Consider the following 131,204-nt stretch of genomic DNA (forward strand, 5'->3'; position numbering starts at 1 on the left):
AGGGAAAATAGTTGCAAAAGAGAGCTCAAGTATCTCAAATTTTAGTGCGCAAATGAAACACCAGGGGATCTGATTGAGGCCAATTCTGATTCAGTAGGTCTGGAATAGGACTTGAGGCTTTGCATTTCTAACTAGATGTTGCTGAAACTGCTGGTCCAGGCACCACTCTTTAAGTAGCAAGGTTCTAGGAATTATTTAAATTGTGTGCATGAGGAATTTGGGGATGAAGAGGGGTGGCGAATAATAATGGAAAGTACTTGGGAGTTCAATGGCTGGAAGTTGTGAATATTAAACAAACTAGAAGATATGAATTATAGTTTCTAGACACCTAATTAACCATTCTTTAATTAGTAAATTAGTTCACAATAGGCATTACATTTTTCACTTTCAAAACGTACTGCTTATGATAAAGATCTGGCTCATTTCTCACTGGTAGTAATGGTTATTGTTCGGTGCTATGCTTTTGTTTCTTTCAAATATCTGTTCTCTGTATTTCATAGTACAAAATTATGTACCCCAACTCAAATGTGTAATGATCAATAACCATATAACACAAAAATCTTTTGTTCAATAGTATACTTGTTATAGACCTAAAATTTCTCTAGCAGGTGGGCTTCTTATGAAAGTTTCATTGGGCCCTCACCAGTGTGGCTCAGTTGGTTGGAGCATTGTGCTGTAACCGAAAGGTCATCAGTTGGATTCCTGGTCAGGGTATATACCTATATTGCGGGTTTGGTCCCCAGTTTGGGAGGCAACCAATTGATGTTTCTCTCACATCAATGTTTCTCTCTCTCCCGTCCTATCTCTCCAAAAGCAATGAAAAAAATTTGTCCTCAGGTGAGGGGGGGAAAGTTTCATTGATTTACAATGTTAAAGGCAAATTTTTTAAGTCTAGAAAATATAAGACAATCTAATAGTAAAATTGCATTAATTTTCTGGGATGGCCAGCAAGAACAGTACTCACTGTTAAGTTTATGTGGAGAAAGAGTGAGTAAAATAGGAGAAACAATGGTGTCTTTTATTTACTTACTGTTCACATCCTTTCCAATTTTTATTGATGTGCAAGTAGTCTTTGTACATTTCAGATATCAATCCCTTGCCAGTTGTAGACATTATAAATATCTTCTTCCAGTCTTCACCTATCTCTTAACTTTGTCCATGGTGATTTCTTTGGCTGGAAGTCCTTAATTGATCTTATAAAACCAAAATTAAGAATATTGATCTTAATTGCTTGTGCTTTTGCGATCTTAAGAAGTTTTTCTCTACCCCTAACTCACAAATTTTTTTCTGCATTTTCTACAATATTTTAGTTTTATCTTTCATGTCAAAGTCCATTGTACTTCAAATTTGCACATGGCAGGAGATAGGAAGGCAGCTCAATTTTTTTATTTAACTAAGTCAGTTTTCAGCAAATTATCTTATGAATTGGGGGTTAGCAAGCCTTTTCTGTAAAGAGCCAGACAGTAAATATTTTAGGCATTGGGGGATGTGCTCTGTTGCAATTACTCAGCTCTGTCATTGTAGTATGAAGGCAGTCACAGACAATGTGTAAACAAAAGAGAATGATTGTGTTCCACATATCATGGAATATTATTCTTCTTTTAATTTTTAAATAATAGAGTTTAGTTTTAGTGCAGTTTTAGGTTCACAGCAAAATTAAGCAGAAAGTACAGAGTTCCCATATAGTCCCTGCCCCCGCACAGGTACAGCCTTCTTTGCTATCAACATCCCCGACCAGAGTGGTACAATTGTTACAACTGATGAATCTACACTGACACATTATCACCCAAAGTCCATACTCTACATTAGGGTTCACTCTTGTTGTTGTGCAGTCTATGGGTTTTGACAAATGTAATGACATGTATCCCTCAGCATAGTTTCATACAGAATAGTGTCACTACCTCCCATAGACTGAATATTTGTGTTCTCACAAAATTCATATGTTAAATCCTAACACCCAATGTGATGGTCTTTGGGAGTGGAGTCTTTGGGAGATAATTAGGTGGAGCCCTCATGAATGGCATTAGTGTTGCAATAAAAGAGGTCCCTTGCCCTCTTCCACTATGTAAGAACACGGCCAAAAGCTGTCTATGAACCAGAAAGCAAGCTCTCACCAAGTAACAACTCTGCTCGTGCTTTGATCTTGGACTTCCTGGCCTCTAGAACTCTGAAAAATAAATTTCTGTTGCTTATAAGCCAACCTGTTTGTGGTATTTTGTTATAGCAGCCCAAAAGAATTAAGACACTGCCCTAACAATCCTTTGAGTATTGCCTACTCCCTCTTTCCCCTCCATAATCCTTAACAACTATTTACCTTTTTACTGTCTCCATGGTTTTGCCCTTCACAAAATATCATATAGTTGAAATTACACGGTAACTTCAGAAGACTTTTCAGATTAGCTTATTTCACTTTGTTATATGCATTGAAGCTTACTCCATGTCTTTTCATTACTGGATAGTTCATCTCTTTTTAGCAATAACTAATATTTTGTAATCTGAATGTACCAGTTTATTTCTCCATTCACCTACTGAATGACATCTTGGTTGCTTCTGAGTTTTGGCAATTATGAATAAAGCTGCTATACACGTGCATGTGCAGTTTTTTGCATGGACTTAAGTTTTCAATTCATTTGCATAAATACCAAGGAGCACAATTGCTGGATTGTATAGTAAGAGCATAGTTTTCTAAAAAACTGCCAGAGTCTCTTACAAAGTGGCTATATCATTTTACGTTCCCATAAGAAACAAATGAGAGTTCATTTCGCTCCACATTCTCATCAGCATTTGGTGTTGTTAGTGTTTTGGGTTTTGGCCACTCTCCTAGATGCACAGCATTATCACACTGTTGATTTATTTGCAATTCCCTAATGCCACATAATGTTGAGCCAATCCCCTAATCCCATGTAATGTTGAGCCAATTCCCTAATGCAACGTAATGTTGAGCACCTTTTCATATGCTTATTTTACATCTGCATATCATCTTTAGTGAGGTGTCTATTTAGGTTTTGGGCCATTTTTTCATCAGGTAGTTTGTGTTCCTCTTGTTGACTTTGAAGAATTCTTTGCATGTTTTGTGTGTTTATCAGATATGTCTTCTGCAAATAGTTTTTCCTAGTCTGTGGCTTGGCCTCTCGTTCCCTTGATGATAACTTTTGTGGAGTTTTGTAGTTCTTGTTGTTGACATTTTGCTTGATTTTTTTTAATTTTTAAGTATATTGTATTGATTATGCTGTTACAGGTGTCCCAATATTTTTCCCCTTTGCTCCCCTCCATCCAGTAACCCCTTTCCCTCCAGCAATCCCACCCCCTTAGGTCATGTCCATGGGTTGTGCATGTAAGTTCTTTGGCTTCACCGTTTCCTATATTATTCTTAACCTCCCTCTGTCTATCTTGTACAAACCATAATTATGTTCCTTGATCCCTGCACCACTTCCCCATTTCTCCCTTTTCCCCCTTCCAGCTGATAACCTTCCAAATGATCCCCATACCTATGATTCTGCTCCGATTCTGGTTGTTTGCTTAGTTTGTTTTTGTTTTATTTTGTAAATAGTTGTGAGCGTATTGCCATTTTAATGTTCATGGTTTTGATCTTCTTCTTTTTCTTAAAAAAGTCCCCTTAACATTTCATATAATAATGGCTTGGTGATAGTGAACTCCCTTAGCTTTACTTTGTCTTGGAAGCCCTTTATCTGCCCTTCCATTTGAACTGATAGTTTTGCTGGATAGAGTAATCTTGGTTATAGATCCTTGCTTTTCATCACTTGGAATACTTCTTACCAGTCCCTTCTTGCCTGCAAAGTTTCTTCTGAGAAATCAGCTGATAGTCTTATAGGAATCCCTGTGTAGGTAACTCTCTTCTTTTCTCTTGCTGCCTTTAAGATTCTGTCTTTATCTTGAACCTTGGCATTTTAATTATGATGTGTCTTGGTGTGGTCCTCTTTGGGTCTAGCTTGTTTGGGACTCTTTGTGCTTCCTGGACTTTTATGTCTATTCCCTTCACCAAATTAGGAAAGTTTTCCTTAATTATTTTTTCACATAAACTTTCAATTTCTTGCTCTTGCTCTTCTCCTTCTGGCACCCCTACGATTCAGATGTTGGCATGTTTAAAGTTGTTCCAGAGGTTCCTAAGCCTCTCATGATTTTTTTCAATTCTTTTTTCCTTCTGTACTGTTTGACTATTTATTTCTTCCTCATGTTCCAAATTGTTGATTTGAACCCTGGCTTCCTTCCTTTCACTATTGGTTTTGTGTGTATTTTCCTTTATTTCACTTAGTATAGCCTTCACTTCTTCCCTTACATATTTGCTATACTCAATCATGTCTGTCAAGTCTGTATTATTATCACCAGTGTTTTGAATTCTATGTCTGTTAGGATGGCTATCTCCTCATTGCTTAGTTCTCCAACTGGAACCTTGATCTGCTCCCTCTTTTGGGCCATACTTGTTGTCTCAACTTGACAGCCTGTGTTTGCCTCTGTGTCTTAGGTAGAGCTGTCACACCTGTTACATTGTAAGGGGCGGAGCTTTAGGTATTCATCAGTGTGGGGTGACCTGTTTCACCACTTAGTGGTGCTGTATGTAGAGGGGGGTGGTCTGAGAAGGAACAATGCCACTAGCCCCTTTTCCAGGACTTCTTCCACTTTCTGTATGGGACTGGCGCCCCTCTAGCTGTTGTCCTGGTTGTGGTTCCCAGAGTGGGTTTGTTTGCGGATGTTCTAGGACCAAGGGGGCCTCTAAACAAATGGACTCTGCTGAGAGACCAGTAGTTTCTTCCTCTGCTCCAACCCCCACTGGTTTTCACAGTCAGAAGCAATGAAGCTTTATTTTCCCCAGTGCTGGAATGGTGAGCTGCGCGGTCTGGTCTGGGGCTGGGATCACTCTGAAGGTGTCCCTCCTGATTTTTATGTGTGACTGCACTTTCTATCAGCTGGCCACTGCTTTGCCACCACAGCCTCCACCTCCACCGCCACCACCACCACCACCACTGCCACACCACATCCTCTCCACCTCTGCTCCACCGCTCCTACCTGTCTGAATGAGTATTACCTTTTTATATCTCTGTTAGTTGAATTTCCATGCAGTTTGACTCTCAGGTAGTCCTGGTTTTTAGTTTTGAGGCAGTTGTATTCCTTCTTATGGTTGTGGAGTGAGGCAAAGCATGTCTACCTCTGCCTGTGTCTTGGCTGGAATTCCTGAAGCTTTTCACTTAATGAAATTAACCAAATTTTGTTTTCACTGATTGTATGTTTGGTATTGCTTCTAAAAGATCACCAAAGCCAAGATCATCTAGATTTTCTTCTGTGTTGCCTTTTACTAGTTTTAATTTTTAATTTCATATATACATCAATGATCAATTTAGAGTTAAGTTTTTGTGATGAGTGTACGGTCTATATGTTTTGTTTTGGTTTTTTTGCATGTGGATATCCAGTTGCTCCAGCATCATTTGTCCTTCATCAAAAAGACTGATTGACTATATTTACATGAGCCTATTTCTGGTATTTCTATTCTGTTCCTATGATCTATTTCTTCTTTCATCAACACCACACTTTCTTGATTTATAATTTTACAGGAAGCCTTGAAGTTGGCTAGTGCTAGTTTTCCAACTTTGTCCTTTTTCTACATTGCGTCGGCTATTTTGGGTCTTTTGCCTCTCCATGGAAAGTGTAGAATGAGTTTATCAATATCCACAAAATATATCACTGGGATTTTGATTGGGACTGTTTTGAATCAAGTTGGGAAGAACTGACATCTTAACAATACTGAGTTTTTAAATCCATTAATATGGGATATTTCTCCAACTAATTTAGGTCTTTTCTTTCATTAGAGTTTTGTAGTTTTCTTCATATAGATCTTGTCATGTGATTTTCTGAATTCAATTTTTGAGGTTAAAAAAATCATCTAGAGTTTTTAATGACTGTTACATTGAATTTATAGATTATTTTGAAGGGAATTGAATCTTTACTATGCTAAGTTGCCCCCATTCATGAATATATTACCTCTGCAATTATTCACATCTTTTATGTCTTGTAATAGAATTTTTGAAAGTTTCTTTGGGAAGGTCTTGCACATTCTAACTTAGGATAATTGCTGGATAATTTCTGATTTTTGTTTCTAATTTCTGTTATCTTTTCTAGAAGATTATTAATATAGAGAAGCTTAGAGAGTTGTTATATTGATCTTACATTCAACAAGCTTACTGAATTCTTAGTTTTGAAAATTTGTTAATAGTATTAGGTTTTCTATGTGGATCATATCAATTAACAATCATTTTATCTTTTTTTCCTAATCCATCACTTCTTTATTATATATATTAATTTAATTTGAAGATGGCATGCTGGGACAAAAATATTAAAATTCAATATTTGATTTTTCAAAGCTTTGTAAAAGTGATAGAATAACATCTAAATTGTTTAAAGAAAATGTGGCATCAACAAAATCAAAATTTACCTAAAAATAATCATAACAGACAACTCATATCCTTAGAGAACTATTTTGACAGCTATAAACTCTTTTCCTTAAGATTTTTCTCTTAACTAATGTGGTCAAAAAAGAGGCGGCCAGTCTGAATCCTGAGCCTTTTGGATACTTCCTTATTTGTAGCCCCAACAAAGGGATTTAACTGTTCCTGGTTTAGCTCTGGGACATGCAGCCTCCACAAACTACTTGCATCACATTCACCTTGTGTGCATGATAAAAATGAAGATTCCTGGCCTCACCCTAGGACTTGAAAAATAAAAAGTCTCTTCTTTTATTATGTGGACATCAACAATTTTAACATGAGCCCTCCCCCTTACGATTCTTATGTCTACAAGCTTGAGAATCATTACATCAGGGGGAGAGAGCAATAAACCTGACCTCTAGACAAATGGACATCACCAGTAAAAGTCTAGTCTCCATCTCCTCCTTGTTCCCCAATCTGGAAGCCTGGGAGAAGAAATGGGAGTCTTCTATTCTCCTTTCCTGTCTTTCTTGTTTTTTAATTCTCACCCTAGGATATGCTTATTGATTTGAGAGAGTAAGAGAGAGAAAGAGAAACATTGATGTGAGAGAAACATTGATCAGTTGCCTCCCATATGCACCCCAACCAGGGACTGAACTTGCAACCTAGGTAGTATGTGTCCTGACTGGGAATCAAACCCGCAACAACCTTTTGGTGCACAGGATGACGCTCCAACCAACTGAACTACCCAGCCAGGTCTCTCCATTCCTTCTTACAAAAACCTTGACATTCTCTATGGCACACATACATAAGAGAAAAAGGTCCATAATTTATCTGCCTACCAAAAAAAAAGACATTGCACAGGTTTGGGGACAGTTCTAAAAAGTTAGTACAGTTTCTTTCAGGAAATAGTAGATATTCTCTCATGGACATTGTAAGAACGGCGTTGCTCAGATAACCATGAGGAGGCAGTGAGAAGAGAAAAGAAGTTTATTTGAGGGAATTAGCAAGTGGGGAGGAAGCTGTGCTGTGAATGGCCTGACTCCGGGCTCCTAGGGAAGGACAGGGCTGTTTTATAGGGGCAAGAAAAAGAAACTATTGAATTCAGTCGTTATCTTGCAGCTGTGAGTCTAGGGCTCATCAAGGCCAAATGGAGCTCGGGTTGATGCACCCCACTATCATGGGAAACTCCCAGACAGCTGCAGGCCGGCAGGGAGAGTGGGGGGATGGCATGGGAACTAAGGCTGTCAGACATCATTACTGAAAGGTAGGCTCTGAAATTTATCAGGGACTCACTCCTGATAAAAAATGCTTAATAAGAAAGCTTGAGGATTAGGAGAGAGACATGAAGGTGCCAAGTCACCAGCTTTAATTCCACAGCAGGAACATGATTTCAGGGCAAATCAAAAGGCCAGGCCCAACACTGGGTGAGTGGTTTTATGTTTCCACTGAAGTATTTTTGCTAGTCCAAAAATCTCACAAGGAGTAAAAAAATGTATTTACCAGATAATAAATACAATTTTAAATTTCACATTGCATTTTAGTAAATTCTAAAAATGACCATGATAAAATATTAGAACTAAGGAAAAAAACTGACCCAGAGGTTTACATTTTTTCACTTCTAAAAAGCCAAAGGCACTACAAACATAGCTTATATTTGTTGTAAAGCCTCACTTTTCAACACCTGGAGTCCTCATTAAGGTCATGATTAAATAATAAGATTTTAGTGTCTCAAGCATATTTCACTTAGCCCTAAGACAAAAATAAAATTTAACAAATTGGTTTTTTAAAAAAAAGTCTGCTTTGAGAAAATCTTTATTGCACATCATTGAATTCACTTCTATTTGAACAAACAGCACACAAAACAAAGATTCATGCTATGAAAATCCCTGAAACTTGTTATGTGCATTTTGCAAGGATAGAAACTTTGTTTTTGCATCTTTTAAAGGTACATTTCCCACTCACATTTAAATTTTGAGGATAATTGTTTTATAAAGTATTCTCAATGTGAGTTATGAAACCCCTCCACACGAAACCCCAGTTCCTGACACTAAAATGCTACTCTTTTCTAGGAGACTGAATGAGCCTACGAAGGGACAGTACATCGCAGTGTTCACAAGGCCATGTGAGTATGATTCCAAACATGCATTTCATATGTGCTTTAATTTTCATATAAGATACTTGTCCAACTTTTTTACTTTAACACTGAAGGAGAAAACTTATACATGAATACTAAAAAACCTGGTCTTCTTCAGTACTAAAAGCAATATATACGAGTTGTCCTTCACAACCAAATATTGAATTGTTAGCTGGTAATGGTTGTTTCTTATTGTTGCCTGCTCTTAAAAGGCAATGATTACTGGATACACAGCTGCCATCCCATCTCTCTCGTCAAGAGTGGCCCAGTCCAGGGCTAGTGAGTTCTCTGAAGGCACTGTCAGACCGGGCATTGTTTTCCACTGACAACACAATCAGCACAGCCTGAATTGCTGTAAGAAAGGGGTTAAGAGCTAGAGGAAAGAGTGGCACAGAAAACACTTTCTAAAGCTACGGCAAATTAAAGAACAAGAAACCAATAGCTTCCCTAATCAAAGTTAGGTTTTCGAAAAAACAAAACAAAAAACTCAACATAAAGCTGAAAGACATTAAATATTGCTTTTAAAATTATTAACCTAATGAGTTAACAAATTATACCTATCAATTTGCTCAAAATAATAGTCTTCAAATATACTCCACCAGATCTTAAAATATACATATAGTCTCCCAACTCAGCTACACATCATATTCTCCTCTAGAGCACAGAGAAGTCTGAGAGCTACTTTTTACAGCAGCAGAATATAGACATCGGAGGATCGTCGTCTAATCTGTATTTTCCAGAGTTGGGTAGATCTTTGCACTCTGATATAAATGTACGAAGTTTGGTCTCTGGGAAGCCATCTCGTTGGTAATGCTGTACAGAAGAATAAAAATAGCTCTCATTAATAAACCCCTTGGAAAGAGCTTTATTCCAAATTTAAAATAGATCATTTTGCAAGGGAGGGGATCTTTCTGACCAGATCGGTTAGTCACTTCCAAGTATTTTCAGAGGGATGTAGCCTCTAGAGCCGCTCCGATTCGGCTAAGGTAAAGTGGGTCTGGATTCTGCAGCACCCTCCTGACCTCTCCTTTGTGGGTCTGGTTCAACCCCAAATAAGCATGTTGAAATCTCAGTGGGTCTGAGCACTGCTTCCAGGAAGAACCCAGCCAGTCCTGTTCCAAGGCTGATGACCTCTGTCACCACTCCACCCTGCAGCCATGACTTTCAGGCCAGTGTGTAGCAGGCACCTTAGATGGCAACCTGGCCCAGGCCATAGGAAGCCCAGCTAACGGAGATTAACAATGGTGCTGTTGGTGGCTGAGGGATGGGTGTACCTAGCCTTCCTTGTAAGACCTCAGCAGTCCTGAATGCTCCTAAGCTAGTCTAGGTGTCTGGGCCAATATCTGAATGCTGTAAGGAATCTTCCCAGTCTGCACACCCTTGTGGAGTCTCTCTTCCAGACAGACAGGCTTGTTTAAGGGCCTCATATTTATATCAGTTTGGGGTATAAGGCTTCTAGAATGTGCCCTGGCCAGAAAAGATCAGAAATAACTTAACTTTCCCATTTGGAAGTGCTTTGAGCCCATGAAAAGCAGTTAACAACTAAATTACGACTCTCAGACTTGTGTCATGGAGAGCTGTCAAGTCATATAACCCTTAGTGACACTGGATGTCACCTTTAAATAACGTATAGTTCTCTGCACACAGAGTGGAAAGTAGTAAATCTTTAGAGCATCATGGGGAAGAATCTGGACAGGTACAACTACATTCTTTCCCAGTCACGTTGGTGACTCTAAGCACAAATCTGCCAAGAAAGTACTGAGGACAGTCAGTTCCTGAAATCTGATTCAGTAAGAATGAAGTCATAGCCCAGGCTTCATGAGCAAGGTACTTCATAATCCATCAACTCCTGATGGCCTTCCCTTCACCCCTGGACCATTCATACATCATCATACCCAGAAAGAAAAGTCCCCAAGTGAAAGTGTCTATACCAATAGTGTACCTCACAGCAGAAAGTTATTAAAAATTTAAACATATATGGATATTTTCTTTGCTTTCCACATTTCAAGAGGCTTAAACTGATTTTTAAAATATCCCTTGTGAGTGATCATATAAATCATAACAGCTTTTCAAGTCAAGTTTCCAGCTGGAGAGAGGACCAGGCAGGGCCTAATGAAGAGTAACAGTTGCAACACATTCTAAAAGAAGAGGTCAATTTTTCTGTGTGAAAACTGGGTTGTAAAAGTTCCTCACCCCAAATTTTGGCTTTTTGAAATGCTATCTGCTTTACTCACCCAATACCTACTGATTCTTATAAATCTAATAAAAGGTTAGAAAGCTTGTACAAAAAAGCATAATTAACTGAACATAAAACTTTCAACATCCTAGAAATTCTATCTCCTTCTTCTCTGTTTTTCTGTATCTAAAATTGAAGTTGTTCTTCTCCGCCCTGAAGAAATTAACATTCCATCAATTCCCCTCCCCCATGGGTACTATATTTTATTGTCACTCTGCAAGGTCTAGAAAAATGCTGCCATTTATGGCTACTGATGAACATACCTTAATTGTTTCATAGGTATCAGTGATGAGTGCAATGAAAAGACTTAAAATCATATATATAAAGAGGCTGATGAACGTGTAGAGGTAAACTCTGCTAAACAGCCAGACCAAGTAACTTTTTTGCTGCATTCCTGCAAATGTGGCAAACATGTCATCTCCATTTATCAGAGAAAAAAGGCACTCGGAGACCATGTTCAGAGAACGGAACTGAAAAAAAGAAAAGAAAAGTTCACTTTATTCCCCGTTCCTTCCCATGGGAGACTATTCATGCCTTCATATTAGAAGTAATGGGACCAGATATCTCAAGTTACCCTTTCAAACCAATAGCCTGAGATAACTACACAAACTTGCTTGGTGACACACCCAACATGTCCAAGCCTACTATTTTCTTGGGACATGCAGCTGCTTCTTGATGCCCCTGTTAATACGAGCAAGTTGAACTGATGGCAGAAGGAGCTGATCTATGCCCACAGTGCTTTTGTGAGTCAGGCCTTATCCTTCCCTTTACCTTCACAGAAAAAGGCCCCCGAAAGGCCTCTTCAGAGAAACCCAGGTCCCAACCATACATGATCATACTTCTCGTTTTAAAGTTCATGCCACTTAAGATAATGGCATTATAGTCAAGATTATAATTCTGATAACAAATATTCAAATATTATACAAGTTTCTCCCTGTACTACTTTTTAAATAAAATCAGATTTCTAGACACCTTACCTAAATAGCTTACTCTAATACATATTAATGAATCAAATTGACTAAACATTACTTCTCTGGTGATAAAAAGAACTTAATTATTTGACACATTCCATAAAAGAAACTGAGGAAGTTGAGCGAATCAATTATTCTCTCAAGTTGGTCACACCCTACCAGTTTATAACCATGGCAATAGATATTACTACCGCCAACATTTTAAGTCTGAGTCACAAAATAAAAAGAGTTCTTTTGAAAGGAGAAAATAAGCTGCTGGCACTGTTCTAAGAGCTTAATGGTACCAAGAAAAAAAAATCATGTGTCAGTACCTTTTCATGGTAAGGCCCCAGCACAATCCATCCGCAGAAGCAATAGCCAAAATAAATCATAGCCGCACAGCAGCAGAACCTCATCACGTTGGGCAGCGCTGCCTGAAGGGTCAGGATAAGGAGCTGGGAAAGTAAGGAAGGTCCTTAGAATCCTTTTCTCCTTCAGCCAAAGCAGTGCAATAAGTTTGAAAGGGAGAAAGACCAAACAGCACAGAGAGCCATGAAATTCCTTACATTGTACTTTTCAAAGAAACTGAGGTATCGGATGACGCCAAGCCACACAAGCAAGGTGGAGGTCCCAAGGAATATGCTGCAGACATCATAACTTGTTAGACTCTGAAACAGAGTGGGAACAAGTGATCAGAAATTCATCTGAGCAAGAACTATTTATTGGGTAGCTACAAGCCAGGCACTGTTCTAGGGGCTGAGGACCAAAAAATGAAAAGACAACTTTCCTACCCACATGAAGCTTGCAGTTTAATGGGGGAGGAGGGGAGGTGACAGCAATAAATTAATAAGCAGTTGATACAGTGTGGTGAGTGTGGAGGAGAAAGTTCAGGAGAGGGGATAAGGAATGGGTAGGGGGTTGCATTTTAAGTAGGGTGATCAGGGAAGAGCTCACTGAAAAGGTGGCGCTTGCACAAAGACCTGAAGGGAAAAAGGGAGCAAACCCTTTCAAGGGGAAGAGTGTTCCAGGCAAAGAGCCCCAAGGCAGGAGGGCACCTGGCAAGACAGTGAGTCTGGCTGGAGTAAGCAATGAAGTCACTGAGGTAAGGGGGCATGTAGTTAGGGCCCTGTGGGTAATTTAGCAATTTTATGTTCATTCTCAACAGGGGAGGGAGATCTGAAAGCTCGGAACAGGAGTGATGTGATTGAACACTGGCAGTCCTGTTGGCGAGCAGGTTGTTAGAGGAGCAAGGAGGCCGTTGCAATAATGTAAGTGAGAGCTGATGGCGACTTGGTGGAGATGAAGTGATTTTTGAAGGTAGATCAATAGGATTTCCTTTTGGGTTGGGTGTGGGGGAGATGGGATTAATGAGAGAGGAGTCAGGGGTGACTCTATGGCTTTTTTTTTTCTTTCCTACATGTAAAGTTTTTTTGGGGGGTGGGGGAATTTGCTGGCTCATTTATTTATTTATTTTGCTTTCATTTTTTTTTTCCCCACTAAAAATTTTTGTTTGTTTTTCTATTACAGTTGTCTCACCTAATGGCTTTGGTCTTGAGCAGCTGAAGAGAATTGGTATTAACTGAAGTTAGAAATGAGAGGCAGGTTTCGACTGTGGAGGTGGGGACCTTAGGAGTTCTGTTTTAGGTGTGTTAAATTTGAGAAGCCAGAGAGATATCCAAGTGAAGATGGGAGCAGCCAACTGGAAATCTGAGACAAGTTGAGGGAAGAACTCCAAGCTGCAGACACAAATGTGGAAACCATTGGCAGATAGATACTATTTAAAAACATGGAACAGAATGGGATCACCAGGACAGAGGCAGAATATAAAAGACGACCAAGCACCTCGTCCTGAGGCACTGCCACTTTAATAGGTTGGAAAGATGAGCGGAAACAGCAAAGGAAAGTCAGAAGACCCCCCCCCCCACACACACCCCATGGCCTCATAAGGAGGAAAACCAGGTAAGTGATGATCCAGCAAAAAAGTGCATCAGCAAACAGGGAGTGTTTGAGGTGTTTAAAACTGCTAATAGGTCAAAAGGGGGATAAATAGTTGCTTATTGGGCTTAGTAACGTGGGAGTTCCTTGGAAAGAACACTTTCTGTGGAGGGACAGGGCAGCCCAATTGGAATGGACATAAGAGAGAATGGGAGAGCAGAATCAGCAAGAAAATAAACTACTCTTTTGAGGTCTTTTGCTATATAAAGGGGAGCTGAAAATGGGGAAGAAACTGAAGGGAGAAATATTGATATTTTGTCTTTTTAGAAAGGAGAAAAAACATGCCGATGGGAATGATGGGTAGAGTGGGAAATTGACAACACACAAGGAGTGGAGGAAGCATAGTGGGAACTATGCCCTCGAGTAAGCAAGCGGGGACAGCCTGTGTTAGGCATAATATATCCACAATAACAGAAGAGAAAAAGAATGTATAGGTTCTGTTGCCGGTAGGTAGATAAATGAAGTGGGAGCTTGTGGAATTTCTGTTTTTTCCTATTGTTCTTGTGAAACAGGAAATGAGGCCATCAGCTGAGAGTGGGGATGAGGCAGGGGCATTAGATATTTTAGAAGCGAAGAAAACATATGAAGTTATAAGACAAGGGTATTAAATGGTCTAGAAAAATGTGCAAAGAGCTCATTGAGGTTAATGATAGTTGAGGTTGGTAAAAATAAAGATTTGCTGCAAATCTTCCCCTATTCCTGCCTCCCTGAAATCATATGCCACAGGGGCAGCTGCTCCATGTTGACCTAAACCTATTCTCTCCTTCTGAGGCACAGGCACCCCTTGCAGTGTGATGCGACGAAATCCTCTCCAGTGGACTGTGAAAGAAATGGCTACCACACTAGAGCCAAGCTGTGTAAGACTGTGGGAGGACTACCTCCAGACCACATCAAGTTTTCCCTTCCACAGGCTTGACCTGTCTGTGAGATGACCCAGCATCAATTGTGCTGTCGGGATGAGCCCATAATGGCTGGCAGAAAAACAAGATGGGAGAAATCTGGGTCCCCGAATGACTGCCTGGAGCTGAGCGACTCATCAACCTGGAAAACCCACCCTGACTATTACATGAGGGAGAAATAAGCTCCTATCTTATCTGAGCCATTGCAGTTGAGGGTTTTTGCCCAGAAATCTGAATTCTAACAGGCTTATGCTCATTTTTAGTTGCAGCTGAGGCTAGCAAAAAAATGAATTTGAACAGAATTAGTTTGAACAATATTAGTTTTTAAATATGATTTTTGCTTTGGAGGAGATAATGGATTTCTAGTCTAGTTTGAGTCCTAACTCAAAATAGAAAACCTCTAGCTCATCAATGAGAAAAATAAGAATATGAAAACATTCTCAATTTGAATGGACAAAGGAAACAACTACAACACTCACAAAATCACAGTTTGGCCTCACTCTGCACCCCCAGACCTACTCTTTTTTGTTGAAGATTATGGCATTTCTTATAAGAACAACAAAAAACACCTCCTACCTTAGTTACCTTAATGTGTTTATGAATTTTGGTATGTGTATGAGTTCACAGGCCCCACCCAGAGTTCAGATACAGTAGGTCTAACTCGGGCATTTTAACCAGGTACCCCAATGATTCTGATGCATACTTTTGTGGATCACACTTTGAAAAACTTGGCCTAAAAAATTTTCTGACTAGATTTAAGAAAATTGCTGCTATCAGTTTCAAGTTTACTCAATACAATGTTTGAAAGAAATCATTTCCTCACATTATGGAAAAATAAAATACAATTAATGCAATCTGATACTAACAATGCTATAAATAGGAAAAAAATTACCTTGGCTTGGATTTCCATTTTCAGAATTGATCCAATGATTGTCAGTAAGTCACTAATAATAATCATAATGTACCATCCATTGACAAATTCCATTCGATCAGAAACAGAAACCTCCTTCTTATAATGGAGGAGGAAAAAATTGACAAATTCCTTTAGGGAAAAGAGAGGGAGCACAGTGAATTTCTTTGTCAATCAAAATGTCTATAACATTCCTAGAAAGCAACAACCCCTACCTGTTGAAGCTGAATTCCTTTCATCACAGATCGAAAGCACAGGATTAACGAAGCCAAGCATATCAGAATAACAAAAGCATCATAGATCATCATGTAATGAGTGTTCCTCTGAACTGGAAGGAAAAGGATTACCTATTTATGAAATGGGACATTCATATGGTAACAGCTACTTCTTTCTTTTCATTTTTAGCCTCACTTATTTTAACTGTTGCATTGCATACCACAGTATAGATGTACAATATGTTAAAGGACGCTCCAATTGTAATCTGTTTTTTCATACTAGAAACAATTCTCCGAGTCCTCTGTGCACAGGTGCCAAGTGGTTCTTTAGGTGAATGAGTAGCTAAAGGTGGAACTGTTGGGTTAACGCATATGTATATTTCTAAAACAAGATCCTAAGAAATTGTTCTCCAAAAGGATCATGCTTCTCAGCATACTTACACATATCTCCACATCTTCTCCACCACTGGATATTAGTAATCTTTAATTTTTGCCAATCCAAAGAGCAAATCTATTATTCCCAGTGACATCTTTATCATGTATCTTACCCTTTTGAAGTTTTTTAGTATTTTAATGTCTACGACAAACATCTCTTATTACTCTTTTCTAGAATTTTTGCTGGCTATTCTTGCTTGTTTATTTTTCCACATATTATTTAGAACGAGATTGTCAAATTTCAATAAAAATCGTACTGGTAATTTTTGGGAGGGGACCATGTCAAATTTATAGGTTACTTAAGGAAGAACTGACATACTCATGATGTTGACTCTTATTGTCCAAAAACATGGTGTGCCTTCCCATTGATTCACCTCTACTTTTAGTACACTTTCAAAGAATTTTCAAATTTTATATGGATCCTTCACACTCCTTTTTAGGGTAATTTAAATACTTCAAGTATTCTTTCCACAAAGATAGCAAAGAGAAAAAGCCCTGGTAAATCTTCTTCCTATAAGCATTTAGAAGGTTCAAAGTCCTTTTAAAAATCATCACAACCATCAATCAATGATCTTTAATTAACAGCTTGTGGCCTCTTGTTCTTAAAACAGTTAGCCACCCTGCATATCCTATTAAAATATGCATAGCTAGGTATAAAATGTTTATTAATAACCCACCATGTCCCAGGTCGGTTATTAATAAGATACAATGATGAACAAGATAGACAGCATCCTTATTTTTACAGATGAAGAAACTAAGGCTCAGAAGAGAACTCACACATTATAGTCATTCTCTATCCAAGTCAATAGGCAGACTGAATGCCATTGAGAATTTTGGAGCTGAACTGGAGAAAACTGTCTGGAAAGACTTAATCTCATCTAACTCTGTAAGTAACTTAATGGTATGTTGTGCTGGACTTAATGAGTAGGTCAGGAACTCTTGGGTTCTAGTGAGCAAAAGAATCACTCCAGATACCTAAGATGCTGTTTCCCCGCTCCATGTAACACAGCCAGTGCATCTGGGGAGGGGCCTAGGAATACGCAGGTAGTCATTGCTCATATCATGCCTGGGTAATAATTGCTTTAAGGTTTCCTACAGATCTGCACAAAGTTCAGAAGTAGTAAAATGAGACAGTAAGAGTAAATAAAATTTATTCATTCTAATATTCTTTTTCACTAATAATAGGTAACTTCAAATATATGAGCTCTTGAATCACAACTTTTATTTCAATTACAAATTCTTTTTTTTAATAATTTATTTGTTTATTTATTTATACTTATTTACTTTTAGAGAGAAGGGAAAGGAGAAAGAGAAGGAGAGAAACATAACTTTGTGGTTGCCTCTCACTCGTGCCCCCAACTGGGGACCTGACGTGCAACCTAGTCATGTGCCCTGAGTGGGAATTGAACCAGTGACACTTGGCTCGCTGGCTGATGCTCAATCCACTGAGCCACAGCAGCCAGGGCTTTACAAATTCTTTATTTGAAACACAAGCCTGTTTTGTCATTGGTAAACCTCTAATACTAGTCCACAAACTTTAGGGAAAATGAAAGCATATGAAAGTGCCTGATAGGCTTTCTCGCAAATGATTGTTTCTTGGTTTTCAAGTTTTTCTAAAGTAGATTTAGATATCTGTATAACAATTAGATACCACTTGGCCAATATAAAGTGATGCTTCATTACAGAACTAGTCTTCAGTGTTTTATCAGTAAAGAGCAGTCTAACTTGTTAAACAAAGCACATGAGGACTGAGAGCTCTGCCCACCTCTCTTTACCCGGTTCCACTCATGCTGGCCAGGACTTTGTACTTGAGAGTCTCCAGCATCCCTGCATGAGTGGGTCTGTCTCATCAGTCAGGTCTCACCTAAAATCTACTGCCCTTCTTCACTATGCAATATAAAGGACCTCTCTTCTTGCCATTGCCCCACACCAACCTCGTGCATGTAGAGCCATGGTTCTCAGATGTTAGTGTCACCTGGAGAGCTCATAAAAACAGTTTCTGAATCCGTGTGGAGGGCTAGAGAATGTGGATTTCTAACCAGTTCCCAAGGGAGGCCAAGAAACACTAATGTAGAGTGACAGACGCTGGAGACAGACTGCCTAGGTTTGAAACCTTACTCGGTGTCACCCTGGACAAGTCTGTAACTTCTCTGTGCTTCTGTTTTCTTACCTGAGAAGTGGGGATAATCATGCCTATTTCATTGGGGTTGCTATGAGGATAAAATGAGTTAATGCATACAGAGTGCTTAGAACTCTGTGTAGCATATCAATACATTAGCTATTATGCTTCAATTTTCTTCATATTCTCCTATCTGAAAGTCTTTTCTTCATTCACTTGTTTACTTCCTTGCTTGTCTCACTGCAGTAAAACAGAGTTCCACAAAGTCAGGGGTCTTGTCTATCTGCAAAAATAGGAATACTGCCTGTCTCAAGGATATTTTAAAATATTAAAATGTGAAAAGATACAGGTAGAAGTACTTAGGCATTAAGCATTTAAAAATATTGGTTTGAGTGTAAGTGATTTTTTTTTTTTTTTTTTTGCAGGGGGCAGTGGTGTATTTTTTTTAGTAAGGAGTGAGCCAATGAGGGCATATGGAGAAGGCAGGAAAAGTCATTTTAATTACTTTTATAATAACTTATAGGTTGCCTGAAACATCATATATCTACAACAAATTGATCTACTGGCAGAGAGTTAGGGACTTGGAAATGATACAGCCTTTCACGTGATGCTACACATATCCCTGAGAATCGTAATTTAATGACCATTTTGAAAACTAGTAAAATGTATCATTTACCTGATCCAGATACATGCCAGTCTTTACATTCTCTGATGGAAATGTCGTTATCTAAACTTATTTTAATCCTTCCACTATGGGCTTTGTTGTCAAATATTATCTGCAAAGTAAAGGAAAAGGGTCAAAAACAAACCTACAGTTTCTGAGGCCAAGATACCTCCGTGCATTAATTAGAAAGCAATTCTTTCAATGTAAGAAGAGACTCAAGAGTCCCATCCCTGACCTATTGCTAACTCTGTTCAACCTTGGGAAGTTCACTCTATTTCTCTGTGAAACGAGAAGTTTGAACTGTATTATCTACAGAGACCTTCCAGTCATAAAATTTTATGTTTCTAGGACAATATTCCAGCCCTAGACAATTTCTAAAACAAGAGAACTTCCCCCTCATTCCCATCATTCTACGTACCTCTAGATGTCCTCTTGATATGAGCAAGAGCTGGTACAAAGCTTCCAGTTATAAAATAAATAATCCACAGAGATGTAGTGTACAGCACAGGGAATATACTTAATATTATAACAACTTTACATGGTGACAAATGGTTACTAGACTTCATGTGGTGATCCCATCATAGGGTATGTAAATGTTGAATCACTATATTGTTCACCTGAAACTAATATAATATTGTATGCCAACTATATTTTAATAAAAAAAAAGTTTTTTTAAAGAGCTTGTACAACTGTCCTTTCCTCTACCTCAGCTAGGGGTATGTTTTTAGTGCTGCTGAAATTCTTACTAACACAGAGGTTCATTATTTCTCTTGAAACATTTTAGGTGAAACTTTTTTGTTTTCCTTCTGGACCTAGATTTCCTAGTTACTCTAGAACCATATGTATTACGACGGATGTGGTCCCAGAAAACCAACAGCCATGTGTTGCTTCAAGGACAACTAGTCAGGACCCCAGGCACAGAGCAGGACAGAACCAAACACCTCCCATAGCCCTTCCACTGTTTCCCCTTACAGCTCCCTCCACTTCCCCCATGCAGGGAAAAGAAAGGCAAGACAAGAAAATCAGTCTTTTAAGTACCTTCTCTCTCCAGTCCTTTAAAAAGTCTGTCATTTAAATGAGTTTTATTGCAGCTTTTACATGTGGGGTAATCAGATATCACTTCAGAAATAAGATAGCAAATAACTTAAATGAGTCTGGTCACTTTGTCTCAGCATATTGGATTGTAAGCTTGTTTCCTTGTCAAGCAACCAAGGCCATTGTCAGTATCTGTCCACTTCCATAGCTGCTGGAGGATCCAGCCTCTGATCTCACACAAGGAAGATGCTCAGTATTGTTTGAATGAGTTAGAAATCATTGCCAAGGGGAAACCATGTTTTCTGAAGAGCCTTGGGGTCTTAGAAATAATAGGTACTTACTAAATACCTGTTGAGTGAATACACTTTAAACAAAGAAGAAAAATATAGGATGGCATTGACAACAGATTAAATAGTACAGGGGAAAAGATCAGTGAATTTGAAGGCATAGCAGTAGAAACTATCTAAATGAAATAGAAAAAAAGGAATGAAAAATGAAACAGAAAAGAGAGCATCAGTGAGCTGTGGGACAACTTCAAGTGCCCAGATACACATGTATATCTGAAGAAATTATACTGAGTAAATGTCAACTATAATGAAAACTATAAATTCACAGAACCAAGATGTTCAAACAACTCCAAACACAAGAAACATGAGGAAAACTACACCAATGATCAAATTGTAAAATGAAAGACAAAGATAAAATTTTAAAAGCATCCAGAGTGGGTGAAACACATCCCATACAGAAGAACAAAGATGAAGATGATGGCAAATTTCTCATAGAAAACAACTGAGAGCTAGAAAAGCAACATCTTTAGAGGATGAAAAAACCAACAACCTAGAATTCTATGTCCACTGAAACTACCTTTAAAAAATGAAGGTGAAATACTTTCTTCAGACATATAAAAGCTGAGAGAATTCATCACCAGCAGACCTGAACTATAAGAAATGTTAAAGGAGGTCCTTCAGGCAGAAGAAAAATGATGCCAGTTGAAAACAGAGCTACACAAAAGAATGAAACAAACTGGAAGTCATGACTATATGGGCAAATATAAACACTTTTTTCTTATTATATAAATTGCTTTAAAAGATAATTGACTTTTTAAAGCAAAACTAATAGTTTTTATAACAAATCAGAACAGTAAATTATATAACAATAACAAAAACGTCAAGATTGAAGAAATGGAAATGTATTTTTGTTAAGTTTTTATATTAGTAATATAGTGGTATATCATCTGAATGTAGACTGTAAGAAGTTAAAGATGTGTACTATACACCCTAAAATAATACAACAAAGAGTTATAGCTAATAAGCTAAAAAATGAGATAAAATGAAATCATAAAAATAATTAACCCAAAAGGAGGCAGAGAAAGAGAGAAACCATGTCAAAAACCACATGCAATTTAATTGGTCTAAGCACCATAATTAAGAGAGATTGTAAGGTTGGATTAAAAAACCAAGACTCAACTACATGCTGTCAAATAAGAAACCCACTTTAAATATAAGCCATAAATAGGTTTAAAAGGATGAAGAAAAAAGATATACCATGCTAACATTAATCAAAAGAAAGCTGGAGTGGCTATATTAACATCAGACAAAATAAATTTTAGAACAATGAATATTACCAGGGTTAAAGATGCTATTGCATAATGATAAAAGAGTTCAGTTGAACACAAGAACCCTAGATATTTATACACCTAATAAAGAGCTTCAAAATACATGATGGAAGAATTTATCAAACTACTTTGAATGAATGCTAATGTACTACTTTTACATTATAAATCCAACTGGGCACACCCAGGAAAGGTTTAATAAATAGCTGTTGAATAAACTGAATATAAACTATATACCAGATACTTTGGTAGGTTCTTTGTATATGTTATTCTCAGCCTTGAGAGTAACTTTGTCCAGTTAGTGAGCATTAATTTTGTTTAACAGATGAGAAAACTGAAGTTCAAACCAATCAAGTAATTTGCCTAAAGTTACATAGCTACTAACTGGTGAGCTGGAATTAAAATCTAGGCTTGTCTGACTGCAAAGCCCCTGCATTTTGCCTCAGGTGCATGCTGCCCCAGTTTATGTTTACCTATGACAATGAGGTTGCCCTAATGGCTTTTATTACTAAACTGCCCTAAAGTCTAACACAGTCCTATGAGATGCTTTGTTAAATGCATAATGCACAGGCATAGCCTGGAATGATTCTACAAAAACGGTGAAAATATAGCATCTGCATGTAGCTAATACGTCAGGTTGCTTTCACCACCATTTTGAGTCATTTAAAAGTGGGAACTTGAGTTGAAAAACTTTAGTTTTAGGTAAGAGTTAATAAAGTTTAGTAGTTAATGCATGTAAAAAGCTATTGTTTCAGGAACTGAAGGTACAGCCCATCCTGACTCCAGGAGCCCACAGCAATTCAAACTTTGTGCTCCAGAAGAGACTATAAGCAATCAAGACGGTATCTGAGCCCTTGTGTTCCAGGGAGAGACATCCCACCATCCAAGACACAAAGAAAGAAAATCACCCAGGACACAGGACACAGGATCCAGATAGAAAATTACCACCAGTCAGTGGATGAAAGGATGTTCGGGAAATTGTTGGACAGCAGCTTTTTACCTGATGAACCTCTTTCCTGAATTTCAAATCCCTTACCTACACTTTTTTTCCCTTGAATTCCAAATCCCTTACCTACACTTTCTCCTCCCTATGAAAAGGATGGCTTGAAAGGAAATGTAAGATGGTCTGTTAGGATACATAATCTGCCACCTTCTCAGATCACCAGCCATCTGAATAAAGCACCCATAAAGATTCAATCCTTGTCTCTGCTTATTGGGTCTGGTAGTGACAGGCAGCATGAATGCTGGCTTTTTTGGTTTCAAAAGGCTCTCCAAAGTCAATATTCAGAAATCAATGGCATTTTTATACACCAATAATGAACTATCAGAAAGAAAAACTAAGAAAACAATACCATTTACTATAGCAAAAAAAAAAAAAAAGTATTTAGAAATAAATTTAACCAAGGAAGTAAAAGACCCCTGTACTCAAAAAACTAGGACACTGAAGAGAGAAACCGAGAAAGATACAAATAAGTGAAAGCCTTTACTGTGTTTATGGACTGGAAGAATTAACATCATTAAAATGTCCATGATACCCAAAGCAATCTATAGATTCAATGCAATCACTATAAAAATACCAATGGTATATTTCACAGATCTAGAACAAATATTTCAAAAATTTATATGGAACCAAAGACCCAGAGTAGCCTCAGCAATCCTGAGAAAGAAGAACAAAGTTGGAGGAATCACAGTACCTGATATCAAACTGTACTACAAATCCACTGTAATCAAGATAATTTGGCACTGGCATAAGAACAGACACATAGATCAACAGAACAGAATAGAGACCCCAGAAATAAACCCACATCTCTATAGTCAATTACTATCTGACAAAGGGGGCAGGAGCATACAATGGAGTAAAAACATTCTCTTCAATAAATGGTATTGGGAGAACTGGACGGTACATGCAAAAAATTAAACTAGACTACCAACTTACACCATATTCCAGAATAAACTCAAAATGGATAAAGGACTTAAATATAAGTTGTGATATCATAAAAGTCCTAGCAGAAATCATAGGGAATAAAATTTCATATATCCCATGTAGCAATATTTTTTCCAATGTATCTCCTAGGGCAAGAGAAATAAAGGAAAAAATAAATGGGACTATATCAAATTAAAAACTTCTGCACAGCTAAAGAAAATATCATCAAAATGAAAAGGGAACAAACAGCTAAAGAAATCATCATTAAAATGAAAAGGAAGAACATAATTGCCAACAATACATTGGACAAGGGTTTAATCTCCAAAATATATAAAGAACTCATACAGCTCAATACCAGGAAGACAAATAATCCAATTTAAAAAATGGGCAAAGGACCTAAATAGGCACTTCTCCAAGGAGGACATACAGATGGCTCATAGACATATGAGAAGATGCTCAACGCCACTAGTCATCAGAGAAAAGCAAATTAAAACCACAATGAGATATTACCTCACACCTGCCAAAATGGCCATCGTCAATAAATCAACAAACAACAAGTGCTGGAGAGGATGCAGAGAAAAGGGAACCCTGCTGCACTGTTGTTGGAAATGACTGGTGCAGCCACTGTGGAAAACGATACAGAATTTTCTAAAAGAAAAAAAAAAAACTAAACTAAAAATGGAACTGCCTTTTGACTCAGCGATTTCACTACTGGGAATATACCCAAGAATCCCAAAACATCAATTCAAAAGAACTTATGCACCCCTATGTTCATAGCAGCACTATTTACAATAGCTAAGTGCTGGAAACAACCTAAGTGCCCATCTGTAGATGAGTGGATCAAAAAAACTGTTGTGCATCTACACAATGGAATACTACACAGTAGAAAGAAAGAAGGAATTCCTACCTATTGCAACAGCATGAATAGAAATGGAGACTATTATGCTAACTGAAATAAGCCAATCAGTGAAAGACAAATACCATATGATCTCACTTATAAGAGGAATCTAATGAACATAATAAACTAATGAGCAAAATAGAACCAGAGACACGGAATCAGGGAATAATAGACTGACAGCTATATGAGGGGAGGAGGGAGGAGATAGGAGGGAGGAGGAACTGATTGAAAGAAGGTGAAGGGATTAGTCAAAGAATATATATGAAGGGCCCACGAACATGGACAATGGTGAAGGAACTGATTACAGAAGTGGGGAGGGGCTGGGTGGAGAGGGGGAAATAGGATAACTGTAATAGCATAAACAATAAAATATTTAAAAAGGGATCTCCATTTCACAACTGTTTCACTTATTCATTCAACAAATATTTGAAACACCTACTATATTATTTGAGGGAAGGAAAGATTAATAAAATGGCTTCTGCCTTCAAGGAGCTTTCAATCTAATAGAGTTGATGATAGACACCTAGAAAATCCTAAAATAAATAAGAAGGTGGTAAGACCATATAAAATACAAAAACAAGTAAAAATCTGGGAATTCAAAGCACAGAATGTATTTCTAATTGAAGAATCACATAAGGGTCCATGAAGGAGGCATCAGTTAAGCCCTCGAGACATAAAAATTCTGAAAAGTACTATTTCCCAATTTGAGAGCGAGAGAGAGAGAGAGAGAGAGAGAGAGAGAGAGAGAGAGAGAAGACAAGACAGTGAATAACTCAATTTTTTAAAAAATCAAGTAATATTGAAAACTCCAAACTTGGATAATATTAGGATCAAAATTTGTAGCTAAATTCAAAATAGTTTTCAGCATTAGTGCTTTTTTTAATCAAATGTTATGAATAATTACTACATTTTACTATATTCTGAATGTTTTTTAACCTCAATCTCTCAAAACTCGATTTCTTACAGACCATTCGCTGAGTACTGTGGACACAGCTTTTGATACAGACGACTGCTGAAGTAATTAAAATCAAATTGGTATCATATGAAGGCAAGTTGTATAAAACACTTTCCTGCAAATAACCATACAGCAGTGGGTTACTGACTCTGGGCCTCGTGAGGTGAGAGGCTCACAGGACAGTCATCTTGTGCTCTCTAGAAGGTATTAATAGCTCCATTTACAACAGAATGTGGAGAACTTAGAAGTGATATGGTGGGCTGAGGGGCATAACTCACCAGAGCATTCAGAGGCAGCATAAGGAAGGTACTGTGAGCAATAACTCAAAGGTTACAAACGTTCATTCATGGTGAGGAAACTCGGCAATAACCTTTGACAATGACCTTAAGCACAAAGCCACAGACTGCTAAATGCCCATACTGAACCTTTTGTATTTAAACATCTACCCTGTGCCAGATGCAGGTCTTGGTACTGAAAACACAGAAATAAAGTAGACAGTCCCTGCCCTCATAGAACTTACGCTGAAGTGCAGAAGACAGGTAATTAACAAGAAGTGTGATTATAGCAAAATAGAGCTAGCTGTACCTTATGCACATTCAAGAGGAAACATCCTATATATTTGGTCATGACAATACAAGTACTGTAGATGAAACATAAAATTAGATAGAACTTTTTTTTTTTCACATATAGCTAGATGAAACATTTTTCTCCAGACTGGAGCCAAATTCAGCCAGCCCATACTCACAGTCAGAGTAAAGTCATAACAGTCAGGGAGCTCATGATGACGAATAGTCTGCAGATTAATGGCCTTCAGTTTAAACTTCAGCTCCACAGTTAGGAGTCTAGAAAACAGAGGAGACTGTAGCGTAGTGAAAGCACGCACACACAAACCTAAGTTACATTCCCTGCCTGCTTCCCTCACCTGTGAAAGTCCAGCGTTAAGTTTAGTTTATTTTCTTCTAGTGTTCCAATGTAATAAGATTCATCTGGGTCCACAGAGAAGCATTCTGCCATGGAAAAGGAGAAAACTTAACATAGCAGGCAAAATAAATAAAACTGCATCTTGAAAACATAATACTGTATATATTTAAAACTGGAAATTCTGATTCTAGTATTTTTCTGAATTAAGATTTTAAAGGCTAGACATCTATACTACTTGGTTACAATGATGCATTTGTTTTTAAGACCTATGTGGCTACATTTGTGCAGTGGATGGGAGTGAACTTCCTCCTTTAATTTAAGGCTAAACTTTGAGTCTTTCCTCCTCTCCTTTTTTTTTTCTGTATCCTAAACATAGGTTTGAAGCACTTGCAATGTCAAAGACAAATTTTTCTAAATATAAAGAAACTACTTTTTTAATATTATGTGCTGACTATTTTTCATCAATAAGCACTTTAAAACAAATGAAGATAACATCTTAGAAGGTTTTTACTAATTACTACTATAATCCTTTACTTCACCCCCCCCCCCCCGTGGCTATTGATGAAAGCATTCAAATACTTTTTTTCCTTTATATTACATTCATTGAAGCGATGTTGATTAATAAGATTAATATCTGTTTTTTAACTGAACGAGCTAAGCTAATGTTTCAGGTACAAATTGCAATTAACACTTTGCTAATAAGAATAAGATGTGCCCTTCTAAGTTCTGGTTCTTACTCCTACCCCAACTTACCCCCATAAATACTGAATAGTGGAATGCTATTGAAGGGGGGAGTTTAAATACCTCAAGAATTTGCAAGCATAAACTAAATAGAACAAAAAGCAGAATAGCAGTCAATAGGGGGGAGGGAGAGAAGGGGGATAAGTAAGGGAAGGGTTTAGTCAAAGAACGTGTATAAATGACTCATGGACACGGACAACGGGGAGGGATATGATTGTGGGAGAAGGGGTGGGTTGGGTGAGGAAGAAAAATGGGGGAAAAATGGGACAACTGTAATTGAAAAACCAAAAAATAATAAATAAATAAATAAATAAAAAGAATTTGCAAGCATAAATTTTTATAAGGATAATATCTGCCTATTTTAACTAGCTTCTCCGGCATGAGAGGCAGTGGAATATAGTGGTTAGAAGCCCAGACAGCCTGGGTCAAATTTCAGCTCTGCCTCCTCCCAGCTCCATCTTGAGCAGATCACTTAACTCTCTGAGCCATACTTTAGTCTTCTATAAAACGGAAAGAAGAATAAACCTTACTTTGTTGGAGCTTTTCTTTGTAAGAATCATAAGTTACAGTAAAAGACTTAGAACAGTACCCAACTGATACAATAATCTCTATGTGATTTTCATAATGATCTATTCGCACAGACTAAATCAATGTTTTCAGAGTTGAAATTACTGATTTTAAATAGAAGTTAAGGAATTAAAAATAGAAGTTCTAGCTTATAGAAGAACGTTACCAGTTTCAATTTTTGGGTCAATGTCAAAAGTATCATTTCCAGGAAAGATGTTTCCTTGCTTGTAGAAGTGCTGACAGATAGCCATACCAGACTGATCCATGCCCTTATTCTCGTAAGCATGATTCCCAACTGAGACGTTGCGTAGCTGCAAGTACTTCAACAACACAACAAAAAAAGGAAGCAGAGAATGAGAACGCCAGCCAAGGCAGAAGCGGAGCCTTAGTTCCTGCCCTCCCGGCCGTGCCACTGGCCGGTTCCCACTTCCACTCTGATGTGCTGAGGAAGTGACATGCCGCTGTGCTCCAGGACAGCAGAGGAGCTAAGAGCATTTGAGAAGCAGAGTTCTGAGTTCAACTGTCAATTTTGTCACCTTAGTCATATCACAAGCTTTCTGAGTTTCTGGTCCCTTATCTACAAAATTAAAGGCTTAAACTATATAATCTTCTTCCCTCCTTTAAAGAATTATGTTCAGGAAATGGTTTTTACATCTTAGACTAATATCCTGTAAGGTCAGAGTTTTGCTTTACTGCTGCAATATAGAAAGGGGGATACAATTGTTCCAAGCTAACCAGCGAAAACATTTTTATTGTTAAAAAATCTTTTTAATATTTATCTATGCAAGAGTACATTTAGTCACTTTCATAGCAATATTGCCTTGTCCCAGTGAATCCTTTAACTAAAACAAAATGTTACTTTTGCAAATGGAATAATTTCCACTTAAACCTCTTAATGGATTTCTGTAGATGAAAAACACAAAACTAAGTGTTTCAGAACTTATTTTGAACAATGTCATTTGGCACAATGGAGATACAAAGATAAGGATATGGTACCTATTTCTTAGAATTAATAATTTAGTGGGATAGACATATAAATAATTCTACTAAAAGATGCATGTGTGCCCTGGCTGGTGTGGGTCAGTTGGTTGGACATAGTCTCACAAACCAAAAGGTTACCAGTTCGATTCCCAGTCAGGACACATGCCTGGGTTGCAGGTCTGGTCCCTGGTCAGGGTGCCTACAGAGGCAGCTGATAGGTGTTTCTCTCTCACACTGATGTTTCTCTCTCTCTCCTTCTCCCTCCCTTCCCCTCTCTCTAAAATAAAAAATAAAAAGATTCTATGATCATTGAAGGAAATCATGTACATGAGGGGGGACCCAAAAAACCCAGAATTTGTATTTAAAAAACTGTGTACTTATTCTTACATGTTTAAACTTCAGTCATCTTCAAAGTACTCTCCATCTGATGCAATACACCTACCAAGACATTTTTTTCCACTGCTCAAAACAGTGTTTGAACTCTTCAATTTTGAGGCCTTTGCGTGCTTCTGCCGTTTTTTGTTTCACCTCTTCCACATTGGCAAAATGTTTCTCTTTGAGGAATTTTTTCATGGGAGAAACAAGAAAGGTCACTCGGGGCAAGATCAGATGAATAGGGAGGGTGGGGCACAAGGGTCATGCCATTTTTGGTCAAAAACTGCTGAACATTCAGTGTGGTGTGGGCATGTGCACTCATAAATCACCCATCATGAAATGGGCAAATAAAGACATTGAAAGAGTCTTCAAAAAAATTCACTGAAGCCAAACACAGCCTCTCATAGCAATGCCAGCTGGTACCCTGATACAGATGGGTTTCCAGAACGCTCACCTAGCAGGGGAAGCCTGTACTACAAAGGGCCCACCCTCCAGAAGATAATTCCGGTTTTGGGGGTGTACTCCCTCATAATATGAGCCCATGGAATTGATTCTGAACTGGGCCTTGTCCAGGCAGCATATTACCAAATATGGTGCTTAGCCCTCAGTTCTCAGGGCTTCATGCTTAGTTCCCAGTCCTCATCTAACTTAACTTCTCCATAGTACTTGATGCAGTTGAGTGCTCTCCCCTTCATGGGATACTTTCTTCACTCGACTTCTAGACACAAGCTGCTCCTTCTCAGTCTCCGTACCTGAACCTTCCCCTCTTGCCAGCCTCTACCTCTTGGAGTGCCTTGGATTCAGTCTTCAACCTCTTTATCCACATTCTCTCCATGGTGATCTCAGCCAGTCCCATGATTTACATACCATCTAATACTGGTGACTTCCAAATTTTTATGTTTAACCTTGACCTCTCAACTCAGGTCCATATACGGGGGAGGGGGGGTAGCAATCTACCTATGGAGCCTAAGGTGATTCTTAAACTTAAATAGACAAACAAGAAAAACTGGGTCCTCCTACAATAATTTTCTTCTCAATGAACAACTCCATAAGTCAATCAATTTTCAGGCCAAGCCTTAGGAATGATCCTTTAGTCTTCTCTCATATTCCACTTCCAACCAAAATCATGCATTACTTTCAATTTACATCCCAAATCTGACCACTCCTCATTACCTTCACGGCTATCGCCCTAGTCTGTTCCACGATCATCTCCCACCTGGTTAACCTGGTTTTCCTGCTTCCAAACCAGACTCTTGTCACCCTCTACCTTCGTAAAGAACTCGTAGGATGATTACAAATGTTTCCTTACTGCAGTTACAAAGAGTAAGTGGATTAACACACATAAAACCCTTAGAAAGGTGATACCCAAAGCATGAACCTGTTTGAGACTGTTCTTGGGGTTTCTTCTCCCTGGAAGCTTCTCCACTCTTTTGTCTGCTCTCTGCTCACCTGTGCCGCCTTATCAGAGAAGCCTTCCCTGACCACTTTCCCCTCTTTCACTCTGCCTGCTTCTTTTATTTATATTGTACAGTATACTCATAGCAGATAGACATCCTTATTTACTATCTCTTCCTATTAGAATATGACTTTCTTGACATTGTCTATTTGCTCACTACTGTATTTATGTACCAAAAACAATATCTGATACAGATGCTAAAATTGGCCTTTCCTAATGTGTACTAGAGTGTTGCCCTTATGAAAGCCCTTCCATGGCTTCCTGTCTCACACAGAGTGAACTTCCAGGTTACTTTCCAGGGCATGTAAAGCCTGAGACACTTGGCCCAGTCACACCTTCCTCCTTTCCATTTTCCCTAAACATACTCCATCTTTCCTGGTTTGTAGGGCCTTTGCTGCTGCTACTCCTTCAACTTGAAATATTCCTCCCCAGATGTTAAGTCCTCAGAGAGACCTTTTCTGAACACCATGGACTATTAATGCCTTATGCTACTTTATTTTACTTTGTAGCACTCATTGCTACATGAAATCAAATCATTTTGGTTAAACTTGTTTAAAATCCATCTTCTCCATTAAAATTTAAATTCCACAGGGCAAGAAATTTACCAAGTCCACTGCTCTAACCCCAGTACTTAGAACAGTATGAGGCACAGAGTAGGTGTCAAATTAATAGTGAAATAAAAAAAATTATTATAATGCCATAGTGGCTCTTCATTTACCAGAGTTAATCTATGCAAATAAACCACCAGGATAATGTGCATGATTATGGCATCAATCTTTCTATCAGCATTAAGATTGGGAAAATGAGCCAGAAATCTATGGTACCATAAATAAGCAGCATTATGTCCTACATGTAGGGGGGAATAGGATGATGCTGGAAATATTCCATTTTGAGATTTTTGTTTTCTAGTCAAGGAAATAGTGTATTAAGTCTTTCTTTCTAAAGCCACTCTGAACCAAACCAGTAGTTTTACAAGGAGCGAGGAGCAAGGAGGGTGTAAGAGGTATAAAGTTCATTAAATGAAAAAGAAGGTAAAAGATACTGAGTATAGTAATTTACTTCAAGCACATCATGAGAAGGCAGAGTTCTTTGGAAAAGACAATAATGCTGGGAAAACAGAAGGCAGCAGGAAAAGAGGAAGACCAAATATGAGATGGACCGACTCCATAAAAGAAGCCATAGGCATGAGTTCACAGCAGCTGAGCAGGGCTGTTGAGGACAGGCCATTGTGGACATCACTCATTCACAGGGTCTCCAAGAGCTGCAGCTGACTCAATGGCACATAACGCACACAGGTACCAAGTTGACCAGTGTGCCTGGAATATGGGGTGTGTAATGGGAGGTAAAGCTGAAAAGGCAACCAGAGCTCATGAAGTCAAGTCATACTTACATGGGATCCTGTGGGCCCTCTGAGTGCACTCTATTTGTGAGGCAATCCCTATAGGAATTTCCTGAAGATCTGAAACTTCTCACCACAGAAACTGTGTATCTTAAAGCTTGTGAGGTACTGAAACACAGATCTGCGGCACAGGGCTGGAGGTCCCCGCTAACTTTACAAATTACGCTATGGCCAGACCACCTTGCTGTGCTACTGAGACTCTTTGCAGAGGTGTGAGCACCTGCAAGGGCTGGATGTTCAGGGGCAAGTGGAAGGGCTCTGTCCAGCCAAAGGGCAGCTCTGGAGCCCGAGTCAGGACTCTGGGACAAGAATGTGAGGTGAGACCATGGCTGGAAGGCAGATGACCTGTGGGATTGACTGGTGGGGCTACTAAGTGGCTGTGGCCTGTGAGGCTTTAATCAGGCTGGGCAGCTGTCCCCACTTGCCTCTGCCACTCTGCCTTGAGAGGAGGAGTTTTTCACATAGATCCATGGGTCAGAAGTCCTCCTTTGGGAGACAATATAAAAACACACGAAAGATCCTTATCTGAGTGATGTGGCACCCAAGGTAAAACAGATTAAACCATTGCTTCTTTGTGATCCTTCTGTGATCACCTGATCCTAACATATATAAGGAGCCTTTGAGCTCATTTGTTCACTTACAAAAATCAGAGTGCCCTTTATATACCTCTGTCTTCAAAGAATAAATACATTAAATGCTGTGACACTGAACACTATATAGATGTAGATATAGACATAGATATAGATATATAAATATAGATAGATATGTAATGAATGAGGAGTATTATACAATTAAATCTGTGATTTTTAGGTGAATCCTTTAGAAAACAGCCAAGAAGTGGTAAGTCAGTGGGCGGGGAAGAAAGGAAGACAACCAGAAGTAGTAATTTACAGACTATGCTTAAGCTGCAAGCGTAAATGATTCTAAGACCCTGAGACTTTCATATCTAAGCAACTGGCCAGAAAGAGAAACAAGTCTGGGGAGGAGGTGGGAAGAGACTATGAACCTGCTTTGTACAAAGTGGTTCTCAGGTGCTTGTGAGCTGTCTGGCATGGAGCAGTGTGAGCGACTGTGTAGGAGACACCTCTCCTTGGTGATGGCTACAAGGCTGCAGGGTGGAGGAAATTTTGCAGGAGGACAAACCTTTGAGAATGCTCAAGTTTAAGGGGAAGATGAAAGAAAGGAAACTGTCAAGATGACCCACCAATGGTTGAGGAAAGCCAAGATACGATTTAAAACAAAATAACTAGTGTCTTGACATTCAAATAAGTAAGCAAACATAATAAACATGAAGTGATGTTATAACTAGTGTTGGATCAGAACGAGCCCTAGAGATAGTCTAGTCATAGGACATCTGAGAGCTAAACCCTTCAGGATAACTAATTAGTCATGGAAATATCTCCAAGAACTGAGAAGCCACTGTCCTATCTGTTAGTTCCCCTCAGGGACTATCACCTCAACTCTCAAGATGCTTCCTTACCGCAAACAAAGATCCCTCTTTAATATCAGTCCATATTGTCCCTTTTCAGTGCTCTGGAACCATGTAGAATGACTAACCTCATTAACCACAAAAACTCTAGTTATTCATGATCAAGACATTTTTATCTTAAGCAAAAAATGCCTAAAACTTGCTTCGAAGGTGATGGGCAATTATTTGCCCAAGGTAAATCACCCCAATTAATATTATCTACTTATGTACTAAACTAAGGAATCTACATGCATTTCTATAAAGAATATGGAAATCTGATAAACAGAATGGTTTGAAAGCCAAATAGTATTATATTTCTAAAATTAATTTTAAGTCTACTAATAAAGGTAAAAATGTTTTAGGAAGAATTTAATGAACTGTTTACTTCTCGCCTCTATCCAGCTGTCCCCCCCGCCCCCCCAAAAAAAGCAACTACAAATTTGGTTTAGAGTAGCATTAGAAAAACTTAATAGACTTAAAACAAAAATTTCAATACTATTCCCAGCATTATACTATTTTTTCCTTACAAATTGAATGACATAATTCTGTTTAAAAACTTACGTGTTTACTTCTATTATTGTAGATTTGAGGCCAATTTTTGCAATCAGAATGCTAACCGAAAGCCTTGGGACCATAATTATATATCCTGCCTTAGCAATTTACCATCTCACTCATTGCACAGATTGTCTCTAGATAGGGAAGAGCCTTGATTGCTCTGTAACAGTTATTTGAAGAAAAATTTTGATAATTTTGAGATGTGGTCTGCAAAGTAACCCATACTGACTTCAATAACACTTTCAATGATATCTACAAAATAAGAGATTTAGGATCCTGAGAAACTACAGTGTATAGCAAAAGCAAACTGATTAGAAACTCAGAATAGGAATTTGACTCATCTGTATGAAAAACAAACTTACATTTTTGGCAGTTAATCAATATTGCAATAAGATCATTGTCATGCATGACATAAAAGCCTTACTTATTTTTTAAATGAACTTTCAGATCTTGGTTGCTACATATACTCTGCAAAGTGAATATTCTCATTAAGTGTTTAAGGGCCCTTAAAATTATAAACTCTGAAGACTTAATGACTACTTACAACCAGGGTCATAGTTAATAATTTTAAATCTTTGAGGCTCTCATGGCAAGCCTTAGTTCTGATTCTTTTAATTAAGTCTTTAAAGTTTCTGTCTCTGTGTTACTAACCAAAAACTCTTCTCAATTTCCAATTTTGTCAAGTTTGTTGGAAATATTTTTAAAACAATTTAAAAATGATTTTATACATGTCATTACAGAAATGCTACCCTTCTTCATTTGAATGTCAGTTTCTATTATGTACATTGCTAACTGTTCTTTCTCCCAAGTAAAGAATGCACATACGCACCTGAGAGAGGAAAATCAAGTAAATCCCATTAAAGTATCTGTACATTTCAAAGAAACGCAATGCTTGACTTACCTGGTTCACTGCGAACATGACCTGACTGTAGACATCACGTTGCGTATACACTGCGTATGTGTCATCTGCTTGGTCCACATATTGTTTTAGGAAGAGGTGTTTGAATGCTATAGTGTTATCTTCCTTGAAAGCTACCACCATCTGGTTACTTAGCCCAAAAAATACCAGCTTAAGAGAAAAAAAAGAAAAAGTAAGAGGGTGAAAAAACAACAAAATAAAGGTCTTCATATAATGATCAATTTATCTATTCAATAGTCAGTGTCTAATTAATCCTGAATATGTACAATAGAAACTAACCTTTGGTAGCTGTGAATTAATTTGTCCCTAAAGATAAGGTAGGCTTCTAGATCTAAAGTAAAAGAAAGTGGCTTTGCATCTTTTCAACATTTATTTTCATGTATGATCTCACTTATGACATTGCCCGAACCATCAAAAACTTTAGGAGTTCAGAGAAGTCCTTTATGAGTCCTTCGGGTGTTCAGAGGAGCAAGGTCGTTTTGGCTACAAAATAGGAAGGTTTACTTAAAGAAAGAATGATAGAAACTCTGAAGTATGTGCAGAACTAGGGCAGAGAACACTTGAGGGGCTGAGAAGGTAGCACAGAACTTAGTGCTCTGGGAGGAAGTGAGAAAAAATATTATGGAATAAATGGAGACAGGTGGTGCGGGGACTTGGACAGCAAGTAGAGAGTTTAAAAACAAATTCTGTAAGATATCAAGAAAGTCCTGAAGAAGGTATATAATATAATTTAAGAAATACCTTATATAAGTCCTACAATCAAGTCATATTCCTAGGTCTAATTACCAACACTGGGACAATAAGACCCAAAATAAAAACATCCTTTCAACTCATCTCTAAGTTAAAGTATAGTAATATAACATATCCTTAATATTTGTGCAGGATTGACCCCAGATTTTCACTTGAAACCAGTTGGTCACACACAAAAAGTCTGCTTAACTGCACTGCTGACATAGTAATGTAAACTCTGTCAATCAACCATGTTCAAACCCTTACTTTACTCCAAGTCTCTCTCACCACACATGCTCCTGCGCGTAGTTTAGAACATACACTCTGACTCCAATTCCAGAGTGAGGCAGAGTGCATTTTATATGGGAAAGGGGAAGAACACTGGACACCTATGTGCCATAGTCTATTCCGGAGGCTTCCCTCATCCTAACCCCACAGTATAGTTCCTAATGTCCTATTTTACAAAATGAGTATATAAAGGCTCAGAGAAGTTAAATAATTTTTCCAAGTCGTATTACCAAAAGGTATATAGTTAAAAACTTGAACCCATCTAACAGACTAAACCCAAGCTACACAAAGTAATCTGGTGTCTGACCAGGAAAAATACAGAGTAGACAAATCTTTTCCTCTTTCTTCTCCCCTTGTAAATGTGTGCCCTACACTCCACACACGTCACCTCTCTACAGCTGACTCAACTCCCATTTCAGAAGAGCAGCTTTAAGCTGAAAATGCTTTTTCAATCCCAGTAAGATGACAGTCTGATATTCCAGGGATTTCATATCTATTGAAGTTGACGACCAAAAAGCCTTCAGAGAATTCACAAACATATTTTTACCAATTCATTCAGATACAGGAAGACCTCCCACGTGCCAGTCCTTAGCTAGATACTGAGGGTACAACGAGAAGACAACAGTCCCTGTGGCCTAGAGGCAGATTGGAGGACCCATGGCTGAGACAGAACTGCTATGATTCATAGGCTGAGCCAGGAAGTGGGAAAAGATAGGGTGCCTACCACCTTACACATCTTTCTTTTGCTACCGAGACACAAAGTCTCAAACTTAACAGAAAGACCACTTTCTTCTTCCTGAAAAGAGGGAATCTATCACCAAGTCACCCTTATTTAATTACAAAGTTGTCTTCATGTAATACTTGCTAGATTGCTCAGATATAAATTAAGAAAACATCTCAATTAAGAAACCCTTGGTTCATTTCAAAAACTTACCTAACTTACCTAAACACTTTCCACATGTTTATTATTAACAGGCTTAATATTTTAAACTACCAGCCAGTTTTCCTCCTAGCCACTCTAGGAAACAGAGGAAGACGATTTAGTAATCAAGATCATAAGCCTTAGAGGGAATAAATCTAAGTTTGAATTTCAGTTCTGCTCTTCTAGTTTCCTGACTATGACAGGCTGTTTTACCTCTCTAATCCTCAGTATTCTCATCTGTGAAATGGGAATACCACTATATCTGATTTATTTTAAGAACTGAACATGATGATGTTTAGCCTGAAACACAATGCTCACTTAAATAGAAAATATTCATGTTCAACCATTTGCTTTTAAGGAGAGATAATTACTCTCACCAACAGAAAAACATATCTGCACAAGAGTAAATCACAACCAGTACAAATAATCACAAAATATAAGCTTTTCCAACTTGCCAAATATATACTGAGAATTGAGCATCCATTTTCATGGTGAAATATTAGAGAGAGTGCCCCAGCCTCTGAAGTCTTGATTCAGTCACTGATGCTCACCTGGATAGTCACCATTGCAAGTTTTATAATTTGTATGACAAGTTTCCATGGTTTTCTACCTCGAGCCCAGAATTTCTCACAAGGATTCATGAAAAAGAATTTGAGTTTTCGCCTCATCTGGTCTTCTAATAGAAGCTCCTCAGTGGGAGATGTAGTCTGGTTAGAAGTAGAGCAATTTTCCTCCTGGTGAAAGCTGCAGCTACTTATAACTACCTCGGAAGTCGCCATCTCTAGAGGAAAACAAACAAACAAACAAAACTGTTTCCATTCTGTAAATAAAGACAAGTTTATACTATTTGCTATTGCAGTTGAAGGAGTCTAAACAAAAGCTCTGGTTTCAAATAAGCACCACTGTTTTCAACTGCACTGTAGATGTTAAAGGGACTTGGTTAGAATATTACACGCCATTTTTCTTTTTGTTTCAGTTATTAAATGAACTTTTACCCAGTTGAAATTTGAGGGCTACTACTGCTCTTAGGAAAAAGCTTATATGTACATATACATATATATGGCATGATTGGCTTTCTGTCTCATTCAGTAACAGACAGAGTTAGAGCATGGGTTGAGACCCAAAAGCCCAGGTCAGGGGTTCAGAGCGTAGGAAGACCTTGAAATAAGATGAAAAGTGTTTTTTTATATGTGGATACAGCCACTTTTCTTGGGGAGACTTAAAGATTTATCAGATTATCTTTAAAAAGTTTTAAACAACAAGTCGTGTTTGGTTTTTAATCCTAGTTCTACAAGTTGACACTTTTATGACATGAGGGAAGCCACTCAGCCTGTCTGAAGCTCAGTTTTCTTTTCTGCAAAATGATTATGACAGTAGCTGCCCTCACATGAGTTTTTTGAGCATTAAATGAAAATGCAAATAAAGCCTTTTCACAGGGTCTCACACAAAGCAAACAGCCTCACTTTCCCTACAGCCCCAGCAAACAAAGCATTTTCCTAAACAGCCAACAAGGTTCTTAATATGGCAGTGTGTGTGTCCCAGCAGACTTAGCTGTTCTACAACAGGGAACACAGAAGCTCAATTTAAGAACAAATAACAATCAGCACTTAGGTTGTTTCCAAATCTTAACTATTGTAAGTGCCCATCAGTAAATGAGGGGATCAAAAAAGCTGTGGTACATTTACACAATGCAATACTACACAGCAGAAAGAAGGAATTCCTACCTTTTGCAACAGCATGGATGGGACTGGAGAGTATTATGCTTAGTGAAATAAGCCAGTCAGAGAAAGAAAATACCGTATGATCTCACAATCGAACGAACAAAATAAACTAATGGAAAAATAGAACCAGATGCATGAAAACAGGGAACAGAGTAACAGCTGTAGGGGGGGAGAGAAGAGGGAGGGACTAACTGAAAGAAGGTGAGGGGATTAGTCAAAGAACATATATGAGGACTCATGAATATGGACAATGGTGTGCAGATTGACTACGGAAGTGGAGGGAGGGTAGGGGAGAGGGGGATGAAGGGGGAAAATGGGACATCTGTAATGGCATAAACAATAAGACATCAAAAATTAAAAAGAAAAAAACCCAGATCCCAATCAGCCATGTCACTTGTATTTGCTTTACATTGGAGGCTTTATATTACTGTAGCACATTTTACTTTTCAGAGTACTTCATACCTATTATTTCTTTTGTCCCTTTGAAAAGGATAAGGCTGGTTTTATTGTCTTTATAGTCAGCTTTTCCAAAGTGGCCAAGAAGTCAATCCAGAAACTGGGATCTACCTTGGCTATTTTTCCTCCAACTAATAGTGATATTATGGAAATCTGTTCAAAATAAAATACCCCAAACCACCAGGGAGAGTAGTGTCCTGCCATATGAAAGGCTGGCTCTGATATTTTTCCAACAACATGTACTCAGAAATCAAGAAGGGTTTCAACCTATATTAATATAATATCTGACAAGTCGTTGTTTAGGCACTATACTTTTTCAAGTCTAGAATCTCACTTTTGGTTCTGAGTCAAACATTCTTAGCAAACATTATACCTCCAAACAATAGATACTGACTATAAAAACTAGACATGGGAAAAGTTTTTAAACTCATGATTTAAAAGAAAGAAAAAGAAGAAGGGTATTACTGAGGCAATAACACATATGACATATTTACAACAGCAAATGAACACCTTCAAAATCAAATAATTATGATAGAACTCATTAAAGTGTGGTTTGTGAGTAACATTAAAATTCCTCTCACAGGACTTCCAGCCAAGATGGAGGCCTAGACAAGACAGCTGCATCTCCCTCCACAACTAAGAAGGAATACAACTACCTCAAAACTAGAGACAACCATCAGTTCCAGGAAACTGAGCTGCATGGAAGTCCAACAAACAAAGATATAAAGAAGAAATACTCATCCAGACAGGTAGGAGGGGCGGAGCCAGGATGGAGAGGATGCGATGTGGTGGCAGCAGCAGCGGCAGGTCAGCAGAAAGTGCAGTCACACATTTTAAAACAAAGGGGAGGGACACCTGGGGAGTGCTTCCAGCACCAGACCAGACTGTGCAGCTCACCATCCAAGCCTCATTGCTTCCGACTGTGCACACCAGTGGGGTTTAGGGTGGTGGAAGAAACTGCCGGTCTCTCAGCAGAGCCCACTTGTTTATAAAGGGCCCCCATGGTCCTAGAACGTCCACAGATCCACCCACTCTGGGAACGACGACCAGGGCAACACTAGAGAGGTGCCAATCCCATAGGAGAAGTGGGAGAAGCACCTGGAAAAGGGGCAAGTGCTGAGCAAGCGGCATTGTTCCCTCTCAGACCCCTCCCCCACATACAGCGCCACAACGTGGTGAAACGGGTCACCCGTACCGATGAATACCTAAGGTTCTGCCTCTTACAATGTAACAGGAGCAACAAGTCTACCTAAGACACGGAGGCAAACAAACACAGGAGCCTGTAAAGATGAGGAGACAGAGAAGTATGGCCGAAAAGAGGGAATGGATCAAGGTTCAGTGGGAGAACTAAGCAACGAGGAGATAAGACAACCTAACAGAGGAGATAGCCAACCTAACAGATGTATAGTTCAAAACAGTGGAGAAAAAGATGCTCACAGGCTTGACAGGTATGCTTGAGTATGGCAAATGCATAAGAGAAGAAGTGAAGGCTATGCTAAATGAAACGAAGGAAAATCCACACAAAATCAATGGTGAAGGGAAAGAAACTGGGGTTCAAATCAATGATTTGGAACATGAGGAAGAAAAAACAGTCAACCACTACAGAATGAGGAAACAAGAATTGAAGAAAATGACGAGAGGCTTAGGAACCTCTGGGACGACTTTAAATGTGCCAACATCTGAATCATAGGGGTGCCAGAAGGAGGAGAGGAAGAGCAAGAAATTGAAAGCTTATGTGAAATAATAATGAAGAAAAACTTCCCTAATTTGGTAAAGGAAATAGACATACAAGTCCAGGAAGCACAGAGAGTCCCAAACAAGCTAGACCCAAAAAGGACCACACCAAGACACATCATAATTAATATGCCAAAGGTTAAAGATAAAGAGAGAATCTTAAAAGCAGCAAGAGAGAAGAAGAGAGTTACCTACAAAGGGGTCCCTATAAGATTTTCAGCTGATATCTCAAAAAGAACTTTGCAGGCAAGAAGGGACTAGCAAGAAGTATTAAATATGATGAAAAGCAAGGACCTACAACCAGGATTACTCTATCCAGCAAAGCTATCATTTGGAATGGAAGGGCAGATGAAGTGCTTCCCAGACAAGGTAAAGCTAAAAGAGTTCATCATCACCAAGCCATTGTTATACAAAATGTTAAAGGGACGTATTTAAGAAAAGAAGATCAAAACTATGAACACAAAAATGACAACAAACTCACAACTATCAACAACTGAATCTAAAAAATAAAAACAAAATCCAACTAAGCAAACAAAATAGGTACAGAATCACAGGCTTGGGGATCATTTGGAGGGTTAAAAGCTGGGAGGGGGAAAGGGAAGAAATGGGGAAATGGTGCAGGTATTAAGAAGCATAATTGGTTGGTACGAAATAGGCAGGAGGAAGTTAAGAATAAGCATAGGAAAGGGTGAAGCCAAAGAACTTATATGCATGACCCATGGACATGAACTAAGTGGGGGTGGGATTGCTGGAGGGAAGGGGGGCACTGGTCAGAGGGGAGCAAAGGGGAAGAAACTGGGACTACTGTAACATAATAAAATATACTTAAAAACAGATTTTAAAAATTCCTCTCACAGTATAAGTACAATATCTTTTAAGTAAAGACATATATGAAAGAAAAACCTTATTAATACCTTACGATTCTCACTCAAGAACGTTATGTCTGTCTTCAAAACGGTATATTTTTAATCAACATTTTAAAAGACTTTACTTATTACGGGACTTAAAACGAAGATGACTTTATGTTGCTCAAAATACATATGAACACCATCATAATGAAGTTCTTAATAAAACATGTTGAATTACAGATTTGAGGTCACATGACGCCCTTTCTATTTTGATACAGGGAAAATTAAACTTTAAACAAACTAGCCACACGCCCTGTAACAGTAACCCACAGGAACAAAGAGAAAATGAACCAACCCCAATTAATTAATTCAGCACATTGCACCGAGCTGCCCAGACATTACATTGTCTGTAAAAGACTAACTGCTAAACTTGCTGCAAACGTTAACTTTCCCGCATCACTTACGCCCTTGCTAGCAGGGTGCACTTTGAAAACTGAAACCGGTACAGACCCCCAGCCGCAGAAGGAGGGCGGGCCACAACCCTTCTCACCCGCCCGGAGCTTAGACTGGGTCCCGGGTGCCCCGCGCGGCTCCCGCCCGACCCCCGGCCCGCGCGCGCCCCCACTGACCTCGGCGGGGCGGCCAGGCGGGCGCTGCGCCCAGCTGCTGCAGCTGGTACCCCGCTGCCACCTGTGTCCCTTCCATAGAGCCGACGTCCGGGGACCCGACCCTCCCGCCTTGTGTCACCGACGGCTCGCGACATCACGGTTCCTCCCTGCGCTGTGGGCGCCGTGCCCACGACACCTGACGCCTCTGGGCGGTGCGGGGGCTTGGCTCACCTGCGGCCCGCAGCACGCGGAGGGGGCGCCGGGCGGGGGCAACCGGGCGACCCGGACAAGCAGCGTCAACGGGTCGGCAGGGAAGCCATAGGTCTCCTCTGCCGCGGAGGGACGAGGTATGTCAGGGCGCCACTCCAGAAGCCGCTGAGACTCGACTCAGAGGGGAGGAGCGCGGGCCGGGTTGCGGGGAGCCGCTGCCGGTGGCATTCTCCCCCCTCTGGCCGCCCTGACTCGTGCCGGTCAGCCCCACAGCTCCGGTTCCCGGCCACGCCCTCTGGGGCCGTCTTTCACGGGCGCAGGCGGGGCGAAGGAGGAATGAGGCCAGCAGCGTCCGGACACCCCCACCCCTGCCCCAGGGGCCTCTCTGGTCCTGGTAAACAACTCACACTAGCCTACGGGAGCTCTCTCTGGTGGATGAAGAGCCAATGGCTGAGCCGAAAGTTCTTGTGCTCTGGGCTTTAGACACAGAAGGATCCCCCTCCTTCTGTCCCATTCCCCTCACGTGGTTGGGGGAGGGGAGGGACGCCAGGATGCACTCCGAGAGTCTGGCCGCTGGTCACTGCCCTGTCCTAACAGCTGTCCATTCTAATTTTTGTATTCAGGGGAGCTCATCAAGTGTAACGTTTTCAAAGCCTGAGACTTCCTGTTTCACTAAATTGCTCTGAAATTAATGAACTGTTGACTAGACCCCTCTAGACCAGGTGCTGGGACAGGAAGAGCCCTGGAAAGCTCTCAGAAGAAATGGGACTAGAAATACAAGAGGTAGTGACTAAGAGTGTTTGCTTGGCCAAACTTTAATAAGGCTCCTAAACTTCTAGGCTCATTTGTGCTTTTCCTTATAATACCCAGTTTTAGCAAGAACCCTGCTAAGTCAGTTTACCAGAATCTCCCTTCCTGACCCCTACCGCCGCCCGCGTCACACACACCCTCAATAGCTGACGGGGTTCCTCATCTTCCATCATCCCTCAAGTGGTGTCAGATCACCCTGGCCTGTTTTCAGTTAGGTAGGTTTAGCCAGAACTTCCCTCACCCCTGTTGTTTTTCATCTGCTGGACCAGTCCAAATTTAGAGTTGAGCCCCATCTCTCTCCCCACTGTAAAATCCCATTGCAGTTGTCCCTGTAACTCTCTCTGGGGTCCTGAAAAAAGTCTGTCTCTCTTCTTCAAAAAGTGCCATTGAACATTTTTTTCTTTAAGAGTAGATGTCTAACCGTAACCTTTCTCTCTCTCTCTTTCTCTCTCTCTCTCTCTCTCTCTCTCTCTCTCTCTCCCTCTCTCTCTCTCTTTAATTAAACCTTAGTTTACTCCTTATCAGGAATAGATCAGGAACTTGGATTAATTTGAATTACAACCACTTTGGATATATTTTAATTGATTTGGAGGGGGGTGTAAATTTGTAAAAATCACTGAATTTTCATAACAGGGAATTCCCCAAATTATACCAAGAGTTGTCAGATTCTTTACAAAATGTTTTTCAAATCCAAAACCAGTTTGCATGGATAACTAATAAATGGCAATACCTTTGCTTGCAATGGGTACAAGAATTGTATGCTGTTCATTAACCTGAATCCCAAATGCTGTGAACAAGGTAGATATGCAAAAGGCTAATTGGAACACTCAATTTGCAAGTGCAGCTTGGAAGATATAATTTAATCTCTAATGCCCATATGTCTCCACATGCTTTAACACCATTTCCTTACACTAACGGTGAAATCATCTTGACAATGGGAATTTGAAATGCTTGATTTTTCTGGAACAGTCTAAACTTTGGAGAAGTTCATAGGTACAAATGATATCCCTAACTTAACCCTAGAGTTGACTTAAGCAGGCTAGTGAATAGAAGAAGCCAGGCTTTGGACTCAGATAAATGGGGGCCCAAATTCCCTCCAGGACCTCAGGGAATTAGTTAACCTCTTTACTTCTGCTTTCCTTCTATGTATAATCCATTTAATAATAGGATGCATGTAAAGCACTCATTACTGTGCCTGGCATATTTTATGTGCTTATAAATGTTGATTTTGGGGGAGGGGATCTAAATTAATAAAAGAATCAATTATGTTCATGAATTACAAGACAGTATTAATAACATTAATTTTTAGCAAGTTTATTTATAAATTCAACCTAGTATCAATAAAAATTCCAGCAAATTGTTTTGTAGTAATTGACAAGCTGATTCTAAAATTCATATGGAAATGCAAAAAACCTAAAATAACCAAACAATTTTAACAATAACAAAATTGGAGGACTTACTCTACCTATTTTCAAGACAGTTTGGTATGTGTGTAGAGATATATAGAGAATATGAATAAGAATATATAAGAAAGAAAAAAATTCTCACTAAAAGCAGTGGATCAACTAACTATAAAACTGATACAAAGGTTAAAAGGCAAAAGTAAGAAGATTACATGTAATTACAATAAATTAAGAGGTAAGCACAAACACAAAGAAGTAAACAATAATGATAAACACAAACATGGGGGGGTGAGTAAATAGTGTAGTGATTTTAGAATGTGTTCAAACTTAAGCAACCAGCAACCTAACATAGCTTGGTGTATATGAAGCTTTCTCAAAAATCCTGTGTGCTTTAGAGTAGCATAGCTCAGCTGAAAGTCTAGGTGGCATAGGTATTAAGTCTTGTACATGTCACCCCTGTCTTTCCCCTTTCTGTCTCTTTGTATTTATACCACTCATTTGCTTCCCACCTAAATTCCATCTCTTTTTCTTTATTAAAATGTATATGTATTCAACACATATATTCAACAAGTATTTATTGAGGGCCTCCTATATTCTAGTAAAGGTATTAGGTACTATTGATAGAAATATGAATAATATATAGCTCCTGCTCTTAAAGATTTTAGGGTCTAGAAGATAATGTTTTTTTTAATTTTGAGAAAATTTCAAATACAGTCAAGTACAAAGAAGAAAATATGAATCCCACTCAATACTCACAACCCCCAAATCCAACAATTTTATATTTCATTTTGTCTCTAGTCTTTATATTTTATAAGAAATAATATAATAAAACATTATAAAGTTAACCATCCCTTTCCAAATGCAACCTTCTGTCACAAATAGGTGTGACTTTCAGTTCATTTGTAATATTTTTCTCACATACATGTATCCATTATATAGAAATCATTCATACATGTTTTTGTACATGTATTTACCTCATGATTTTGGTTCTGAGCTACACCCATGCAAGTTTACTTGTTTTAGCAGCTTTATGGTAATTTATTGACTATACCATACCACTCTATCCATTTTCCTACTGATGAACATTTACATTGTTTTCATCTTTTGCCATTACAAAAATAATTCTCCAGAGAACATCTGTGAATCATTTTTTCATGTACATGGGTGAGAGTTCCTCTAAGGTAAATATCCAAAGTAGAATTGCTAGATTATAGAATATCTCCATTTTCAGTTTTAATAAAGACTGCCAAATACTCTCCGAAGTGATGATTCCAAATCATTCAATGAACATTTCCGGTGCACCTCCTATATGGCAGGCATAGATTTAGATACTGGGGATGCATCAGTAAAAAAGACAAAAATTTCTGTCCTCGTAGAGTTTACATCCTAGTGGACAAAGTCAATGACCACAATAAGTAAATTATAGAATGTGTCAGAAGGTGATAAATACTGCGGGGGGTGGGGGGGGGAATAAAGTAGAGAAAGGAGAATCAGGAGTGAACAGTTGCCATTTGTAAATAGGGTGGGGGTAGGCCTCATTGAGAAATTAACATTTGAACAAAAACTTGAAGGATATCTGGTTCAAGTGTTCCAGAGAGAGGGATTGGCTAATGCAAAGCAGGGGTGTGCCTGGATTGTTTGAATAAACCCAAGGAGGCCAGTGTGTCTGTGTAGCAGTGTGAAGCTCAGGGAGGAATGGTAGGAATGAAGCTAGAAACCATGGCCAGGTTATGCTGGACCTTGTAGGCCATTGTGGGGACTTCAGATTTTACACAGAAAGAAATGGGAGCCATTGGAGCGTTCTGAGCAGAGGACTGGCATGATTTGACTTCTGTTTTAAAAGTGCATCCATCTTGCTGCAGTATTGAAAATATTTCCCCCAAGGGTGAAGAGGGAGGCAGAGAAGTCAAGGATAACTCAGGTTTTTGCCTGAGCAACCATATAAATGGAATTGCCCTCATCTGGGGTGAGCAGGTCACCGGGAAGGCATCAGGAGCACAGCCCTGAATGTGTTTGCCATATCTGTTGGGTATTTCTCAGGCCAGCTGTTGAGGCTACTTGGTTTGGTTTTATTTTCATTTCTCTCACAAGCTGATAATTCTATAAAATATAGTTAAAATAAATTGCTAGAAAAATGGAATGAAGGTATTTAAAATACTAATCTCAATTTTGTTGATATATAACATAAAGTAATTATTCTATCAAACTGCTATCAAGTTTTAAAACACTTCAATTTCTGTACAAATAGGTAGGTAACAAATATTTCATGGACTAGTGAATTAGTAATGCATATTTCCTGGCTGGCTCTAACACCAGGGACAGCCTTTAGATAACTCTGTATTCAACATCCAAATGGAAATGTCTAGTAGACAGTTGAATATTCAATTCTACCTTTAATCATCACCAAAGGACAGTGACAATGTCTATAAATTCACCTGGAACATAATTTAAGATTAAATCTGGTTCAACAACTAACTATTCATTGAGTATGTACCACATTTGAGACACTGTGCTGGCCATATACCTAGCAGAAATAGAGAGAAATTAATTTCTGTTAACCAACATGTAGTCTCTTTATTTACATTTGTGATAATTTATTGAGCATAGTTTTCCAAACTAGACAATTTACTGGGAGCACATTGAACTGCTTAAAATTTAGATATTAAAACTGGCTGAACTCAGAGATGGGAGCATTATCTTTTGGTTGAAGCTAGTCACAAAAATATTATCACTGATCTTATTTTAAATCTGAAGCTGCCTGCTTGATAGAGAGAATTCATTTTATCTCTCTCCTGGTATGTGAGTAGTTCCCTTTGGAAACCCAAACCAAAGGACAACCTATTTCCAATTCATTACTGTGAAGTTTCATTTCTCTTGAAGATTATCCCATAAGACAGCAACATGGTTTCTCTCCCTTTTCATCTGGCTGGGCTCTGATGATCATCCCAGATTTTGCAGATGTAAAACTGAAATATAGAAAGTTTTAATAGCTTGCCTAATGTTATTTATCTAGCAAATGACAAAGTTAGGCTTCAGCATCATTTTCTAACTTTAAGGACAATATTATTTGAGCAATTCCACTTTAAAAATTATTTAAAGTGCCTTCACGGTAGTAATCATTGTATATGTAGAACTGATATTTTACTGGCTCTTGATGCCTGTGGATATTGTATTAATAGTACTATCGCCACTATACAATGACTTTTCCACCAACAACTGTTTAAGTACAGAGAGTCGAGTCTCACCTGTACTCACAAAGTTGTCTACTCTGCTACCACATGGCCCCATATTTTCCTTCTGAGCTCCTGAATTTGCACCCTCTAGAGACATCTGCTGCCCACAGCCTGCAGGCCACCTGTAGGGCCCTGCTTTCCCTGCCAGAGAAACCAGCAGTTTGGGGGACAGCTGTGTCCTCTTTAGTCTCCATTATACTCAAATTCTGTGCAGAAATGGTTAAGAATGCCTTTCTCCCCACTTCGGTGTTACACATATTCCAATATCTTATTGAAGTTTTAGTCCTTTTTTTCTAGAATTGTCACATTTGGCCCTCTCCTTCTATATCTAAGCTTTGTTCCCAAGTCAGACTTTTCTGCCTGTTTTCTCATTTCTGAAGGTGACTGGTCTTCTGTTCCTCATGAAATTGGGTGTGATAGGTTCCCCAGGCAGATTATCGAAATCCCAGCAGTTTAGGACTCAAACAGGGAAACTTCCTTCCTTACCACCCTCCTCCTTCCCAGGCATACTGATGCAGACAAACAAAACATAACAATACCTATTCAGCATCCTCAATCGTTACCTTCCAAGCTATTTTTTTAAAATCTCCAAATAGACATCCCTTGAGGTGTCTCTAAAGAAGAAAAAAATGAAAGGCTCAATGTCTCACCCAAATCACAATATTATAATATTTACTTCCTAAATCTGATTGCAAAAGCATTATGGGGTTTTTTTTTTCTTTTAAAGAAAAGAAGATTATTTGGAAAAACACAAAGAAGCTTTTGTTAGAGAGCTTCTTCTAGATTTGCTTTAAGTATAGTCAACACATGTTTTATTAAATACCCATGTCAGACACTTGGCTAGGCAGTGGAAATATAAAGGAACGAGACACCATCCTTGCCCTAAAGTCCAGTGGAAGAGACATCCATATAAACAAGCCATTGCAACACAATGTAATACTTGCTATAGTGGACAGAGAAGAGAGTAACTAGTTCTGTTGGGTACCTGTATGGCTTTACAGAAAGGTGATATTTGAATTGGATCTTGAAAAATAAATAGGAGTTTACCAAGTAACAAAGATGAAGAAAGGAGTTTTAAGGTGAGGTGGAGGTAGAAGTAGAAGCAGCAAGATGGACAGATGCACAGATGTGAAAGGTATAGCATATTTTGGGGGTAGTCGAGAGCTCTGTGTAACCAGAGTGCTGCCTCTCAACTTGGGACATGCAAACCCCTGGCTGTGTATCAGTATGCTGTGGAAAAACACAGAAGGAGCATGTCACAGCTGCCTTGGGCTTCAGTTTATTCAATTTCCTGTCAATTTTAGTTAGTAGTGATTTTAGACATTTTTTCAGTCTTAGTGAAATATAATGACGTATCACATTGCATAAGAATTTTAGACATTTTAAAAATTAGAACAAATACATTGTAAAGCAGAATAATTTATTCATCTGAAACAAATATATCTAACTTGCAGAAATCTGTTTCAAGCTATAATGCCTCTTTCCATCAACCTATTACCAATCCCCTATACCTATGGTTTCATGGTCCTCAGCTATTACAGACTTTAGTTGACAAGCACTAAGACTAAAATGTTAAATTAACTGTGAAAAGAGGCAGAAAATGAGGTTATAAATAGCTCATTATCTTACAGATATCTTTAAGATATCTTTTAGAACCCTATTTGTACAGGGTTTCAGATTGAAGATATATAAGCAGGTGATGTCAGGATTGAATCTTTGTAGTAAAACACTTTTCAGCAATTTGGCAAAATAAATCAGAAAGGAGGAGACAGCACAACCCAAGAGAGTATTATTATCATCGAGGTGAAAGGTGAGGCATACCTGAAATACGGCAAAGGCAGTGAGGATGGCCAAGAAGAGATGAATGATTTGAAAGCTATTTAGAAAAGGAAAGCAATAAGAGAGTGACAGGTTGACTGTGGGCAGCAGAAGAGGGGCCAGGGATGACTCAGATTTCTGGCTCTTCAACCTGATGGACAATGGACACTATTGTCCATCAGTTTGAAAATAAAGGAGGGCCAAGCAACAAAAGACAAATACCATGTGATCTCACTTAGTACAGGAAACTAATGAACAACACAAATAAAAGCAAAATTGAACCAGAGGCATGGAAACAAGGAGCAGACTGACAGTGACAATAGGGGAGGGAGGTGGAAGAGAAGGGGGGTAAGAAGTGGAAGGGTCTAGTCAAGGAACTACTATAAATTACCTATGGACATGGACAACGGGGTGGGGAATGACTGTGGGAGAAGGGGTGGCTGGGGTGGGGGGAAGCAATGGGGGAAAAAGTGGGACAACTGTAATAGAAAAACAATTTTAAACAAAAGAAAAGAAAGGAGGAAAAAAGTTTCTGAAAGATACCTGAAAGATAGCTGAAAGACAATAGGTTGACTCTGCCAGGTTGTGATAACTATGGTAGTCATTCATTCATTCACTTATACATTCAATATCTTCATTTAGCAACCACCAGACATGGTGAACTAACCTGGACGGACATGTATTTGGAAATGTTCAATAAGGAGTGGAAATTCAGGTCTGGAATGAAGAGCTGGAGAGTAAGTGTAGAAATGGAAGTCATTGATGTGTATAGAGAGATGGCTGGACCAAAGGGAGTAGATATGACAGCAGCAGGAGAGTGCAAAGAGTGAGAAAAGAATCAGGACTGAGGCCAGGGGAAAACTTATCATTCAGTGTGGGGAGTGGAAGAGCCTGCGGAAAGGATGTCACAATGCTAAGTCCACCTCTTTTGTTTTGAAAAAGTTACTTTAAAAAGTAACTCCTTTAGTAAAATTTATTTGCATTTTCCAAACACAAATTCTTCAGAAATTTGAAATAACGTAAATTTGAAACACCGCATATGATCTCCCTACACATCATGTAAAGTCTTTATCTAATTTAGGATCATTAAGTCTCAGATATGTCAACAAGCCGTCTCAATGAAATATTTTCATTTAAATTGCGTGTAAAAATTTAATTTAGACCAATTACAGCAGTCAATTGCATTGCTTTGTTAAATTCTGCCAGTTTACAAATAATCATCTATAATTATTTTTTAAAGAACGGGGAAGACAGTGTTCAGAGAGAGGAGCTTCACTGTATGAATCTCATAGGACTCGTAACAGCGGATAAAATGAACCTTGGAGTTCCTCAGGGGGTTAATCTTCTTCCCCTGAGACTCCTACTTACAATTTGAGTTAAACTCTATACAAAAGTTACTTTGACAAGAGTAAAAGGTAACACATCAGAAGATAATGGAACGGATTCTCTCTCCTTCACGCTGCAGTCTAGGGCAGGTTTCTGGGAGGGTCCAGCTCCCCCTCAGTGGACGCAGGCAGCTGCCCTAAGAATGCCAACCCCGCAAGCTTCCCACCGCACTTCCCTCCCTGCTGCCAGAGGCCACGCCCTAGGAGGATACTTCTCGGAGAGGCCTGGCTAGGCCACTGTCCTCAATATACTTCAGTTGCGAGTGGAAAAGTGCGGGCCTAGCTCTCTTTCCTGTTGCGTGACGTTTTTATCATAGCAGCCAATCACAAGCCTGTTCTGAGACACTGTTAGGGAACGGAGACGGTATTGGTATTGGCGCTTTGTCAATCTCTGCCGAGTTACCGCCTCTTTTCTCTTAGCAACGGGGACGCGTCACAGCAACAGCCTGCGGAGGAGCTGCGATTTGTGCTCTTAAGACTTGATTTTCTGAGAGGAGAGTTAAACCGCCATCTTCAGCCCAGAAGGAGTTTTTCCCTAGGGTACTGCACAGAGGCTGCTTTTCTCTTCAGTTTAGCAGTATCAGGTAAGGGAAGCTCTGAGTAGGAAAGGAGGCTTGGAAAAACAAGTACTTCACTCTTTCAAGAGCATCGAATGGAACACGAGCTGTGCCAGCTATGTGCTGAAAGCAGTGAAGACTACAAAAACAAAAAACAAAAAACCAAACTTTAACTGCGTTTGCCAGAAAAAAAAATAGCAACGAGAGGGCAGTTAACGACACTCTTAAGAACTTTGAAGGAAGGTACTGAGTTTTGTTCAGAGGTTGTATTATCCCCAGTGCCTACCACGTTGTCTGGCACATAGTGGGAGCTCAGTAAATACTGGATGAATGGAAGGATGGATGAGTCGATGGTTGGATGGATGGATGATGGGTGGATGAAGAGGAAAGCAACATGATCCTGGTTACTGATCGATATTGGAGATCAAAAAGGAAATGATAAATTGGACTGAAGTAGTTAGGGAGGTGACTTCAGTACCTTTAAGAGCGGGGTTACGAGAGGGCTGGAGTAGATCAAGAGTGAAGAAAATGAAGAGGGAAACATTGAGAACAAAATTGTTTAAGCCTCTGAGTGAGGAAGTTGGGGAGGCTTAGGAGAGAAGGTGATATTGGAGTTGAACCTTTCAGAATGAGTAAGATTTAAGCAAGCAGAGAAATGTGTGCATGATGTGGGACCGGTGTGGCTGGGAGGGAAGGGGATTCCTCACAGAGGGGGAGACAGGAAGACTATTTAGAGATACCGGAAATGTTCAGAGAATGGAGAGTAATCCTATAAGGCTGGGGTAGTACTTGAAGAGTGGATATGGTGAGACAGACTGTGAAGGGTGTTGAAGGTGATGCTTACACATTTTTCTTGTTTTGCAAAGTCTGGTCTGCAGACCACCTGTGCAAGACTGCCTCATAGTGATTTTTAAAATGCAGGTTTGCCCAGACTTGCAGAATCACAGTGGCTCCAGGAAGCTGGCATTTCAAATGAGCTCCGCTAATGGAGGAGAATGTCTCTGTGGACAGTAGAGACCCACATTATTATATTCCCGAGTATACAAGGAAATGACTTGTTAAGATGTGCGTTTTAGAAAGAGAGTTCTGAGGGTCCATCCTGTGGGTGACTATTCTGGTTGGAACAGAGTCAGGAAGCCAGTTCAAAATGTTCATGATCTGGTTGGAGGGTGGAGAGAGGGGAATCTGTGGGATAGAGAAATAAAATCACATGTTTATTTTTACTAATTGCTAATTGACATGCATGCATTTGGTAACAAACCGCAGACCTGTGACTTTGTCACTAAGAGAAATTACAGCTCTTTTCATATTACATTATAGATACATGATTTATGCTCCTCACATCTTCAAAATTAAGGTGATAATTAGAAGTACTGCCAGATCGTGTTAGTTAATGTATTAATAAAGAAGCACATAAATTATCATATCATAATTTAAAATATTCTGATAACTGTATAATTTCAGTAAAATCTGTCTTCCTTGTAACCCCATATTTTTATGTGATGCATAGGGCTTTACTAGGCTGCCAAAGGAGTTCAAGGCACAAAATAGTTAGGGACTCTGGTACAGAAGGACATTTTAAAGGCCTGAACACATGGAAGTTATAGGAAAGGAGGGCTTAGAATTCAAGAGACATTTCAAAGAATAGCATCTACTTAAAGAGTCTTCTCTCTTGGAAAGAGGTGGAAGTAGGTTAGAGCAAGTATAGGAGATTAATTGGAACTGTAGGAACAGTTATTTCTGAGGGGTAAATGTTGTGTACTTGTGAGAAGACACTGAAGAGCCCAGGAGAACCTTGATGCTTCATCAGCCCAGGAGAACCTTGAAGCTCAACTGGGATCTTGGTAGAGACTGACCAAGAAGCAGCAGTTCTTAGAGACGCATTTACCAGACTCCCAAGATGTTAGTCTTAGATCATATTCTATATATTTGTTTAACAAAAGAAAAGATGGGAGACAAGCATGATGAGCTTACAAATACTTTAGGAAGAGAGAAGAGGATAGTGACCACCTAGACAAGGTCAGCTAATTGAAGACTCAGGACATAACACTTTCTAAGGAAGACACTACATGGAGAGAAGGTGCCTGTACTACAGGTCTTCTCAGAACTAAAGATCTCATGACTGGGAGTAAACCACACATGCATACAAGTAACAAATGGGAACATGTAAGCAGGTGTGTGCATTATAGCCAAACAAAATAAAGACACTAATAACTGTTTAAATCACTGTATTATGTCAATTATAATTTCTCACTTATTTCTTCATATGCAGTATTTACCCTCCTAAGTAATAAAAGGTTCATAAAAAATACAGTCATGGACAAGTCTTGAAAGCTGGTTGGAATAAGGTCATGGACAGCTCTGAATACAATGTTCCTCATAATCACTGGAGTGCACAGATTTTGACTGTTACACAGAGGACTTACCCTGTACACAAACAATTCTCTGGTTTCTCTCTAATGTCCTTTGCTCTTAGTGTGGAAGGTAGAATATGTGTCCGTTGCTACATTGGTAGCAGAAAGGTATCCGGAGGTCAATTCGTTTACAAAGAAAATAAGTGGTTTTAATATAAAAATATTTAAATAGAATGCTTAAATATTTATAAGTATTTCACAAATTTTGTTTTGCAATTCAATCAGCTATAGTGGTTTTGCAAAACAATTGTAATACAAGCCACTGAGGTAATCACAACCTTTATTTCAGGATTAGATGAAGTATCTCTTCTGCTACTCTTAACAATAATAACTTTACTTTAGTTGGGAAAAAGAAAAAAGTGGTGAGAACTTTCAGTCCACTGAGCCATGCCAGCCAGAGCTAAGGGATGGTCTTGTACAAAGTTGCAAGTGCAGACCTTGGAGCCAGACCACTGGAGTTCACACTCATCTCCACTGCTCACAGCTTATGTGTTTTCTCAGGCAAGTTACCTGATCTCTTTGGAGATGAAGATAACAGCATTAATAAAATGCCTACCTAAAAGGGTGGTTAAAATTAAATTTTAAAATGTTTGTAAATTATTTCAAATCATGCCTGGCACATAACAATCAACAAACATGATCTCTCATTATTACTGTTTGAAAAAATACATGTGAAAAATCCGAAGGAAAAAATATGTGTGCCCAAACACTTAGACACCCACACCCACACTTCGATCAAGATTTAGTCATCAAGGTATGGGGCATAAAATAAAACTCATGATGTTTTGACTCTAGGCAATTGTAGAGTAACAGACCCAGCTACCTCTAGATGTGTCTTAGTGGTATATGGATTGTTTTAAACTAAAGGCAACCAAAACCCTGCAGACTTAAGAGAAACTTCTGCTCCCCACTCTTAACTATGTAGAAGAATTTAAATTAGGAGCCTGACCCACAATAAGAGTTAAAAGCAAAAATGACTTTTTAAGTTACCTATCTATATGGCAGGGCAAACTAATAATTACTGAACATGGGCTTTCCTTGAAATAACCCTTTGAAGCCAGGGTGCATTACCTCCTCCCTAGCTCAGAATGTCACGTCTCTTTCTGTCTCTGAACTTCTCGTGCATGTGCAGTCTCTAACTCTCTCAATTATACAGGGTTGCCATACATATGTATATGTTAAATTTGGTTATTTTCTCTGTTTAATCTGTCTCATACCTATTTGATTATTAGAACTACCAAAAGAAACTTAAGGACAGAAAAGTTTCTTTCTCCCTCATACTATGAAAGCGTATTCAGTCTGTGATGGTTTTTTTAAATGAGTCAAACAGTGCGAGATGACCGATTTGAGGATGATGTAACTTTATTTCATGATATCTTCACAACCATCTTGTGAGATAAGTTTTATTACTGCCATTAAAGTGATGAATCAATTCAGAATTAGGTCAACAATTTGTCCAGGGTCACTCAGTTGGTAAAAGGTAAAGCCTATTCTTAAACCCTGCTGTTAGACTCCTGAAATCACACTGCTAACCACTTAATAAGATGGGGCATAGGTGAGCAGTAAGGAGATGACGAGGATTTGATGTCATGGCAAGGCCCCTGGCCAGTGTTGTGTCCTGTCAAACTTACTGAGCAATTCTGCAGAAACTTGGAGGCATTCTCTGACAGCACAAATAAGGCACAATGGTTACATGTACACATGTTAGGACAAAAGTACTCTTTAAATTATGTTAATTTTAAAATTATGTGGATTGTGTCTGCCCATGGACTTTACACCTGTCTTTGTAGCTGGGGCACCGGCCAGGGATCCTGGCATAGGGTGGCACAGAACAACTCCCTGGGTGCAGAACTACAGCAACAGGCGGGGACAGCAGTGTCACTGGTGGGGCATGAGGCTGAAACCTTGAAGTGTTGGCAGGTCACTTCCTGGTGCTTCAGCAGAAGGGCTGCACTGCAATGGCAAGATCTATCAATGAGATTGCTGTTGCAGTAAACCTTCGCCCAGAGACACCCATTCTATGAAGATAAATGTTGATTTAGCGGCAAGCTAATCTTAGAGAACATATTCTCGTGTTTACTAAATGATAATGCTTACTGTTTGAAACTGTAAACCAGACATTTCCTAATAATATTCTCTCTCTCTGCAGCCTAAGTCACAGCCATGCCTCCAAAGTCGCAAAAACAAAAGAGCTCAGGTGTCAAAAAAAAGACAAAACACGACAAAAATAAGGCGACATTGCCTGGTAGGATTGTCTTTTCATTAATGGGATTTTTATGACTTTAGTATTTGTATGTATATTCACAGCAAAAATCATCATGCTTTTATGTATCAAATAAATGTAAATATTTTGGCTGTCAAAAAGCTAAACACAAGTGGAATTTAAAATACAGGCATTTATTCTTATTTTGTATTTATTTAATTACACTACCAAATAAATGCCATAGAAAACATATCATTAAGAGATAATTCTATGAGAAAGACAATTATTCAGGTTCTGTCTATTTAATCATTCATAAAATGGTTTAAGACTTCATTGTATATATGGATTTATATTTTGTGTTTTGAGACCTGGTTAAAAAGTTGTAATAAACTAAGATATATATTTGATTCAAAAAGTATAAATTTGACATCATTTTATTATATTCTAGTCAGTGAAGAAGAGGAACCTGTAAACATGGAGAACATGGGTAAGTGGAATACAATTTAGAAATTGTCCCCAGTTACAAGATTTCAATATGCAATAAGCAAGTGAGAATACTACAGATTGAAGTGATTAATCAAAATGTGCGTGGACTAAAATTGCATCAGGTCATTTAGAATATAAAATGAAAATTTTTAAAGAAAGAACAAAAAGCAAGAGTGGAAGAGAGAATTTTAAACTGAGAAATAGACTCAGGTCAACCAGTCCCTTCAAAATCCAAATGGAATGATTTTTGAGAGAACTGTTGTAATTATAAAGTATAACTTTGCAAGTTATTCCTTTTAGTAGAATAATATTTTTAAAACTCTGGCTCATGAGCAATATTTATCTGTACTTTGCAGTAAGATTCTACTATTTTAAGGGGAAAGGCTGATTTTTAAGCAAAGTTGCTAGAACTTAGACAACCGAACCAATGTTGGTCCTACTTTTAGAGGCTAAGTAACTAACAAGACTTTATTTTTGTTGTTGTTGAAACTTTCTCTTAGACTTGGGACTAGATGGTGCACTTCATGTATGGAAACAGAGGAAACAGTGAGGGTGGAACAGAGAAAGCTCTAACAGCCTTGTAGGCCATTGTAAAGATTTTGGCCATTAATCATTCAGGATAGGCAGCTATTGGCAGTATTTAAGCAGAAGAGTGATGTGATCTGACACGTTTTGAGTGGGTCACCCTGGCTATCCTGTTGAGAACTGCAGTGGCAAGGACAGGAGCAGAACATGGTTAGGGAACTATTGCAACCATCCAGGAATGGGAACGCAGTTGCTTGGGCCAGGGCGGCGGGGGGTGGAGATGTGGAGTGTAGAGGCAGGGAGGTGGTGGAGGATGTCAGCTAACAGTAAGTGGCATTATAACAGGCCAGGCTACCCAGTAAATATTTATTGAATTAATGAGTGTACCATTCAGAAACATGGGAGTCATTTTTTACCCCTTTCTCTCCCTCAACACCTCTAAAATATATCTCAAACACAGCCAGTTCACATTATCTCCGCATCTACTACCTTAGTGCACACCTCCACATTTCCCACCTAGATTACTTTCTTAGTTCCTAGCTGGTATCATTGCTTCCGCTCAGCCTCCTTCAATCCATTCTATACACAAAACCTAACATATCTCTTTCCTGCTTAAACTCTCCCATGGCTTTTCTTTGTCCTTATAATGGTCCTGGCTCTGCTTTCCTTTCTGATCTTTTCTCTTCATTCTCTGTCCCGATCCATGGTTCACTAGTCTTGCCTAGTACAGAACATACTAAATTTGTTCCTGCTTCAGTTGCCTGGGTAGATCTTTCCCCAGATCTTTATGCAGCTATCGCCTCATCATTTAGGTCCAGACTCCAAACCCATCTCTGCAAGAGGCATTTCCCAGAAGACCTGGCTTTCACCCTTGCCTTCATAGCACTTATCATAATTCTGAAGTTAAAGTACAGTCAATTCTCATTATTTACAGAAGTTCTATACAGTTGCTATGAACACTGAATGAGCATATACTGAGCCATTGCTCTTAGGGAAAATAAAGGATTAGGCTCCTATGAGCCTCTGGTCTTAACATTTTCATTAGCCAAGCAATACATAACCTTTTAGGTGTGTTTCTTTTTAAAGATACTTTATTTATTATACATTGTTAATTCATTAACACTGGACTTATAGACAATAGCACTGTAACTCATGCCTTAACCATACTTATCTAATATATGCATTTTCTCCACAAAGCGCATCACAGCCTTCTTGCACTTAGGAACACTACACAGCACGTCAGCACCACACTTGGGTATCCTATTTAAATAACAAAATCACCAATAAAAAGCACAGGAATGTGGACAATGTGGCACTAAATAGACAGTGGAAAGGACACTTACTTCCAGTAGGAGAGCTGAAACAAGATGGCAGAGCATTGTCTTGTCAGACCTCAGTTGGCAGTGTGCACATGGACAACTCAAACTTTTTGCCATTTTAAGTATGTCCACTAATGACCATGAAAGTGCCACAACTATTGATTTTAGGGTTACATATAAATTTTAGCAAGTGAGTTTGCAAGTACAAAATCCGTAAGTAATGAGGACTGACTGTATTTGTTAATGCATTTATAGCCTATTTACACTCTCATTCATTCTCTCCCTCTCTCTCTCTCTCTGTCTCTCTCTCTTTCTCCCCTTACCCCACCATTATATTCCAATGCTTAGAACAGATCTTGACTCATAATAAGTACTCAATAAATATTTATTGATTGATACATTGAATGAATGAATGAATGGCTTTCTCTGTTCTTCCTATCTAAATAAACCCACCACTACTCTTATCTTCCTTAGTTTATTTTTCACCCTGTTTTCTACCAGCTAGCACTTGTCACAATTTGTACTTATGTATATCTGAGTGTATTTGTTTGTTTAATATCTGTATACCTTGGCAATTGCATCATGCTTTTCACATAGTAGGTGCTCAATAAATATTTTTTGACTAAATAATTGACTGGTAAAAGAAATCCAAGAACCTGAGAAGGGACATGGTAGAGATGTTTCAGTTGGAACTAAAAGGACTGAAAAATAGAAGTATGTTTGTTTAAGGAGAAAAAAAAAAAGCAAACAAATCTCAGTTCTTCTTAGTGAGATTTGAGGTTGGCTTTTTACCTAGCCCATTATACTAGAACCTCTCTTCAGTACCCCAGACTCCTCTCAGGGTGACATCAGGGATCCCTTTGACTTTCTTGCTTTGGGACTTTCTTGACATTGTCAACTATCACCCAGGACTCATGGTTTTGTGATCCAGGAGACCAGAATTCCCTTTTCTATCAAGGAAACCAGAGATCCGCAGACCAGCTAAACACTGTTTCTTAAGGGAATAAAGGGCAATGTGTAGAGATTTCTAGAGAATATGTAAAATTTTTATACTCATAGCTAACATTTATGGAGCAACAGCTCTGTGCATGCACAATCCAGTCATCACTGTAACTCTATAATTTAAGCATTATTATGGCTATTATAAGAGAGAGGTGTTGTGACTCCCAAAAATTAAATAATTTAGCCACATTATAACTGTAAGTCATACTTTAATATAGGTTGGCGTGTCAGTGGTATATTAGTTGCATATTGCTGCTATAACAAATTACCACAAATTTATTATCTTACAGTTTTGGAAATGGGAGTCTGAAATTACTTTTACTGGGATAAAGTCAAGGTGTTAGCAGAGCTGGTTCCCTCTGGAGTCTCTGAAGGGACAATCTGTTTCCTTACATTTTTCAGCTAAAGACACCCTGTATTCATTGACTCTTGGCCCTTTCCTCTCTCTTCACAACCAGCAGCATAGCATCTTCTCATCTTTCTCTGTCTTTGACCTCTGCTTCCCTGTCACATCTCCTTCCTTGATGTTGGCCCTCCTGCCTTCCTCTTATAAGGACCCTTGTAATTACATTGAGCCCACCTCAAGGGCCCAATAATCTCCCCATCTCAAGATCATTAACTTAATCCACCTGAAGTCCTTCTTGTCATGTAAAGTAACATTTTTACAAGTGTCAGAAATTAGGACATAGACATCTTTTGTGGGAACATTATTCTGTTCACCACAAGTGATTAATAGCACAGGTTTTGGAATTAGACAAGCCTGGTTCATATCATAATTCCACCACTTAATGACTGTATGACCACAAATGACTTGACCTCTCTGAGTCTCATCTTCCTCATCTGAAGAATGAGGTAGTGATACCCACCTCATGAGATTGTTGTAGAAGTTAAATTAGGTAGTACACATTTTTTCTTACATAAGGCTGTCACAAAAAAAAAGGTTCACCTTAACTACATTTACTGTATGAAAAGATAGCATATATCGGTGTGATAACTTGGTAAAGTGTATAAATGTCTAATCACTATATTGTAGACCTGAAACTAATATAATATTGTGTGTCAACTGTAACTGAAAAATAAATTTTTAAAAAAGATACTATAAAGATAGAGAAATCAATGAATAAATAAGAATGGAGAGTCCCAAAATAGACCCACCTATCTATGGTCAATTGATTTTTAACAGAAGTGCCAAGGAAATTCAATGGGGAAAGATAGCCTTTTCAATAAATGATGCTCAAACAATTGCCTATCTATGATATATGCAAAAAAAAAAGTGAATTTCAATCTATACCTCATATCATATAAGAAATTAATTCAAAATGGATCATAAACCTAAATATAAAATTAAGTATTATAAAATTTCTAGAAGACAACATAAGAAAAAATCTTGTGAACTTGGGGATTAGGTAAAGATTTCCTAGATACCACACCCAAAGCCATAAATCTTAAGAAATCTTTGCCTATTCAGTGTTTTTTCTTTTATGGAATACTAGTTAGAAACACAAAAGGATAAACAATTGCTACATGCAACCGCATAAATGAATCTCAAAATAATTATTCTGGGTTAAAGAAGACAAACAAAAAGTATATACTTTGTAATTGCACTTATAAATATTCCGTAGAAAAACTAGTTTATAGTTAATTTATAGTAACATAAAGTAGATCAGTGGTTGTTGGGGGATAAGGGAGGGGTGCTGAGAAGAAGAGGGGCAGGAAGAAACTTGGGGAATCATGGATGTGTCCTTCATCTCGATTGTGGTGATGGTTTCATCGTTATGTGCATATATTTAGTAAATTGTACACTTTAAATTCATGCAGTTCATTGTTTGTCAACTAAATCTCAATAAAACTGTTTTTAAAAAAATAAACAGCAACCAAAATGTTTTTTTAAAAGATACAGATGAAATACATGGAAGTTATTTAAATCAATTCGGTTTCAATGTACAGGACATAATGTGTATTGCATAGGGCTCTTCCTCATTCCACAGTGAGATTCTGAAGAGCGAGTTGTGGAGAGTTTGAGTCTGTTTTTGGCCCCCGCTCCAGTCTACTGGGTAAATAACTGCCATTCGCTGCATCCTGTGGAATGTGATCTCTATTATCTCTAACTGTGTGTAGAGAAGGAACAGGGCCCTTCCTGCACTCTGCTGTGTTCGCACATCAGGGAGAAAGTATAGCATGGTGCTCAGCATGCGGTGACCTTGGTTTGAGTCCCAGCTCCCCCGTTTCCAACTCCTAGCTCCTAACCTGAATATGGTATTTGAACTCTGTAGGCCTCTGTTTCCTCAGCTAAAGAATAAAGCAATTACAGGAAGCAGTTCGGAATGTTTTTGTGAACATTAAGTGAATTGATCATCCATGTATGGTGCTTAGAGCAGCGCCTGGCATGCAGTCGGTGCTCTACAGAAGTACAGTCGTTAACATTATTCACCCACACTGTCATTCACTCACCAGCCCCACCTGGCGCCCTACCCAGCGGGTCTTGCCCTTGTGGCAGGACTCCTGGCCTCTGTAAGCTTTGGGAGGCCCTGTCGGCCTTCTCCTCTGCTCCATCATCTTTCTCACCCTCCTGGAGCAACCAACTTTCCACCCTGCTGGCGGCATGGCTGGGCCCATAGCCTATCTCCTTGCTAATCACCACAGCCACGTTGTTGTATGCCTGGGTGCCGTCTTCAGTGAGACCTCAGAGCCTAAATAGCAGCATTGTTTTACATATTCCCTCATTTATCGCGGGTATTACGTTCTAGACAGCACCCACCCCGCAAAGTAGGAACCTTACATTTATTCTACACTCTTAAACCTACGTATACAGGACTGCAAAATCCTGCAATATAGCGAAAAATCCACGATATTAAATATAATATTTTTTAAAATCCCACGATACAGTGAGGCCACAATAAGTGAACCACGATATAGAGAGGGAGAGGGACTACTGTATTGAATTTTGCCAGAGGCCCTTGGGAGTGGCCAAAAGCATCAGCTCTTGCTGTGTTTAGTTTGGCCATTGTTAGGGAGGGTTTATAGGTGTGGGAGTTCTGTGTGGTCTATTGGCTACCAGTTGCCTGAAGTTATCACTGATTGCTAATTGCAGCTAGAAACAGTCTACTAGTTTTACTACTAGATAAAGGAAAGTTAGAGCCTGTGTCAAAGTTGCCTTGATAAAGTCCAATTAGTGTGAAAGGGTCATCTGAGTGAAAAATGTCCAGCAAGTAGAATTTGAAGCATGTTTAGTTGGGGGACATTGAATACAGTCTTCTTTGTCACTGTCTTTTCTGTTTCTTGGATGATAGAAGGCTTTCTGGTCTTTGTGACGGCCTCCGTTTATAAAGGACGCCACTGTCCTTGTGGCTGTAGCTCAGCGTGGGCCTCACAGTTCCACCTAGTGGTTTTCAAAGGCAAAACTGCAGGACTTTTCATTATGCATTAGACACTACAAATTATCCCGGGCAGAGTGTTTTCAGAGGGTAATCTGTATGTGAATAAACTCAACCATTGTTTATTCAGTGTCTTCTACATGCCAAAAGTTAGGGTTAGCATTTTGAGGAAAATAAAAATGGGCAGATTGCAATTTGGAATATATATAATCAATGTAGTGCATATAGTCATTAAAACCCCCAAATTACCTGCATAACTGTATCATAGAGCCACTAAAGTGAGGGGTAAATGTTTCTGTGGGAAAATAAATTCAGAATTCCAATGTGAGAGGACACACACACTTCTCCCCTTGACGACCCACCTGCTGAGCAGTGGGAGGGAGGATATCAGGACATCCAGGTGTGTGAGGTCCTGGAGAAGATGGGAGTGGCAGTGGGACCCTGCGAGGACTGAGTTGGGGCAGGGAGTTCTCAGGCCAGATGCAGAGCTGAGGTTGGCGTGCTCGAAGCTGACAGTGATAAGAAAATCAGAAGAAGGCTTGTTAAAGGGGATGACAGCAGAAAAGACGATACCTATCCTCTTCTGTGCTCTGCCCCAAGACGTGCTGCAGCCAAGCACTGCCCTGGGGTGGAGGAGAAAGGGACAGGAGGGACAGGAAGAAAGGAATGGAAATCTCTTAAACCTCACTTCCCTCTTCTTCTGAGGGCAAACCTAGGACTGAAGAACCACAGGAGGGAAAAGGGTTTCCATACTCCACCTTTCTCCCCACTTCCAAGGGTTTGTGAATACGATCTTCATTGGGAAGTCAGTAGCTTTCAAGTGTGAAGAATGGCCCTGGCTGGTATGGCTCAGTGGATTGAGTGCCAGCCAGTGAATCAAAGGGCTGCTGGTTCGATTCCTGATCAGGGCAAATGTCTGGGTTGTGGGCCAGGTCCCAAGTTGGGGGTGTGCAAGAGGCAACCACACATTGATGTTTCTCTCCCTCCCTTTCCCTCTCTCTAAAAATAAATAAAATCTTATTTTTTTAATGTGAAGAATGGAGTAACAAGTTTAACTGTGAAACGAAGGAGCCCTAGGGAGTGGAGGTACCTATATATGGTCAAAAGAAGGTTTCTTTACAAGGGGTGACCACTGGGCAAATCTGCATGCCGAGGAAAAACAGCCCAGAGGTAGGACAAGTTGAAGGGGAAGGAAAAGTGAGTGGGCCTTGATGGCTGAGAAGGGAGGAGAGGGGCGGACAGGTCTTCAGAGAGGAGGGAAGGGAGGAAAGGTGGTGCCTGTGCCAATCAGCTGGTAGACAGGGCTGCGGGACAACCGTGATTCTGTGCTGTACAGACACGGGACTTTTTCTGTGAGTTAGGAAGGGAGGTCCGCTGGTGAGAGAGAGAAGCAGAGGAGGGCTGGGGGATGCTTTAGAAAAGTGGCACAGGTTTGACAGAGCCTGAAAAGGTCATACCTTTGGGCCAATAATTTCACTTTTAAAAACTATCCTAAGGAAATTTGAAATGTGATTTTAAAAATTATACATTAGATATTTGTTTGTAGAGTAATTTACCATCATTGGAAAGAAATGAGAAAAATGTAATGTTTATCAATAACAGAACAATTAAAAATTATGTTGCAAAGTTATATTAATTTAAAATGATATGTTAGAAAGATTATATAATATAGTAAAATACTTGTGACATATGGTAAGTATTAAAGGCAGGATTTAAAATTTTATGTAAGATACTATTTATGGAGTGACTAAAAGGAAATAGAGGTTCTCAGCTGAGATGTAGTATTATGGGTAATTGTTATTTTCTTTTCTTATCTTTTTTGACATTTTTTATAATACATAAACTTGCTTTAAAAGGAAGAGCAATTGTTTTTAAATCTTTAGAAATTTAAACAAGTATTTAAAGCAAACAATTGCATGTATTCCCATTGTTAGTATTTTAAATAGTTACATTTACTGTCAGAATTCAACTTTGTCATTCCTAGGTCATCCAGAAATTTATCCTTTAGTGCTAACTACCAAGACCCAGGAAATATTTAACTGCCGAATAGATGAAGACCTGACAGATGAACAACCATATAAGCTTATCAAGAAGCAAGACATTTTGGCAGACTTTTACAACAGAGCTGCACTATCTGATTTCTACCCAATCAGAAAGGTTATCCGGGTAAGTACAACATCCCTCTTTATTTTTCAGTCTTGCTTCAAGGGCTTTCTGATACATAATAATGAAAGTTGCAGAGATTGCCGCATTGAGATCTGGCCATTTGCCTTTACTCTGGGCAAATACTAGTTTGCCCCCATCTTCTTGGGAATCCTGCTTGATGATCCTCAGTGAAAAGCAGACATTCATCAGTGACTGCCTTAGTCCACACCCAGAAAAGCTAATCCTTGCCCAATTTTAATTAGAGTAGGAATCTACTCTTACTTTCCCATAGTGCTTTAATTGTTTAATTCATCATTTTGGTCCTGATTTCTCTCCTAGCATGCAACTGAGCATAACACTAAATAAAAGGAATGCTTCTCTTTGTTTCCTGTTAGAAATATCATTGCATAGTAAATTTCCCTAGACCTATTGTGTTTTAAAAGCTTATTAGAGCTAATAAAATGATTTTGCAATTTTGGCTTATTAGCCATAGATTAGAACTATAGTTCTCTTTTATAATTGATTGATGAGAGAAATATCAAATTTGTGTTAATGTCTGAATAAATTGAATGACCACTGGACATTGGCTCTGTCTTACTATTCAGTAACATGTCATTTAATCTCTACATATTTGTGCATTTTCCAGTTTCCTTTGTGTAATTAATTTCTAGTTTCACACCATTGTGGTCATAAAATATGCTTGATATGATTTTAATCCTGTTAAAATATTAAGACTTGTTTTGCAGCCTAACATATGATCTAGCCTTTAAAATGTTCTTTGTGTACTTGAAAAGAATGTATAGGGGTGGGCAAAAGTAGGTGTCCAGTTGTTTGTATAGGAAGTAATACAATAAGTAATAAATAAGAATAGAAGAATAAACTGTTTCACATACTCACAACTGGACACCTACTTTTGCCCACTCCTATATATTCTGTTTTTGGGTGGAATGTTCTATAACCTTCTCTTTTGATTATATTACTGTAGGAATATCCTGGAGATGAGGTTCTGGTTGTTTATGACAAAAACTTCAAATATGGACTTAACTTTTATGTTATTGGAACTGAAGAGGGCAAAGAAAACTATTTAAATGTAAGCACACTCAAGCCCTTGTATTCTGTAGAGTTTCAGCAGTACCTTTGGGGGCACCTATGCTTGGTTATGATCCTTCTTGTTCAGCTCCATCTCCCTGGGGCTTAGATCAGGTTCTGGCACCTAGAGGAGGTGAGCAGTAAATGTGAGATGAACTAAATCAAATATCTCAGGGTAGCAGGTACTCTACTTATTTACTTCACTTACCCAGTGAGAACGGAAACAGCAAATATGGAGTACCACTGCTCTCAGCCATTCCTTGGCCCGTATTCCTGGTTCTCCTCTTGCTATCTCCGTAACTTGGAGTAAGTCGCTGAACCACTCATCTGCAAAACGGTGGTGCCAATAGCATCCCTTTCCAGGGCTGTTGTGAAGATTAAGTGGGCTAATACAAGATAAAGCCCTTTGTGTAGTGCCTTACACAAAGCTGGGTACTCCGTAAACGTTTGCCGTGATTATTTAAAAGCAAGATTTTAAAAGGATGACTTAGTCAGTGGGCAGTTGATGGGGAGGGAAGCAGAAAATAAAAGAATGGTAATTTCCAAAGAAAGAAATCAGTTCACCTTTAGGGTGTTTTTTTTTTTAATTATCATTATTAAAGTAGTCATGGAAGGTAATTTTCTGAGACTTGCCTTATGATCTGGCATTCTTGTGGGGAAGTCTGGTAAAACCGAGGTACACAGAGGTTTTCGAGTCGTTGTTCAATAAACAAGAAAAATAAAGGAAAGCATAGAATTTAAATATATCTGACACTTTTAAAACTAAAAATAATCTTTTACTCAGCCTTAACTTTTTCAATTTTATTTTTATGGTTGCTTTTCTCTGTGCTTAAAATTTTTTTATTACAGTTATGTGCTGCTTAACAACAGGGACACATCTGAGAAATGTGTCACTAGGTAATGTCCTCATTACAAGAACATCATAGCGTGCACTTCCACAATCCTAGATGGTACAGCCTGTTGCTCCGAGGCTACCATTACTGTACAAACAACACGAGATTAAATCAAGCACAAGACAAAATGATGCAATCAAGACATGTGGTAAACACGAGATGTCTGCAGCTGCTGCCAGCGTAACACAGCATGTTGTTTTATAGCAAACCATTTTTTTAGCAACTAGAAAGAGTACACTCTACCATAATGATAAAAAGTACAGTAAATACATAAACCAGTAGCAAGTAGTCGTTTATTATCAAGCATCATGTACTGTACATAGTTGTATGTGTTATGCTTTTATATGTCTGACAGCACAATAGCTTTGTTTGCACCAATATCACCACCAATGTGTAAGAAATGCACTGTGTTATGATGTTACCATGGCTACAACATCACTAGGTGATAGGAATTTTTTTAGCTCCATCATAATCTTATGGGACTTATCCTCATTGACCAAAATGTCATTATATAGCACAGGACTGTGCACAGCGAAGTATTTTCAAACATATAGAAAAATACAGATAATAGTATAACAAATACCCATGCAATCAATACCCAGAATTAACAAATATCAATGTCTGATCATATTTACTTTATTTTTTAAAGAAATAAATTATAATAAATAATGCTTCTCTCTCCCTTGTATCCTCTGTAATTTCTCTTCTCTCTATAAGGAACCATTATTCAAAAGTTGTCATATTTCCTTCCTGTCCATGATTTTATGTTATTACCATATATGAATGCTCCACAAATAATGTATTTTATTGTTTTATTAAAATTCATATAAAATAATGCAAATTCATTCTGTAATTTTTGTTTTCCATTAAATTATAAAATTCTAGGCACCATCCATATTGATATATTTAGATATTACATATATGTAGATCAAGTTTGTTCATTGCAGCTGCTTTATGGGATTTTATTTTATGATAATAACACAATGTATCAGTTCACTCAGCTATTGATACTTATTCAATTTATAGATAGATAATAGAAATATAGATACAGGTATTGATATATTGATATGTGTCTCTATATATCTTCTTGTGGACATCTTAATTTCAAAATGTTCACTTATTATTTAATGTATATCATGTTTATTCATACTTATAATCCTGTTATCAAAGGAGTTTTATGAAGTCAGAGAGAACTAGTTTTATATTTAAGTTTTGGTATTCCGTATTCATAAAGATGTGCAGTAAATGCTGTTTTATTATCACATATCTTCCTTTTTTATTCTTTCATCTTTTTATTTTGTCATTTACTGTCTGTATCTTTGATATCTTTTTTGTTTTTTGTTCTTCCTTTTTCTTTGGCTTGGTTTCCTTCTCATAATTGAAAAACATGAACCAACAAAGAAGGAAAATTATAAAGAAGTACTTAGTGAATTTATATAAAAGTAAAATTTTTTACAGAATATACAGATGCAACTATAAACTAAATTTGGTCATAGATTTTGGACTGTTATTTGTTTTACTCTAGCCCCCAGAAGTTCCAGAGGAACAGGAGGGACATAAAGAATTTAAAGAATATGTTCCTGAAGACTTGCCTGTCTATAAGCCACCCATCTCTAAACCATGGGTTTCTTTGGGAAGTGAAAAAGAAATTGAGGAAGAATCAGTTAAGCAATCTACGAAGCAGGTCAGAGGCTTGAATTATTATCTCCAGTCATTACCTCCTTATCGCTGAATAACATTCTTGGAGGATCTATAATGTTTCTGTGTTTGCTATAGGCATATTGTTTTTCTTTGGATAGAAGAATGGTCTTTGTTATAGGTGTGTGTGCACATTATGGGTTAAATTATCTCCCCATCAAAAGATGTGAGGTCCCAACCCCTAGTACCTCAGAATGTAACCTATTAGGAAATAGGAGGGTACTATTCCAGTATCGTGTGGGGTCATTATAAAAAGAGGGCCATATGAAGACACAGAGACACAAGGAGAAAGAACAACATGTGAAAAAGGAGGCAGAGATTGGAGTGCTGTATCTGCAAGCCACGGGACACCAAGGATTGCTGGCATCACTAGAAGTTAGAGAGAGACAAGCAACAGATTCTCCCTCAGAGACCACAGAAAACACCAACTTCCAACACCTTGATCTTGGACTTCGAGCCTCCACAACTGTGAAAGAATATTAATTCCTGTTGTTTTAGCCATCCAATCCATGGTACTTGGTTATAGCAGCCCTATAACCAAGTGGCATTGCCAGAGCTGCCCCTGAGAAGAGGGTTTGGGTGTGAGTGATGGATTTTGAAAGTGCCCCATGAGAAAACAGGTAAATCAGCAGGAGAGGAATGCGGCCAAAGCCCTGCAAGGGTGCAGTCTCAAGCACAATTTATTGCAGAGGGAAGGCTTCAGCCAGAAGCCCTAGGGAAACTCTAGAGGGTAAATTACACCTCAGAGTTGTCCCAAATAGAAGCAAAAGAGATGAGCTTCCCCTTTGTCTCCTACCAGTCCATCACATAAATAGCCAGTCACTTCCTGTTCTTTGTATCTGAGTAAAAATGGTCCCAGTAGCCCTGGAGCGGTACTTCACAGAACAGCAGCAGGTGCCAGGAGAACAAAAAGCATATGGAGCTTTAGGGGCACATAAAAATTACACACAGAGGTCTGAGAGGATGTAGGCAGAGCACCTGCCGGCTGCCACACATCCATTTCTCTCCAGGGACTTGATTATGTTACCTTTACTGCTTACCTGTGTTGCAGATTACATATATGATTTCTCGAAAACGACGTGAATTTGGTGCACCGATTAATTTTAGTGACCAGAATGCCTCCAGTGTAAAAGATGCCTATATCGAATGTACATCCTACCCAGATAGAAATTTTGTTCTTAAGCAACTTGAGAAAGATGTTGGCATGCAAGTAGTCCCCCAAATCAAGGACACAAGCACTCAGACAAGATGGTAGGTATGCAATGGGTTTCTGCATTTTCAAAGGCAGTTACAGTGAAATCTAGCGATGTCCATTATTATTTTGAGAGATCTTCATAATAAACAGAAATGGATTGACAATGATGACATCAATCTCTATAGAATCAATTCAGGAAGTTCTAATTGCTTTCAACTATGTCTTTTAAAATCTTAATAGGAAAATGAGATATAAGGATATAAGACTGTAAAGACTATGCAGTGTAATTGGTAGGAGCAAAACAGACAGGGTGATGTTAAGAATAGTAGAGGAAAGAGTGAAGCCAAAGAACTTACATGCACAGCCCGTGGACATGAACTAAGGGGGGCATTGCTGGAGGGAAGGGGATACTGGGTGGACAGGGCAAAGGGAAATAAATTGGGACAACTGTAACAACATAATCAATAAAATATACTTTAAAAAAGCCTATGCAGTGGGAAAATGACAGATGTTGTTAGTAATTACAGCATTGCTTTCACCTGGAGCATTACGATTGCCTTCTAACTGCTCTATTCTGCCTAAATCATTTTTACACATGAAATCAGATTGTGTTACTTCACTGCCTAAATCTCTTTGCCCCACCCCCATCACATCCACAGCCGTTGGGATAGCATTATAAGGTTCTCCTTCCTCCTTGTCAAGGCATTGTTGGCCTCTCAAGTCTCTTTCCCCTCCCCCACCCCATTCCCAAGCAAGTCCTCTGGCTCTAGCCCTATGAACTGCTTCCATCTCCCAGAACACTTGCTCTTCTACATCTTCCTGCCTTTGCCAGTGCTGTGCCTCTGCCTAAAATGCCCTCACTGCCTTGTGCACTTTGTCCCTCCTCACCCTTTAAGTTCAGTTCCGCGTCCTCTGTGATTTCCTGGAAACACCGGCTAGAGTTGATTGCTCCCTCCTCCGGTAGTCCACCAGAGTTTAAAAGTATCTTTACCATAGCACCGAGGATCCATGTTGTACTCATCTGCTTACCTGTCTGTCTGTCTTAGACCCAGAGCACTTGGAGGCTACAAACGATATCGTTTCACACATCAAGCTCTTATTTAAATGTATTCAGTGAGTTAATTGATGTAAAATGAATTTTCAAGGGAATATTTTGAACGAGACTGAATGTTGTATAAATTTGGAGACATATTTAGCTATGCTATCCGTTTTTTTAGAATTAAAAAAACATTTATTTTGAACTAACTTTAGATTTATAGAAGAAAACCCACAAAAGTTACATATAATGTGGAGAAATGGAGAAAGGGAAAGCAGCCCAATTTTTTTTTAATGCCCTAACAATTCAAGAGAATGGGAAGAAGAGAGTTTGCACGGGACCACGAGGAGACCAGCCCCAGTACAACGAAGTGAGGAGCAGAGGTAGACAGAGAATGGTTTCTCTGTGGCAGACGGTAGGGAACTTTGACAAATTCTGGAGCAAAAGAGAAAGGCAGGGTGGTAAGGTATTAAAATCAGATGAGCTGGCCAGTGTGTATTGGAAAGCAGAGGAAAAGGGCATGGCGTGGAAGCAATTGGCCAAGAAGGAGTAATGCGACCAGTGTCTAAAGGTGGTAGCTGTAAACTGAGAGGAAAGAGTAGAAAGGAGACCCTTAGGTACAAAGTGCTATAACTCCCACCTTTCAAACAAAACAAACAAATGAACCCCAACTTTTGTGACCCTTTCAGCTATTCTGTCATTTCTCTGCTTTTCTTTACAATAAAACTCCTCACAACAGTTGTCCGCACTCTCTACTTCCACTTTCTTGTCTACGACTCTATCTTTCCAACAGCCTTTAGGTCACCAAAGACTCCAAAGGTCTGATTGCCAACCCAATTTTAATACCCCTTCTTTCTCCACTTCTCAGCAGTACTTAACATAGTTGACCATTTCTCCTCCTTACAACACAGTTCCACTTGGTTTGTGGACAACACTTATTGTACCCCCCGCCCCCAATTCACTGGCAGCTCCTTCTCAGTCTCTTTCACTGGATCCTCCTCTTCCCAACTTCTAAAAATTAGAGGACCCCCCCAAGGTTACTCCTTTAGATGTTTTCTCTAACTACACTTAGTCCCTGGGTGAATTTATCCAGTCTTTTATTGTTACCCATTCTCTGTTTGCTCATAGCTGCCAAATCTATCAACTTTAATCTCTCCCCTGAACTCCACATACTTATATTCCTCTGCTTAGTTGGGTGTCTAATAAGGGTCTCAAATTCAGCATGCCCCAAAACAATTTTTAAAAAATTTTCTGCCTCCAAATCTGAAACTCCCTGAATCTTCCTCATTTCAGTAAATGGCAATGATATTCTTATAATTACTCAGACTTAAAACCTTGGATTTTGTTGGGTCTACCTTCAAAATAAGTTCATTGCTGTCATCTTGGGCCAAGCCATCCTCATCTCTTTCCTGGATTATTATAATGCTTCTGAACTGGGCTTCCTCTACCCATCCCTGCCCTCCTGCAATCTGTTCTCCATAGAAGAGCCAGACTAATTTGGATCCCCTTTGTCCCTCTGCCCTCATTTCCCACAAGTCCCCTGGCTCATCTATTCAGCCACACTGGCTACCTTGTTCCTTGAATCATCGGCCATACTCATACCTGGTATGTTTATGCTCACAGTTCCTCTATATAGGCTGCTGTTCTCCAATCCTTAGGATTCATTTCTTCCTTCATTCAGATCTCTGCTTGAAAGAGACATTCCTCTTCTAAAAGCAACAACCCCCATTTCTATATATCGCCTTACTTTATTTTTTTCTTCATGGCACTATTATCACTTGTCTCTCTTTTCTCACCTTCTTCCGACCTACCACTTAGAAGTTAAGCTCATGAGACAAGAACTTGGTCTATTTTGTTCACTTCTATATCCCCAATGTCTAGGACAGTTCCTGGCACAGATTTATTAAATGAAGGGAATAAAGGAATGAGAAAGGAAAGGAGAAGGAGAGAAATTAAGTTAAGGAAGAATGTCAAAATGGATGACTGACTCGAGTTCAATGTTAAGAGAATAGTCATGAAATACACAGCAAGAAAGACTATGACTAGGAGAATGAGGCTCAGCATGTGGAGTGTAGTACAAAACATGCTTTTCAGACCTACGTGAAACAACACGTAGTGCAGAATGAAAGGCAAGGCACATATACATAGGATCCAGGGGTTAAGACAAGAAATGGGTCAGAAACCAAGGAGGCAGATGAACATACATGCCAGCACCAAACAGTTGAAGAGAAAGACAAGGATTGATAGTCAAGTCTTAGCAGAGAATTAGAACATCAGAGATATATTATCACCAAGAAGTGAGGGTGACCCTGGCTACTGTGGCTCAGTGGATTGAGCGTCGGCCTGCGAGCCAAGTGTCGCTGGTTCGATTCCCAGTCAGGGCACATGTATGTCTAGGTTGCATGTCAGGTCCCCAGTTAGGGGCGCGAGTCAGAGGCAACCACACAGTGATGTTTCTCTCCCTCTCTTTCTCCTTTCTGCTCTCTCTAAAAGTAAATAAATAAATAAATAAACAAACAAACAAACAAATAATTTTTTTTTTAAAAAAAAGCAAGGATGAGACTAGAAGGAGAGAGATGACACATTAGTACCAGCAAATCTTAATTTTGAGAGAAATCTCCTAGTCAAGCCAACCAGAGACTTCTTCTCTGTTCCTGCCAGGGTACAGAAAAGTGACAAGAATGAGTCAGCCAGGGTAGACTCAGGAGGTAGACTCAGAAAGGGACAGTGAACTTCTGATAACAGGGACTTTAATAGGCTCTCAGTGGATGTTGACTGAGAATAATGGACAGTTGTTTCTATATAGCTGGAGTGAACAGATGAGAAATAAGGGCAGGTCTTGACCTACAAAGTGAAAAAAAAATTAATCCAAAGGACTCAGATGGTTCAAATCTAGGCAACAGAGAATGCTGGTACCACTTACTAAGATTAGGAAATTAGCTGGTCTGAGGAGGAGAAGATGGGATACTGTATATGGTTGTGATGAAAGAAGTTTAAAAAAAATTAAAGATGAAGTTCAAAGAGTAATGACAATGAAAGCAAATGTTTGCAGTGCTCTCACTACATAACAGGCATTCTTCTAAGCACTTCACATATGTCAACTAAGCCCCACAACTGCCCTTTGAGGTAGGCACTATCCCCATTTTACAAATAAAGGAAAACTGAGGCAGAGAAGTTAAAAATGAAAACTCAAGATTTGGAACTATTTAAATTTGAATCACTAAGGAATAGATTTGCTGAAAAACAACAAAACAAATCGCATTAAAAAAATAAGAGTGACTCTTAGTCATGTTGCTACTTTGATGAAACCACCAGGTGCCATATAATTTCATAATCCTGTAAGATAGAACTTAAAAGATAAAGCTAAGATTTGAACCTAGTCTCTTCAGTTCTAATATCAACACTCTTTCTTTCCATCACTGTTTCTCTGCTATGGATAGTGATCTAGGTGGGAGGAAAGGATGAATTATTGTATTCAATATAAGCAAAGCTCTTTTTATCCCTCTGTTTGATTACTCTCATTTAATATATTTACCTTTCACAGAGACATTTTACTGACATTTGTTTTACAGAAAGATTAAATAAAACCTAATAGTTTATTAAGCACTTAAAATGTGCTAGCACTGCTTTAAAAGCTTTGCGTGTATTAACACATTTAGTTCTTACAATAACCCTACCTATGAGCTAGGTACTTTAAGAATTTTATTCAGAGATGAGAAAAGAGGCACAGAGAAGTTAAATAATTAGCTCAGGGTCACATAGCCAGTAAGCGATAGAATCAGGCTTCAAAGCCAGGCAGCCCGTCAGAGTGCACACTCTTAAGAACTGCGTCATATGACCTTTCTATAGCCCCACACCCTAAGATCAAGGAGCTTACCCAGCCGGGCAGGTGAGACTGACAAAGCCCAGAGGGACAATGCAGAGTGATATGTTCGAGGGTGAAGGTGAGCTCTGAGAGCTGTCGGTCTGGTTGGAATAAGTTTTCCTCCAGAGACTAGGCTGCCATTACTGCCCAAACGTAAATCGTTCCTAGTTTTGTATATTTAGAACAGAGTCTCAGCCTCAACACTACTGACATTTTGGGCTGGGTAATTATCTGTTGGTGGAGGGGCACAGCATTGTGTATTGTAGGGTGGTTAACAGCATCCCTGGCCTCCAGTCACTAGATGCCAGTAGCACTTCCCAGTTGTGACAGCCAAAAATGTTTCCAGACATTGCCAAATGTGCCCAGGATGTGAGGGTGGAGCAGATTGCTCCAGTTAAGAAAGACTGATTTAATGAAATGAAGAGAAAGAAAATGAAAAAGAAATGTGGCAACATGTTAATAATTAATGAATTGGAGTGAAGGGTGTATGGGAATTCCGTATACCCTTCTTACAACTTTCCTGTAAGTTTAGAATGATATCTAAATAATCATTTTTTTAAATAAGAGCTTACTGCTTATGTTTGAGAGAAATATGCAAATACTTTGAATGCAGTCAATATCAATTGTCTAGGATAAAGAAATAGCTCAATGTATACAACTTAAATATAAAATAATATCCTAATACTGTCACAGAGGTAAATCTTTGACCTGTCATGACTACATTTGCTTTTCTCTGATCTACTTTTTGTTATTCAATTTTCTTTCAATATATTAGGACATATCCCAAAAACGCTACTACGCAATATTACCCAAGAGAATTTTTAGAAGAGGAAAAGGAAGCACTCAGACAATCAAAGCCGTTAGCTGATTTTCTTAACAACATGTGCATAAGGTAAAAATTGTGTTTTAAATATTGGAAATAAAACATAAAATGTATATGTTTAGTTAATAACAATAGGTCTTAAAAAGCAGCTCCATACATGGTATCTAGAGAGAAAGTATGAAGACAGTTACCAGACGTGCATGAGCATATGACACTTTCTATAGATCTCAGTCTTTCTTTCTCCTCTATTGCTAAGCAGCATCCTAAACATCACCAGCTAGGGCCACACCAAACAGAGTGAACGTGGAAGATATATACAACCGAATATGTGAGGATGTTTCCCTAACAGCAGATTAACATTTCTTTACCGTAGTTTCTTTTATTTAAGTCTTCCTCTGCACTCTGCACTCCCCTTCTTAGCTTTGTTGAATTTTGTAGGATTACAAAGAAGAGGATGCTGTGGATGATGATAATCATCATTACAATGATGACGTCAGGAACTTAGAAAAATATCTCTGTAAATAAGAACCTGAGTTCAATTCAGAGGTACTTCTTGGATGACATCATCCTTATCTCTAATTCCTGTGTTGCTGCCACTCTTATTGACTCTGAAAGAGGAGTGTCTTCAAAATGCCTCTACACTGGTACTAGGACCCTGGGCAGAGCCTGGGGGCTTCTAAACCAGAGAAAGAGTTTGACAATTTCTCATCAACTTGATACTAGAGTTCAGAGAAATGGAACCAATGATGAAAATGTCTGCCATTTGTACCCAATAGATTGGTTTCTATTTCTTTCCAAAATTAAACATTTGGTGGTCAAGTTCACAGATGGCCCAAGTAAAGCTTTTTTATTTTTAAGAAAACATCATTAGTTCTTTCAGCTGGGTTAAATGTCATGAACATTATCCATGCCCAGGTAGAATCTGGTTCAAAAATTCATCAATGATTCAAAGAATGCATTAATTATTTGCCACTAAAGGGAAGCATGGTATAGTTTTTTCCTATGTGGGAAAAAAGAAAGAGACAAGGTTTCTTTGAAAAACCTAAGGTTTCTTTTTCCCCTTATAAAAATTAAGTATTTAAATTTCTCATAATGAGAACATTAAAAATGAGAAATCTGTTTCTATATAATCTATTTCAAGGAAATGAATGGCCTATAGTCATTTCTCAATTATCCACATTGTGTATTTTCTTGAGTCTGGAGTTTTGTTCTTCCCTTTCAAATTGCCATGCTTATGAAGAGAGGAGTATCATTCCTTCCATGAGAGGTGGGAAGAAGAAGCCAGAACTATAAGAAGAAAGAGGAAATTGGCATAGGAATTATAATAGCACTGGCCAAGAATAAATAAGAAACCCCTGTTTATACACTGCCACTCCTCCCCCTGTAGAACTGCGTAAGACTTATTTACATTTTTTTAAAATTAATATAAACCTAGTTTTGTTCTGATAAAGAGCCCTTTCATAAATGAATTCTTTTTCATAGAATCTTATCCAGAATGAACCTGAGGGAAGCATGATTTGCCAAAGAAGGAAATTATGTTAGAGGAGAGAAATTTCCAGGGGATTCTCAAAGCAACTAAGAAACTTTGATTGGGGGGCTCAAAAAAGACACTCATGGGCTTTAACTCAGACAACAGTTTTGCCAGCCTCCAATTCCTCCCTCTCAGGAACCAAGTGGCAGAGGGCAGGGGAATCCAGAAACAGGAAACCAGAGAAAAGTGCTGTCTCCACTTCTCCCTTGTGCACTGACTGCTTCCTCATTCAGCCTGAGGGGGAAGAATCAGGAAACCAGAGCAAAGGCCCTCTCTCTAACGTCTCCCTCAAAATCCCGTTCTCATTCTGGCTGAAACAGAAATAAAGATTTTGAAAATGTTAACGAATGCTTTTACTTGAAACTGGGTTTAAACCCTGAAACTCCAGGGTGCGAACCTACGCTACCCACGGTTATTCAAATTTTCATGTGCATACCCAGCACCATCTGCCCATCTTGTTAAAACGCAGATTCTGCATCAGTAAGTCTGGGGTGACACCCGTGACTCTGCATTTCTGACAGTTCGAGGCCATGCTGATTCTGCTGGTCCTAGGAAATGCTCTAGCTGGACAGATGGAGTGCAAGAAGAATTTCACCCAGAGTATTCAATTAAGCAGTGAATGGTAGTGTTAATGCTTAATGACAGAGGTATTAAATGGTACCCTTGCTTAATTACACTTTAAGGCGTATCTATTATGATATTTAGTGTTTATATATAATCGTCTAAATAAAATGTTTTTTTTTTTCTTATTTTAGAAAATTCCTAATCCAGAACTACTCTTTCAGCTTACCATGCCTATTAAAACACCAAGCTATTTGGACTTGAAATCATTAGGGTAAAACCTTGGGTGGCGTTCTACATGGGGGGCCCTGGGAGGGAGTGGAGCTTTAGAACCTAAGCATATGAAGGGACGAGAGACATTATAGTGACTTAAAGTAACTTGTAGGACAGGAGCCTGTCAAGCCAGGGACCTGAGACTATTAGGAGATGAGCCTAGCACTGAGATGGTTTTTTAAAGAAGCAAGAGCAGTATTTTTAGCAGGATAATTCTCCATTTTAGGAACGATCTCATGCATTGCAGGAGGTTTCGTAATGGAATTAAGTACATTAGATCCTCCCAGCAGGCACTGACAACCAAAACCACTACCACTATAAACTCACACATACTTCTAAACTGCAAATCTCCCCTGAAGAGTCTCTAATTTGTTGTTTTGAATTATATGTTAGTATAATAATTAGTATACATGACCATTTGGTTCTGAATATAGCTAAGAAAATGGCCTTTTTTTATCAGCTTGGGATTTTCAGGAGGTGAATAGGCCCCAAGTCCAAAGTGGAGGTTTACTGAGGGGTAAGCTGTGAAAAACAAAGAAGTGGGAAGGAGGACTGGGTAGGGAGAGCTTCAGACAGTCTCAGCCAACCCAGCAGGGGGTGCAGAGGGAAGAGGGGCTGCTGGAGGAGTCACGTTGGAGGCAGACCTGGCTGGCCTAGCCCCACAGCTGCCTGCTCACTGGCCTGGGAACCACAGCAGTGAAGGTGCTGGAGGCCCTCTGCTAACCACATCCTGGAAGCGGAACGGCAAGTTCTTAGAAGTTCTGAGAAGCACACTGCCTTGAATTATTTTTTTCTCTTAAGTCCTCAGTAATTTATTTCACATGGATTTAACCCTCAGTTAACAAATATAGTTGAGAATATATTTTTTCTTTCAGTATAAATGAAACAGGAAGAGCTACTGAAAGCCTGTCATTAAGTACTAAAATCCAATGTCTTAATTGCTTGTATTTTCTTTTTATTACAAAATAGTGTTGAAATAGCCCTGCAACAAAATGAAATCACCAACACATTTATTGATGACTGGAAATGCCTGACAGAAGAGGAAGGGACCTTCGGGGACAAGACCGATACCCACCTGAAGGAGTACCAGTCCTTTACCGACCTTCATAACCTGACAGAGAAAATGATCACCTGCGTCTCGTGGCACCCAGAGATCTACGGTGAGGTCGAAAAGACTGCGTCTGTTGCTCTCGCGTGTAAAATTGAACATTAGCTCAATTTCAGAAAGACAGCTCCCATTTGCTGAGTGCCAGGGGCCTGGTAAGCACTTTCTTTCCACACCTTCTCTCAGTCCTGTGTCTTCCTGGCAACTCTGGGGTCCCCACTGTGACCTCTCCCTTACAAGGACAGGACAGAGCTCAACTCAGGGAAGTGATTGGCTGAGGTCACCCAGCTGGTGCAGTGCCAAATCTGGATTTGAGTGGGGCCTTTTGGACACCCAAGGCTAAATTCCCCGACACTTGCCTCTTTGATTACTGGGCAAGATAGGACTGCTCCTCCTTTAAAGCTCTCAGGAATGCATGAAGGTGGGACTTCAGAGAGAGGGGTCCTTGCCCTCTTTCTTCCTCCTTCCCTGCCCCACATTGGCCCTTACCTCACACACACACACACACACACACACACACACACACACACAAACACACACACATTTTTGTACTAAATATTCAAAGTCCAATATTTATTTTGTACTATCAGTATATCTCAGTTTGGAGTAGGCACATTTCAAGTGCTAAATAAGCAACACGAGGCTGCTGGCAACCATATTAAACAGCGGAGCTCTTAAAACCTCTTGGTCTCCTGTAGGATATTTTTACTCAACTTTCATCCAACAGGAAATGAACAGTGATTATGCAGAAAAGCAAAACCTACAAACTCTTCACCGTGCACAGTTGCTACAGAGCTTCATTTTCATTGTGTTTCAATCAGGGCTAATAGCTGTGTCGGTGGCCGTGCGCCTCTGCTTGGAAGAAAGAGTTCACTTTTCTGGTAAACTATTGCTGCAGCCATCACTGATTCTTTTCTGGAGCTTCTCTGATCCCATACATCCGCAGGTAATAAGGGAGAGTCATCCACAGAGTCTAAAAAATTCAGATATTACTTCCACGTGTCTCTTTCAGCAGTTTCAGTTGCTAAGCGCTTTATATCACTTAACGTTGTTAACCCTTGTAAAGTCAGGCTTTCTTCAATTCGGAATTTGTGGCCATTCAATTTGAGCGAAACGAAAGTTTACACTTAGGTTACTGAAAAGGTTTGTTAAACAAATCATGTTGTTAAAAAAAAAAAAAGGTTGTAAAAGGAACATTCAACTGATTTTAAAGAGCCAACTCTTTTATGGGCTTTAGTTAAATACTAATTGTTCAAATGCAAGTAGATTTTAGTTTCACGTGAACCTCCTCAATTCCAAGGATCACCAGTGGGTGCTGCTAATGAGTAAAGATGAGAGTGTGGGAGAGCAATGGAGAGCAGTGGGGACACGGCCCGCCCGTCTGTGGAGACAGCTACTCTTCAGCTCTCCTATTGCCAGGTGGTCCCACTTATCAAGAGAATCCAGTAATTGGGAATCTTGTGTGAAATCTCCAGTTTTTTAAATAGCTATTCTAAAGCCAAACCAAAACACACAAAAGCACCCACTTAAACCAAACCAAAACACACAACAAGGCTGAAGGCTGCGTTTGCCCCATAGGGTTCTATTTCTAATATCTGCTCAAGAAAAGTTCCACTTAGGAGGAGGGCACTCCATAGGTTTAGATGAGGTGTTTTTTCAATGTGCTTAAGTATAATAATTTGTTTCTATAAATTATTGTATAGAACAATAAACCCTAGCTTCCCCTTATTCCTTCTTAATTCATCAGAATTAAGGCAGTTTTTCTGTAGTAAAGTCTAGATACTTTAACTATTATAGACTCAGAGATCAAAATGAAAGCTCTCTAGGTATTTCTTCTCAGCCTACTTACCAGAAAAGTGGTGCCATTCTCTTGCTGTGTTTTCTATCATTTTCTAGTAAAGTAGATCTACTCACCACTACATGACATGGAAGTCTGCCTGAACTTCCAGGCAAGTAGCAAGAGGAAAGACTCTCCTTTCCTCTGTTTTGAAGAATAGCTTTAAAAAGACAAACAAGCCCTAGCTGGTGTGGCTCAGTGGATTGAGCACCAACCTGCAAACCAAAATGTCTCTGGTTCGATTCCTAGCCAGGGCTACAGACCAGGTCCCCGGCTGGGGGCACGCAAAAGGCAGCAGATTGCTTTTTCTCTCATATTGATATTTCCTCCCTCCCTATCTCCCTCCTTTCCCCTCTTTCTAAAAATAAATTAATAAAATCTTTTTTAAAAAGACAAATAATTTCTTAAAGAAATAATGTAAATGACTTATTTTGTCTTTATTCTTATCAAACCTATAGGAGAGTATTAAAAGATTTTATTTTCAAAAGTAGAGATTTCTTTAGAATCCACAGAGTACCAGATTAACCAAGATAATTAACCCCACTCCTAGTTCACAATCTTTAGCTCAGTGACTGAAAATCAATAGCCTTGGGGCCTATATTGTCGGTAGTTATGTTTATAGAAGAACAGTAACCATGCAAGTGTTTTGCTTGGTGGTAACCCAATAGTGCTGGTGCTACCTATGGTTAGCATACGTAATCCTTCACACTGAGGTATTCCTTGCAGAGCTTCCTCCCTACGTTATAAGCACTTGACTTTGTTTTACCTTCTGAGATCTGTATTATTTTAAAATTTGAAATATTACCACTGGCAATACCTTCATCTTCTCTCATACAACATATTTTACTTTAGTGTGCTCACTGTGGGCCAGGCTAGGTATACAGCTCGGAACAAAACAGACAAATACCCTGCCTTCCCAGAGCTTGCTTCCCATACTTTTCAAAATAATTGATTTCACGCTCTTTTTGTTTATGAGAAATTATAAGATGTCCCAACAATAGCCCATGGAGCATGGGGGAGGACAGACCTGGTCCCCTTGAAAATTCACCTGCTCACATACATATGGCTGATGTCTACAGTAAAACTCAACAAAAGCAGCTCCTCATTCAGAGGTAGAATTCTAGGAATAGAATCTCTGGGCATTTTTCTTATAGATAGCTATAAAATTAGACTTTTACCTGTCGTAATATTATTTTTTAGACATGATCTTAATAGATTTTCTCACTCTCTTTCATCTTGGGGGTTTATTTTAGTTAATGCTGGAGAGCCCGGAAGACATTTTCTGCTTCAAGTTCTGTCCAACTAACCCGAATATTATTGCTGGAGGCTGCATAAATGGGCAGGTACACATGGGTTTTTTTCAACTATTTATTAATTTCAACAACATTCTATAATACATTTTGATTGGTAGGTTTTTGAACTTAAGGAGTCAATTGAGCAGAAAGAAGTCATGCCAGTTGTGTGCCAATCACCATGCCAGCAACTGGGGAAAAAAGATGTGTTAGAGTTGGGGAATGGGAATGTAAATAAAATAAAATTTTAAAAATCCTTCCTGCTGTACATAAATAACTAATATGTATTCAACGTGCTGCCAGGGCTCAAGGTATTCACAGTGTAACCCAGTCATGATAATTGGAACAAAACCCTGTCAAAACTATTTGTATTGCTGAGATAAAGATCACACATTCACCAGATTTTACGGAACAACAAAAACCACAAGCATTAATACCTCTTGGTCAAGAGGCCTCTTTTGAAATTTTCCTAGAGGCAGGAAATAGGAGGTGATACAGAATTTAAACAGAAATTCACTGGAAAACATACATGTATTATTGAATTTGGATGTGTAATTTGATACCACATTTTCCCTTTGTTATCTAATTTATATAAAACTTAGATCCCATCCTACAATTGCCTGTTTCTCCAATAAAGAAAACCAAAAAATCTTAAAGCTATTTTATAATCAAAGTTTAAATTCACTGTGATCCAGTGAATTTAACCATTACAAAGGTACTGATCTTTTTGGGTGCTGCTAAGAAAACTCCCGGGGGTTGAAACGTAGATATCTGCAGCATCCATGCCCATGTATCCAAAACCAGTAAAACAAATCTTTCTTGGTTTTGTTCAACAGTTACTGGTAGTCATAATGATGACCCAGATCCCTGCAAATCCTGAAATGCATTTTTCACTCATAATGAAAGTTATACAACTTTGTTTTAAAATATTTTAGAAAAGCAAATGATGAAAATAAAAGCACTCATAATTCTGTAATCCTGACATGTTAACATTTTAGTGTACTGAAATGACTTTTAATCATCAAAATTAATCTAATTAGTGTTGCATATTATACTTTATTCTGATTTTCAAAAAATGACCATGAATATGCAAGTTTGGAGTTGGCCATAACATCTAATTAAAAAGAAATCATCATTCCTTAGACTTTTTGGACAATTGAGTGTTTGTATTTGATTCTGGAGAACAGGCCATTTTCTCCTGGGTCTAAAGCAATTGTCCCCACAATCATGGTACATTCCCCCAAACAGAGGGTGAACTCTTCCCAAAGCAGAGGGAATTACATGATGCTTATCTTGGATTTTATTTATTTAGTGCTTATTAACACAAGCACTAAAATCAAAGTGTTGAAAATATTTTTATAGAGAAAACATTCTTTTTTATATAGGGTTGGCCCAAAAGTCCTTATGCTTTTTCTGTAAAATAAAAGACACATTTTTTATTTTCACCAATAACTTTTTTAATTTGGATATTTTGAGTATGTTGGCTATCTCCTGCATGGTACAACATTGATTGTCCTCAATTATTGTCTCGATTTGATTGCTATCAGCTTCAGTTTGTCTACCTGACTGTGGAGCATTGTCCAGCAAGAAATCTCCAGCATGGAACTTCACAAACCACTTTTGACGTGTTCGATCAGTCACAGCACCTTATCCATACACGGCACAAATCTTTTTTTGTGTTTCAGTTGCATTTTTATCTTTTTTGAAATAATAAAACATTGAGGTGCTGAAAGTGTTGCGTATTTTCTTCCATCTTCAATATCAAAATGACTACGCAAAAATTCACCAATTTTGATGTTTTTTTTTAAATGCATGCTGATACAATACCTACAATGTAACAAAATTATTGCAAATGAACTTAAAGACAACTAAATGCTACTAAAGCCATCTTACAGAAAAAAACAAATGAACTTTTTGGTCAATCCAATATTAGCTTTAAAAGTTGCTGACATACCTAAGAGAGAGGCTAAATTTGATTATCCTCCAGGGTCACTGATTTATCCAAGTGCATACCAATACAAATTGATTTTTTAACTCTTTATTCCTGAAAATATGTAATAACATTTATTTCTGTTTCAGATTGTTATGTGGGATATTACTGCACATGCTGATCGCATAGAAAACATTAAGACAGGTGGTAGTAGAAGTAAAAAAGCCACGCTCAAGGTTAGCTTTTTAATAATTTTTCTCATATGTTTTTTCCATTCAGCAGTTTATCAAAAAGTACATAACAGAGTTGCCAAGTTAAACAAAGACTCAACGTGGGGGGGCGGGGAAGGGGAGGTACTATTTCCCAAACCATCACATCTGCTTAGGACAATTGTTCTGAATCACTTCTTTGTAGGCCCTTGATTAAAAACACCACAAATGACACGTGACACCATCTGTTCCAGGCTGTTAAATTCTTTGTTGTTGTTGTTGGTGTTGTTGTTATTGTCATTAAAGAAAATGAAGGGGCCAAGTGAGTGTCCTAAAGGGATGTAGTTGAAGGAACAGTGGACAGAAGGGCTGTGTACTCAGGCTCTGGATCACAGTTGCGTAGGTTTGGACATTGCCGTCACCTCAGCAAATGTTAATTTTCTCATGGATAAAACGAAGTGGGCAACAGTATACTAGGATTTTGTGAAGCTCTGGCTTCTGCCAGGAGGGTTGGGAAAAGCTCTCTGAGTCCCAGCTCAGTACTTACCCACCGTTTGCACTTCTCCACCCCAGTTCTTCAACCTGAATAGCAACCGGTCTCTCACCAAGAAACAGAGGGATGCAGCCTTCTGTGCACAGAAAGAAATACTTGTTCAAAAATGGGATCCCACAGATTCTTTAGGGAGTGGGTCAACAATTTTTGTTAAGCTAAGAGATAAAATCTTAGACTGAACTGAAAGGAAAATTTTCATAATCTTATTACCTAAATATATGATACATAGACACTAATTTCTGTTTTTCTTTGAAATGATATTTTTCCAAGTTATTAATTTTAATTGGTATGATGAGACCAGTGTGAGTTCACTCATCAGTTCTCTGACGTTAGCACATAACTTTCTTTTAACGATTTCCCAGCCCATGTTTCTCCTTGAACCAGACATGAATAAAGAAACAATGTATATCAGACACTGTGCAGTCTCCTCCATAGAAAATGGACATAAGAAAGTAATCACAGATATACATTGGCTGCCTGACACGTTTGAGGTGAGTCTCAATGGCTTCCTAGTTTTCTTCTGCTGGATTGAAAATGTTTGGAAGATTTTGTTCAAAGAGGATGTTTCAAGTCAATAACCATTTACATTTAAATTGTGAAAATAGCCAGGAACTAGGCACCAAACAGTTGTGTCACTGTCACCAGACCCATATCTGATTTGGAGATGAGAGTAAGGCCAATGTTTCAACTTCCACTGTTTAAAAAGCACTAAAAAAATGTAGTTGGTGTCAACATTGATATAATAAATGGTGGAGAAGATGAGGGTTTAATATGTAAAAGTAGAGTGTAAATATTTTGCATTCTTAGCCTTAGCCTTTGCAGATTTAAAATTTGTGCTGTTTGGGGCACAGGAAGATGTCATTTTGCCAAGGAAGTCTTGAACTGAACACCCCTTGAAGCTGGGAGGCAAAAACTAGCTGCGTAGAGAGTGAACCCAGTGACTGCCCCGTGCCTGCACTGCAGTTTAGCTCTGCGGTCTGTACTTGACTCAAAAGTCATTTTTGTGAACTTGGAAACTGGTAAGATCCCCAAATGTTTCACTAAAGGGCACTAAAAGTCTACTACGTACTTTGAAGAACTAACAAGTGAAAATATAAGAGGATATTTGAAAAATTAGAGCAATGAAAAGTGATTAGCAATGTAAGGTATTCAGATGGATTATGCAAAACAAATAGCCCAGATACAGTTTCTGTTAAAAATAAAAGTTTAACACATAGTAATAGAATTTACAACCCAAGGGAGGGAAACCCATTTTACTCATGCCATACACACAGACTAATTCAGGTGATTATAAATTTAAACAAAAATAACAAATCACAGGAAAATTACAACTAATCAGAATAAAATATCATATTTCTGGAATAGAAACCATTTTCTAAACTAATTCAAAGCATACATGTAAATTTCTCAATTAACCAATAACAAAGAGCAAATAACAAAATTAAGAAAAATATTTGTCCCAAATATGGTAAATACAAAATTTTCAGTAAATAAGCAAAGACATACTGACTGAAAAACAATTAGCATATAAGCATGAAAATCAGTTCACCTTTCTAATATCAATGAAGTTAATAATAGAGCAACAGCAATGTACTATTTTGGACCTTTTCAACTTTTTATTAAATATTTTAAATAATAGCCTATATTAGATACAAGGTGGTGCAACCAAGAAATTCTAACATTGTTGGTTCCAACATAAAATTTTTAGAATACAGTTAATCAGTGTGGTTCTTAAAGCATCCACATTTTCAAACTTTTGACCAGTAATTCATATTTCGGGAATTCATACAAAGGAATAATGCAATTTGTGTCTCAAGATACAAAATTATAGACACCCTGACAAATCATGTTGCAATGTATCCATAAAAGAAGATTGGAAAAAAATACAAGGTAGAATTATATTTGATTTTAAAGCCTATTTTCCAAACCTCTATAATATCTTTTTTAATAATTAAAATGTAGCACTCCAGTGCAAGCACATCTCCGGAGGCTCACACTTTCTGCACTAGGGAAGGTCATTAGAAGAAGAGGCAACGTGGTTCTGGACTGTCTGTCAGATGCAAGTGGAGGCTGGCGGCTGTCATGGAACATGAACCAAATCAGGCCACAGCGGTGTCACCCAGGTTTCCAGAGTCCGAGTCCATGGGATGCCAACAGACCTTGCCAGGGAAGCACCTGTGGCCTTCCTCTGACCCCAACTTCACTGTTTATTTGCTGCTGGAACCCCCCTCTCTGCTGTTTTGCTCATGAGTTCTACCAGGAGGGTAGAGAAGTGGGGAAAGTCATGTTTGCCTTTGGTCTGAAAGTGGCGCCTTCAAATGTTGCCCTAAAACCTTTCACCTCCTTTGAGAGCTACCTCGGCGGAGTTCTGGACCTTCCAGGGCTGCAAGGATGACGAACCCTCCTTGGAGTCCCCTGAGTGGTAGCAGGGCTGTGTCACTGGTTACTCAAAAAAATGCAGGTGCCACAACACTCACTGCCTGCTCTTTGTGTCTGATTTAACCCTAAGCCTCTTTTCTATTTATTTTACCTGTTTAATAATCTCATAAAAGCTCCTGTGTTTGGCTCCATAAATAATAGTAAAAAACAGAAAGAGCCTACATTTCTAATAGCAATGGGTAATGAAATTATGGTATATCATCTATATATTGTAAAACCATTAGAATGATTCATGAGTACACAGCTAAGTATTTGAATTAAAATCTCAGGATAGAAATTCATAGGCATGCTAATTACAACTACATAAAAATGTGTCTGTGAAAAGAGACTGGAAAATATATGGCAGAATTGTATTTGATTTTAAAACCTTCTATTTCCAAAATTTCTGTGATAGTACTATGCTCTTTTGATAAAAAAAAAAAAAAAATTTTTTTTTTAAGTAAAAAGCTATGAGAAGCCCTGGCCAGCATGGTTCAGTTGACTGGAGTATTATTCTATAATCTAAGGGTCGCCGGTTCTATTCCTGGTCCAGACACATGCCTGGATTGTGGGCTCGATCACCGGTTAGGGTGCATGCAGGAGGCTCACTGATTGGTGTTTCTGTCTCACTCCCTGTCCCTTCTCTCTCAAATGAGAATAAAAAAAACCTTTAATAAAAACTATGAGAAAAAAGTCATTACTGTTCTAAGTACACAGAACACACTTCTTGCATTTTTTTAAAAAATAGGTTAACAGAATGGGTTCTGTCTTTGAGAATCGAAGTGGGATATGCTGTCAACTTGTCACCTGTTCAGCAGATTGGTATGTCTTATCTTAAACATTACCTAACATGTTTTCATACAATTTATTCTTCTTTTCTTAGATGTTTCTAAGGTCATTGTCTTCCTCTGCTCCTTAAATAATCTTTATTGTGGTCATTAAACCATATATAACTAAATGAAGGAATGTTATAGATTGTTGCTAGTTAAAAAATATTTTTATAGATATAAACATGTTGTAAAAAGAATTAACTAGATTTCATGGTTGATACTGTTGTATAACAGTATCCGTAGTTATTCTGCTTCTTCACATTCTTATATTTGTAAATTTGCAGTTTGTGTTGTTTACCTTTGATTTTGTCTCACAATTATGAAGAGTACCACATTTAATTTGGAAAGTTTTATATAGTAAGAGTTTTAGATTTTTATTGCATATTTATAAAAAGTGTTTTTATAAGCAATTTGGTAACTATGTTGAATGTTTATTTTTCAAATTGCATCTCCCAATTTATAGAATTCAAAATCATAATGAAATAGGAAATATAAAGAGTAATAGTATTATCTAGCATCCAAAAAAAAGGCAAAATTTTACCATTCCAAATAGCTTTGACCCCAATAGAAACAATGACACCTCCAGCCATAGACACTTCAGAAGAAGTACGTGCAAGTGGAGCATCAGGTGAAGGCATCAGTAACATTAGCTTGGGAGAAGGGTGGAGGAGAAATGATTAATCCTGTGGGCATGTATTGGGTTAAGGTACTGTAATTGCAAACAACAGAAACTGACCATGGCTAACTTAAGGGGACAAAATATATTTATTAGAAATACATTAATTGGAAATTTATGCCAAAACTCTACTAGGTGCTTTAATAGGTTAACTTTTTAATACTTGCAACAACCCTGAAAAATACTTATAAAAGAAATAAGACTCGGAAGGCAAAGTTCACTATACATAGTGAGTTACATGTATAATTCAGAGAAGGAAAACTCTGACTCCAAAAAACCTCCGCTGCCTTGCGGCATACCTCTTCAGGGGAAAGGCTAAGGGAGTAAACCCCGACAGAAAATCCGGAGCCGGAGTCCCTAAGGCGGTTTGACGTTGTAGTCAACACCGGCAACTCCTGCGGCGCACCTGAAGCCAAGCTGTATCGACTCCATCTTTCCCTTGGACCCTTCAGCTGCGAAGAGAGGGGGCGTCTGCTGCATGGGCAACAGCAGACCCTCCATATTACCCTGCCCAGGCTCTGTAGCTTCAGCGTCATCGCAAGATGTCGATTCAACACGGGAGGAGACAGATACTACCATGTCACTCCCGAGTCGGACTGCACAGCCATTCTCGGCGGTGCAGATGGACTCTTGAGAAGCTACACCATCGTCTCTCGAGACGGACGGCTGCCGACGACGACGACGACATGTATAATTATATTCTATATCATAGCTAGTAAGTAATGGTGTTGCTGAATAAAAGGAAGAGCTAACCCAGGCCTCAGAAAGAGCCCCAGGGGGTTGGGTAGCAGGAATAAATGGCCAGCCCCTCCATTATAAATGCATCTGTTCCAACCCTTGTGTCACTGGGCAGTCTGGCTGACTTCTATTACATTATGAACTCACCTCTGTGGCCAGGGAAGGAATGGCAGCGCACCTGGAGTAATAGTTCCAACTTGACTGCATCCAATAGGAAAGAAGAAGTTCCCTCCAAACAATATGGGGAGAGAGTGATTAATCTCCAGGCGAAAGCAACATGTAGTGTCTATAGGGCCATATGGAATGTTATGCAGCAATTAAAATTATATTATTATTTAATGGAGAAATGCTCATGGTATGTTGATTGTAAACCACAAAGGTGGAGCTATGCTGTTCTTCAGCAGCCTTGGAAAACATTTAGGAACACTGAGCAGACTAAAAATACTACATGTTCTATATTGAAGACACAGATCCTTGACTGTTGTTTATAATGATGGCCCTTGAATTTAGAAATATTCTAAGACTAGTTCCTTCAAAAATTGTTAAAATGAAAAAAAAATGCATTTAGAAAAGCTAACTCTTAGTTATCTGGAAAACTCATTGGTCCTAATCTTTATACTTCAGCCATACCAAAGGTCTTATACTAGAATAAGATAAAACAAGGTTCCAGTAATTAAGAATGTGTGATTAATTTATACAGATGTTCAAGTGAAAATATATGTGTTTAGCATAACCATTTCACAAATAATGTAAATTAATAGCATAAATGAGATTCAAGAAGAGCTATGTAATTTTGAAACAGTTTTAAATCAACTATAATTATATTTTAAAATAAATATTATTTCATCATTTGTGGTACTCTCCCAAAGATTTCTGTTTCTTAAAATACAAAAATGATTACTAATTTTAATGATTTCTGTATTTAAAATTTAATAAATTTATCAAAATGAATTCACTTAATTTTACTTTAGTCATTATTAAGATGAATAAGTTATTAGTATTAATTAAATAATTTACATAAATGAGTACAAGTTTTGTTTCTTTTTAGTTACCATCCATTTATCTAAATGTATGCACATCTAAATCTCTAATAATATCTTAAATTTATTAATCAGGTTACTCATAACCTCAGTGCTAGAAGTTATGGAGCTCATGTGGCAGACTTTTTGTGGTTTTCATCATATGTTTTCACATAATTAATACAAAGGCCCTTTATACTACAGTACTCTACAAGTTTCATTATAAATTTTTACCAAGTTTATTGCACTAATAACAACACTATGTATGTGTGAAATTTCATAAAGAATTTTTACATACATTATCTCATCTTATTTTCATAATCAACCTGTGAGGAAGGAGAAATAAGAACAGAAATAACATTTATTGAACACCAATTATATAAAAAGCACAGTAAATCTAACTCCATTGATATATGTGGTGTTTTCACTATGTATATATGAATAGGGAGTGACCACTAATCTGTACAGGGTTTCTATTGGAGGTGATAAAAATCTTCTAAAACTAATTGTGGTGATGGTTGCACAACTCTGTGAATATATGAAAAACCATTGAATTGTGCATTTTAAATTGGTGAATTTGTGGGTATTTGAGTTATATTTCAAAAAAGCTATTACGTTAAAAAAAAGATTGTGCCTATCTCCCAACTCAATTCTCATATTTGATAATATTAGTCTCAAGACCAGCAAAGTTATTAAATAGCCCTATGAACTGCATAATTTTCTAAAATATAAAAAATTCATTTCATAAAAATCTTACTTTCAAAGATATTAAAATATAACCATGACTGCATTGCTAATGTGTAGCAGCAAGGATAGTAGTCCTGAGGTTGCCCCTCTTATTTGTACTTATTTTTAAAAATGAAAACTTTTTTTTAAAGCACAATATGTTTTTGGGATATCAGACCACAGAAAGCTGCAACCCCTCAACCAACAGAGAAAAAGAAAGAAGAAACTATTGAAATCCCTCATGATATACCACCTACCTTTTTGCATCTAGATCTCTCCTGGAAACCCCTCTCTAAGGTAAGTAACAAAGGATTTATTCTATATTCTATATAATTTATATGCATAGACATACATATAGACACTAAAAATAGAGCAGCTCAGGTTAACAAAGGACTTCATCATTCATGTATTCATTCACCCAATAAATTCATTGATTTGGTTATCATGATGCCTGCCTACATCAAGCCCAAAATCACAATTATTGTGAACTTGAAGTTAATATTTGTTCATGTGTAAGCAAGCCACAACTTACAAATAGTTTGCACAATAATTGTTGAATTGCATATCAGCTGTCTGCACGTGGGTGCACTCCCAGGTTAGCCCAGAAAAGCTAATTTTACCTCTATTGTAGCCTGAGTTCTGGATATTTTGCACATGAGTAGTAGGAAAAGAGTAGTGTAATGCCTATGATCATCAAAAATGAAAAATAATTGAACAAGAAATTATGTGTACTTATCTTGAAAGGCAGAGCTCAAGAAAAGCAATTTTAATTTAAGAAAGATATGGCCGTCATGGGATGTGTATGGAAAGTATGCATGAACTGCTGATGTTGATGCTCTCTTTCTTTGCAACATCTAACTCCAAAATTAATACTTTTTTTCCATTTGATTTATAAGTATCACTAGAATTGCATTATTTTGTCTTTGTTCCGAATAGAAGAGACGTAACTTGGATTAGAAATTAGAAAGAGAAGATAAGAAATTTTCTGGGCTAGGATTTAGTGAGCTGTAAATAGTTTTACAAGAAACAAGCAAGCAAAAACACACCTGAGAATAACTGTATAGCCTATGCACAGGCATCCTGATCGAGAAAAGCTGGCAGGGAACTCTGAGGGGAAAGTATAAAGCATGACCATTTTCCATTCTGGTGCAGACCCAGGGCCACTTCTGGAACTCAGAGGCACGCGTGTGCCCCCATGGGACTCGGCAGTGCTGGGCAGATGCAAGGTTCCTGAACACCTTTCTGGAGCTTCCTTTAACAGAAAGGTTTAGGGAACAGAGAAATGAGCTATTGTTTTGTATTAAAACCAATAAGGGTGTGTTATGAAATAGAATACAAAACATTTTCAGAAATTACACAACACATAAGACTTTGGGATTTGGAAATGAGCCTCCAGGTAAGTTCCCTTCAGTAGCAGGTTTTAGAAACTGTGGCATAGGTGCTTGCCACCGGGAAAGGCAACTAGAAATCTGATAGAGGAGAGAGAAAGATGGGGAGATGGAAAACAGCTATCTGGGGCAGAAGGTAAAACAAGAATAATTTAAGGATCTATGGAAATAATCTTTCTTGTATGTTCTCCCCAAAGCTAAGACTATCTAAAGGTGAAACTAGTTTAGACCACTGCCCAACCAAAGTAAGCCTGGGTGAAGACCAGCTCCTTTACAAGACACAAGGTAACTGTCTTTGGTTATTAAAAAAGTGTTTGATAGTCTCGGTGTTAATAGATTATTATGTCTAAAGTTACTTGCTAAGAGAGACTAATTTGTAAAAGGAGTACAAAAAATCAAACTCTCTAATATGGAACTTCATAATGGGTATAATAGCTATAACCAACACATTAAAACTGCTTTTACACACAAAAAAATTTGAAACTATTCACTTCAATTCAACTTCACAAACATTTATTGAGCTCATGTATTTCTGAAAGCTTAATAAATTAAACAAAATCGATGAAGCCCACTTAATAAATATGCTCAAAATATAATTCTTTAGAATGGGACATACTCCAAGTCTAGCAAAATAAGTTATGAAATACTAAGAAACAAGATTATTATTCTCAATATGAATACAATAGCAAATTAATATATTTACAGTGCCATGATAAAACCAAGTAAAGAAATAATAATTGACTTCTAAATCTATTTCAACCCATACACCTTTGTTGTAGCAATTGAAGGGTGCACCTATAAGCTGTCAAAACTACTGAAAAAAGGTATGCTTGACTATCCTTGAATATAATGCATAATGAAAATGTACAAGAATTGCTAGCAACTAAAGTATTTTCCAAATATTTGTCTATCAAAATGATTTCCACTTACAAGTTTTCCAACCTTCTGTTAAATGATAGGACATCTAAGAAAAATCTATTATATATCTAATACCCACCTTGGGCAAAACTTACTTTCAAGGCATGTGTTTTGTAGATAAAACCCAACACCTCATACAAAAAAAAAGACTTCCTGCCCTGGCTGGTGTGGTTCATTTGGTTGGGTGTCAACCTGCAAACCAAAAGGTCTCAGGTTCCATTCTCTGTCAGGGCACAGGGCTGGGTTTTGGGATCAGTCCCAGCACGCACAGAAGGCCACCACTGTTTCTCCCTTCCTCTCTTTCTCCCTCCCTTTTCCTCTCTCTAAAATCAATAAACATGTCCTCTGGTGAGGATTTTTAAAAAGAAAAAAATAAAAGACTTCCTTTGAGGTTCTAGCCAGTGAACATCTGCTCTCTGTGGGCTCGCAGAACTATTTACACTACCCCAAAAACCTGTAGGCTTGAAGAGATTCATCCATAGTCAAGATAACAGAAAACTGAGACTTAACATGTTTTTCAACACGAACTTGAAGATTATACTAGAAAACAGAAAGCCAGAGGATTGTAACCAGAGATTTGCTTTAGAAAAGTGACAGGAGACTGCGTACAGAGAAAAGGGACCTCACTGAGCGCAAACATCTCCTGCTGGAGCAGAGACTCTCCCTCAGAAGCTCCCCCAAGTTCCCTGGCTCCTACAAAGGGCTAAAAACAGTGGCAAGTGGTCCGAAATTCATCACTCCAGACAAAGACTGGAATTTCCAAAACACTGTCAGAGAAATCACGACCATTTCTTCAAAACCCCGTGGCTTCTGAGCCCCCTTGCAGCCCAGCGCAGAGAAGATGCAGCCACCCCTCTGGGGGGCCACCCCCGTCCATCAGGAGATCAAGACTGAGGCCTGAGAAAGTTCAAGCAGCAGGACTCGCACAGGGGGAACCCGCAGAGCGGCCAGGGAAGCATCGTGCGGATGGAGGGTCCTACAAAGAGATCAGGAGAAGGGCGCAGATGGAGCGGGGGAGTGCAGAAAAGCCAGGACACAGGAAGAAGAGCCATGGAGAGCAGGACACCCCGCAGGAGGGAAGGAGGGCCCTCAGAGAAGCAGCCATCTGGCAAAGACAGCACGCAGGAGCGGGACCTGAGGGATGAAGCTATCCTTGGCAGTTGCTGCTGGTATTAAATCAGTAGCAATGTTGTTCTGATATTAAGTGATTTGGGTCCTTTGGAAAGACTGGATGAAATGGCAGTAAAGCCACTAAGAAAAGAAACTTAAGATTCCCAACTCAGACTATGTTCAAATAGAAAACCCAGATGGTTTAAAGATATAAATGTAAAAACTAAAATATAAAACTACTAGAGGAAAATTGTTTTTAATTTTGGAGTATGAATAGCCTTCCCAAACAATGCACATTAGCCAGGGGCCATAAAGGAAGAAAAATAACACATGTAATTGCAGAAACATTTAAAATCTGTGAAAAAATTGAATTACTATTAAAATGGTGCATATTATTTATTTATTTGGGACTGCTTCATTCCAGGGGGACTCTGAGGTGCGTTTTCTCCTCCCCCTCCTCCTCTTTGTACTCAATTATTGGTTACAATTTATTGAATTCCAGCCAAGAGTCAGATACTGTGCTAATATTGCACATGCTTTCATTCACTTGACAGATATTTATGAAGTGCTAGGCCCTGGGGGTACCATGGCAAATAAAACACGCTAATGATCACAAAAGTCCTGCAAGCTGGGAATTTTCATTACCAGTTCACAATTAAGGAAACCAAGACCAAGAGAAGTTAATGTAACTTGTAAAAAGATAACATTAAATGTCCTAGTCTTATTTTTTTAACCTCATTAACAGAGATGATTATGAGGATGTTTATTGCTTTTATCCAGTTTATATTAAGGATATCATTATAGCTTTTAAAGTGTTTTTTTTCCTTATTCACTTTTATTGAAATGTAGTTGACATACAATGAAATGCACATGCTAAAGCATTCAAGTTAACATGTTTTGACATATTAAAAACCCATGAAACCATCACGATAACCAAGGTAATGAACATATCCATCATTCCCAACAGTAAACTCATATAGGAATTCCCTTTGTAATCCCTCCAGCATCTCCACCAACCTCCGTCCTCAGTCAACCATTGATCTGCTTTCTGTCACTATATGTCAGTTTATGTTTTCTATGAATTTATGTAAATTATACAACATATACTCCTTTTTGGTCTGGCTTCTTTCTATCAGCTTGATTATTTGGAGATTCATCCATATTGTTGTGTGTATGAATAGTTTATTCTTTTTTATTCCAAAGGAGTATTTCATTGTATAAATATACCATAGCTGTTTACCCATTCACTTGTGGATGGACATTTGGATTGTTTTCAGCTTAAGGCTATTACAGATAGAGTTTCTGTGAACATTCATATACAGGTCTTTGTTTGGATATATGCTCTCAATTGTTTTGGGTAAATACCTAGGAATGGAACAATCAGATTATATGGCAAGTGGATGTTTAACTTTTGTGAAAACTGCCAAAATGTTTTCCAAAGCAGTTGTGCCATTTTATGCTCCCACCAGCCAGTGTACGAGGGTTCCAGTTTTTCCACCTCCTCACTAACAGTATGGCTAGTCTTTTTAATTTAATCATTCTAAAAGGTGAGTATTGATATCTCATTTGCATTTACCTAATGACTAACAGTGTTGAGCGTCACATTATCAGATACAGAAATGTTTAGGATTATTACATCCTCTTGATGAATTGGTAACATCCTTTGCTCTGAAATCTACTATGTCTAATATTACTTTGGCCACCCAGCTTTCCTTTGGCTTATGTTAGCACAGTATACCTTTTTTATCCTTTGACATGCATTTCTTGTAGGTCTTGCTTTTTAAAAAAATCAAATTTGGTAACCTCTGTCTTTTAATTGGAACATTTAGAACATTTAGAGTTCATTTAGTTATTTATATGATTAGGTTTAAAACTACCATCTTTTTTTCTACCATCTCTCAGGGATTAATGTCTTTTGTGATCTAATATCCAATTTTTAAAATACAATTACATGTATTTTGCCTGTTTTTGGTTGTTTTCAGTGAGAGAGCTTAAGTCCAATACTAATTGCTCTATCTTGGCCACAGCAGAAGTTTCTCTAAAGTGTGTTTTTAAAACATCATTATGAGATACGACTTTCTAAAAACAAATGTATCTAAACTTTAATGTCCTTAAGGTGAGTGTCATTTCTGTTGATCCTTCATTTCTTTACCAGTGTTAAACTCCTAGGTGATGTCTTTCTGAAGACTGCCTAAATATGGTACCATTTCAGAAGATAGAGACCTTTTTTGCCCCTTAAAGAACATTGTATTTCAGTTTTGCATAGAGACCACTAACACTATGGAATAGACACATAATGCTAAATGTGACCAGAAATATTGTGATCCTTTACTTTTTAAAAGAATAATGTTTACACTGTTATCTGCATATTTATATATGTATTTATTCAAAACATTCATTAAAGTTCTGCCAAGTGCCAGGCTCTGAGGAGATAGCTGTGAAAAAGACAAGTTCCTCCTTTCATGGGGTTTACATCCTGGTGAGACAGATACTAACATATGTAACGAGTACATATCTACCTCCACTTCAGGAAGTGCCTGCGTACAATGAAGAACCTTGAAGCACACCCCAAATGTCATCAGACAAGAATATTCCTTATCAAATGAGTGTTCTCGTCCCAGACAGTCATTTTTTGGGTTTCTTAGAGAAAGTCATACATATTTGGCTAATTTAGTTCAGAAAGGGAGTGGACACGTTTTCAAATTCTCAGCTGAGACTCTAGTTTGGCTATGCCCCCTTATATGTGTCCAGAAATCCACTTTCAGACACTTCCAAAGGTCCTGGACAGAATGAAATTTTACTTGGTAATGCCGTGGATTTCGCTAACACATGTCCCTGATCTCTAAAGGCAGTTACTATAGCCATGTCCTGCCTCCTGGGTACACAGCCAGCTTTCAGGACATTTGAAATCTAACTATGGTATTTTGGGTCTCCTTCACACACACTGACAGCTATCCATCTACTCTGGGATGACTTGGGCCTGTTGACTAAAAAACACTCACATGATTCTTCACCACATTTTGCTTCTTGACCCTGCGAATCTCAAGTCCAGGCTAGTCACTCCATCTCAGCATCAGTGTCTGGTACTCTGTTGCCATCTAGTGGCCATAGGCCACTCACCCTTGGCCTGCCATGTTAGGTCGTAATACTGCCCTTTTAAGTTCTGTCTTTATTCCAATGAGGAAAACTTTGCTGTAAATGGTTTGGGAATTCCTCTTTTGGGATTACCTTCAGAGCTTGTGTTATAATTCTTCTAAGTAATGTGATGTAATGGTTAAGGGTGTGGATTCTGGAGTCGATGGTTCAAGTTTAAATCCCAAAGCTATAATTTATTGTTTGACCAGGTCAAACAATTATTTTACCGCTGTGTGCTTTACTTTTCTTCTTTTAACCTGTTTGCAGAGAGGAGACAATAGGAGGGGGCAGGGCAGGGTAAGAACACAGATAAGTACCTCATAGAGTACTCTGAAGATAAAATGAGTTGATACATGTAAAACTCTAAGAAAACCACATCATCAACTCACAATAAATGTTAGCCACTTGGGGGTGAGATCTTGGCCAAGTTACTTAACCACTCTGAGCCTCGGTTGACTCATTACTGAAGGCAGATTAATGTTTAACCACCTTGGATTAGTGTGAGAATTGAATGGAATGGTTCATGAGCACACAGTTTAGTGCCTGGCATGTGGTAAGCTTTCAATAACTGTTAGCTGCTATTAATCACTACTCTCCTCGGTGGAAAATCCATGACCTGTAAGGATGATGTTGAATTTAATAAATATCCAAGTTGGTTTGGTCAAGTCTGAGTAAAGTCATTTTCCTTTGGCCACCTCCTCTTTGACTCCTCCACATTAAACTATCCACTAAAGTCTTTTTCTTGGCTTTTGTGACTTTTCTGATACTCGTTCAGTTCCTCTTCTCTGCCTGGTCCCATTTTTACCTTGCTGCCCTCATCACTGGATGTACTCAGATTCCAGCTTTAGCTGTGTGCTTTTCTCATTACACTCTCCCTCTGGTAATGTGGTCTCCTCTTTTATCTCTGCCAAAAATCCTCCACCTCCTTTCTCTCCTTTCTCTAGAATAAGATCGGAGTCACCCTGGACTCTCTCCTCAGGCCCCCCATGTGCTGTCCCTCACACAGAATAATTAAATTGTCAGTCACGATGCATCTCACATGTGCCTCTTCCTTTGTGTTACTAACAGTGGTCCCTGGATCAGGCTTTTGTGTTCCTTTGTTAAATCAGAAGACTCCAAATTTTTCCATCTTGCACCCCTTCAGGAAACCATTTTGAGCACTTATTTCCCATGAACATGTGTTTATGTATAAGTTATGTACATGTTCTACTCTACTAAGAGATATATAGTCTTTCCAAGTTGTGTGCCAGCTTCATTAGGTTTGATCTCTAACCCCCTTACAGCTTGTTTTGCTTTAAACACGGCTTATGTTCTTTTTTTTAAACTTAATTTAATTATTTTTTTTCAGTTAAAGTTTACATTCAATATTATTTTATGAGTTTCAGATGTACTGCATAGTTGTTAGACAATCATATATTTTACAAAGTGTTCCCCCTGATATTTCCAATACCCACTGGCACCATACATAATTATTATAGTATTATTGACTATATTTTCTATGCTGTACTTTACATTCCCATGACTATTTTGCAACTACCAATCTGTACTTCTCAATCCTTTCACCTTTTCACCCAGTTCCCCTGCCCCCCACCCCTCTGGCAATCGTCAGTCTGTCCTGTTTGTATCTATGAGTCTGTTTTGTTTGCTCATTTATATTGTTCTTTAGATTCCACATACAAGTGAGATCCTACTAACACCTTTATGTATGTTATTTAAAAAGAGAAAGACATTGAAATGAGAGTGAAGAATTTAAAATAAATATTTTAATGACTTTAGTTTTATATGTTAAATGGACACAAAATGCCTTTTTGCTCTTGCTAAATGTATTATGACTATCTTTCAGTAAGAGCAATGTGTTTGAATATGCCTAGTTATTTCTGAACTGTTGACTGACACTTTGTGACACAGTTATTTTAAAATGTGGATCCATGGTTGGCTTAACTTGGATACTTGTTTTTAATGTCTTATCTAATGGGAAAAAAGACCCCCCTCAAAACACATTGATTCCAAACAATGAAAGTAATCATTGACTGTACCTACTAAGTCATGATAATTTCTTTTTTTTTTTTTTTTGGTCTGGAATTATGCTAAAGATTTTTTGAAATGCAATATATTTTTTGGTATAGCTGAAGTTTTCCTCTCCTATTTTAGTTTTCATGTATGTTTGCTGGTTGGTTTTTATGTTTGCTTTTTGTTTTCCCATCGGTGATATAACCCAGAGGATGTATGTATTGAGGAGATGTGGTAAGGAGGGTTTTGTGAGCATATTTTCCCTACCCTCTTTCCTCAAAATTGACTATCACATTTCTTAAAAACTAGTAAGTGACTTCAGAAAATGTCTAAAATATGGCAAAGTAAGATATAGCACTAAAATGTTAAATTTAAATACACACAGACACACACACATATATACACACACAGAAAGGTAACTAGAGAAAAATATACCAATATTTTCATAGCAGTTATCTCTGGAAGATATGATAATGGATAAGTTTTATAACTTTCCTCATGCTTTTCTCTCTTTTCCAAAGGTTCAATAAATAACATTTATTAATTTTAGATCATAAAGTTTTTGTTTTAAAACAAAATGATAAGATACTTTTAAAAAGAAACAGATAACATTTGAATTTCAGCCCCCAGATCAGCTATGCTTTTACTGTTTACATGTATAGTTATAGCTATAATATAGTACAATCATTGATATTCATAAATAATAAATCTAGGCTAATCAGAAAACAAGTGATGTCCTATATGCTGTGCTTATGACAAACAAGTAACGCATTTTAAATGAATTTATCTTTTTAGAAGTCAAAGAATTTTTTTACATAAAAGGCTAATCTTGAGTTGTTTGAAAATTTTTCATATGATACCAACTGAGTAAAAATGACAGTTTTCATTGGAAAATCTTATTGAGAATATCAAGGGTGATATACCCCAGGGAATATATTTTGTGTCCAACATTTACTGTAAATAATTTCAAAATGATGCAAATATACAGAAGTGGTTTTCAAACTGTGTGCCCTGAAACATTTCAAAACTCCCTGAAAAGTATACAGAGGTATCTCCCCATCACCACCCAGGAGATATTTCAAAGTGCAATGCAGCTTCTATCAGTTTTACATACTGGGTGTACTGCATAAGCTTTGGTTTGAAAAAAAGCATTCTACTGCTAAATTAGAAGTCTGAAGATGCTTGAACTTTTGCCTACCCCACTGAGGAGGAAATGGAGCAGTTGTGTAAATATACACAACTGTATTTTAAAAGATTATTCACTATAAATATATGCTTTTTCTATTCATACTCCTCTGAAAGACAAAGTGTTAGCTGAGAGCAAAGCCATTAAGTCTGGAGAAATGAATCCATACCAAAACCTGGAAAGTGGGTTGGCCAATCTTCTCAGGCCCATAGAGGACTTCTGCACAAAGTTCTTTGTGGGAACAGAGGTGAGTTGGAATTATCTGTTTTTAAAATTAGTATTTTTAATTACAAAAAATATATATAATGATAATGTCTATTGCACATATTTGCTTTATGAAAACTTATGATACTTATACCATTTTTATATTTTAAAGTGCTTGTTTGCACTTAACATTTTAACCACAATGCCTCATAGATTCATATTTAAAATGCTCCTGGCAAAATTTATAAATTTAAGTGTGACCTTTTTTACTAATAATGTATTGATCAACCTACAGATTTTATCAAGCACTTCTACCCTATGGAAGAAATCATGCTCAAAGCTAGAGATTTACTAAGAAAATATATTGTTTTGTTAGGCCAACACCATCTACTAGGAAAAATAGTAAAAACACTCACTCAATCCAAAAGACAAGTAACAGCTGGATATAATAACACTAATAACTGCTATTTTTTAGTATTTACTATTATAACCAAAGTGGGCTCACTTTTATTGGACATTTTCTATACAGCAGGGTCTGCGTCAGGTATTCTTCAAATTATATCTCATTTAATCTTAATAATCTTGTGAGAATGATATACTATTCTCATTTTACAGATGAAGAAATGAGGCTCAGAACTTTATCTTATGGTCATACAGAAGCAGAGATGCCTGGTCGTTTATGACTCTATTTTCCTGAAGTAAAGAGTTTTTTTCCCTGGTCATACCACTGTGGGAAAATGCCATAGCTAAGTCTCATTGAATGCAATTTGCACTCACACTTCCGTATTATAAGGGGATTAGTTGGTTCCACCAGCTCTGGAGCATGTACTGCCTGCCAGGTACTGCACTAGGCCCTGAATCACAGATGAGTCAATAGCACAGTCCTTGTCCTCAGGGGGGTCATTGCCTAGTTAAGTGGCAGACCCACTGACAACAGGCCAACACCAGTGCAGAGGCCAAAGAGCCAGGAAGGAAGGGGGTTGGGGAAGGTGATCTGTGAGCTGACTGGACATTGGAGGTTGCAGAACCATGTGAAAGATCAGATTGAGATTACAGTTGGCATCAAGAAGTAACAGCCTGGGACTTCCGGCCAAGATGGAGGCCTAGATTGACACTCTCCATCTCCCTCCACAACTAAGAAGGAATACATCTACTGCAAAACCAGAAATAACCAGAAGTTCTAGAAAATAAAGCTACATGGAAGTCCAACGTATGAAGTTATAAACAAGTGGTGCTCATCCAGATGGGTAGGAGAGGCGAAGCCAGAGCAAAGAGGTCAAGCTGTGCCAGCAGCAGCAGCTGCAGCGACCAGTGGCAGGACTGCGGTAAGCACAGACACCCATATTTAAAAAGAGACGAGAAACACCTGAGGAGCACCCCCAGCTGCAGACCAGACCCATCAGCTCATGATTCCATCGCCGGGGAAGGCAGACCCCCATTGCCTTGGACTGTGAAGGCCGGAGGGGGTGGGGATGGAGGAAGGAACTCCTGGTCTCTCAGCAGAGAGTAAACGGCAAGAATCCATCTTGGACCCCCGCCCCCACACACAAAATGCCACAGCGTGGTGAGAAGGGTCACCTGGTAGTGATGAGTGCATGGGGCTCTGCCCCTTAAGGCATAGGGAGTGTGACAGCCCCATGCAGGAAGCAAAGGTAAACACAAAACTGTCAGGATGGCAGAGATCATGTTAGAGATCCCAGTCACACAGCTGACCAGACAGCAAATATCTGATCTAACGGATCAGCAGGTAGGAAATCTTTCTGAGGCACAGTTCAGAGGTTTGGTTATAAAAATGCTTACAGACCTAATAGCAGATCTTAAACAAGATGGGGAAGGAATGAAGACTAGTCCTACTGAAATGAACAAAAACACATATGAAACTAGTAGTGAGGGAAAGAAAACCAGGGATCAAATCAACAAATCATAACATAGGGAAGGAACAGTCAACCAGTGCAAAAAGAGGAAATGAAAAGTGATGAAAATGAGGAGAGGCTCAGAAACCTATGGGACCAACCTAAGTGGGCCAACATCTGAATCATAGGGTTGCCAGAAGGTGAAGAAGAACTAGAAATTGAAAATTTATGTGAAAAAATAATGAAGCAGAACTTCCCTAACTTGGGGAAGGAAATAGACTTACAGGTCCAGGAAGCACAGAGAGTTCCAGAAAAACTGGACCCAGGGAGAACCACACCAAGACACATTATAATCAAAATGTCAAAAATTAAGGATAAAGAGAGAATCTTAAAAGCAGCAAGAGAGAAGAAGAGAATTACGTATAAAGGGGTCCCAATAAGACTATCAGCTGATTTCTCAAAACAAACTCTGCAGGCAATAAGGGACTGGCAAGAAATATTCAAAGTAATGAAAATCCAAAACCTACAACCACGATTACTCTATCCAGCGAAGCTGTCATTCAGAATATAAGGGCAGAGAAAGTGCTTCCAAGACAAAGTAAAACTGAAGGAGTTCATTAGATCCAAAGCACTGTTATATAAAACGTTAAAGGGACTTGTTTAGGAGAAAAAGGATCAAAACTATGAACATTGAAATGAAAACTGTATCACAACAACCAACAACAGAAGCTAGGGAACCTAAACAAAGGCAAACTAAGAAGGCAATGAGAGTGGGAAAAGAATTATAGATACGGGGAACATTATGGGGGGAGGTCAGTGGAGAGGGGGAAGGGGGAAAGGGAGGGAGATGGTGCAGGAATTAAGAAGCATAGTAGGAGGGAATGGAGTAGATAGGAAGATGTTGAGAAGAACTATATGCACAACCAATGGGCATGGACTAAAGTGGGGGAGACAACTGGAGGGGGGTCACTGTGTGGAGGGGAACAAAGGGAAATGAAATTGGGACAACTGTACCAGCATAATCAATAAAGCATATTTAAAAAAAGAAGAAGAAGAAGTAACAGCCTGGACTGTGTTTTGGAGTTATGAGAGTCTGGGGTTTGTCTGAAGATAGTGGAATGGTTAAAAGCTATGCCTAGAATGTTAGGTTGGAGTCCAACCAAAGGGTCTTTTCTGCCATGTTAAATCTCTTGACTTTCATTTGGTACTCAATGGAGCACTACTGATAAATATATGTTTTATAATGTGGGCTTCACATCAAAGTTTTTAGATATTGTTTTTAATTCTGAAAAATATATAACAAAATTTACCATCATAACCATTTTTAAGTGTACAAGTCAGTGTTATTAAATACATTCATATCATTGAGTAACCATCAGCCCCATTCAACTCCAGAACTGTTTTTCCTATCCCAAACAAACCCACGTTTCCTCCTGCCCCAGCCCACGGCAGCCACCATTCTACTTCCTGTCTCTATGAATCTGGCTATTCTAGGTTCTGATGTAAGTGGAATCATAAGATGTTTGTCCCTGTGACCATCAAGATTTTAAAGCAGGGGAATGACAGCTTTAGAAAGATAAATAATTGCAAGATCTTAAAACAGAAATTAAAGCATAATACCCTTCGCTTAAACTCTTCAGTGATGACTCAGCAAAACATAAATAAAATCTGAATGCCTCACACTGTGGCCTATAAGATTCTGCATAATTCAGCTCCTCCCTGTCTCTCCATCCCATCAATCACTTCAGCTGCTCTGATTTTTCTCTCATTCTTCTTATACACTAGACTCTTTCCTGCCTCTCTAGCCCTTGCCTTGCTTGGAATTACCTTCCTCCCTCATTTATCAGATATTATTTTGCATTTAATACATGCCCCACACTGTCCTTGGCCCAGGGAATAGAGCAGTGAATAAAACAGACAAAATTCCCTGCCCTCGTGGGGCTGACAATCCAGCAGAATGATCTTCTCCAACCCTTGACATGGCTAATCCTTCTGTTCTGGGATCTGGACTGGCTGGTGCAGGGCTGAAGCAGGAAGGAGTGGTGCCCTGGAGGCAGAGGGGTCAGACTGGCAAGGATTTCAGGGGGCCAGCCCAGACACCAAGGGAACCAAGAATGTCAACACAGAGGTTGAGGAAATTGACATTCTAAGAACTAGGTAACTGGATGGAGAAGGATGTGGCAGTTTCTGACTGTATGGCTGATGATATAATGGGCACTCAACACTAATTCATTGACCTGGTTCTAACTATTCCTGTTTGACTGAATTTCAGTGCTCTGTGGACCCCCTATGAAACCCAGGCGATATTAATACCTCTCTTGCAGGACTTGGGTGAGGGCTGGGGTCACATCCATAAAGCTCCTAACAATTCTGGCAAGCACTGGGTGCTCAATGAATGGTAACTATGAGAGGATGTGCCACAGGCAACGGGCTAGACGTGTGCACTAGGCATGTACAGTCTGTCTGTGCCCTTAGACTGTAACTGTGAATGGAAGGAGAGCTTGTCCTCTGACTGAATTTCCAGCCCCAAGCACAGCCCTTCTTTGTTAAGTGAATTAATGGATGAATAAAACACAGATGAATGAATGAGTGGGCCTTGGCGCCAAGGAGCTTTTCCTTCACTTTGCAGAAATCAAATGTTTTCCCATCTCCCCTCCCTCTCCTACACATTCCAATCCATCCCTTCCTCCAAGTCCTCTCAACTTCTGTTTCTATGCAACCTACTCTGTGTTGTTCTCCTATTATCCAGCAGGGGAGAGGGGGGATTGAAATGAGCAGACTGCATTTGGATGACATTGAGTAAGTCATTAAACCTCTCAGAGTCTCAGTTTTTGCATCTGTAAGACTAAATTGGAGGGGGCTAAATTTTGTCTCTTAACCTCTCCCTCCTCTGCCATTGACTTCTGTCTTTCCCATTAGTGTGCCTGTTTCTGCCTCTTCTTTACACAGGTCCCTCTGCCTCCCCCTCTCCTTAAAGTGGCTGAAAATGAACCTGGAATATATATTACTTATTATGTCATTTGGATGGAATTTTATGTTTCCTGTCCTCAACTGTAAATGGTAATGAGTACCATATTATGAATTTATACTCCCTCTTTCTGTCTTATCCCTCAGATATTTATTCAGTACTGTTTTGTAACATGCTGTGAATAAATCACTGAGTAAGCTGAATGAGATCCCTCTCCTGTAGCTTTCAGTCCATCAGGACAATCTCCTGTTGACAATAAAAACTTTGGAAATCCAGCAGTTGGAACTTGTGTACATAGATTAGCTCCATAATGGCTTGTGGTCTCCATGTCACAGTGTGTAGATAAAAACTCAACAAAAATTTTTTTTTTTTTGGTTTAATATAAAATCAAGTAATCATGTTGAGCCTTCTCCCACAATTGTACCAAGTTATCGTTTGATCAAATTGACCTGTTCCTTTGTGTTTGTTACAATCAGTCTTAGCACATGAATATGAGGCGTTTTCTTGTCTCTTAAGTGCCCACTGTATTCATCAGGAACCTGTCATATTTTCAGGAAGGTGAAGTGATATACACAGATTGGAAACTGGAAAGAGACCCCGAAACTGGCCGACTGATAAGTAAGTTTTGATGCATTTTCTATTTTCAATGTGTTCCTTTTTGACAAAGTATTGAGTAACCCTGGCCTTGCTAATGGAAAGGAGGGCACCTGAGGCTCTGATGCTGCATTTGCTACTCCGAGTGCGGGCCTCTGACGAGCAGCACAGTTGTCAACTGGGAGCTTGTCGGAAACACAGAATCCTGGATCCTACCGCAGGCCTACAGAATCTTAGTACGGATTTTAATAAAATTCGCCAGGTGATTTGTTTTCACACCAAAACCCAAGCACAATTTTAAAATAATCATGCTGAGACAGGGTAGTAAGAAGCTAGGAAAATCCTTTGGCAAGTAGAATAGGGAAACAGACAGATAGCTGAACAAACTGGCCCAGCAATTTACAACCAGATACCAAAGATCACCTCCCTAGAGATAACATCCAGGCCTCGGTTATATTTCAGCTCCAGGCCCAGAAAAGCAGCAGAATCGGGCGGGTGATACCAGAATCAATTGCAGTGACTAACAAACCCCCATGACCCTGAAAGGGCACACCTGGAGAACTGATGAACATTCTACTGAAACTCCTTGAGACCTCCCCCAAGATTCACTCCTGCAAGAGATAAAAGCCTCAAGACAAAGGATCCAGGGTGCAGGCTCTCGCTCTGGGGAGCATCCAGCACTATTCCCTTTACATTCTTCTTCCATCTCTTCTTCCCCCACAGACACAGCATCTCCTAAACTCTAAGGGACCCTAAGACCTACAGTCAAGGGAGCAATGGGCAGCAGGTGCTCATCCCAGGCTGAACCCCTGAGCATGTCCCCAAGGCGCCCTTCTCTCTGGCTTCCCAGCGAGCTAAGGCAGCCCAGCCTAGGCTCTCCTGTTGCTTCTTCTGTGCTAAGACCTTCCTTGTTTCACCGTCCCCAGCTTTAATAAATGTATCCTCATAGTCACCTGGACTTGTGTTGTGAAATCTTTCCTACACGAGGTAGAACCCACACTCAACGGCTGGGCCTAGGCAGACCCGCTCAAGGCTGGGACCCTGTCTGATAACGATGCTGTTTCAATAATTCAGCAACCTGGTAGTTCATCTATGTGGAAAATCTGAGTCAATGTGAAATTACAAGCTAAGTTTATGATGATCTTGAAGACCTCAGTCCACTATGGGAGAAATACCTATAGGACCCTCTTTTAGGGCTGGGACTGGTGGTTTCCATGCCTCCCCTGCTCCCAGGGCCAGGCTTTGGGCAGCTGAGCAGAGGTATTAGGGTTGCACCCAGGGGTAAGCAGGAATCAGCCAAGGTTCAGTGAAGTTCTTTAGCAAGCAAAGCTCCCTGTCAAAGCTCAGAGCCTTGGGGTTTCCTACAGGTACTACTTACTTTAAAGCTTTGGGGTTTTCATGGCATAAAAGCATATTTGAACCACATTGCAAAGCATGGAGTAATCATAAGCAAAGTAAGAGGCAGCTCCCAGGACTGCTAGAACACTGGAGGGCAGTGAGGAGGAGCCGCCAGGCTAGGTTTGCACAAGGGGATCTGATCAATCCCGTGAGTGTTTGGACAAATGGACATGAGTGACTGACAGGGTTGGAGGTCAGAGCCACAGCCTGCAGGGAACAGCTGCTGGGACTTAGGTCTCCACCTCACACTTCACTCCCTTCACTTCTGTCTACTGAGCTGGGTTCCTAGACTAGAGCCTGCCTGGGACCCGGGAAGGCTTGCTTTGTCGGCATTGCTGCCAGGAAGCCATTTTAATGTGGAAACAAGGGCATTCCTGCTTTTCTAACAGAGTGTTCTCTAACCAGAAACCCAGATGTGTGTTATTATTAGGACTGAGGCATTGAGAGAGAATTAGATGTGACCCAAGGGAGGGTCAAATGCATGCAGAACTGAGACCGATTTTCTTTCTCTTTTTCTTTTTTTTTTCTGAGACCAATTTTCCACCTTCAGTTTATTCCTGGTTCTGTGATTTGAAGTTGAATTCAAAATTATATATTGGATATAACGAGTTATAATCAACTACTTTTATGCATTTCATGATTCTATTTATTCAGTACTTTATTAGTGTTCCTTTTGCATGTACTGCATGCCAGGCAGTATGTAACATGGCAGCAGCCTCCCCCACACCCCTGTGATACAAGCTTGATGCCATGACTTGATTACACACAGGTGGACAATGGTTCCTCCTGGTTTCAGAGATTTTTCTGGGGCCCTTACCTCCTCCTACAGCTTCCTAAACTGCTTTTGAAAAGGCCCAAGACAAACAGGTTTACTCATTTTTTTAAATGAATTTTATTCCATTTATAGAATAACCAATGACAAGAAACTTACAAACCAAGAGTTTAATATTTGAACCTCCCTGATGTTTGCTTTTTCTCTCTCAGTTTCATTTATTTATCAAAGCACTACTGAGAACCTACTGTATGCCAGGCACTGGTGATATAAAGATGAACAAGATACTGTCTTCCGCTAGAGGAGTCTCACAACCTATTAGAAAAGTCAGACACATAAAAGAATGATGATTGATTCTCTTGAGCTGTTACGGGAAGACCCCACTCTCCTGGCTGGATAGTTCAGTTGGTTAGAACATCATCCTGATATGCTAAGATTTTGGGTTTGATCTCCAGTCAGGACACATGCAAGAATCAACCAATTAATGCATAAATAAGTGAATCAACAAATCACTCCCCCCTCTGTCAAATCAAGAAAAATGAATTAAAAAAAAACAAAAAACAGAAAACTCTACTGAAGAAAGATGCAGTTTGTAGTTGAGCGGGATCCTAAAGGGTACATTACAACTCTCCAGATGGAGAAAGACATTTCATGTAGAAAGAGTAACAAATGCAAAAACATGGAAGCCCTAAACACCAGGGGACAATGTATGAACAGGGACATCTCATGGCCAAACCATAGCAATAGAGAAGGCAACAGCAACAGGTGAGGCACCAGGAAGGACATTTAGGTCCAGGTTTCAAAGAGACTTGAATGCCCTACTAATTGCTCTGGGCTTTATCCTAGAGCCACCAAATAATCAGAAAATCACTCTGGCAGGAGAACAGGAGCTGGATTAATTTATTGGTGAGACTGTAGTGCTCATCCCTGGGGCTTGTCGGGGAGGGCAGCAAGGAGTGAGGCACATCCAGCTCTGAGGACAGGCCTGGGGGAAAGGAAACGCCCGCAATGGCACAGAAACAGACCAGAGAGGCAGAAGGCCCCCGGGACCTGGGGCAGAGACTGCAGGGGAAGTCCTGATCTACAAGTTCAAACCTGCTCCTCCTCTAGTCTTCCCAGTTTCCATAAATAGAAAGTCCTCGGAGCCAGTTGCTTTTACCAGAAACCTGGCTGTTATTCTCAGCACTTCATCTCTCTCACTCTGCCTGTTCAAGCCATCTCCAGGCCCTGACAATCCTGGATTGCACAAGTCTTCATTGTCTACTCTTCTCCATTGCACCCTCATCAAGCCACCATCCGCTCTCACCAGAGCTACCACACATCCTCCTCTGATGTTCCCTCTTTGCTTTTAGCTGCCACTAATCCACTCTCCCCACAGCAGCCAGCCAATCCTTTGGAAATGTCAATCAGATTGTCCTCTAGGCCTAAGGCGCACATTAAAACATGACACTTAGAATATAACCTGAATGCCTTTCTTGCGAGGCCCTGCGTGGTCTGGAAACTCCTGGTTCCTGTTTGTTTTACGTGTTTCACATTGGGATTACCAGACTCAATCTGACTGCCTTCTTCAGATTTATAAATACATGAAACTTGTTGCTCAGGATTTGGGGGTATGTTGCTCCCTCTGTCTGGAATGCTCCTCCACACCAAAATCTTCCCTGATCAAACTGCTATCAGGCCTAAGTGACTCATCTTCAGAGAAGATTTTTCTGAGCTTTCAGTCTAATTTATGCATGTCCCTTTTTACTTTTTCTTGTAATTTTTTTTTCCTTTGTAACACTTCTCACATTTTTTATTTTATCATTTGGGATTTGCTTAGTGAGTACATGTCTGTCTTTCCCACTAGACTGTGAGCTCCATGAGGGCAGGATCATGCTTATTAGCCATTGTTTACCCAGCCACCTATAGTACCTGGTACATATAGGCAATGCCCAAATATATATTGACCAACTGAATGAATAAATGAATGAATAAGAACATGAAGTATGCCTCTGAATAGTGGCCTTGATGGGAAATTCCCTGGACATTTTATAAAACAGAAGAGAATCTATTCCTTGATTCATTCACCCCAACTGACCTCTGGTTCTTTACTCATGGATCTAATTCATCAAGACCTGCTTGTCCTTTGGAAGTAATTTCATCCTTTTACAATATACAGTGTTATTAAAGGTGAAACGGTCTTTTCTACCCCAACAGCAAAGAAGCCAGTGAGCCTCTACACCGTCCATGACGGTAGCGTCCACACTGTTCAGAGGTCACCTTTTTACAAGGACATTATCCTCACCATTGGGGGATGGAACGTGGCCATCTGGAGGGAAGGTGTCACGGTAAGTAGCTTACAACAAGGAGGAGTGGGTGTGTGGTCCTTTGTTACTGAGAAAGACAATGGGAACAATAGGCTATTCTAACATAACAGTGCCTTTGGGACACTTTTTAGAGGAACTGAAACAGATGGCCTGGCTCCAGCTTGTCAGCAGAACTACTGTAAGCCCTTTGAAAACCCAAGCACGTGCTTTTCTTTCCTGAGGGAAGGAAACATTTACAAGTCACTTGTTCCCTGAAAGCTAACAGTCTTTTCTTTGAAATACATATAATGATCAGATGATTTGTATTTTCCCTCCCCTTAAAATACAAAAAGGGATGCCGATTACTACATGAAGTCCAAGGAGAAATGACAGGTCTGTCATCTGCGCTTCTGCACCAGGAATATGTGAACAGGCTCAGAAAGTGAGAGTAAGAAAGCTAAAGGGTCTGTCCCTGGCAAACCGGCACGAGCATCGGTCCCGGTGAGCCGGTGCCAAGAAAGTCTGGTGGTCAGGGTTAGGAGAGGGCTGGATCCTAACCGATTGAAGCTAAACTGCCAAAAAGAAAGACTGAGAAAATCCAGTGAAATAAGGGTGTGGAGAAATCATTGTGATAAAACCCTTTGGTGAGCAATTTAAGATGAGCAAAATCTGAAATATATACATATTCTTTGAATAAATTATATGTGTAATGTATTTACATATACATATAAATTTTTATAAATATTTTTTCTTTCAGCTCACACTTTCACTTCTGGGATTGTAACACAAATCTCAAAAAAAAAAAAGGAAAAAATGCATGAATATATATACAAGTTTTTCATTGAAAAAATTAGAAACTACTTCGGTGCCTGTATGCAAAAGAACTTGTGCTTTGTACCAGCGCACTTCTTCTGTATGTTCTCCCCTCCCCCACCTCACAACTGGCAAGTGTTAGTTTTGTAACTGAAGAAAAAGAAAAAGGAAATTTAGGCAAGATTGTCCAAAGACTTTGCAGGGGCAGGAGACAGGTTATCCACAGAAACTGAAGGATCCGGGCAAAGTGGGCAAGAACCAGTTTGGAGTGTCACCTTTAAGGAGTCCATAAATCTGAGACAGTCCTCCTTCTCCAAAGGAAATGCTCATTCTTCTGCAGGTATTGGAGGGTATGAGACCGTTCTGCTGTTTGGTTTAGTTCCTGCAGATGTAAATAGATAATGAGTATGCCTGGTTGCCAGGTGGAGCATGACAGTGAGAAGAAAGCACACTCTGATCTTTTATCTCTGTGAAAACCTCCCAAAGTAGGCAGATTACCCCATGGTAGAGAAAAGACAAGATGATCTTATGATACTTTGCTGGTCTAAAATCTCTTCCCAATAATATGTATAGACACTGGATGCAGCTCACAGCTAGAATTGACTTTTTATTTGCTGTTCCTGGATACCAGAGCGGTTTCCATGGGAAAGCGATACCTGACAGCAAAATAAAGGGATAAGCACAATTTCATAAGCTTTCCTTATCTGCTATACACCAATCTCCAGAGGAATAACAATGGACTTCAGGAGTAGTTGGATTATTAGAACCATCAACAGCTAGATTGGAAGGTCTGATCTTTTGTAAAAAGCAATTAAAATAAGAAGAAAAGGGTGTCATAAACATATACAGGAAAGAAAAGAACTGGCATTATATAAAAATCCTACAAGTAAAAGAAATAAGAATTTTCAATAGGCATAATTTTGCTATTACGTGATCATAGCCTTCTAAGTGTATTTAAAATCATTGTGAATATCCTTTCAATAATAACTCAAGCTTTTAATTTGTCTTTTTAAAAATTGCTTAAAGAATGGACCCCTCCTTCAGTCATCCTGTGCTCCAAAAAGGTTCACTTCAGGGCACTGGTCTCTGACCAGGCCAGGCGTCTTCTATATTGGCCGAGAAGATGGATACATTGATATCTGGGACCTTCTAGAGAAAACCCATGAAGCAGCCCAGTCACAAAACATCTGTATAACTATGATCACCTACATCAAACCCTGGGCCTTCTCTGGTATGTTAATTCTGATCAAACATGTGAAGTCATTTTGCCTTTTTTGTGTAACTCAAGAAAATGTTGGCATTCATCTGGAAGCTTCCTGTGTTGTTTCTCATGTTTTTGTTTTTCTTCCCTTCCTTTTCCTTCCTTCTTTCCTTCCCCTCCTCCCTTCCTTCCCATCCTGCCCCCTCTCTCTTGCACTGTCTTGGATATAAGAGCTTCTCTCACTAATTTCCTCATCAACAATAATTTCTGAGACACATTTCATATGCCAAGCACAGGGTGATTCTGAATCACACAACAAAAAGCATCCTTCTCATCTTCTCCTAATAATGTATTTCCTTTGTCCTAATTTCTCTGTTTCAACAAAGTACTCGTCATCGGCAGCCGTCCATCTCGAGAGACGATGGTGTAGCTTCTTAAGAGTCTATCTGCACCGCCGAGAATGGCTGTGCAGTCCAACTCGGGAGTGACACAGTATCTGTCTCCTCCCGTGTTGAATCGACATCTTGCGATGACGCTGGAGTGTCCTCTCCAGTGAAGCTGAAGCTACAGAGCCTGGGCAGGGTGATATGGAGGGTCTGCTGTTGCCCATGCAGCAGACCCCACCTCTCTTCGCAGCTGAAGGGTCCAAGGGAAAGACGGAGTCAATACAGCTTGGCTTCAGGTGCGCCGCAGGAGTTGCCGGTGTTGACTACAACGTCGAACCGCCTTAGGGACTCCGGCTCCGGATTTTCTGTCGGGGTTTACTCCCTTAGCCTTTCCCCTGAAGAGGTATGCCACAAGGCAGCGGAGGTTTTTTGGAGTCAGAGTTTTCCTTCTCTGATGTGCCCTGACTGGAAGATCGAACCAGCGACACTTAGCTCGCAGGCCGACGCTCAATCCACTGAGCCAAACTTCCTGTGTAAATCCAATATATTTGCCTCTTTCAAAAGACATTAAAAACACCACAGTGTGTTTTCCTATCTTTGTTACAAAACATTGCTTTTATATACCTACAGGGATTACAAGTCTAGGATTTAGCAATTTGAACCAGATTTTCTGAAAAGAAGGAAAAACACACATATGATGAAAGAGAAAATAAAAATGCTCAAACACATTTGTGTTTTGTATGCATTTTAAATGCTCAAAGGAAACAAATTGATGTTTATTCTAGTTTCTGGTATTGGCTATGCCTTTGAAATTCACCTGTATAATGGTATTCTTTAGCCCTTACTGTGCCTTTGGTGAACACTGGCTTCATGATTTTTCTCTGGAAATCTTTCCATGTGTTCTCCCTGCTTTCCTCCCAAGTCTACTCAGTGGGCACCACCATAGGGAGAGTCAGCCTCCGCAAGGGGCCACCCTCTGCCTACAGACACCAAGATAGGAGGGTCTGAGGTGGGCAGGGTGACTGACAAAGGCTCAGGGTCTCAGCTTTCATTTCATCAAGTGGCAAAAATGACTTTGATGTGAACCTGGTCCCCACTCATGAATATCTGGTGAAGATGCCAAGATCATTGTAACCACTGCAGGTCCGTTGGGAGACCACAAAACAAAACTACAGCTCATGTTTAACCTCTAAGATGGCTTTTTGGTTGCTGAGTTGATTTTCCCCCCATTTTTTAATCTTTCAGCTAAGCAGCAACTTATAGCCATAGCTGATTATTATGGGACTCTGCATATATTAGAAATTCCTTGGACATTAAGTCACCCTTCTGCCAATGAGGTCAGTAACTTTCGGTTTTGGGGATTTATGTGGCCGATATTGCTGTGGTATGTTTTAAAAATGTGTTCAGAAAAGACAGCGTTTTGACTTATAAAAGAACAAAAGAATCATACAGTGAAAAATAAGGGAAGTATTTCTGTTTTATGAGTTAAGCTGTCTGGAGCTAGGAAAAAAACAAAGATGCAATGAGAGGGAGGCCAAGTGAATAAAACCCAGATCCAGAGGAGAATTAATTTGGAGCTTCATAATCATAGAATGTTATTTTCGGGCTGTAACTGAAGCATGGAACCCTTATGTCAATGACACCCTTCCCAGGGGGTACATTTAACAATTTACCCATCTTTCCATTGCACACCACCACCTCATCCTCCCCTGACTTGGAGTACTGCAAGCAGTGTGTCTGAAGTGGCAATATCCTCCCCATCATACCCACCACCCAAGGGTTGCAGGCAATGTTAATAAGGAGATTATTAAAAAATCAATAAATAGGAATACATAAATACACATACACCCAACACTAAATATATAGATTGCAATCTGTTGCAAGTCTCAACAGCATCAGCCTAGTTACTATCAGTCGAAAAGCTGGCCCTCCCCTGGTCACCTTGCCCAAGGTCTCTGCCTAGTTTCCTGTTTCAATTCCTATGCCTACACGCCAAACCCTGCAGTGGGCCAGGAACTCAGCTTTGCTCCCAGTCCTTTTAGGGCCTTCTTTGATACCCACCTCCATCTGGATTTTCCAAGTTCTGTTGATGATACAGAACTTCCTTCAGTGTGGAAGTGAGAAGGAAGGGACGGGGAAGCAAGCAATTCCTGAGTATTCCTTCTACAAAACTGCAAAATTTTGTGTAGCTTTCTCCTTCCAGTCTCACTCTCTTCCTGAAATACTGTAATTTGTGGGGTCCTAAAAATTAGCACAGTAGCCCCCAAATTGAGTTACTTTAGTAGTGGGCCTGTGGGCAGTATCCTAAAATAGGTCATGTATCTGGTGAATTACAAGCTGCAAGAATTCTTCCAGAGCTTTGTAAAGAACTTGGGGCGTGTCCGTGTGGGCTCCCCTCTCACGGGCCTGTGTTTCTGACAGGTATCAAGTATAAGCCACTACTTTGAAAGAGAAGTCAAGCACCTGGAATATGTAGAACAGCGCAAGAAAATTCGTGAGCAAGAAAAGAAAGAAATGGAACTGGAGAAGGAGAAGAAAAAAGTTGTAAGTTAAGTTTCAGAAACATTCATTGATTTCCTCCCACCCCAGTGGAAATGTGTGTGTTTGGCTAATTCCATAATTTGAACAGGAAAATGATGCCTTTTCACATTCTTCTCTCATTCTCATGAGATTCAAGAGGGCATATATCTGATTTCCTAGCTTACCACACATGCGTAAGCAACAATCATTGGACACCTATAAAGATCCCACCTATTTGAAGTTTCTGAAACTTTCTATAATATCAAAGTTTTTTCGATACAGTGATACCTAAATACCACTTATACATACAATGATTCAAAATCTGAATGCTTTAATTATACAGAATGTTAACGCCTTAAACATCTGGTGAATAATGCACTAACACGGGTAGTGCAGAAAGAGGGGAATATGGAATCAAGACATGTGAGCTCAAATCCCAACTCTGCCACTTACCCACTAAGAGGTCTAGAGCAAGGCTCGTGTCTTTGTTGAGCCTCAGTGCTCTTGTCTTTAAAATGGGAATTCTAATAATGAACTTTTAGGATGACTGTAAAGCTTTCAGTTAAGTAACATGACAAACAGTAAACTTCCATTAAATAGAAGCTAGTGTATAAACAGACAGACAAACAGATAGTAATTTTACTATAAGATACTGGCGATATGAAATTTGAAATAGAGGAGAATTTGTTTGAGTACCCATTCATCTTAAAATGCCCTAAAGCTCTGAACACTCATCCCATCACCTCCTCTTTTTCAGTCTCTCTGTATGTGATGGATTCTGTCACTCTGTTGGTCTTCCCTTGCCCACCTGAATATAGGGCCTTTAAATATTCTGTGAATCCAGACTTTCTCTGTTACTTGAGGTCATCTCAGTCCATATTTCTATTTCTTTCTTGCTTATTCTCTTCCTTGCCCTCTGTCACCAGCATTTTAATCACTGATCCCATCTGTAGTTTCCTACTAGCAAAATAAGCACCCTCCAGCATAAGTTCTTATGACAGATCCTAGGTCTCAAAAGCACAAGCAGGTGCAAATATTTTAATATACTGAATTAACAAATAGATTTAAATTAGCGATTTTCAACTTTTTTCATGTCATGGTACACATAAACTAATTACTAAATTCTGCAGCACACTAAAAAATACACTTTTTGCTAATCTGTCCAAAAATAGTTATAATTTTGATTCATTCACATCGACAGTTATTGTTCTGTTGGTTCTTGCCATTTTTTATTTGACACTCTAAGGGAAAAGAGGTCAGTGCCCCTGGCTAAATAGTCAGGTATTGCATGTTTTAAAAATTCTTGCAGCACACTAGTTGAAAATCACTGGATTAACATGATCACTTATTGATAAATATTAATTAATGTAATAGAAACAGAGGGCCTCATTTCAAAACCTATTTAGTGGTGACAGGTACAAAACAATACCAATTAACTAACTTTTCACTGTTTTCCCCAGCTTAAAAAAATGGTCTTGGTTTAATGTGTGTGTGTGTGTGTGTGTGTGTGTGTGTGTGTGTGTTGTGTGCACTCACAAATATGGGTTGAAATTTGGTTGTGGAAGACAATCTGCCACAATTTTCCTATGCCAGCAATTATCTCTGATTATTATGAGTTTGTAAATGCCATAGCAACAGCTCCTAATTATCCACATCAGTGGAAGCGAGTAGAATTAGGATAATACAAAAATAATTTGCCTGTGAAATACTTTTAAAACATCTGAATATTATAATAATCATAGTATCATGTGTTTGAGTTTCCAAAACTTTCCCAACTCTGTCTTGTGACTTTATTTCCATTTGACACCCTCTTAAGTAAAGCTCATGTCTACTTAAAAGCCTGGAGAGTGGGTACTTGAACAACTTCTCAGATGTTCTCTGGAACTAGACTGTGGCTAAGTGAATGGATTTTAAAGGGCCCCTTATTACATTTAGATCATGAAAGGTCACCAAGGAAAAGCAAGTAATGTTAGAAATATCTTTTTCTAAGCAACTGATGATAAAAGGGAAAATGGAAACAACTATAATGCCTCAGAGGATTGAAGGGAGAATTAAATGCATTAAAATATTTACAACATTTAGCCAGTAACTGGCACATAGAAAGTGCTAGCAAGTGTTTGCTATTAGTAGTATTACAGAGGGCGGAAGAACATCACACATCTGGCCAGCAAGGCTGGTCTTTAGGAGTCCCTTCTCCCCACCCTGCTCCCTGTTACCAGGGATTAGGCTGCATGCTGCAACCCATGATCCAAGGGAACTCATATGCCCACATCCTTGTAAACATTGAGTCTGGATACAGTTCATTTCTTACAAAGTAATAGTAACTATAGCTCAAACAGCACATGAAATAGGAATTTTCCTAACTGGAATTTCAGCTGGAGACCCAAATCTGGGGAACTTTGCAGTTTCCATGTGATCCATAAGTTATGCCATCTATATGGGACTCAGAAGAGAATTCTGCAAACTCCAGTCAAGTACCCACTCTCCAGACTACAGACAGGAGGCAAGAGTTATGAGGAAGAAGCCTGAAAGAGGGCATGCTTTTTGGACAGAGGTGTCAGAGGGCTGCGCATTTCCCACTTTCCACTTCGGCAACACCAGACTTCGTTAGAGGTGACTAGCTGGTCGGGATAATCAGCCTCTGACACCTGGCCAGAGGCTTGCTGAGCCACAGAAATCCAAAGACCAGGAATTACCAAGTTACCAGAGTAGAAAATCCGGGGAGAGTTTGGGAAACACAGAGACTCAGGCCTGGACTCTTGAGGCTGGAAAGTCTACCGGCAAGAGATTGATTTCAACTGCTCTGACCAAGGGCAGAGAGGGGACCCTGGGCAATGAACATCTACTGATGGCAGAGTGAGGGTGCTGAGTTTTCCTGGGGCCAGGTGGACCTTTGGAACATAGCCAGGCTCAAAAGTGCACAAAGGACATTCTAACCAGGGTGAGGCAACCTCTGCAGAAAGAGGCTGAAGGTGCACATTGTAAGCAAGAATGCCCCAAGGGGCAGTCTTTACTTTGATATTAGACTTGCCTGGATCTTCAAATATCTAAAACTGACAATATTCCTAATACCTAAAAGTGATAGGAAACACTATGAGATCTCTCACATACATTGCAAAGGATCAGGATTAAAAGAATGGCAGTTTTCCACCCTCACCCTATCAAGTCCCACTCTTCTATGAATTGATTACTGTCACTAACATGTTTGCAGTGCTTACTGGGTGTCAGGCACTATTCCAAGGACTTGATGTGTTTAATAATTCCTTTAATCCTCACAGTACTATAAAGCAGGTACAACAATTTTTAGACACAAGGAATCTGAGACAGCAGCTATACTAAGAGAGAAAAAGCAAACACATGGAAAGAATACAACAAGGGGAAGGGAGCATCAATCATTGTTAACTCTGAAAAGAGGAAAATACCTCTTAAAAATGATCCCCTAAAGACACTAGAATAAAAGCTTAGCATATTGGCCCCCTTGATGGAATCCACAAAGACAGGGCTTTGTGACAAAGGAGCGGACGGATGGCAGGGAGGGCAACAGGATGAAGGCATGACAAGAGGAGGGGGAACAAAGGCCAGGTGAGGGTAACACTCCAAGATGAAATGTTCCCAAAGTGCATCTGAAAGAAGACACAGATGAGAAAACAGATCTTAAAAATCATGACTGCCCTGGCCGATATTACAGTGAATTCACATGCCACAATAATTACACCAGAGCAGCACTAATACAAACATTGACCCAAACAAATCATTCAGCAAGTGGTATTGGGCACATTAGCTGAATAAATGTTCCCTTTTGTTGCTATTTCCCTTCTCAATGTGCTCCTCCTTCAGTCAATGGCAGGAACTTGCTGGCCTGCCTGGATATCCCCTGCCCCTGAGGGCCCACATCCAACCCACCTGCACACTGGGTCTGTCCCGCCTCCAGGCGCTAGCTTGAAGTGGCACAGACGCTTCTCCGTCTTGTCTCTGCCACTGCCCTTCAGAGGCAGCAGCTTATCTCCCTGACTGTGCAAGAAATGCCCTCCCACCTCCTGCCCTCTTGCCCCCCGCCCTCCCGCAAACCCCCTCCCAAGAGCAGACAGGCCAACTGTTCAAAAACAGCCCCTTTTCATCCTTTGCTATTTCTCCCTGTCAGTGTTTTATAGGGATGGCTTGTTTTCCCCCCTAGAAAACATATCAGAAGACAAAAGAACAATTGGAGGCTGAACTGAAAGCAGACTACGAGAGTTACTTAGAACTGGAAAAGACCACCCTCATCAACCTGGGCCTAATCAAAGCGTCAGACCAGATGCCGTTCATGGAGATGATATAGAAAACCTTCCTGCAGGGCTGTTTTGGGGGCTTCATGGGACCTTCTTTTCTTTTTATTCATTATTTTTTATGTAAGGTGAACTAGCAAACATAATGTCAAATAGGCTTATTTATAAATAGTAGGCTTTTATTTCAATGCTATTAAAGTTTGTGAATGATAACAATTAGTAAGATCTGTTTTGATTTTTAGATTGTACTGAACTGTGTACTGACTTTGAAAGTTATGAATGATGAAACTTTGATTTCCCTATAGAAATCCACAGCTTCAGACATCCCCTCTACTCCCAGTCCTCAACCTCAATCCAGGACCCCAATGCCAGACACAAGTGGAAATTAAATTTTGCTTCTAATTATCTCATTGCTTTTGGTCACCTCTCCAAAAAAGTACTCCCTCTGGGCCACTGCACAGATCGTAGGGCCATGTGCTAACCAAAATATTAGCAAATTGAATCTGGAAATATATGTATAAAGAAATGATAATATATGAAGATCATGCTGGGTTTATCCAGGGAATATAAAGCTAGTTTATCAGCAGAAAATAAATCAATGATTGATTGAAGGAGAGAAATTATGATACCAAATGGGTACAGGAAAACATTTGATAAAAATTTTATATCCATTCCTGGTTAAAAAAACAACAACAATACATTCTTAACAACTACAAAAAGAATGGAACTTTCTTAATCTGACACAGGGAATCTAAAACAGTCCTACAACAAACATCATACTTAACGGTGAAAAATTGAAAGCTGGACTCCAACCCGTGGAACAAAATGTGATGCCTGCCATCATGTCTCCTCGTCAGTATTGTGCTGGGTTAAGCAGTGTGGGCACGAGAAGGAAACAGCGTGTGAAACTCAGTTGTGAAAAAGCTCAGTGTATCTCAATAAGAGATCCAATGTCAGAAAAGTGACTGATTCAGGAAGTGGGGCTGGGGGAGACTAGCAGGAGATGATTTACAGGCTCCTGTAAATCAATCTAAAAAAGCTGGATTACAGTTTGCACATAATGAGGGATTAATAGAAAGGCTAAGCAGGAAGATGGCACAATCAACTTTATGTTCAGGGAGATAAGGAATGGATTAGAATAGGGAAATCCCATGAGGAGACAGTGGGAATAGTTTAAGGTAAAAGATTAGGATGGCCTGTACTGAAGTGTAATGTGAAAACAGAAATGAAAGGCTGATTGGGTCGGGAAGGATGTTTGTGAGTTAAGTTGCTACAGGAAATGAACTCAACATTTTGTTTATTAATACTACAAAAGTCAATGCAATAGTAGCACTTAACCATCTGTGTGCCTTTGGACAGGTGTTTTTTCACTATTGAACCCATTCCGCTTCTATCAAGTCAGGGTCAGAGTGTTTTTATAAAGGCTCAATGAGCACCTGCACTTAATACGTTGACTGGCAATTTTATACAGAAGCTATCCCGTATCACCAGCTATTTTTTTGTAACTGAATATGAAAATGAAACAATTTACTTTTTTTTTTTTTTTTTTTTTACAAAATCCTATATTACTCTCAGTTTTAAGAATTGCATAAGCTAATGCAAGTGCAAACACAAGTTAACTCGTCATCAGTCAACAATGCTTGGGCTTGAAAATAAGAGTTTTTTCCTGACTGGTCTTAAGACGGTGGAGCCCAGCACATGCCAGCATCATCTCTATGGGAATGTCCCGGGACTCATCCTTGCACATAAATATCTTTTCTCCTTCTTCTCCTTCTTCTTCTCCTTCTTCCCCTTCTCCTCCCCTTCCTCCTCCTCCTTCTTCTTCTGTTTCTCCTTCTTCCTCCCCTCCTTCTCCTTCCTCCTCTCGTCCTCCTCTCCTTCTTCCTCCTCCTCCTCTTCTCCTTATTCCTCTTCCTCTTCCTCCTCCTCTCCTTCTCCTTCTTCTCCTTCTCCTCCTTCCCCTTCCCCTTCTTCTTCTTCTTCTTCATCTTCTCCTCCTTCTTCTTCTCCTGCTTCTCCTCCTCCTCCTCCTCGTCCTTCTTCATAACCCACACTCATGTCTTGGGTGAACCCATCCCATCTCATAGCTTTAAATAGTAACTATATCTCTGGGCTGAACCTTTCCCATAAAATCAAGAGCTGTATGTCCATTTGACTACTTAATGCCTTCACTTGAATGTACAATAGGTATCTCAAATTTAAGTATGGTCAAAAGTAAGTACCTGGATTTCCCTCCAAAACCTAGTTTTCCTGCTATTTCCTCAGTCACCTTGCTTCTAGTTCCTCAGGCAAAAACCTTGAAGTGTTATCCTTCATTTCTCACTTTCTCTCACAATCCACGCCCAAGCTATGAGCAAATCTTTAAAATCTGTACAGAACCTGATCACTCCTTTCCTTTCTCACCGCTACCACCAAGTGCCAAGTCACCATCATCACTGGCTTGGATCCTTGCAGTCACCTCCTGACTCTTCTCCCTGCACTTCGGCTTCTCTCAACAGCAGCCAGATGGTCATTTCAAATGACAGTCGGCGGTTGTCACCGTCCTCCTCAACGTCCCAGCCAAAGGCTGTCCTGTGACCTGCGAGCTCTCATGTGGTCAGGCCCATTACCATTCCCTGGTGGCACTTCCCATTCTCCTCCCCTCACCCCACCACCCTGTCACGCTGGCCTCCTATTCACTACACACGGCAGGCCCAGGATATCTGTGCTGGCCGTTCTGCATTTTCTCCACTGATTTTCCTTACTTTGTTTTCATGTGTTCACTCAAAGAGAAAGAAAGCTATTTTGAGTGCCTAACTATGTGCCAGGGTTACCAGTTGTAAACAGAGTGCTTGGGTAGATGTTATGGGGAAGGTGACACTTAACCAAAGGCCCGAGAGGGTGAGGGATTTTGCCCTGAAGTCTTCCAGGACAAGCATGTTCCATCACCCAGTGGCCCAGCCCTACCCTAGCTGACTGTCGCTTAGGCCTGCTGGACAGAACTAGGCTGTGTGGACGCCCCTCGCCCCTCAATGCAAAAGAAGCCTGGACTACAGAGAACAGGAGTGTCATGATTGTGTGGCAGAAGCTGTAACCTGGGGCTGGCACATTGTTGTCTCAGGCAAAAGCAAGGTTTTATTAGCATAGAAGAAGGGGGTAATGGACAGTGAATAAGTGAAGAGCTTAGTATAGCATCTGGCATATAGCGAGCAGTAAATATGTTTGCTATCATTTTATCTAATTTATAAATACAACATGGTTGTAATATTCTTGCTATACAAACTAAACCGTGAGATTCCTCTTACTTATGATAGCAATTATTATTGATTCAGTATGATATTTGCATTGTGTGTTTATATCCTCAGTTTTTCCAGGTCTCATCAGCTCACCAGCCTATGGCCACCAATGGTGTCACATAAAATAGCCACAGCCACGGTTTTATGAGATCTTGGCCCCCCCCCCCCCCCTGTTTATTGGATATCTCATCCATCTGCAAAGGGCATCCAGGCATGCCCTGTAACCCCTGGAATGAAGATGGAGTCAGATATGTTTGAAAACAAACCTGCAACCACCAGGCACTCAGCTCCCATCTCTCAACGCGCCTGATGGCCTGTAACACTGGGGAGAGTGCTGCAACGGCACCTCTGTGCTAGTGCAGGTCCTGCAAGAAGCAAATGCCAAGGTAGGCTTCCAGGTGTAAGAGATATACTGGGGGAGAGAGCAGGAGAAGGCAGGGGGAGCCTTCAGAGCCCTAAGCAGGTCTGGCGCCTTTGGAAGGAGCGAGGGAAGGAAAGAGAACGGGGTCAGATGTCTAGGACCACTCAGCACGTCTGCTTCCCTTAGACTCTGAGGCACTGGAACTCAGGCAAATCACTGTGCTGCCTCCTCCTCCCCTGTGAGGAGTTCCCTCTGAGGCTCTTCAATTCCTTGAGCTAGTGTCTTTTTTTCTCGCCCAGACTCTCCACTTGGCAGACAGGCCAGACCTGCTGAATTGCAGAAGAGAATCCAGTTTAGTCTTAGGCTAGGAAGCTAGCTTCCCATAACTGAAAATGTAGGAATATTGGGTGTGAATAAAGATGGAATTACCTAGTGTGCCTCCTTACATTCCCTTTAACCCCAACATTTACCCCTTTTCCAGTGCACTGTGGGATCGATCCAGTCTTTTTTTTCTGCCCTTAGATCTTTTGGTCTGGAATACACTGTACTGAAAAGACAAGGAGCTTGAGATCCTACCAGACCTGAGTCCAAATCCCAACTCCATCACCCTAGGCAAGCTGCACTCTCTCCAGAGTCTTCTTAGTTTTATCATCTGTAAAATGGGGGTAATAATTATACCTACCTCATACAAATATCACACAAAAACAATGTATGTAAAATACCTAGCTCATAGCTGGGGCTTAATAAATGTAGTGCCTCCTCTTCTTTCTTGGTCTCAGGTACACACCACACACACACACACACACACACACCAGGTAAACCATAGTGTTTCCTCTCTGTCCTATGCAATAATCTTTGAGTTTAACATTGTTATTATTAATAATAATGAGACTGTCTGTCCCTCTCAAACAGGACTTATGTAGGGGCTCTGCATGCCTAGTTTAATATTAGCCTTGGATCATTTTAATGAGACCAGACATACATATTTGACATAATATTATAGTTAAAATCTGAACAGCTTTCTTTTTTTGCGTAACTTAAAATGATTGTGGCTTCTCAGAAAATTAATCACTCTAACAATGCTTGATTTCTTTTGATTAGGTTTAATTACCATTGAACTTTACACATTGTTTTTTACCTTTCAAGAACTGTTGTAGAAGTAAGCATATTTTCAGGTCCTCAGGTAAACATATCACCTGTGTGCCACTCAGAAGTTGAAAAGGCAATTGACTTCTGTAGATGGTGGCCCAGGTTCACTTCCGCAGCTTCACTAAATCACCACTGTAAATAATTAACATCTCGTTGGACCTCAGCCCTGGAGCTGCTTGGGGTAGGTACAGTGGCACTAGGTTGCTAGGCTGCCAATTGCCAGGTCCCACAACGGAAATGAAGTATATCAGCGAAGGGCAAATTAAACCCTGTGTGATGAATTCATTCCTTCCATGGCTGATGAGCTGTTTGAGGGTCACAGGCTGCACACACAATAGACTAGAATCCCAAACACCAAAGAAAACAACCATTGCAAGCTTACTGGGGGAAGCAATGGTTTCAGAAAAAATAAGTGTAATTGCTTCCAAATGCTTTCTTGTTCCCAAATAGGACATTAAAAAATAGACACAGTGAGTATGGTAAATAGTCTAGGTTGTATTTTCCTCCAATAATGTCAATTTAAAAGCACAGAAAATCAGTTTGCTCTAAGTCACCTGTATGTGTGATATTCTAGGCTGTTTTTATTATTTTTCCTTAAAGAAGGCAAGAAAATGTAAAGTAGATTTCACGTTCTTCCCTGTCAACTAAAGATATATTTTCCAGTCCTTTTTAGGAGCTATATTCTAAAGAATAATCTCCACCGCCCCCCAAAAAAACCTTTAAAAAGAAAACAACACTAAGTCAAATCTAAAATATGACCAGTGTCTGTTTTATTTCAGCTTTAATAAACAAATTAAATTAACAATTGAAATTAATGACTGTTTTTCACTTTTAACGAAGTTTCTAGACTGTATGGATCTAAATATAACAAATTAAAAAAAGCACACACAGAAAAAAATTCCAATTTTTCCAGAATTCTAACAACCCAAACTAGAACTTCATGTTCTAGTTCTGCAATGAACATTTATTATGACAGCAAAAGACAAATAAGCATCTTTTTATTAAGAGTGCTAAGATAAAATGTAAACTTCTGGTACTAAAAGAGTAAATATTAGGTAGAACAAAATTGTAATGTGTAGAAGGAATCCACATGCCCATCAATAGGAAAATGACAAAATATATTATATTCAAACAGAAAAAGAGTTACTCTTTAATTGAGCTGAGAAACGATACAGATTTATTCATCCTGACAAGGAAACATATCCAAAAATTATTTAGGAAAAAATCAAGTTGTGCAACAATTTGTATACTATGAGCACATAGGTCAAATTTGTAAATGTGTTTGTACAAATGTGTAGATATTTATACTTCATTGTATATATACAGAATGGTCCAGAAGTGTAGCCATCAAAATGTTCATTATGTTTACTTATGAGCACTGAAGGGGGAACAGAGGGAATATGTACAAAGCAAAGAGAGAGCTTTACCATTCCAGATCTAATAAAGACGAGTACATGGCTAATCTCTTTTAGTTTACTAACGCTTCCCTCCAGATTATTTTGAAGCAAAGGAACTTTTGCTTGTATTACTGTGTTACTTGAATATTTTATAACAGGCCTTTATGACTTAACAATGGTTGTGTTTTACTGCTGAAAACTTAATGGATGCCATACTACTAATAACAATAGCTGACATTTCATGAGCTCTTGCTACAGTGCCAGTTATTATTCTAAATGCTTTAAATATATTAACTAATTTCATCCCCTCAACATTTGCATGAGGTAGTGAGTACTATGGTTATGCCCATTTTACAGTTAAGAAAACTGAGACATAGGAAAAGTAGTTACTTTCCCAGGATACATTGCAAGACACAAACCAAGACCATCTGGCTGCAGAATTTATGCTTTCACCTGCAATATTATGCTCCTTCTGAGTCTTATATGTATGATACACACGTATACACTTTTTAAATTTTTTATTTATTTTTAGAGATGGGGAAGGGAGGGAGAAAGAAAGGGAGAGAAACAGCATGTAAGAGAGAAACATCAGTTGGATGCCTTTCGTATGTGCCCCAACCTTGGACAGAACCTGCAACCCAGGCATGTGCCCTGACCAGGAATCGAACAGATGTTTCAGTTTGTGGACGATGCCCAACCAACTGAGCCACACCGGTCAGGGCACATGTATACACCTCTAATAGTGTCACTGAGTTATAACTTACACAAAACACACCGCATATATTTAAAATATACAACTGGTTAACTTTTGACATATGTATACATGCATGAAATTATCACTAAAATCAAGAGATAAACATATCTATCACCCATAATAATTTCTGAATGCCCCTTTTTAATAGCTCCCTCTAACACCGCTCTCCCAATTTCCAGGCAATCTTTAATCTGCTTTCTGTTACTATAGTTTAGACTGTCTGCATTTTCTATTTTATATAAATTGAATTATATGGTACTTACTTATTTTTTGTCTTATTCTTTCACTTTTGAGATTCATCCATGTTGTGTGTATTGATAGTTCATTCTTTTTATTGAGGAATAGTATTCCACTGTATGGAAATACAGGGTGGGGCAAAAGTAGGTTTACAGTTGTGAGTATGCAAAACACAGTTTATTTTTTTATTATTTATTAATTATTGTATTGTTTTCCATATGAACATGTGTGAACCTACTTTTGTCCTACCCTGTACTACCACAATGTATTTGCTGGGCATTTGGTTTGGTTGTTTCCAGGTTGGAGTTACTACAAATGAGTCTGCTAAGATAATTTCTATGCAAATCTTTTTCTGGACATATGCTTTCATTTCTCTTGGATAAATATCTAGGAATGGAATGTCTGGATCATAATGATGTGTATATATTCAACTTTTTAAGATATTGTCAAATGTTTTTAAAGTGCTGGTACCATTTTACATTCCCACCAGCAGTGGATGAGAGTCCCAGTTCCTCTACATTCTTGCCAGTATGGTCAGGCTTAAAGTTTAGCCATTCTAATTAGTGTCTAGTAGAAACTCATAGTAGTTTTAATTGGCACTTCCCCAATGACTAATGACTAATGATGTTGAGATTATTTTCATGTGTTTATTTTTCTTTCTTATTTTTAAAGCATATTTTATTGCTTATGCTATTACAGTTGTCTCAATTTTTTTCCCCTTTCCCCCCCTCCACCGGGTACCCACCTACCCTCCAGCAATGCCCCCCATACCCAATTCATGTCCATGGGTCATGCATATAAGTTCTCTGGCTCCTCTATTTCCTTTACTATTCTTAACATCCCCCTGTCTATTTTGTACTTACCAATTACACTTCTTAATCCCTGCACCATTTCCCCATTTCTCCCCCTTCCCCCTCCCAGCTGATAACACTCTAGATGATCTCTATATCTATGATTCTGTTTCTGTTTTGGTTGTTTTAGTTTGTTTTTGTTTTTTGTTTTTTTAGACTCATTTGTTGATAGTTGTGGGTCCATTGTCATTTTACTGTTCATAGTGTTGATCTTCTTTTTCTTAAGTAAGTCCCTTTAACATTTCCTATAATAAGGACTTGGTCGTGATGAACTCCTTAAGCTTTTTTTAAGAAGTGAACACGACTGGCAAGTGTAGCAGCAGCATCGAGCGACCCTCTAACAGAAAGAATTGAAACTAAAGAAGTTCCAATGATATTCTCTTATGCACAGTCTTTAAAGTGGTTTAATATGCTCTCATTTTAAAATAAAGCACAAACAAATCTTACCATCATTAACACCTTAGTATTTTAATCACATGATGAGCCTGCGTACCCACGGGTAAGACCATAGAACCAAATGGAAGGCAGTTTTCCCCGGAGGCAGAGAAGGAGGCAGATTCTGCTGGGAATGGAAGAAAAGCGCAAGACTGGCTGGGATACTGAGGCTCAAGGCACCAGAGCGGGCTCATGAGCACAGGATTTATCAAGGGTGGTTAGAATATGCTCAGTTTTGGCCCCTTTGCAGATTAACCAGGGTGCCCAATAGTGGTAATTGCTAGGCAATTACGTCTTTACATATTGTTTTTGGCAGCCAACGCGCAGTTCAAAGTTCAGCATTCCCATCTCTTGCCCCATTTGATGAAGGGCCCCAAAGTTCATCCTGTGACTTTTGGTCACTGTAGGAGGAAGCAATAGGAGGTACTTGTTAGGGGACAACATACTGGACTTCCCTGTTGCCATAACAGGGAGGGAACTTCTCCACCTCTCAAGAGGGAAGAACATGGGAAGATTACTCCCAGCTGCTCTCTGCCACCACCCCACCACTGCATTTCCTGCTCCCCAAGTCCCGAAGACTGGCTCATCTGAGCTGTGAACTGGGCAGGACTTGCTCATGCCTGAGTGGAAGCCTTCTGTGCTCACCCACCCACAGTGCCAGCACGTGGTTTTGGTAGCACTCATGGGCTCCCTGCCCCTGCCAGGAGAGGCTTGTTTTCAGCCAACTCTGCCAGTGACTGGGGGGAAATGATCACATCACAGGGGCTGTAGAAAGAAGCCCACTTTGCTATAGACCCAAGTTTTATTTTCCAGTTTACCTTTATCAGTAGGAAATCTGGTCTTTTGACCTTCATATATCTGGCTCCTACATCTTGGTTCTAACTTCAGGGAAGATGGGTGTGTTGTTTTCTCCTACCACACCTATGATAACACAGAGGTAGTTTGGAGAAGATAGGCTGGAGGGATATGTTGTCAGGGCCGTAGCTCTGAGAAGTCCATAAGGTAGAAACTCAGGATGCGAGCACTGCGCTTCTGGCCCTGTTCTTGCCAGTGTGGGGCTGCAGGGCAGCTGGGGTTGACCACAGAGGGCTTCACCTGGGACACAATCTCATACAGGCTGCTGACTTTCCTCAGCCCTGCTGTTAGGAAACCCTTCACCTGTCCCCATTGCCAGCTCAAGGTTAGACTTAGGCAAGTCTGAATGTGGTGCTTCTGTCCTTTAAAAAAAAAAAATAGCCTGATGTCACCTGTGTTCATCTTCCAGTGCAGTTTTGACTCTTCCTGTGTCCAATATTTGTGAGAGAAAAGGGGGAAGAGTATTTCCCCAAGAATGATGTACATGCCAAGATGTGCATTATAAATTTATTTTAGCATATAGAAAAAAATATAGTCAACTTGTTTATGACAAATGATACTACTGCTTTTCCATTTCTGCTAGCAATATGATGCTTGACTCTAAAGATAAACATAATTTAAAAAGATATTTTAAGAGAAAATAAGAAAATATTCTACACAGTCCTTGAATATTGTAGTAATTGTGAAGATTGTGAATAGTGGAAGTTGGGGAGAGCTAAAAGTAATGTGGAAAGGATCACAAGATACCCAAAATACATATTACTTTTTAGAGGTTATTAATAGCAATGTTGGATCTTTCTAATTATGGTGAAATCTAGGATTTGTGGTGAACCTTCATCTCCAATTCAGTTTTCTTTTTCTTTTCTGGCTTCTGAAATGACACATCGTGAAATGTACTGAAGTCTTCAACTTGCTTTAAAATGTACCAAAATTAAGACAGTTAATGTTGGGTAGATAGATGATCAAATAAATATAGCAAAATGTTTACAATTATAGAATCTAGCTGATAGATATATGGGTATTCACTGTATAATTTTGAAATTATCTTTATATTTTAAAATGTTCATAATAAAATGTTGATAGAAAGACACTTAATGCTCCCTCTTCTATGTATAGCTTAGTTGGCTATACAGATGAGTTCTGACATCAGATACAGGTCAAACACAAAGTTATAACCTTGGGCAGACAGCACTTTATGCTCTAACGTTTCTTATCTACCAGTTTAGACAAGCTGTTTCACTTACCTGATGATTCACACTTGTTCTTCGGTTCAAACATGGGCTTTACAATGGCTGTGGGGTGAAAAGGTAAGCAAGAACAGATGCTCCAGGCTGGCCACCTGCCTCTCTTTTCTTGTACAAAGGTCAAGAACAAGGGGTCACTGTTCAATAACTGCAGCTGTGAAAGAATGTGAGCAGCAGGCTTTGCTGTCTCATACGTTGCAGAAAAACATCTTGGGGCAAGGGACTTTCCAGTTTCTTGATTTAATATCCATTGTACTTTTCTAAAAATGGAATTTTAAACTCTCCTTGGAAGAGCTTAGTTTGAAGAGAATTTCCAAAGAAATATATAGAATATTGAGGCCAACATGCAC

At 39.1% G+C, this 131,204-nt stretch overlaps 2 protein-coding genes across 3 annotated transcripts; one reads left to right on the forward strand and one right to left on the reverse strand.

Moving 5' to 3' along the window:
- Positions 1 to 7,412: 7,412 nt before the first annotated feature.
- Positions 7,413 to 42,728, reverse strand: MCOLN3 (mucolipin TRP cation channel 3). Its single transcript, XM_090269679.1, has 13 exons — positions 42,341 to 42,728; positions 37,294 to 37,523; positions 34,786 to 34,953; positions 27,817 to 27,970; positions 26,344 to 26,428; positions 26,167 to 26,263; positions 19,010 to 19,109; positions 15,780 to 15,892; positions 15,547 to 15,696; positions 12,327 to 12,428; positions 12,093 to 12,215; positions 11,074 to 11,280; positions 7,413 to 9,387 (listed from the first exon to the last, which is right to left on the reverse strand). The coding sequence occupies exons 2-13, from the start codon at positions 37,519 to 37,521 to the stop codon at positions 9,253 to 9,255; spliced, it is 1,662 nt and encodes a 553-aa protein (XP_090125805.1). The 5' UTR covers positions 37,522 to 37,523; positions 42,341 to 42,728; the 3' UTR covers positions 7,413 to 9,252.
- Positions 42,729 to 56,102: 13,374 nt separating this feature from the next.
- Positions 56,103 to 120,432, forward strand: DNAI3 (dynein axonemal intermediate chain 3). Of its 2 annotated transcripts, none has more exons than XM_090271701.1 (22): positions 56,103 to 56,184; positions 56,591 to 56,629; positions 64,833 to 65,014; positions 65,979 to 66,083; positions 68,501 to 68,659; positions 69,725 to 69,924; positions 75,545 to 75,661; positions 78,927 to 79,117; positions 79,884 to 80,008; positions 82,153 to 82,242; positions 84,271 to 84,357; positions 85,246 to 85,374; positions 88,050 to 88,123; positions 91,443 to 91,587; positions 92,876 to 92,969; positions 101,178 to 101,284; positions 106,617 to 106,680; positions 111,023 to 111,153; positions 112,951 to 113,155; positions 114,757 to 114,848; positions 115,933 to 116,055; positions 120,206 to 120,432. In XM_090271701.1, exons 1-22 carry the CDS (start codon positions 56,103 to 56,105, stop codon positions 120,347 to 120,349), a joined length of 2,685 nt encoding a protein of 894 aa, XP_090127827.1. In that variant the 3' UTR covers positions 120,350 to 120,432. The 2 variants fall into 2 exon arrangements, with proteins under 2 accessions (XP_090127827.1, XP_090127826.1); XM_090271700.1 differs by having other exon boundaries at positions 92,876 to 92,963; positions 101,154 to 101,284.
- The last annotated feature ends 10,772 nt before the right edge of the window (positions 120,433 to 131,204 follow it).

This window comes from Furipterus horrens, unplaced genomic scaffold, assembly GCF_987537825.1.
Source record: "Furipterus horrens unplaced genomic scaffold, mFurHor1.1.pri manual_scaffold_3, whole genome shotgun sequence".
NCBI lineage: Eukaryota > Metazoa > Chordata > Mammalia > Chiroptera > Furipteridae > Furipterus > Furipterus horrens.

Excerpts from the sequence above, each read along its gene's own strand:
- MCOLN3 (XM_090269679.1), bottom strand. The coding sequence starts at position 37,521 with ATGGCGACTTCCGAGGTAGTTATAAGTAGCTGCAGCTTTCACCAGGAG. Across the intron at positions 34,954-37,293 it reads TTGCAATGGTGACTATCCAG|CTGGTATTTTTTGGGCTAAG; the intron begins GTGAGCATCAGT and ends TTTTCTCTTAAG. Across the intron at positions 27,971-34,785 it reads TCATGTTCGCAGTGAACCAG|TACTTGCAGCTACGCAACGT; the intron begins GTAAGTCAAGCA and ends GTGTTGTTGAAG.
- DNAI3 (XM_090271700.1), top strand. The coding sequence starts at position 56,103 with ATGCCTCCAAAGTCGCAAAAACAAAAGAGCTCAGGTGTCAAAAAAAAG. Across the intron at positions 79,118-79,883 it reads GTGGCACCCAGAGATCTACG|GGCTAATAGCTGTGTCGGTG; the intron begins GTGAGGTCGAAA and ends TGTTTCAATCAG. Across the intron at positions 92,964-101,153 it reads GCTCCTTTACAAGACACAAG|ACAAAGTGTTAGCTGAGAGC; the intron begins GTAACTGTCTTT and ends CTCCTCTGAAAG.